The sequence below is a fragment of the Pelobates fuscus genome, chromosome 12 (assembly GCF_036172605.1).
Source record: "Pelobates fuscus isolate aPelFus1 chromosome 12, aPelFus1.pri, whole genome shotgun sequence".
Taxonomy (NCBI): domain Eukaryota; kingdom Metazoa; phylum Chordata; class Amphibia; order Anura; family Pelobatidae; genus Pelobates; species Pelobates fuscus.
In genome coordinates this window covers 83,640,604-83,784,782 of record NC_086328.1, presented here as the reverse complement: position 1 = coordinate 83,784,782, position 144,179 = coordinate 83,640,604, and the positions used below count along the sequence as shown (strand labels likewise).

The following is a 144,179-nucleotide window of genomic DNA, read 5'->3' as shown; positions in this document are numbered from 1 at the left end:
TACCTGGGTGTGTCTAATGTGTTTAGAAAAAGGGGGAAAAAAACACCTTAGACTCTAAGGTGTTTTTTTTTCTTTTTCTAAACAACTTAGACACACCCAGGTAATCCCTAAACCCTGGACTGGTACCGGGTCCTTGAGGACGAGGTTGAGAACCCCTGCTCTAGTGGCTGTCTCATTTACAGCCGCTAGCGGCGCTTTCGCGCTTCTCACTGTGATTTTGACAGTGAGAAGAGGCTTGCGTCCATAGGAAAGCATTGAGAAATGCTTTCCTTTCTCACACTTGGAGTATCCCAGGGGACTAAAATACATGTCACCATGCCTGCTACAACCCTGTCAACCTCGGGTATGTCACCCAACTTGTCTGATATGTAAAAATGTGCTTGTAATCTTGAAATGTTTATGTTAACGTTAAGTCATTGTTCAGCACGAAATTAAGTCTCAACATTGAATACGTATGTCTTTGTTAACATGCTAAACCAAGCACAAATAAATAAAGAATAATAAAAAAAAAAGCTTTCCTATGGACTGATTGAATGCGCGCGACTCTTTCTGCGCTTGCGCATTTGGCGGATGACATTGGAAGAGGGAGGAGAGTCCCCGGCGCTGGAGAAAGGTAAGCGTTTAACTCCTTCCTTCCCCTTCAGCCCCCCGCCCGTGAGTGGGACCCTGAGGGGGAGGGGGAGGGGGCAAAGACTCTATAGTGCCAGGAAAACTAGTTTGTTTTCCTGGCACTATAGTGGTCCTTTAAGTACTTGTACATAGTCTCCTTAGGGTAGTGGTCCTTATGCAGGCAAATCATTTCAGAGAATCCTTGTACCTGGTTTAGGAGGGATATGTTTGTGTCTGTCCATCTTGCTTGTTTTTTGTTTCTCCGTCTGGGTCTAGAAGTCCTCCATTACGATTTGGGTTAAAGGGAAAACAAACCCGGTTTCCTGGCACTGTAGAATCCTGTTGCCCCCCCTTCCCTCACTGATTCCAGTGCCGATGTCCCTCAGAGTTGGGATAGGCTCCGCACACGCTCCCAAGGCTGGCGTCAGAGGGGGAGACCTAATAAGCATATGCGGCATTAGGATTTCCCCGTAGGATAGCATTATTCAATGCATGCATAGTGTGAGGACGTCCAGCGTCTGATAATGGACCAAAGGTTCGTTTGGATTCCAGACGTCCCTCTAGTGGATGTCTAGTAGAGGAGGAGTTAACCCTCAGAGGTAATTATTACCTCTGTAGGGTTAAGGGACATGGGACAATGCACCCAGATCACTTAAATTAGCTGAAGTGGTCTGGGTGCCTAAAGTGTTCTTTAAGAGGAAAATGTCTATCTGCATTCCCTCTCTCTCTCTGGCCTCCAGTTTTCTCTTTGCTGCATTCTGTGCTTTCCTATGCAGCAACACCAGGAACATCTGCGTCGTTCTGCTCTCGGCAAAGAGTGCATGTGCAGTAGTCACGGCAGAGTGTTTACAAACGATAAATTCTCAGCCTGCCTCATAATCTAAAACACAGAAAGGAAGAGCAATTTCCAAAGGTGTGCAGATTCAGCCAGGTGCTATGTATATGGGAGACTACAACTCTTTTCAGAAATAGATACAGAATAGATGCCACAAGCATTAAACATAGAATGTGACGGCAGATAAGAACCATTCGGCCCATCTAGTCTGCCCAATTTTCTAAATACTTTCATTAGTCCCTGGCCTTATCTTATAGCTAGGATGGCCTTATGCCTATCCCACGCATGCTTAAACTCCTTTACTGTGTTAACCTCTACCACTTCAGCTGGAAGGCTATTCCATGCATCCACTACCCTCTCAGTAAAGTAATATTTCCTGAAAATATTTTTGTTTTTTGTAAATCTTTATTTTTGTTGTGCTCAGATTAACAAAATATGCTTGCTTAGCTACGGCAGCATTCACAAACATAGTTATAACGTACAGTGTTGGTCATTATTATGGCATTCCAAGTAACAGCACTTTTTTTCTTTTTTTTTGTAAGAAACAAGCAGGAACAGTATGGTTAACTAAAGAAAGAGTAGTTGAGTGTTGAGTAGCGTATAGTTAGACAGTAAACCGCCCGCAAGAGTTGCTTAATGAGTTGTACATTCAAAGATTGTGTGTTACATGACAATATTGACGGTTCTGCGCATTTTTATAAGTGAGACATATTAAGCTAGGTACACCTTCTAGATACACATTAGCATAATATACATCAGGCTATTCTGGTATGCCTCGCTTTTAGATACAGAGCAAGCCTGTCCCAACGGTCTCACGTATACAAGTTAAATGTGCTTTAGAGCTGCAGTCAGGTGTGAATATTGGGGCATGTGGACATAGGGCTAATTTAAAATGGGGTCTGTTTTTGGGGGCGGGGCCTGACCACCATGGTGGAGAGTCGTGTTCTCCATGAGCTCCCACAAAATCCTGATAAAACAAGCGATAATATGCTCACCCAAGCGACACAAACAGCATTCCCAGGCACCCTAATGCCACCCATGACGGAGGGCACACAAGGGGCTCTTATGCGACCTAATTGGGGCCAGATGAAATACGTAGATGTGTACGTAGAAACAGTACACAAGAGACCATTTACATCTCTCAAGAAGCAAAAATTAAAGAACAATTTCTAGATAAAGGCTATGAGACCAGAACTTTACAGAACTGCATTGAGGAAGTTAAAAAAATTGATAGAAAAGACCTTATACGCTATAAAAAACCATATAAGAAGACTGTTGATAAACATGCACTTAACATGCCTTTTATATGCAATTATAGTGGCAATAATCACAAAATAAATAAAATTGTCACTAAGTATTGGCCTATTTAAAAGAAGATCCAGTATTATGCCAAATCCTACCCAATCGACCAAAAATGGTTTATCGTGGATGTAGGAATCTAAAACAGTTCCTAGTGAAAAGTAGTTTTAGAGTACAACCCCCAACACACTTTTTAAATAAAAATAAAAATAAAGGGTTTTATGGGTGTGGTTTCTGCCTTGCCTGTAGGGAAACGAATAATACAAAAAGACACATAACTTCATTTATATATAAAGATCAAAAAGAATTCATCATAAAAGATCAGTTAACCTGTTTCTCGAAGAATGTGATTTATATCCTTAAGTGTCCTTGCAATCTTATGTATGTGGGGCGAACAATCAGGTGCCTACATATTAGAATTGCCGAACACATACGTAATATTAAAAAAGGTTTAGAGACACATAGCGTCTCACAACACTATAAAAGATGTCACAATAGTAACCCAAAAGGTTTAATGTTTTGCGCTATTAAATTAGTCTCAAAAAATTGGAGGGGAGGAGATTTCAGCAAAAGAATTGGTGAAGAAGAAATGCGATGCATATATAATTTTAATACACTTATTCCAAACGGTCTAAATCAAGACTTTGAATTATGCCATTTTTTGTGACATCATTTGTAATGTGTTAAACATATGTGTGTAATTCTTTATATATAGCGTCTTTTTTTCATATATGCTTGTGGTACATATGAATTTTCTATTATCTAAAAGTCTCTTAATATATTAATATTGCACATTGGCACTTTATTTATATATTACCCTTTTTTACTCCAATTTTTATTACATACACTTTTCTTGTTACTTATTCATATTGTGATACTGTTCTTATTGATCTCTTTGTATGATTTTTATCTAATATGAAAGTTTAATATATTTTTATTATGTTTTTTGCAGTCAATCTCTATAATTCATGTCATTTTGTTTTAAGGGACGTTCCCCTTTAAATTTTCGTGGGTGGAACGCAGGTGCGTTCCACGGCCGCCATGTCCGCTTGTTTCCTGGAGTATGAGGCGGATGTGGGGAGGAGTGGAACGCATGTGCGTTCCACAAGCATCTAAGAGCTTAATCACGTGACCGGACAATACAGGAAGCATCAAACAGCCCGATCACGTGATCGGACAATACAGGAAGCGAACACCGACCCGGAAGTGATGCGTTCCACTGACGAATTTGTGCGTTCCACGGACGAAAAAGGCGCCAAAATCAAACGTATTAAAGAGGAAAGAGACTGCACACATCAAGTATTCACCAACTGAGGAAGCCTATTAGGCGAAACGCGTCTTGGTGACTTTGGTGACTATATGGACTTTGTTTTATGCTGTTCTTTTATTTCTGGAATAAATTAATTTTTTAGAAGCATCTATTGTTCCTGTTTTATCCTTCTCATCTGCTGGAGTGGGATTTGGATCTCCCTTAAGGATCCTATTGTTATCCAGACCAGAGCCAGGTTATCTTATGGCTCTACTTTTGTGAGTGTGCTATTTAAAGACACAGTGACCTATCTCCATTTTATCAGTTTTACACTATTGTATCTCCCTCTGTTTCTGTTTCAGTTTCATTGTTTTGGCTGTAATATTGAAGAGAGGGAAGTATTTATATTTGCTACATACTGCTCCACCTATTTTTGTCGTACCAGATGAAATCACGACCGACATTGCGGCCTGGTCTGCAACGGGCGGGGGAGGCGGCCGCTCCCCTGTCCTGGAGGCACCCTGAAGCTGCCCACCCCACAAGCAAGCCCCGCTACCCCCCCCCTCGGACCGGCGGGGGTGATCCCGGTCCACCCTGGGGTGGCGACCCTGAGTATGAGGAGAAGGGAAACACCACCAAAGGTAAAAAACGGAGACCTCCCTAAGATGGCGGACACATGTGCTTACAACCCCAGTGACACCTCACAAGATATCCTCACTCGAATAGACAACCACTTCAAAGCATTTTGAGGGAAGCTGGTGGGTAAGCTAACTCAACCTGCCTCACCACAACCACCCACTCCTACAAGGCGAGCATCACTCACCCACTCCCATCAAGCGACCCGGCAACAGCACAGCCGCCAAACGCCCTCACTCACCCAAGCAGGGCGCCAATGCAAGCCTGCCTTCTTACCCCACCGTTGTTCCGGCAAGGACCGACACCGCGCTCCACACAGCCAGAAGAGGCACATGTCGCAGCGACACCTACAGACAAGCAGAGGACCCTCTGGGCCTAGACCGGCTCGCGGACTGTACTACTCGACGGCAAACAGGGCATGGAAGTGCGGAGGACCTCGGAGCATGAGGCTCACGGGCAAGCAGAGGGCTTCCCAGATGGGACTCACTTCACCTAAGAAGGGAGTGACACTGGAACGGGAGCGGGGACAGCTAGGCACAGGGCACAAAATGGCGACAACACCGGGTCGGCCCAACAACGTCCCACAACCACACCACGGGGCGCCCTCTGAGCTCGCGCCGCAACCAAGACCAAGGCTCATAAAAGCACCGGAGTGGGATTGTGGAATACCTCTTGCGGGGGTTGGCTGACCGGGACTCTTGCTACTACAGATGAGTCAATCGCTCCTTACCTCATATAACCTCTATATGCATATGTTGAAGTTTTTATCGTTTTTCCTTGATTTGGTGTCAATCTTATACTCATATGTCATGCCTTACAAGTAACTATTTAGGCCACCTCTATTCTATTCTATTCTATTCTATTCTCTTGCATTGTTATAAGTAATTGTCAAGATGTTATATGTACACGTAGGATTTCCACCTACTTCAGTGCATACAGCGATGACCCAGCTAGCATGTACCTAGTCAGGTAGATCTAACTACCAACCATAGTCAATCTAGCAAAGCCAAGCATAAACTGTTATACACTTGTTTAGACCACGGTACCTCAATGTAGGAGTGTGCGACCAGCTTTATTTCATGCTTCCCACAGTTAACCGCTGACTCACATCCCAACACTCATTTAACCAAATGTTTTAATCTTGCATAACAGCATCACCTCGCACACAAACTACTCCCAGGCTACCGCCATGAGAGTAGTACCTAGCACTGAGTCTTACTTAACCCCTTAAGGACCAAACTTCTGGAATAAAAGGGAATCATGACATGTCACACATGTCATGTGTCCTTAAGGGGTTAAAGTAACCGAAACACATAGTGCAATCGAACCACTAACATATTGTATCCTAAACGGTTTTAATCAGCTACGTACCACAAATGGCAATGTCCGAATAGCTTCTCCATGACTTAACAATTTAAAAATGTGCTAATATTTTCATGTCACTATTGTATAACTACTATGTTTATATGTTTAACTCCTGCTGTTGTGGCATGGGCAAACGTTCTGTCATTCTTTGCACAAAGAAAAATAAAGAATTTAAAAAAAAAAAAAATGGGGTCTGTTTTATAAGTACATTGCAGTCACATCCTCCATTGCCCCACTAACAGACAGAAAAACATTAAGTCTGTTATGGTACTTTTTAGCAGTAAACCAAAATGTTTAAATGTCTATCTGTTCCTGTCCAAATTAATAAAATAAATTGCGTATATACGCTGAAGTAATTAAGTCTGACACACAAGGTTCAGGTTAAAATAACTTCGAGAAAATTTATTGGCAAGTGATTAAAAAGCGGACGCGCAGGTCCTTTTAAGAGACATTTTACGTCATCATTGATTATTAGAATATCAGCAAATAAACATCATTAATTGGATTAATTGTTAAGTGTCGGGATTAGTGTCCTCCTATCAATATTATTAATTGGTTCACACAACTAAGTGGTTAGTCCCGTGTCCACCCACCAAGAGGTGGGATTGTTCTGGACACGGGTGGGGGACAAGGGGTCTTGAGCGTCATTTTACACGGTCGGTGATCTCAGGCCTCGTGGCCAGGTGCAAGGTCTCTTATGAATAGAACATTTCATTACTACTGTGTTCTCATGGCCTTCAAACTATACTATGTTGCAAATCTAAGGAAAAGTCAGCAATTCCTGTGTTAATCATGTCTTTATAGAAAATACAGTCTTTGTTCTATTGTATTAGATGTGCTGGGAAATTCTGTCATGTAAGGTAGTTTTAAAATGAACAAGTTAGGTTATGAGGACAAAATGGAGGATTGAAGAAGTCAGGTTTAGGAGGACAAAATGGAGGATTGTCACAGTATAAAGTTAAAATGGAGTTAGTGCAATAATTGAATACAAGTGCAATAAGGTTTTTTAAATAATCCCACATCAGTCCCCCCTATGAAATGTTAGATTCTAAGAGATAAAACTTTATTTAAGTTAGTACCAGGAAGACGTGTTAACCCAAAGGCACAGAAACCCCGTGGCCGCTAGCTAGGTGTTAATGCAAAGTGCAAGGCTGTCCCTAGTTCTGACCCTGATAGGCTAACTCATCCGTCAGTATGGCTCTCGAACACTTCACACCCATGGGTATCCCATGGCAGCTAACCCACCACTTCTCCAACACGGGGCCTTTACCATTCACTGACAGATGCTGTCCCTAAGTTAGTCCCTTCCTAGAATTCCTGCACTTTATCAACAAAAGGGATTGTTTGCAGCGGCAGACAGGGTGAGTTGATGTCTTGGAGCTCTTGGTCATCAACTTCGAGATGGGTGAAAGTGGGTGCCGCTTGGTCAACAGTCTTCAGGAGGGATTTTCTCAGACATGGGAGGATACAACAAAAGAGAAGAGCAAAGATAAAAAGAAAAATTAGTATAGCCATACCAATATGCATTAAAGCCTTTTGCCATCCTGTCATCCAACCAAACCATCTTTCCCAGGGATCTTGTATCCCAGAATTCCTTTTTAACTCTATAGACAGGTCATTTAATTTTTCTATGGCTAATGTAACTTTACCATTAGGGCCTGTGTTTTCTGGGATGTAGGTGCAACAGGTCAAGGTGTCAGGTAAAATTTTACAAACCCCTCCTTTTTCGGCTAAGATCATATCTAGGGCCATTCTATTCTGGAAAGCCATTTGGGATGTGGCCTGCAACTGTTCGGCCAACCCCTGGAGGGCGTCTCTGGTATAATTAACAAAACGCTGTTGATTATAATAAATGTAATTGATCCAATTTAAATTCTTGTTTGTGGTAACTATGGCAAAAAGTGATTCAAATCCTGCAGCAACTTCATCTCTTGCTTTAAATTCATTGGGCACCCCCCTAGGCACCCCAATAGCATCAATATAAACATGAGGATCAAAACTTCCTTTCACTGGGGCGTCACGCTTAACCTTAGTGTGCCTGGACTCATGGGTGACGAGGTGTGTGTCAGAGATGATATGTATAGGCATAATAGCTTTAGCCAAAGTACACTCCCCCCACCACTCCTTGTCCATTCTGGATCTCAGCTGTAAATCCCCACACAACCAGTAGATATCCCCTAATGACCTGGTGTGAAACTGCAACAAGTCCATAGAGACACTCCTGTAGGTAGCACAATACCCCTTAGAGAAGTTACCCAAGAATCTACCAATTCCATCATAATTAGCATAACAAGTGTAATTACCTTTATACACGGTAATACCGTCTGGGGGTTTGACATCCTTGGTTAGGAGAGGATACTCCTTTGTCCATGCACTACATATGGACCTGTTAAAATCATAGTGATAGGCAAAAAGGCTTAAAACACATTCCTCTATATCTACTGGCAGGATTAGAGGTACAGTACCCAGGTGAGGCCGGGCACCACCACACACATAGCATGCAGTCTTATTATGCTTATTAGCATTATATTTCATCCATTCTAACCATAAATTTACATCATTAAAACCTGTTTCAGCGGCCATGGTATCTTCAAAGGTGGGGTTAGCAATGGCCATCATGTCTTGAAAGGTCTGGATATGAGGTTTTAATGGGTTAGGGACCATATGGGTGGCCCCTTGCCACTCGGAAGAGTTGCACATATCCTTTAGGAAGAAATGCCCTAATTTACGGGAGGAACCCTTTTTCCAATACATTCCCATCACATACTGGTCTGCATCCGTTGGGCTTGGATGCTCAATGTTAAGGATTAATTTCATTGGTGTACCTCCCCCAGGCTTTCTCAAAGTCATTCTCTGGAGAAGGGATCTACCTTGTTCATCTACTTTAGATAAGGCACTTTTTGGTTTGTAACCCCAGGCAGGCCCGGCATTCCATCCCGCCGCCCCCCAATGATTACAATTGTGCCCCCATTGTTTGTCAACTACACAAACATATGGGTCTTTTGAATGAGGGATATCTCTGTAAATACTCTGGATTTGTGATGTGGGGAACGGGCATTCTACAATGTCACAATAGTCAAAGGTATAAGTAGCCACATGGGTGCATGATGAATTGTACCAAAAGGTATACCCACTAATATCTTTGGTAATGGCTACTTGCTGGGCCTTTATAAGGCTGATTAAGGAGAAGGTGTACCAGAGGTACATGCTTGTGCGGTATCTGCTTCCTCAGGGGCTGGAGATTTCTTGCAGTGGGAAGCGTGGATCCAATTTGGCCTGCCGGCCAGTTTGACGGAGGTTGCGGTAATCAGGAGAACTTGGAATGGACCGTCAAATCTTGGTTCCAGGGTATTTTTCCGCACAAACTTCTTGACCAGAACCCAATCTCCGGGAAGCAGGTTATGGGTACCTGTGTCCAAATCGGGATCTGGAATTGAAGAGAAAACTTGGGCATGTATTTTGTTCAAGGCACTTGCAAGTTCAGTTACATAATCTACTAAAACATCTGATTGGAGCTGTAACTGCTGCGGATAATAACAACCTAGTCTGGGTGCTGTCCCAAATAGAATTTCATATGGGGACAGTGAATGTTTCCCTCTAGGTGTGTGCCTAACACTAAATAAAGCTATTGACAGGCTTTCTGGCCAGGGCATCTTTGTTTCTTGCGACATTTTTAACATTCTGGCTTTTAGAGTGCCGTTCATGCGCTCTACTTTACCACTACTTTGTGGGTGGTAAGGGGTGTGGAAGGCTAGGGTCACCCCTAGAGCAGTCCAAATTTCTTTAGTCACTGTTGCTGTGAAGGCTGGGCCTTGATCACTTTCAATGACTTCTGGGAGTCCAAACCTACATACTATCTCTGTAAGTAGGCGTCTTGCGGTTGTTTTCGCAGTGATATTGGCCACTGGGTAGGCCTCTGGCCATCCTGAGAACATGTCCACTATGACTAGTGCATATTCATGGGGCCCACTCTTGGGCATTTGGATGTGGTCAATTTGAATTAGCTGGAAGGGGTACATGGGCTTTGCCAGGTGTTTTGCAGGCACCTTGATTGGTCTTCCTGGATTGCATTTTGCACAAATAACACAGGCCTTACAGAAGCTGCTGATCAATGTTGTGATTCCGGGTGCTTCATAATACTTCTGTATGAGGGCGGCCATCAATTCCTTTGACAGGTGTGCAGGCCCATGTGCCCATTGGACAACTGCTGGATATAAATTTTTTGGAAGACAAAATTTGAAGTTGTTGTAATATACTCCGTCCTTTTGGACAGCTCCTTTATTTTTCCATTTTTGGGTTTCTTCAGGAGTGACTGCAGCTTGCTGTTCTCGCAAAATTCGCAAATCAGTAGGAAGAGTTTGCAGAGCAAAAATAGGGACTTCTTCTTCTTCTTCTTCTTGTCCGGACACTTCTTCATCCACTTCCTGCAGATCCCTGGCTGCTAGCTTAGCAGCCTGATCAGCCAAATGGTTGCCCTTTGCTTCATCTGTATCCAATTTCCCATGGGCCTTTACCTTCAAAACGGCCACTTCTTCAGGGAGTAGGAGGGCATCCATTAGCTCCTTGATTGCAGTACTATGTTTGACTGGTGTACCGGCGGTGGTAAGAAATCCTCTTGTTTTCCAAATTAGGCCGAAGTCATGTGCCACACCCAGAGCATATCTTGAATCTGTATAGATGTTGGCACGTTTTCCTTCGGAAATTTTGCATGCTGAAGTCAGAGCCTGTAATTCAGCTTCTTGCGCAGACATTGCAGGCGGCAAGGATGATGATTTGATAACTTCGTCTGTTGTGGTTACGGCATATCCTGTATGATATCTTCCTTCTTCATCAGCATATCTTGAGCCGTCCACAAACAGGGTAAAATCTGGATCTTGTAATGGATTCTCATGCACAGTTGGTAGGTGTACTGTCTCCATTTTCATCTGTTCAAAACAGTCATGAGGTGTTTCGGGGTCATAATCATTCACTATGACCAGATCTTGAAATTCCTTTTCTAGGAAGTGGCGTGGCCATGCTTCCAGAAGGTCAGTTGTTGGGTATTTGACAATACCATTTTCCTGTAGCTGTTCTTCATCCATGGTGGCCCATAGCTTTGCCATGGGCCCAAGGTCATTCCATGACCTTGTCTTCAATTTGGTAACAGGAATATGTGGGATAGCAGTATCCCAATGGCGGTAGAGGTAGTTAAGTTGTTGAGGTAGTTGGATCAAGACCATGCTATTGCCTTCAGAGTCACAATAGAAATCTTGAGCAGTGAGCTTCACGTCAGTCCAGTGGTAAAGCTCATCTTCATAGCAAGGTTCGGGAGTAATGTCTGGTTTGTACCACATGGTACAGAAGGCGTAATCTGGGCCTTCACAGAGAGGCTTCTCATCTTCATAAAATGTCAAATGTGGATGCATGACTTTCTTGATACATCCACAAAGCAGGTAAATGTAGGTTTCATCTGTGATAAATCCATAATAGATACCCCCCTCAGGGAGTGGAAGAAGAGTGGATGGGTTAAGAACTTGACATCTTTGGATGGAAATATTGTCAGGTAGAAGAAGATGGCACTGGAGGCGTAGGTGTCTGGCTGGAGACACGTGCTTGAGCTGGACTTGGTTGATGATGGCAGAAATGTCATGAGGGGCCAAAACAACCAGAGGGTGGCCAAGGACCAGGTCTGAGGTTCTTTCTATGAGCTCTCTTGCAGCAAAGACAGCCCTGAGACAGGAAGGAGTCCCTCTGGCCACAATGTCCAGTTGACATGAGAAATATCCAATAGGCCTTTGGCGGCCTCTTAAGTCATTAGTTTGGGTGAGAACTCCTGTTGCGTGGCCTTGTCTTTCAGAGACAAATAATTTGAAAGGTTTTGAGTAGTCAGGTAGGCCCAAGGCAGGAGCAGAAGCAATGGCACGTTTGAGAGCATTGAAATTGTCCAGAGCTTCATTGGGCAAACAGAAAGGGTCAGACTTAAGTGCGTCATTGAGAGGCTGCATGAGCAGGGAGGCTTCTGGGATCCATGCTCTGCAGTAGGAAATGAGGCCTAGGAAGGCATGGAGGGATTTCGAAGTCCTTGGAGTTGGAATATCCAGTACAGCTCTCACCCGGTCCCGGGTAAGATGTCTGGTACCTTGAGATAGGCAATGTCCAAGGAAAATTACTGAGGGTTGGCAGAACTGTAGCTTGATGAGCGAAGCTTTGCATCCTTGTTCTGCCAAATAACAAAGCAGACTAATTGAGCACTTTTCAGTAGTGGGTATATCATCTCCACAGAGCAGTAAATCATCCACATACTGGAGCAGGACAACTTCTGGGTGCTCAGCTTGCCATGGGTCAAGGATGGTGGCCATGGCCTTTGCAAATTGGCTTGGTGAATTTTGTGCCCCTTGGGGCATGACAGTCCAGGTATACTGTTGCATCTCATGGGTGAAAGCAAACAGGTATTGGCAGGATGGGTCCAGTGGGACACTGAAGAAAGCATTTGCTAGGTCAATGACTGTGAAAAATTTTGCAGATGGTGGGACTCCAGAGAGCAGAGTATGGGGGTTTGGTACAAGAGGGGTGTCCAGGACGGTAGCTTCATTGACAGCACGGAGATCCTGAACCATCCTGTACTTCTCTGGCTCACCTTTGGGAGTCTTCTTTTTCACAGGGAATAATGGGGTGTTGCATTCAGATTTACATTTCACCAGGGCACCCTTCTCCAAGAGTGCCTTGATGTGGGTAGAAATGGCAGCGGCCTGTGCTGGTTTTAATGGATATTGTGGTTTTCTTGGTAATTTAGCTCCTGGAATGAGCTTTACCACCACAGGGGGAACATTTAGGTGACCTATGTCCTCTGGGCCTGAGGACCATAACTTGGCGGGCACCTGTATTTTTAATGCCTCTGGGAAATTGGACCTTAATTCTGCTGCTTTCTCACGGGGCTTTTCTAAATGCAGCATGAGAGGCAAGGAGCACAAGGCTGAGGTGTCTGATTCAGATAGAGGTGTGGACATTTCCACCTGCCCATCCGGGGTAAAGGTGATGGATGCTTGCAGGCGTGAGAGGACATCAGCACCTAATAGGTTAATTGGACATGTGGAGGATACCACAAAGCGGGCAAGCAGGCTAGAGCCAACTCGTAATGGAGTTGTTAAAGGGCTATGTCTTGGTTGGCCATCTACTCCAACGCAAGAGACATCAATATTTGACAGAAAGGATGGGTCTGGCAGGTCTTGTTCTCGCAGAACACTACGGGCTGCACCTGTGTCAACTAGAAATGTGGTAGGGTGGCCCTCAATGGGCAAAGTCACTGTGGCAAGTGGCCCCCCCTTATCCCCTGTAGACACTGCCATTACAGGGGTTACAGACACAGGCTTGCCAATTTCCTAATCATCCGGTTCCTCAACTATCGGAACCTGTTTGGTGGCTTTGGGAGCCGGGGCAGGTTTGGAGGGCTTTCTGGGCTCCCTTGGCTCCTTTTTAGGTTCCGGACAGTCACTTCTAAAGTGCCCCTTGGCTCCACAATTAAAACAATGTCCCCCCACCTTTTGGGACTGGGGTGGAGCGAGATACCATAAGAGGAGCTGAAGTGGATCTTCTTGGGGTCTGAGCGGATTCCAAACCTCTAGCAACTAAAAGTAGGGTGTCCAGGGGAACAACCTTATATTCAGGGCGTGCAGCAATGATTCCCTTGCGTATAGAGTCCTTAACACCTTGGACAAACGCACCTGACAGCATTTGTGAATGAATCTTGTCAGTAAGATCAAACCCCAAATCTGTAATCATTTGATACAGTCTTGCATGAAACCTTTCCACTGATTCTCCCTTATCTTGAATAACATCAGTAAGGCCAGCAGCCTGATCTGCAAGTTTGTCCTTAGCCCATTCTCTTAATTGGGTGCAAAAAGTTACTCCAGAGGGGTAATCAACATCACTGTTGAGTTGATCTGTACTGAGGTGTCGGGCCATACTTGGCCAATATGCATCCCCTGCTTTAATAGCACAAATGCTCAATAGATCACGCCATGCGGCTGAATAAGTCTTTTGAATTTGAACTATCCCTCGGTAGAAGGGCATAGGCTGCTTTTCTGGGTCAGGGAGTGATTTCATCAGAGCACTAGCTTGAGTGGGGTTAAAGGCTACATATTTAGGAGGGGCCTGTTCTCCCCGACCCTTGTGGCCGAAGGGATCATCGATAGAACGATGAGTTGGGGCTCCCGCAGCAAGCTCCGACGAGACATGGGACACCCTGTCCATCTCGTCATCATCGAATTCTATGATATTGACTCTTCTACGCGGTGCAGGTCCCGCGTGAGGTGAAAGGATCGGTGGTTGGGAAAGAGCCCCAGATGCAGGGGTGGCCAGTGAGTCATAACCTGGGGATAGGTAATCACCGGGAATTACCGGCATCAGGGCCGAGCTGGGGGCCGCCATATTGGAGGCGGGGAAAGGGGTTGCTGTGGGATTAAGGGAAGAAGCGGCGGCCATATTTGATATGGGCACTTCCGGGGCAGATTGGGCCGGACTGGGCATGACCGGAACCTGGGGAGTGGCTTGGGGAAAGGGAGGGTAACCGGGGTAGGGCAAGGCCATGGGATATGGGAAGGGGTAGGGCCAGGCAGGGGAGGGCAAAAGAGTAGGGTGGGCAGGTACGGTTAAGGAGGTAGGATATTGGACTGGGGCGGAGCTGGTTATCGGAGGAGACAGGACGGGATTAGTAGGGATGGATGCAGAAAGAGGAGTCGTAGCATGGGAGGGAGGAGTAGTTAGCTGGGCGGGTGCTGATGGAAGGGGATTAACCATAGAGAGGGATTGCAGGGAGGAGGCGGCAGATGAGATGTTAGGATTAGGCATGGAAGGGAGCGTGGGGATGGCTGAGGATGATGGGACCGTTAGAGAAAGGGAAGGGGTAAAGAAAGATCCGTCAGAATTCAGGACCGGGCAGACAGGGGAGGTGATGGGATGGGATTCGGGAGGATCGGGAGTGGGGAACATAGTCAGCTGGCTATCACCTATGGCTGACTGAACCTTGGGGACGGACATCCCCTGGGCACCATTTTGGGGCGCTGGCTGAGGGAAAACCCCAGCAACACAATTTTTATGATACACAAACAATTTCACACCTTTGTGATTTACTTCTTCCTCAACCCAACCTTCTAACTGAATAGCCTTCGCTACTCTGTACCATGCTTCAGCAGTCTTTAATAAACCATTGTCTGTAAGCTTGCCTTTCATTTCTGCTAGTAACTTGCGCCAACTTTCTGGTTGCAATCTCCCACATGTCGGTACAGCGATTTTACATACTTTTGCAATCTTTTCAACACCTTTAACCATCTCTTCACCCTCTCTGTTCTCCACCAAATCACATGCTAACCAGCCCTTGCTGGGCTTATCTAAATCCTGTCCCATAGTCTCTTTACCCCTATACCAGCGTCCTAGATATAGAGAGAGAGAGAAGGAAAATTTGAACAGGAACGTCTACAATGCTCGACTGCCACCCGAGAATCGTGGGACTTTCTCAGGTGCGTCTTCCCAAAACGTAGACTAGTCACTGAATCCGCCTACCCGGGGTGGTAGACACGGATTGGAGCGAGGTGAGAAGTGTGTGACCAATCACTTCTCTTTTAAGAGGAATGGGAGTGGATAGTATAATAATATAGAAAGTGTAGAAAAGATGAAAGGCAAGGAAAAATCCTTAGAGACAGACACAGGAGTACATGAGACTCCTCATTAAACAAACAAGACAACAATACAGTTGAAATACAGTGTATGCATCACAGTTCAAATGAAATCAACAGTAATTCCTTTCCTTTACTCAGGTGCTTACTCCAAAGTCACCTCCCTCAACCCCGTAGTGCCCCTATAAAACCCACTTATAAGTCTCACTACCACAAATAAACAGAAAAACTAGAATTCCACCAGCCCCAGCGCTCAGGGTTGTGGTTACCAAAAGAAAACTGGAATCCCCCCAGCCGAAGCTGAGGTTCACCAAAACTGGAATCCCCCCAGCCTCGGTACTCGGGACAGTGGTTACCAAACTTGGAATTCCACTAGCCCCAGTACTCGAAACCGTGGGTTACCACGTGCACAATGAGGCTAGCTAAGCTCTCAGAGTGTCACGAGAAGGATCACAGGAAATTATGAGTCTACACAAAATCCACAGTTCCAACAATCCCCTTTTTCCCTACAGCCACAGCCACGAGGCTCCTAAAAGAGGTAAACAGGCAAAGAAGACCCCCAGGAACACATCCACAGGTCAACCCCCCTTTTTCCCTACAACCACAGCACCGTGGTTCCTAAAAGGAGTAAAACAGGTAACAGAGGACCCCCAGGAACGCATCCACAGGTCCACCCCCCTTAATCCCAAAAGGGGCAAAATACAAACAGATAGACAGATATACTGAAGACCCAGGCAAGTCCCCTCAGGTCCACCCCCCTTTATCCCAAAAAGGGGAAAACAAGCAAGACAGAACCCCAGGCAAATCCCCTGCAGGTCCACCCCCCCTTTATCTCAAAATGGGGAAACAGGCAAACAATTCAAACACAATTCAAACACACCCAGGCAACAGATAGACTAAAATGCAGGTAAACAAATGAGTAACGAGACACCGGGCAAGATATTACCTGTCTTTGATGTCCTCCCGGGAAGCAGTCACAGACACGTGGACGGGTCAATCAAAGGGGCCGGAACATACCGGTGGCTCTGCAGAAGTCTCTACCGTGTACCTGGAGGTGATCAATCTCCTTTCCTTCCCCCTGGATTCCTCCGTCCAACAGCGTCTTCCTTAGGACGGCTCACCGGCCAGACATAGCCCGGTGCCCCACGTTGGGCGCCAAGTTGTTATGGTACTTTTTAGCAGTAAACCAAAATGTTTAAATGTCTATCTGTTCCTGTCCAAATTAATAAAATAAATTGCGTATATACGCTGAAGTAATTAAGTCTGACACACAAGGTTCAGGTTAAAATAACTTCGAGAAAATTTATTGGCAAGTGATTAAAAAGCGGACGCGCAGGTCCTTTTAAGAGACATTTTACGTCATCATTGATTATTAGAATATCAGCAAATAAACATCATTAATTGGATTAATTGTTAAGTGTCGGGATTAGTGTCCTCCTATCAATATTATTAATTGGTTCACACAACTAAGTGGTTAGTCCCGTGTCCACCCACCAAGAGGTGGGATTGTTCTGGACACGGGTGGGGGACAAGGGGTCTTGAGCGTCATTTTACACGGTCGGTGATCTCAGGCCTCGTGGCCAGGTGCAAGGTCTCTTATGAATAGAACATTTCATTACTACTGTGTTCTCATGGCCTTCAAACTATACTATGTTGCAAATCTAAGGAAAAGTCAGCAATTCCTGTGTTAATCATGTCTTTATAGAAAATACAGTCTTTGTTCTATTGTATTAGATGTGCTGGGAAATTCTGTCATGTAAGGTAGTTTTAAAATGAACAAGTTAGGTTATGAGGACAAAATGGAGGATTGAAGAAGTCAGGTTTAGGAGGACAAAATGGAGGATTGTCACAGTATAAAGTTAAAATGGAGTTAGTGCAATAATTGAATACAAGTGCAATAAGGTTTTTTAAATAATCCCACATCAAGTCCAGGGGGACGTTTAGTATGCGGGTAGGTGTAATCAGTGTTATGAGGGATTAAGTCCCCTGACGGCAGCCCCTAGAGCAAATATACAACATAAATATAAATAAACCTGAATAGTACAAGTGGGAATTACTACGGCAATGGTGCTGGTGGGGTAATTTTAGGCGGCTACATTGGGAGCGTGAGTCTCCTGCCCCGATGTCCCTTGCATTTACCCTATACCCCTGCTGAATTGGAGTGCGGCAGACAGTGTCAGTGTCCCAGTAGTCCATGTGTGGCCGCTCCGCCGGCCCCAGGCCTTCTCAAGGACTCTTATGCAGTTCCCGCCGCTCCGGTCGCTGAAAGCTCCGTAAGCGAGATCTTGAGCGGTCGCAGGGTGGTATCGGGCCGTCCGAATAAGTGGGATAAGCGTCGGGGGATGTCCCCTTCGGGCCCTCAGCCCAGGAAGGCAGTAGCGGGCATTGGATTTAGTGGGCTGCTGTTTCTTCTTCGTCGGTCTCCTCTTTTTGCCTGGTGTATGCCATCTCTGGTTCCCGCCATTCGCAGGGTGCGGTTTGTCTGAGGGTGGGTATCTCTGCTCAGCTTGTGGTTGCTGCTCCATTGAGGTGTGGACCTGTCTGTTCTGCAATTTCTGCCAGAAGCTATTAAAAAGGTCCTCCAGTCGCTGTTCAAATGTCTTCTGTCGGGCCAGTGTGTCCCCAGCCTGATGAGCCGCTGCCATCTTTGGTCGGTTAGAATCACTTGATGCTTGTGTTGTGTGCTCGTCGTGCGCTTGCTTGCTCTCTGTGCGGGAGCTTGTTTGCTTGAACCGGGATATCCCTCACCGGCAGGGGGGGGGGGAACGGAGGCTCCCGACTTTTGCAGTAGGTTCCAGCGGAGCGCCCAGCAGGAGGGTCGGCCGCGTCTCTCCCGCCTGTCTCCAGCAGTAGGCCGCAGTGCGTCGCGTGAGGTTCAGCTCCAGGTAGCGCTTAGGTGTCTCCCGAGGGTGGTCTCAGGGTGACCCTAAATCTGTTCCGAGCTGGATTGTGTTTGTCTCCGGCTGTTTGGCTTATTTTTCAGGCTTTTCTCCGGAGCTCACGGATCATGCGGCCATTCGTGTTGGCAGTCAGGCCCTGCCCCCCTGAAAATATTTTTAAACCTTTGCCCCTCTAGTTTAAGACTATGTCCTCTTGTTGTGGTAGTTTTTCTTCTTTTAAATATAGTCTCCTCCTTTACTGTGTTGATTCCCTTTATGTATTTAAATGTTTCTATCATATCCCCCTGTCTCGTCTTTCCTCCAAGCTATACATGTGAAGTTCCTTTAACCTTTCCTTGTAAATTTTATCCTGCAATCCATGAACCAGTTTAGTAGCCCTTCTCTGAACTCTCTCTAAGGTATCAATATCCTTCTGAAGATACGGTCTCCAGTACTGCATACAATACTCCAAGTGAGGTCTCACCAGTGTTCTGTACAATGGCATGAGCACTTCCCTCTTTCTACTGCTAATACCTCTCCCTATACAACCAAGCATTCTGCTAGCATTTCCTGCTGCTCTATTACATTGTCTGCCTACCTTTAAGTCATCAGAAATAATTACCCCTAAATGCCTTTCCTCGGATGTTAGGGCTCTATCAAATATTCTGTACTCTGCCCTTGGGGTTTTACGTCTAAGATGCATTATCTTGCACTTATCCACATTAAATGTCAGTTGCTGCAACTCTGACCATTTTTCTAGTTTACCTAAATCATTTGCCATTGGTTTATCCCTCCTGGAACATCAACCCTGTTACAGATCTTAGTATCATCAGCAAAAAGACATACCTTACCATCAAGACCTTCTGCAATATCACTAATAACTAGAAAAGCTACAATTTCTGGGGAAATTGTGTGAAGTGTTCTTGCCTCCACCAGTAGTCTACAACTGGAGTGGGCGGAGTAACTGGGTGGAGTGGCTTGAGTAACTGTTGTGTGGTTGGAGTGGCTGGAGCAACTGTGGAAAGGTTGGATTGGGCAGAGTAACTGTGTGGAGTGTTTGGAGTGAGTAAAGATAGTAAACATTACACTAACCAATTGATTTGTCAAATTTAAAAAGTGCACATGGCAAGCTTGATAGAGTAAGAAATGCATTTAAACGTTTATTTATTTATATAGCACATTTAACTGCAACGTTGTTGCCTAAAGTGCTTCACAGTTACATTAAAACATACATTTATAAAAACATTAGCAGGTGTACAAAAGGCCCTGTCTATGACATCACTTGCTGCTCCAGCCTGGCACAGGTCAGAGTATTTTGGCGGTTGCCATCTTCAAACGGTCGTGTTTTAGAAACCTATAAATCCTACAGCAAAGAGCTTTATATTGTGAGAATCACAAGACCCAGACCTACATTTTGATGCATAGTATGTCTCTGAAATATTAAAAATGAAGGCACAGTCGCAGTTTAGATATTGCCCTTCAAATTTTAGGTGGCTAGAGTGGAGTTTCAATAAATGAAAATGGATGGTGTGAGTTGCAAACAAATGGTCATATTGTGAAAAATATCAGGACTAATGCTTAGCCGTGGATATGTTTTGTGGCAGCAGGGGTAGCTGAACATTTTGATATAAGATTTGTGTAGGTGGGCTTGAAAATGAGGGAGTGGTGGCAGTTTAGAAATCATGTCCTGATTTTACATCTTTTGCCAGCTCCCACTCTAGTTTTGAACATTTTGCCATTCATTCCTATGGGACCAATTTCGCCATAAGAATGACGATATTCCGTGAACCATTCGGCGAAACGTTTCACAAAGTAATAGCACACCAATCGGGAACAATCCGCACATTTCGGTATATTACTGTCTATGTAGTGTAAAAACTGTGGGAGGAGTTAGGGTGCTAAATTTGGCTATAATAAGAATAATAATATATATATGTGAGATAATAGTACGTGGTCTTGCCATGCAAGAACACTTAAAACTAGAAAAGCTACAATTTCTGAGGAAATTGTGTGAAGTGTTCTTGCCTCCACCAGTAGTCTATCCCTGGAGTGGGCGAAGTAACTTATTATTTATTTATATAGCACATTTAATTGCAACGTTGTTGCCCAAAGTGCTTCACAGTTACATTAAAGGACCACTCTAGGCACCCAGACCACTTCAGCTTAATGAAGTGGTCTGGGTGCCAGGTCCCTCTAGGATTAACCCTTTTTTTTTTATAAACATAGCAGTTTCAGAGAAACTGCTATGTTTATACTGAGGGTTAATTCAGCCTCCAAAACCTCTAGTGGCTGTCTCATTGACAGCCGCTAGAGGCGCTTGCGTGATTCTCACTGTGAAAATCACAGTGAGATTTTCAAAGCGTCCATAGGAAAGCATTGTAAATGCTTTCCTATGCGACCGGCTGAATGCGAACGCAGCTCCTGCCGCGCATGCGCATTCAGGCGATGACGTCGCAAGGAAGAAGGAGAGGAGGAGTAGAGCTCCCCGCCCGGCGCTGGAGAAAGAGGTAAGTTTAACCCCTTCCTCCCCCCAGAGCCCGGCGGGAGTGGGTCCCTGAGGGTGCACTCTAGTGCCAGGAAAACTAGTATGTTTTCCTGGCACTAGAGTGGTCCTTTAACCCCTTCAGGACCGCTGACGGTTCAGGACCGTCAGCGGCAAAACGTGCGTTTGGACCGCTGACGGTCCTGAACCGTCATAACGGTTTTGGGCTACTTACCTGATCGCCGTCGGTCCCACGGCGGCGATCAGCTCTCCTCCCGGTCCAGGGGGACTGCCTGTCTGCCCGGGCAGTCCCCCCTCGGCAGATCAGGACCCCACGGCCATGTGATCACTCGATCACATGACCGCAATAGGGGTCTTTGTATCTGCCTGCAGGGGGACTGTCTGTGCTGACAGGCAGTCTCCCTGCAAGTGAAAAATCAGAAATAAAGTAAAAAAAAAAAACAATCAGTGTAAAAAAAATTATAATATGTGTATATATATATGATATATATACATGTATTATATCTATATATATAATATATGTATATGTATCATATATATAATGTCACACTAAGTGTATTTTTATATTTATATATACGTATATTAATATAAAAATACACTTATATTTAAATTACACACGAATATATACAATATATATAATAACTATATATATGGTATATATATATTATTATAAAATACAAATAATATGTTAATAAAAATAAATAACAAAAAATAAAAATAATTTTTAATAATTAAAAAAAAATTATATATATATATTCAATTTTATTCTAACAGTATTTTGATATTGATATATATATATTTATATCAAAATACACTTAGAATGTAATGATATATATATCTATGTATAAATAAATAAATAAAAATAATACGAAATATACATATGTCCACATACAAAATTACATTAATAATTTCATAAATATACACGTAGACGTCAAATATATAAATATGTATATATATTAAAATTCTACGTGCATATTTATGTAATATTTTTACCTAATTAAGTAATTTTAATGATTGCAATTTGAGGGACCTGCCTGCCAACCCAGGCCAAAAGTCCAGATAATTTAATTTGCTAGCACTGTGCTTAACCCTATAACTTTCTATGACACCCTAAATCCTGTACATGGGGGTACTGTTTTACTCGGGAGACTTCGCTGAACACAAATATTAGTGTTTCAAAACAGTAAAACATATCACAGCGATGATATTGTCAGTGAAAGTGAAGTTTTTTGCATTTTTCACACACAAACAGCTCTTTCACTGAGGATATTATTGCTGTGATATATTTTACTGTTCTGATACACTAATATTTGTGTTCAGCGAAGTCTCCTGAGTATAACAGTACCCCACATGTAGAGGTTTTATAGTGTTTGTGAAAGTTACAGGGTCAAATATAAGGCTTGATTTTTTTTATTGAAATTTGTCAGATTGGTTAGGTTGCCTTTGACAGCGTATGGTAGCCAAGGAATGAGAATTAGCCCCATGATGGCATACCATTTACAAAAGAAGACAACCCAAGGTATTGCAAATGGGGTATGTTCAGCCTTTTTTAGTAGCCACTTAGTCACAAACACCGGCCAAAGTTAGCGTTTTTTGCATTTTTAACACACAAACAAATATAAATGCTAACTTTGGCCAGTGTTTGTGACTAGGTGGCTACTAAAAAAGACTGGACATACCCCATTTTAAATACCCTGGGTTGTCTACTTTAAAAAATATGTACATGTTAGGTGTGTTTCCGGGATTTATGACAGATAACGGTGTAACAATGTCACTATTGATACATTTAAAATATATATATATTGAAACAGCAATTTCCTACTTGTATTTATAGGCCTATAACTTGCAAAAAAAAGCAATAAAGCATGTAAACACTGGGTGTTTTTAAACTCGGGACAAAATTTTGAATCTATTTAGCAGTTTTTTTCATTAGCTTTTGTAGATAAGTAAAAGATTTTTCAAGTAAAAGTCCAAAAACATGTTTTTTTTTTTATTTTTCACCATATTTCATTATTTTTTTTAAATACAATATATGACATAATATAAATACTGGTATGTAAAGAAAGCCCTTCTTGTCTTGAAAAAAACAATATATAACTTGTATGGGAACCGTAAATGAGAGAGCGGAAAATTACAGCTAAACACAAACACCACAAAAGTGTTAAAACTGCTCTGGTCCTTAACGTACAAACATCGCAAAAACAGGCCGGTCCTGAAGGGGTTAAAACATACATTTATAAAAACATTAGCAGGTGTACAAAAGGCCCTGTCTATGACATCACTTGCTGCTCCAGCCTGGCACAGGTCAGAGTATTTTGGCGGTTGCCATCTTCAAACGGTCGTATTTTAAAAACTATACATCCTACAGCGAAGAGCTTTATATTGTGAGACCCAGACCTACATTTTGATGCATAGTTTGTCTGAAATATTAACAATGAAGGCACAGTCGCAGTTTAGAAATTACCCTTCAAGTTTGAGCTGGCTACAGTGGAGTTTTAATGAATGTCAATGGACGGCATGAGTTGCAAACAAATGGTCATATTGTGAAAACTATCAGGACTATGGCTTAGCCGTGGATATTTCTTGTGGCAGCAGGGATAGCTGAACGTTTTGATACAAGATTTGTGTAGGTGGGCCTGAAAATGAGGCAGTGGTGGCAGTTTAGAAATCATGTCCTGATTTTTCAGCTTTTGCCAGCTCCCACTCTAGTTTTGAACATTTTGCCATTCATTCCTATGGGACCAATTTCGCCACAAGAACGACGATATTCCGTGAACCATTTGGCGAAACGTTCCACAAAGTAATAGCAATCCGATCGAAAACAATCCGCACGTTTGGTATATTTCTGTCTATGTAGTGTAAAAACTGTGGGAGGAGTTAGGGTGGCAAATTTGGCTATAATAAGAATAATAATAATATATATGTGAGATAACATTAAGTGGTCTTGCTATGCAAGAACACTTAAATATTAAAGAGAATGGGTCCAAGTACAGATCCCTGAGGTACCCCACTGGTAACAAGCCCATGCTTCGAATATACTCCATTGACTCCAACCCTCTGTTGCCTGTCACTCAGCCACTGCCTAACCCATTCAACAATATTGGAATCCAAACTTAAAGATTGCAGTTTATTGATAAGCCTTCTATGTGCAACAGTGTTAAAAGCCTTACTGAAATCTAGGTAAGCAATGTCTACTGCACCACCCTTAACTATTATTTTAGTTACTCAATCAAAAAAATCAACAAGATTAATTTGGCATGATCTCCCTGAAGTAAACCCATGTTGTCTCTGATCTTGGAATCCATGTGATTTTAGATGTTCAACAAGCCTATCCTTTAACATGGTTTCTATTATTTTCCCCACTACTGAAGTAAGGCTTACTGGCCTATAGTTTTTTTACTATTTTGGCCACATCTGCGGAATACCACAGTGTTTTCTTGAAATTTTTGCTTTTACTGACAAGCCTAATGCAATTTTCTGTTGCCTTCAGCAGTGCAACTTTTAAATAATCCCATTTCTCTTGGGCTCTATTTAAATTGCTCCAGTCTGATAATGACCACACTGACTGATGATCACTAAATCCTAAACTTTCACCTACAGTTATATCTGATACCAAATCTCCATTTGTTAAAGGATCACTATAGTCAACATATAAAAGCAAGAAAGGCAGGTCATCCAGCCTTCTTTCTTGCTTTTATATGAACTTGCAGTTAAAAAAAAATAAATCCAAGCACTTTTTAGTAATAAAACTTACCTCCGTTCCAGTGCCGAGTTCCCCACCCCCCCTTTTTTTTGTCAAAATGAGGAAATCGCAGGGCCCAATAGGACACTTCTCTTTGAGAAGCATCCTCGCAATGTGGTGCACATGTGCGGCTTCGCGCAGCACCAAACGCGTTCTTCATAGAGCGGCATTGAATGCCGCCCTATGAATAAACTCAGCGTTCAACCGCACATGTGCGCGGAATGTGCGTTCGCGAGCTGACTGACAGCTCACTTTCTATACCCGCCCCCTCCTCAGCCAAACTTTGTGTGTTTGTATACAAACACTATATATAGAGATCTCTCTCTATATATATATATAGTGTTTCTATTCAAACACACAAGTAGTAAAAAAAATTAAAGACCTACACACACTCTCTCTCCATCCATCCCTATTTCTATCTATCTATTTCTTTATATATCTCTATATTTCTCTCTCTCCCTCCCAGTCACCAAATGAGTTTACTTAGTTTGAATCCTCCCCTCCTGCTCGGTCTCCGGTCTTCAGCCTTTCAGCTCTCAATCCCACATGACAGCCTGCAGACAGGATGCTCCTGTACAGAGCTGCCCTGTGCTCTGCTGACAGCAGATCTGAGTGGATGTACTCGGAAGTCCCTCTGGTGACAGTCTGAGTGACTGCCTCTGGAGGTGTTCCTAGCTTTCAATGTAAACACTGTATTTTCTCAGAAAATACAGTGTTTGCATGAGAAAGGCTGCAGGGAGCTATTGTTCTCACCTGAACAACCTCATTAAGCTGAAGTTGTTCAGGTGACTATAGTGTCCCTTTAATAAATAATCTGTATCCAGAAAGCTCCTTCTCGTTACCAACACTCAATGCTCGCCGTTTCCATTAAAATATCTCCGACTTAATGAGCTAATGTATCTTATCACATGCTGCTCTCCTGCTATATGTGAGCAGAGCCTGGCATTCTAAGTGTAATATATATCGGGTTCTATAGCACAATGATAGAACACGGGCAGCACGTTAGACATCTATCTGTGATCTCCCGCAAAATGTCGGCGACTACCAGCTAGCGGCGGGGTTTCTGACGTCATCTCGCCGCGCCAAGGTCATTCCTCAATCGCCATGCGCCTGTTCAGGTTGCTAGGCGACGCTCGGTCCTGGCTACGGTTTCGGCCTGAGACCCCGCTAATCCCTGCCCTGTCGCGGTCTCTCCGCGCGGAGTCGGTGTCTCAGGATGTGATTTTGTTCCAGTACCACCGTCCCCGCTTTTTCCGCCTTCTCGGGCTGTTCTGCGGGGCTCAGGTCGGGTTCTGGGCCTACCTGGCACATTTCGGGTTCACCGAGCTGAGAGACACCCGAGAGAAGAGTTCGGGGCAAGAGCAGGACGGGCAGAAGAGGAACTTAGGGTCTCCGCTATGGAGGGCAGGGTTTACCTTTAGCTGCCTGACAGTGGGTGAGTGCAAGAGGAAATAATCATTAGGAGCTAAATATATAGATTATAGATTGACACAGCAGATACTATACTGTGGGATGGGCTACATTTCCCCCTACAAATATATATTTGGTATATCCGTATCATTAATAATATGTATATATATGAGTAATTCTGGGTCAGTGTTCCATGACTGGAGCATTCCAAAGTGAACCTTCCATTTGTTTCCATGGTGACTACTCCACTCATCTCATTAAATTCATTTTTGTTCTTAATGGTAGGAGTATAAAAGATCGTAAGCATTCACTTTAGAAGAGGTGCCTTGGAATACTAATAATACTTTAGTTTAGTCACATTACAAAGAAATGCAGATTGTATTAATATTATACTTAAAGGGCAGCTAAAGTGCCCAATACAATTTTTGTTCTTTAAAAATAGTATTACATTTCAGATTGTTAGTAGAACCTGTTTAAAAAATGTTTTTTCCTCCCACCTGTCAATTCTGTGGCATACTACTCTATAGAAGGTCCTATTTTCCAGCCATAGCAACCACAGAACATGTACTGTGGTTGCTATGTTAACTCCCTAGCCATAGGTACTGAGTGACTTGATATCTCTATTGTCAAATGCTGGCAATTAAGTCATCATGTTGGTGTAACTCTAAAGAGCACAGGAAGACCAGAGAGCAGCTGAGGAGGATCTCTAACAAGTGCAGGTCTTGGAAGTCAGGGTAAATTGTAACAGGTTCACTTTAATTTGCTTTGCTGTTGTCTTCACTGCTGGCTCTCCCCAGTTAAGTGCTGTACTGGCACAGGCACAGCCAATCATTACCAGTGTGTATGGGGAAGAGGACAGATGATGATGATGTTAAAAACTACAAAACCTTGTATTCTTTTTTTTTATCCAAATGACAGAATTGAAAAGAGAGAGAAACAGCAGATTTTCTGTGCATAAAATCTATCAAATGAGAGATTGTTTTGGTGCCAGCGGTTGCACAGTGGCTGCTTATGGCTACATATTGCAGTTTTTCAATAAATATCCAAATCCTGTACTTGGTGTGGGATTTAAGCCCCCCCCCCCCCCCCCCCCCCCCCCCCCCCCCCCCCCCCCCCCTTCCCAAAACTGATTTTTCTCCAAGTTAGATTGGCTCATTTGGCACAATTTGCCTCTGAGTTACTGTTATGTCCGATGTAAATTCTGGGAAAATCAGGGATATTGCCAACAGTTTGCTAATCCACAGTGCATTATTACTTTAGCGTGAGTTATAGTAAGAGAAAAAAATAAATAAAAGTTTAGGCCAAATTGGAAGAATTCTCAATGCCTGCTCTAGTTGCAGTTTAGCTATTTTAGCTTCAATTAAACTCATCACGAAGCTGTGACTAAAGTATTTATTGTAACTGGAAAAATGTCAGTTGTCTTTGGTTTCATAGAAATCATATTGACCCACAAAAAAATGTAAATTCTTAAAAAATAAATAATAAATTAGGTTCATTTTGACATTACAAATCCTTTTTTTTTCTTTATAATTTATTGTGTATTCTCGTAATCCAACACACTACAAATATTGCAGCATGCATTTTATAGAGGTTGTTGCACTGAAAGAACCTTATTTTCTGTACTGTTATTTTCATTAAAGTGTAGGGTCACATTGATTTAGATCAGGGATCTAAACTCCCCCAGTTGTCAATGGCCTTCCAGAATTATTTGAATGCAGTATATGGCCAAAATGGTCATGGGAGTTGTAAATCAGTAACATCTAGGAAACCAAAGTTTGAGATGCCTGATGTAGACTGTTTTTCCACTAATCAGCAATTCTATTTCATTCAATAGGTGGACTTATAATGGCAGCCGGCTTGTTGTTTTCTCGGCGTTCTGTCAGTGCTGTCACCCTTCATCGTGGAGGAGAGAAAGTAACCCTGGTCACTGCTGGTGTGTTTGGTCTTGGCTCATCATTTACTGTGCCTTTGCGTCACATCTCTTCAATGGCTCATCGATCTGAGGTCCCAGCTATGATACCGCTCAAGGTCAAGGGAAGGCCACTGTACTTCTTGCTGGACAAACAAGGACAAGTGTCCAATGCCAAGCTGTTTGATTTGACAGTAGGGGCCTACCGGAAATTGTGACTTTTTGCACAAACTTAATGTATACATGTTTATGTATCAGTTTACAGTAAAGATAATTTCTTCATATGTATTTCCTTTACATTATGTCATGGCAAAAGAAAGGTACAAAGGAGATAAGATTTAAAGAATGTATATAAACGAATGTATTTGTAATTCAGATGTCTGTCTCCAGTCTGTACAGAAAAAAAAATCCAGTCTAACACTTGCTTATTTGCAACAGTCTCTTATAGAAAAAGTCAAGCATAGACACACTAGTACACACAACACAGAAGTACTGCAGTTTCTTCTACAGTTCTATCCAAAGACTGATGCATAAGCACCATTTAAGTAAAAAGTAAAAAAAAAAAAGTCACACATAGTGTGACAATAAAGGTAGATGTCCCAAATTCAGTGCCTCATTTCCAAAAATTAAACTTGGAAGAAAAAAAACAAAAACAAAAAAAAACCCCAAGCAAGTTCTTCTCACATGTTACATTTCAAACAGTGTCATAGTGGCAAATAAAGTGACAACTCTGCTTGCACACCCCTGCGTCCAGCCTTTGCCACCCTACCTATCATAGGTAATTTTTGTGCATAGCGTGATGCAGAAGCTCCAGGTCCGGTGTGCAGTTGGAAGACACTTTGAAACCTTCGTCCTCCACCTCCTCGTCCAGCTTGTCTTCCTCCAATTAAAAAATTAAAACGAGGAGATCCACGGGGAGTAAGCCTGCACCTCTGAAATGCCTCTCTCACTCCTTGGGGGCGTTGACGTGAAGACCCTCGAGGGCGGGAAGAAGCTAGAGGAATTTGAGGGGGACGCTGTGTCTGCCTACCCGAACTTACTATATCTTCCTCTCCATGAGCTGTCAGCTGGGGCATCTTACGTGCTCCTTCAACATTTCCCTCTTTTTTTGGCTCTTGAGGTCCTCGCGTGTCTATCACCTGATGAGATTGTGTTCCCCCAGTGCCAAAGCGTACAGCCAAACTGTCACCAAAGAAGCAGTACAGCTCACGGTACATCTCTAGTAAAGGAACCGATGGGGAAGAAGAAATGGAAGGGTCAGGTGGAAGTTGAGATGGGGTGTTGAGGACTTTGTCACAACAGCGGGCTTTCATCTTGAGTAAACGTTCAACAGCAACCTGAGGGTATTAAAAGTACATGCAATATATTATTTCTTGGCTATATATCTATATATAAACTATTTTATCACTGCCTTTTAGGGATCTGCAGCCTTTCCATTTTCCTTTATGGTCACCTTTTTTTTTTTCCTCACAAACTCACCAAAATGGCTCCATACACTTTATGTCCATCGGCCTTGACTTGTGCATTTGACATGGAGTGGTCATCCAAAACTGTCTGCAGACCCGACCAATATGTAGGTAGTAAAGGATACAACACTTGTTCCACAGCCTAAGATAAAGAAGTGTGAGATGATACCATATTAAAGGCAATATGTGATCATAAACTTAACTTTAGCTCTTTTAAAAAAAAAGAATAAAATTCCATCAATACATTGTTCTAACAAATAATTGGATGTGGAGAAAAACCCCATTTAAAAATAGGTGTTTCTTCCATCTTACTCTCAATTCCTTGGCAGACACTCAATAGCAGGAATCATGAAGAGCAGAGGATACACAGGACATGCACAGTGGTTGCTATGGTAACTCCCTAGCCGGCGGGAGTATTGGAAGAGAGTGATGTGATGTCACTCTGTTCAGACGCTGGCAATGAAGCTTCACTCCCCTCTTTAATTAAATTGCAGAGGGCCAGATAAATCATGACAGTTTCCATTTAAGTGTTTTCCAACTCTATGATGTAACATCATTTATCACAAATAAAGGTCCTACCATGGCTATTCATTGATATCTGTGCCAAAACAGCTGATATGGAAAAAATCTCCAGCTCAGCTTTAGTCGATGCTTAGCTATTTTAGTCTACATTCAGATTCCAGTTCACCACTACTCAACTTGTTTAATAACCAGTAGTAATCAAAGCTTTCAGTCCATTAACTTAAAAAAGAATGGGCATTTACTGGGCACTTGAGAACAATTAAGGGGTTTGGTGAAATTATTGAATCCAATTTAAAATACTTGAGCATGACCACTTGATTTTTTTTTTAATTTAACAGTCATGGTGCAAGAAACCTGTATGTGCGTTTCAGTATGAAATGCTGTACATAGTTATTTAAGATTTTTGGAGTAACACCACCTGTAGCAGTATCATTAGCCAGCCTGGAATGAGAGCTCCAGACTGGCTAATGTCACTTCTGTGCTGATTTATCCTTCATAGTTCTAGATAAACTCTCCAATGAATGGCCACTAGGATCTGCATCTTGCTCCTACAGCTCTACAGAAGATGGATGTCATTCAGATGCCATAAGAGGAGGCTTGGCACTCAATGGTACCAAGGAAAGAGGCAATTTTACTAAATGGCTTGCTCCCTTACTGGGGACAGTGTCTGTGTATTTCATGTATCATTACCACTACATTGAGCACAATGTATTCAACAAACAAATCTAAACCTGGGTTTGTACGAGAATTAATCCTACAGGCAATAATAAGACCCCTCTCTATTCACCATGTATTTTTGAATATATGTCATATTAGATCATAAATAGTTTATATTAAAGTATGCCGACACATTTAACCCCTTAAGGACACATGACGTGTGTGACACGTCATGATTCCATTTTATTCCAGAAGTTTGGTCCTTAAGGGGTTAAAGGAAACACTCTAAGGATCATAAACACTGCAGCTAGCTTATGGTTACGTTGTTTAGTGTCTTATTACACAAACTTACTTGCTAGTAGTGCCCAAAGATCCCTAGGTCGTAATTATAAAGGAAAAATGTAAATTCCACATTCTAAGTGTGGGGAAGGAGATGGACAGTGTTCAGAAAAGAGAAAAAGAAAAGTTAATGTGAAATCATTTCTAAATGGTTTGAGTAAGCAGTGGAAAGCTTTGGAAGTCTCTAGGTAACATAACCACAGCAAGCAGTAGTTTATTGCTTAGAGTGCCCCTTTATACAGGCAACAGAATAAGACTAAGCATTTTATCTCCCAGGTCAGATCACTACATAGCATCACAGATAATCATCAAAACTTACCATCCAACCTAAAGCATTCAATCCCACCACAGCTCCATAATGAGAGCACAGGGGTCGAACAGGATCTCCAAGTACTTTTTGCAATGATTGTAAGATTTGTGGGTACAGAGCTCCAGCCAAATCCTTGTGGGTTCTACATGAATATAGGTGGAACAAAAATGATTTTGTAAAACATTGAAACAGAACTTACAAACGTATTCTTAGTCATACAGCTCAAGTAGCTCTCTTGTGTAGAAATTACCTGAAGAACAAGGGACACTATAGTCACCAGAACCACTACAGCTTAAAAGGACAATATAGGCACCCAGACCCCTCCAGCTTATTGAATTGGTCTGAGTACAGTGTACCAGCACCCTTAACCCTGAGCAGATAATTATTGCAGTTTTTAATAAACTGCAATAATTACCTGCTAGGGTTTTCTCCTCTAGTCGCTGTCTACCAGACAGCCACTAGAGGGACTTCAGGGTACTTGGGCGACTTTTGATCGCCTAAATGACGCTGGACATCCTAACGTTATGCAGGATGACTTCCAGCGTCACCGGAATCCCCATAGGAAAGCTTTAAATAATGCTTTCCTATGGGGAAATCCTAATGCAAGCGTGGCCATATTAGGTCTCCCCGCCGGCTGATATCGGTAGAGGAGTGAAGGCGGAACCGAGCCAGTGCATGTCCCTTGGTGCTGGACCCAGGTAAGTTACAAAAGGGTTTTTAATCCATTCTGCACCACGGGGGAAGCCCTTGGTGGAGGGAGAAGCTATAGTGCCAGGAAAACTAGAATGTTTCCCCCTTTAATGTAGTTGTTCTTGTGTCTAGCATGACAATTAAGGCTTTTCAATGTAAACCCTGTTTACATTGCTGTCTAGTAACACCTCCAGTAGCAATCACTCAGACAGCCACTAGTCTATGTTATGCGTCTCCACGCTCTGTATGGAGAAGCTGTGTGTTTTCCCATAGATATGCATTGATTCAATACATCTCTATGAGGAGATGCCGATTGCTGCAGCATGGCGCTTTGCTACACATGAGCAATAGCCTCCCAAAGCTTTCCAATGGGAAAGCATTGGATTGGCAGAGATCTTAACGATTGATGAGTCACAGGAAAACTGTCACGGCATAAAAAAAAAAAAAAAAAAAAAAAAAAAAAGTGAGTTTAAACAACCTAACTATTTAAAAACTAGTGTCAGGAATACATGTTTGTATTCCTGACACTATAGCTTTTGTTTAAAGTGGGACAGTTACTTCTGTGTAATATACACCATTTAATAAAACGGAAAATCATGTAACTTGTGTTAACCTTTTTCATGAGATGTTCCATCTTCTTAAATTTATTTTAAAGATTTAGCAAATGCCACTACGTCCACAATCCATTTCAGACAAGGCAAAGCCAGGGCAAACATGGCAAATAAGAATAAAATGTAACTTTTATCACAGCCTGCTGACACATATGCATCCCTTGTTTCTCATAGAGAACCATTGGATTCAGTATTTCCCGGTGAGAAGTACTGGATTACTGGTCCATGGTAATTGCGTGCATTTGTCCTATGGACCCAAAGTTTCTCTAGAAAAAGCACTGGATTGAACAAAAGTCATCAGAGAACTGATGCCTTCACCAAAGTAGTGGCTGAATTACAAATAAGTTTAAAGCAGATCTGTCACCAAAAATGTATTTAAAAGAATTTCAGAAGTATAAATTCAATGTTTACGGTGTTGGAAATTCATTGAAATTCTAATGCAGTAAAACGATATAATATATAAAAAAAAAAAAAAAAAAAAAAAAAAAAAAGGTACAGGATTTCAGCTGTCAAGTTTTGTCAATTCCTACAGCTGTCTCTATCAATGGCTGTGGGAATCAGACATCTCGCTCATCGCAAGACATGATCTAATAGAGGCACCCTGTATTTATGCTGGATGTTCCACAGACATCAGTGTTGTACTCTTGCACATACACAAGAGTACAGTACTGCCATGGTTTCTGGTGCATGACATACCAGGAAATAGAGAAAGAAGATGGACAAGCGTACAAGGGAAATCTTGAGGGTAACAATTATATTTCTTATGCTGCATCCCAAGTAAAACTGTCACCATTAGGGGTCTTTAATAGCAATTTTACCATTGAATAATAATAAGTATATAATAATATAATAAAAAACAAAAACCATTAGGTATTTCTTTATAATGCAACACACACATGTCATATTTAAGGATGATTGCAGCTATCAAATATTTGATGGTTTACACACAGAAAAATATACCCCTGTACTTACCTTATGAAGCTAAGGAGGCCAGCTCCGTAGTCCCGCAAGGTCCAGTGGTCATTGAGCGGGTTTATAGAAGCAGCAAGAGGCTCTGTTACACAGTATAAGACACTTTGCATGAGACTGCAGCCATAATAACCAAGATACAAGTAGGGGTTCCATAGCAGGGACCGTACTAACTGTAAGAGACGGCTTAACTGCTCAAGATCATGACTGACTGATTTTACCTGCAAGAGAGGAAAAAGGGAAAAATGGGTGAGAGGATAGACTAAGCAACGAGAAAAGCAGTAATCATGTCTCATTTCAAGGAACACTTCAGCTTAGTCTTTCTTTATGGTGTTAAACAGCTTAACCCCAAAGTTGGTAAACCATGCCCAACGTCTCTCCCTACCTCCACACTGCCACCGTGAACAGGAAGCTTTGTTTAATGGGCAAGAGATAGGCTGAAAGCGTCAGCTGCCACTCTCAGCCCATCACAAGCCTTCCTGTTCACTGTGGCAGGAAGAAAGAGAGGTGTTTTGACAGTAGGATCAACTTTGGTATAAAACCAATGGAAAACAGCTTAACCCCTGAAGGTACCTAGATATCTTGCTCCACATAAGAACTTAATTTAGCGGACGTTGTTATAGCGTTGGAGTTTTACATTAAAAATAACCAGTCGCTTATAAAAAAAATATATATTTTCTTATGCATTTTATTGCTTCACAAAGCCCAACATTTTAGAGGTAAGCTGATGAGAGAGAGAAAAGGGAAAAAAAAGAAAGAAAAAAAACTGATAAAAATAATAATAGTCTGACACACTTCAATTCTGATGAGTATTTAGTACTCTGGTCTTTGACAAGTAAACAAACTACATTTCAACTAACTTAAAAACAAACACCAAGAAGCCAATCAAATAAGAGTTGGCTTTGAAATCATTCAGTGACTAGAGCAGGGGTAGGCAACCTTTTAGCAGCACTGTGCCGATATAGGATTGTGATGTCCCGCAGCGTGCCGGTCCTATTTTTTTTATAAATCGAGGTGTGTATGCTGCCGTATTCTGCTTGTGTTATTTTTTACTGTAATTGCTTTGTATCGTTGTATTTGTGCGTATATATGCAGGGCTGTCTTTAATAATGACTGGACCCTGGGCAAAGCATTTGCTTAGGGCCCCCTGGACCCTGTCCCCCCTTCCCAGGCATGCAATCACGTCCTCCACCTCAACACAGTGGCGGACCTAAAGTAGAGAGGTGCAAGAATTCTTGGCTGTCTCCCTGTTGCACGGGTGATTAAAAGGTAGATCCCCATCTGTCGTGCAACTCCAGAAATGCATTGACAGCTGGGGCTCTACCATTTACTCATGTTTGCAGGTCTGTATTTAGCACTAAGCAGTTTTTGTGTGTTTTTGTGGAATATGTTTGTATGTGGTGTTGGCCTGATTGCAAGCACGCACACACACATACAGATATACTGACACACACACAGACATGCTGACATACAAACATACTGACACACACAGATATACTGACACACACACAAACATACTGACACACAAGACATGCTGACACACAAACATACAGATATGACACACACACAAACATACTGACACACACACACTGACAGGCATACTGACACAGACATACACTTTAAAACCCACCCTCCAGTTTCCTACCTTTCCTGCTGGTGGCTGAAGTTGTTGGGAGTTGGGGTCTAGAGCTCTTGGCCAGCCCCCCTCCAATCTGCCTACTCTTCTTTCCTGCGCGCTCCTCTCTTGGGAGGAAGTGATGCGTGGCCGTCACTTCCTCCCAGCCTGCTGCCGAAAAGCAAGGGGCCCGCTCGCGCTGTTAAAGCACCTCAGCGTGTGACCGGGTCCCTGCTGACAGAAGGCCAGCGGGTGGTCCTTTGTGCATGGGCCACCCGGTGGGCCTCCTTAGTGTGCAGATTACCAGCCAGAGGGTTAGAAATAGTTGAGGCCAGCAGGGCTCACGGTGCAGCTGCCCAGTTTGCCCCGCGTTAAAGAAGGCCCTGCGTATATGAGCTATTATATTGTTTATGTTCATGAGTAGTTTATGGTATTGTGTATGATACATAGATATGAATGTAAACTGTGTATGGGTGCTGCTTGTGGAATTGTGTGTGTGTGTGGATGGATATGTCAAAGTGTTTGGGGTATTGCATGTGGGGTTGTGTGCATGTATGTGGATTGTTAGTGGTGTTTCGTTTGTGCGGATTGTATGTTTGAGTGTGGGCTGTCCGTATTATTTGTATGAGGGGAGGGTTATACTGCATGTCTGTGTATATCTAGCAGTGTGGGTGGCTTCCCTGGGTTCCAGTGGGGACCAGGCCGGCCAGGTACATGTTTAAGGACAGGAGCTGCAACAGCAACTGCGAGCTGCTCTACTACAGTGTGGCTTCCTATTCACAAGTGCTGGGAGGAAGTGATCTGAGATCACTACCTCTACGTGCTGCAATGCATAAATTGAGGATTGTCCTTCACCACCTTTTCGGATTAGCAGATATCTGAAGTTTTACTGGGACTCCTGATAGGCCAGAGCCTGTTTGGCTCTAGCAGCCATGAGTGCCATGCAAAGACACCTCGAGTGCCGTGAATGGCACTAGTGCCGTAGGTTGCCTACCCCTGGACTAGAGTATCCACAGATGAGTATAAAGTAATGACAACACCCGGTCTGTTGCACAGCACCACTTTCTGTGAAAACCAATAGGCATGTTCCATGACTTAACACAAAATTACTGTCATGCATCACCCACATATCTCAAGTTAGACTTCAAGGTGTCTTTCTTGGACATAGAAACTCGAGAGATCATGTTTCCACAACTATCCCACAGTTCTTAGCTTTGTCAGTATATTTATACTGGCAGACATTTTGTGTTAAGATAGAAATTGAAAGTGTATACTGTAAGTCGCCATCAGAACAGAGGTGACTCCATTTTGTAACAGAATGTAAAGACAGACAACATTTTTCTTTGTGTAACTCTATTCATTCAAGTCTGAAGACATAGATAAGGCATGATGTTTGCTGCGGGGGGAGGGAGGTTGAATATATATATATATATATACCAAATGACACCAAATGACAGATAACACTAGGTAATTAATTTTAATTTCTTAAAAAAAAAAAAAAAATATCTTACAAAGTTGCATTGTAAGGAGAGGTAAAGAAGAGTTTAAGATGTGTCAGAAATCTAAATTTAAAGGTATACGCCAGACACTAAGACTAAAAAAACCCTTTGAAGATGACAGCTTCTGTGACAAATAGTAGCCATAACAAGATAACCAGGTGATGTTAAACGCATCAGGAAATACAGTTAACCCATTATACAAAAAGGTAACTGTATGTAACGGTGATGTAATTGCGCCATCTACTGACCAAAATCTAGATGATATAGTCTGTAGGGAAGACACGCCCACAGTTCCCTATTAGTCCTATCAGCTAGTGACGTGCAGATAATTTTCTCCTTTAAAAAGTAAGGACAAAGGGAAGAGTCACTCAGGGACTCATACACACACTTTTAAACTCTCACTCAAACTCACACCTAACATCTAAGGTTTGACATCTGGAGCCAAAGCTGGACACTGGATTCTTAGTATCTTTTCAAACTAACACAACTTCAGAACTCTGAAAACTTTTCTATTTCCATACATCATACATGCATTCAAAATTCCTGGGATATATCTACCCATCTGATAGAAAATCTACAACCTAACTGGTAATTATGCTGGTTTAATTTAATTTAATTAATTGATTTTACTAAAAGGCAGAACATACTTGGATAAAAGCTGGTGATTCCAACATTTAAGGAGTCATGATTCGTTAATATTTAGAATTCGTAATTCCATTCCTGCAGGTGGACCAATGAACTCTATATTACTTTTAAAAATAGAATACCAGGCTACTCGAGAGAGTGGATGTGTGAGTGACCAGCTCCGTCGAGGGTGAACGAAAAACAGCGATTAGCAGAGCGATAGAGACACGAAACCACTCAAGGTGACTATCGGATACCTACCTGAGATAGCCATGTCCCAAAAATCCACTAAAAAAGCGAAACTGCGCCAGCCAGCGTTACAAGTTGCGGCCTTAACATCGCCGCGACGAATCCCACAAGATGGCGCCGACGGCCCTTCATCTCCTGCAGCATGCTCAGACAGGAGCGACAACACCTCTGTCTCCCTAGACAATCTGACTCCTGCATCAGAGACCGCACTATTCAAAATGCTCAAAGATATGCAGCATACTTTACAAGCTGAATTTGCTAAATTAGCTCGAGATGTACGAAATGACATTAAAGAAATCGGTGAGCGCACCGCCAAATTAGAAGATAAAGCGGATGAAATCATAGAAGCTCACAATAATTTAGCAGACACCTATGAATCACTTGCAGAAAAAGTGAATTTCCTCACTGCTAAGGTGGCAGACCAGGAGGACCGCGACAGGCGCAACAATATCCGCCTGCGCGGCATCCCCGAAACTGTCACAGCGATGGAACTCAAGGCCTACGCTCAAAGTTTCTTTAAAACTCTATGCCCGCAACTTGAAGATAACGATTTATGCATAGATCGCATCCACCGACTACCAAAGCCACGATTTCTGGCAGATACAGTACCGCGTGATGTTATTGTCCGAATACACTATTTTACCACGAAAGAAGCGATTATGCGCAAAATCAGAGATACCACGGACTTACCAGCGGAATACACTGGGATCCAACTTTTCACTGACTTGTCTGCGGCCACACTTGCTAAGCGGAAATCGCTCATAACCATCACTAAAGCACTACGCCAAGCAACTATCCTCTACAAATGGGGATATCCTACTCGACTAATAGTGAGAAGGAACGGCATCGAACACCAGATAAAAACCGAAGCTGAAGGGATTCAACTCTTAACGGAATGGAAAATCCCGTTTGCTCAGAATACTGGAGAAGATCGCCCTATTGAACACCGCAAATCACCGGCAAAAATCTCGAAGGACTGGATTCAAGTTCCGAGGCCTAAATGAAAGACTACTGCGAACAAGGTCGATAGACCCGCTAGTAACTTGCCTGTCAGAGCCGACTTGATCTGACATCACGTGAGATTCCTACTGTATATATGTATATGATGATTGGTTGTGATTATGTTGTTTTATAGCCCGTTTGGCTACTGTACTGTCAGGCATCGGCAAGTCTCTACCGATACCGATAACAATGCTAACTGATAGTTTAGCTCACCAATGGTGAGAACTTAAGGTAATATCAATACAGTACTGGTATAAGTCCCTACCTATATAACACGTTCACCCTCCCCCGATTTGGCTACATGTGGCCGATACTTCTTACTAAGACACTGGACGGTGAGTCCTGGAGTGTCTTGTTGTACTTAGTTGCCTTCTGGCACCTCAAATCCCTTCCTCCCCTACCGTTTCTCCACCCTTCCCCCTCTCCTTTAAGGTCCCTGAATGACCACAATGATCCGAAAGTTGTAAATTTGCGATGCAAACGTATATGGGTCAATAATGTATTATGGCACTTACAATGGTTTAATCTTCTTTTCCTAAGCCCCCTCAAATATACAGAGCCACAAGATAACTCACGAAACCACAAACAAAAAAAAGGGCAAGGTATTAATTCAATGTTACGGTTATAGTGGCAGAGCTTTTATTTTGGGTAAGGATGAAGTTCCTCTCTTCACTCTCATGACCACTAACATGGGTGTGTTGAGACTACAGACCCCCCCCCGGAATTACTCCCGGGTTGAATACATTTCACTTCCTAGTAGACACTTTTCAAATTTTTCTGATGCCTTTAAACATACTCTCCCTTAATACTAAGGGTTTAAACTCTCCGCATAAGAGGAGATTAGCCCTAACAGAAGCCACAAAACATCAAACAAATGTAGCGTTCTTCCAAGAGACCCACTTTTTGAAATCACACATGCCCAAGTTCTCCTCTAAACAATTCCCGATTGGTTTCCATGTGGGATATGTAAAGAAAAAAAGGGGAGTCTCAATCTTGATAGGTAAAGATGTGGTATTCTCATTTCACCATAAGGTCATTGATAGAGAGGGTAGATTCTTATTGTTGCAATGTTATTTGAACAATGAGCCCTACACACTGCTAAATGTTTATAGCCCCCATGACAATCAACTGCAATTTGCTAACAAAATGATCGCATTGGCACAAGCGCACCCATTTGGAACATTAGTTATAGGAGGGGACACAAACTTTGTATTAGATGAGACGATAGATACGACTTCAACCAATAATGTAACACAGGCCACAGCCCGCAAACGTTCGATTGTGGCGTCCAATCTCAGGAAAGCTATTCATTCCTCGGAACTTGTAGATGCCTGGAGGGTACTCCACCCCTCAGACAAAGATTACACATTTTACTCGCAAATACACAATTCATATTCGCGTATAGATAGATTCCTAGTCCATTCCTCCACGATACCAAAAATACATGCTGTAAATATAGGGATTATTACATGGTCGGACCATGCGCCCATCACTATCTCACTGCAGGAACGTTTCCCCTCTAAGGGACGCGGCACCTGGCGTCTCAACGAAACCTTACTGAAAGACCCACTTATCAAACACCAAATAGCAGAAGACCTTAAGACATATTTTGAACTAAACACCACCCAAGATACCACTATAGAATCGATTTGGCAGGCTCATAAAGCCGTAATTAGAGGATCTTTCATCAAACATGCTAGCCGAGCCAAAAAACAAAGGGACAAAGAATATTCCACCCTCATTAATGAAATTGCGGCTCTTACGCACGCTAACAAGATAAGCCCTTCTGTAACACGTAGTGACGCACTTAGACGCCTTCAAATTAAATTAAATGATATCGATATAGACAAAGCGAATTTTATTCTCCAACGCTATAAACATAAGTTCTTTGCACATGGAAATAAGGCGGGCTCTGTATTAGCGGCCAAATTAAAAGCTAGAATGGCCAACTCTAGGGTGGCCTGGATTTATTCCTCAACGCACAAAAAATTAATGAATCCACAGGATATTGTGGACGAATTCGCTCGCTATTACAGTACCCTGTACAACCTTAAAGACGATAAAACCACTCCTACTCCATCCCTTTCCCAAATACAATCCTTTTTGAATAAGGTCGATCTGCCCACTCTACATCAATCTGAAATTGATTCACTCATCCAACCAATCTCTGAGCAAGAATTGGGCCAAATTATCAGACAACTACCCCGACATAAAGCCCCGGGCCCAGATGGTCTCTCTAATATTTATTATCAGACGTTTTTTACTACCCTAGCTCCCTCCCTGACGGAATTTCTTAACCACTGCTTTACTAACGGGGCTATGCCACCCGAAATGCTACAGGCGCATGTGTCTACGTTACCAAAACCGGGCAAACCGGCCACATCGTGCCAAAACTTTAGACCTATATCACTTCTAAATTGTGACACCAAGCTCTATGCTAAAATCCTAGCTGATAGATTGAAAAACATTCTAACTCGAATTATTCACACTGACCAATCAGGGTTTGTGACATCTAGACAAGGATCTGACAATACGAGGAAAATTCTTAATATAATAGCCCATATGGACTCATCTCACATGGAAGGCCTTCTCTTAGCGCTGGACGCGGAGAAGGCCTTCGATAGATTGAATTGGCTATATATGGAGCAAGTTCTAATAAAATTTGGCTTCCCCGACCCATTTATTAAAGGGATTCTGGCCCTCTATGGCAAACCATCAGCCAAGGTAGCTAATGCTGGTTTTATCTCACAACCCTTTTGGATAACAAATGGCACACGTCAAGGCTGCCCGTTGTCGCCCCTTTTATTTGTATTATCCTTAGAACCCTTAGCAGATAGGATAAGGAAAAACAATGATATAACAGGGATATCCATTTCCAACGCGGAATGCAAACTCTCTATGTTTGCGGATGACGTTCTCATTACCATGTCAAACCCGACCCACTCCCTACCTCATCTTATGAATACACTACAAGAATATAGTGCCATTTCTTATTATAAGTTGAACCAAACGAAGACACAGGCCCTACCATTGAGACTTCCACAAACCACTGTCCAATCGCTGAAAGACAGATTTTCCTTCGACTGGAGACAGGCACATATCACATACCTAGGTATAAAGATATCTACCACGTTAAGAGAAATCATTAAACATAATTACTCGACACTACCACGACTGTGTACTCAAACGATATATAAGTGGAAAGACGTAAGGCTGTCTTGGTTTGGGAAGATAAACGTAATTAAAATGGTACTTCTTCCCAAATTACTATATGTGTTTCGGATGATACCAATCCCGATCTCTCCGACTCTAGGCAAACAAATCCAAAGAACTATAACCACATATATCTGGGGAGGTAAAAAACCCCGTCTGGCTTCTAGTCTCCTCCAAGTCCCGACCTCAAAAGGTGGACTGGGCACCCCCAATATAATACAGTACCAGAAAGCGGCCCTGTTGGAAACAGCAATTAAGCTCCATGCAGCTAAGTCCACATTACAATGGGTGGACATAGAAAACAATTATACCCCACTGGGGTCCCCAGTAGAGATCATGTGGACACCTAAACATTTGAGGAAACATACTCACACATTGTTGCCACTATCTAAATTCTCAATTCAAGCGTGGGATAGGTTACACCATAAACACATACCTGATCGTAAGTTTCTGCCGTGGGCACCATTAAAGGCACTAGCCGCGGTTTCTCCTTGGCTGTCTATACACAAATGGAAGCAGATGGGTAATCCCCGAATAATTGATATTTGTAGATACGATGAGATCATACCATTCCCAGAACTCCAAACTCTTTACGACTTACCCCATTCATTTATATTTCCTTACCTTCAATTGAAGGACGTCATAGCTACTAGAGTAGCCACACTAGTAGACCTAACCCCAGGGCCAAGCAAGAACCTTCTTAAACTATATGATAGATGCTATAAATTCCCAATAAAAAACAAGACTTTGTCCTTAAGCTATCTTACCTTGATTGAGCAATCCCCTGAACCGAAGGCTGCTTATAAATCCCAGTGGCAGAAAGAAAACCCTCAAAACTTCACGGACGACCAATGGCTCCATTCGCTCATGGCATTAAAAGGGGTTACCTCCTGTTACTCTCATATAGAGTCTCACAAAAAACTTATATATCGGTGGTATCTCACACCGGACAGATTACACAACATTTACCCTAACGCTCCAGATAGCTGTTGGAGATGTCTCCAATCCAAAGGTACCATGACCCACATATGGTGGGAGTGCCCCCTTATTTTACCTCTATGGGAAGAGACCCAAAACTTATGGAATGAAGTAGGCTTTCAGCCCTTAACTCTGACATCACGAATTGGTATATTTTTAATGACACCGGATACTCTGTCACATACGGATAAACAGTTATTAAGCATATTAATCCTAGCTACCCGTAGTCTTATTGCTGCTAATTGGAAACAGACCACATGCCCGCACCCTAACTTACTACACCATAAGACTAGGCAGTTTCTAAGGTATGAACTAATGTCAGCACACTCGGCTACACAAATATCTACAGCCCAATATAACTGGAACCAATGGAACTCAAATGCATATATAATACAGAAAGATAAGGGCTCGTAACACAATTGTAACTCCTATCAGATATGTAACAGGTCAGAGAGCATTGGACCATATGGGATCGTGTATAACACACTCCGGCAAAGCTCGAAGCTCCTCTGAACCGCTAGACAAGGCCTACAATAACTATACACAACATCTACTTTAACTGTCTTATTCAATGTATGCAATTTATGTACTCCACTACCGCACTATGCTCAACAGGGAACTTAGTATACGAAGATCGATTTGTTGGACGATCACTATGCTTCGTGGGTCTTCACTCACTGTGTCAAGGTGTCCTCTTGTAATGTACCGTTATACTATACAGTATTGCATACCGCAATCTCTCCAAGCAAGGAACCATAAGACACCCATACCGTAACAGGAGAAACTAAATTGTGCCAGTAGCACCTTCGGGTACTCAACACTGTTATGAAAATGTTTCTAATGTTATGTTGTCATCTAGGAATGCTTCCAATCCACGGAACCTATTGTAATATGCTGTATGACTTTATGACTTAATGTATGCCACTGTTATGTATTCTACTGGACCTTATATATGTTTTCCCCTCCCCTCCCCTCTCCCTCTTTTTTTCTGTACCCTAATCCCAATGAAAATCTTTCAATAAAAATTCAAATTTAAAAAAAAAAAAATAGAATACCAGGCAATTATCCAGATACATTAGCTTAAGTAAATTAGAAATAGTGAATCCCAATTAGGAAAGTAAAAATTCTGCGAACGTAAAATCTGGTTAGAATTATTCTTATTGGATGGACATAGGCATGGTGAATGATCTGGTATGAGAATTATTGTAGTTGTAAAAATTGCAATATAATAGGATATCTTGCCTATGAGGATTGAAGCTAGCAGTGAAAGAGTTAATTCAGTGTGATTTGACTGTCAGGCAATGTTTTTATTGCTTTACCTGTGCTGCTGTTGATTTCTAAGTAAAGTGTCCAACCGTAAATCTTGTTGGAAACCGTATACATAACTGTTGCATATAGCTTGCTTTTAGCGGTCTATATTATGTTAAACCACTGCCATATTGTATACTTTTGTTCACACGTTACGTATTATTATTTTATTATTATTGTCAAAAGAAATTATATTTTTATAATTAATTTGTGATTATTGAGTGAAATAAAATCTACTAATGAAACTTACTCTACGATCTAAGATAATTAAAATAGTGGGTAATTCTCAGCTTTAAATCATTAATCGGGGAAACAGTGCCAAGATATACATTTTTGATATAATAAAATTAATATTTGATAATTTTTATGAATTTTTTTTTTTTATATTTTATCACCCCATTAATATCCTCACAGCTTGACATGCATATGAGCCCAGACAGGCATTGTGTTTCAGACTTGATACTGCATTTCTGCAGAAACCCCTAGCAATGTACACGGTTTTAAAACATCTTTTTTTTTTTAGAGACAATGTTTAAGAGACTACTTTATCTTATGGACAAGTCTGAGGTTTACAAAAGTTGACGCTCTGCCATAAACTTTTGTCCAATCCTAACAGCCATTAAAGTTACAACTGTGGGATTCAAGCATGTCTCGTTCATCACAATCAAGTCTCTGCAGAGTTGTAGGATCTTTCATACATCTCACTGTTATACTCTCCTAAATGCATGAGAGCACAATTCTGACACGGCTCCTGGTAGATGAAGCACCTGGAGCTGAAGAGGCTCCCCCAGACAAAAATAGACAAAGGCAGCTACAGGCAAGTAAAACCTACTCTTGACTGCCCCTTATAGCCACCAGACCTTCAGTTTTAAGTGCAAAATATGAACAGACCCCTGAAAATTACAGATCCATTTTAAACACAAATAATTATTTTTTTTTTACATTTTACAGGTCTAAATGGCAAAGTATATATATTTATTTGAATACAAATACTTACCCCACTCACTACATATACAAAATAAGGTAAAAGGGCAGCAATTTTGGGATTTGTCTCTAAATCTTGAAGGGCAACCTGCAAAGATCAGAGGGTGAAAGAACAAGGAAAATACAGATTACAACAGTATATTACAATGGACAAACGCATACAATAGCAGGAGTTGGCAAATTAAAATAACATTTTGAAGTGAGAGGTGACAGTCAGAGAAGTAGGGAGGAGGTGTAGAAAAGTAGTAAGAGAGTACAAGGGAACGGAAAACAATTTAAAGGTGTTTGTTCTCACTTTCATAAGCTGCAGATCATCTCCTAAAACGGCTCTTGTGACACGTTGGTAATACTTCAATAGATCATCTGTCAAGACAGACACTGCAGCCGGGACTAAGGAGAGAAGAAGACCCATATGTTAATGGGAGTCTAATGACACAAGCTTATGTGGCCAAGTAAAAAATAAATAAAAAATGACAACTTTAAAACTCTCACCTGATCCCTGAGGTTCCAAGTTTCCTTTTCCATCCAGATAGGAGACATGCACTGAAAAGAAAATAGATGGCTCAGCATTTGCAGTGAAACACTAAATTCAATAACTATCTGTAAAGGATCCTCACCTCTCACCGCAGTTTCAGCAGTCCCTTTGGGGATGTTTGTTGCAAGGGCTAACTCTACTAGGTTGATGTCTTTGTCCACTGCACAGTAACACTCCCCATCTCTAATGCTGCGGAAAGAGACTGCATCTGGAGATCCATGTCCACAGACAGCCTAAGTGAAAGAGTTATATTGGGCATGAACAATGTACCGTATACAGACAAAAAGAAAAAGACATTGGTAAACTGGGGAAAAATAGCCAAGTTAGGAATGTGGCAGAGTTGGCGATATGTCCTCCTCTACCTCTATTTTTGGTGGTAATATATAAACTTTGACTTAAATTGTGATTTTTAAAAAAAATAAACATTTCAGATAACTTGTGTGGGGTATGTTAAAAATCACCTCTAGGGTAACTGTGTACAATGTAGTAACTTGGCACGACATGCTGGGATGAACACATCTCCAGGTTCCCTCTCTTCCCAGTATGTGTACAAGATTCAGCCATGTTAGATGGATGCTACAGCAGAGATGTATTTATTAGCAGAGTGACTGGGCATGCTTGATAAGAGAGTTGTGAACGATAACTACTTGCCTATCTCAGCTATCATCAGACATAACAGAAGCAACAAGGATATTCAGATTTTTTTTTTCTGCACCCCTTCTGGTAGTCAGACAATTCAGCATTATGCCCCAAATCGGTAAGATGCAGTTCTTCTGCACTGATTCAGGCTTTTAGCCTGGTTGGATTGAGCGTTTAGAACAGTTTTTAGAAGCTAATAGAGTTACCACTGAGAAAAAGGTTGATGTTTTCCTCACCACCATAGGTCATTCTGCTTTTTGCACACTGCATGACCTGCTGTTCCCTAAAAAGCCTGCTTTTGTTTTCTTTTTTTTCAATTCTTTATTTTTGCTGTGCACAATAATACGAAACTTGCTTGCAATGCCCCAACAGCCGGAGCAAGTGATATAGAATACAGAGGAAACATAAATCAACAAATGAAGGCATTTTGAGGAATCACCAAATTTTTTGTAGAATAATAGTCAGGATAAACACGTGTCTGAGAAATATAGCTAAACTAGTAACCCAAAAATGTAACCTAGACACAAAGAGTGTAGTTAACATAGTTAACAAATAGCCCAAGAGGCCCCCAGGACAATGACCAATTAACAGGCATTAGAAGTATGATATGTCTTACTTAGTCAAGAGATCTGTATTAACGGAAAACTCTAAATCACAAGAAAAAATACTTTCAAGCTTAAGGTATATTTTAAAGAACATACAGTCAGGTCCATAAATATTGGAACATCAACACAATTCTAATCTTTTTGGCTCTATACACCAACACAATGGGTTTGAAATGAAACAAACAAGATGTGCTTTAACTGCAGACTTTCAGCTTTAATCTGAGGGTATTTACATCCAAATCAGGTGAACCGTGTAGGAATAACAACAGTTTGTATATGTGCCTCCCACTTTTTAAGGGACCAAAAGTAATGAGACAGATTAACAGTCATAAATTAAACTTTCACTTTTTAATACATGGTTGCAAATCCTTTGCAGTCAATTACAGCCTGAAGTCTGGAACGCATAGACATCACCAGACGCTGGATTTCATCCCTGGTGATGCTCTGCCAGGCCTCTACTGCAAATGTCTTCAGTTCCTGCTTGTTCTTGGGGCATTTTCCCTTCAGTTTTGTCTTCATCAAGTGAAATGCATGCTCAATCGGATTCAGGTCAGGTGATTGACTTGGCCATTGCATAACATTCCACTTCTTTCCCTTAAAAAACTCTTTGGTTGCTTTTCCAGTATGCGTCAGGTCATTGGCCATCTGCACTGTGAAGCGCCGTCCAATGAGTTCTGAAGCATTTGGCTGAATATGAGCAGATAATATTGCCCGAAACACTTCAGAATTCATCCTGCTGCTTTTGTCAGCAGTCACATCATCAATAAATACAAGAGAACCAGTTCCATTGGCAGCCATACGTGCCCACGCGCCATGACACTACCACCACCATGCTTCACTGATGAGGTGGTATACTTTGGATCATGAGCAGTTCCCTTTCCTTCTCCATACTCTTCTCTTCCCATCACTGTGGTACAAGTTGATCTTGGTCTCATCTGTCCATAGGATGTTGTTCCAGAACTGTGAAGGCTTTTTTAGATGTTGTTTGGCAAACTCTAATCTGGCCTTCCTGTTTTTGAGGCTCACCAATGGTTTACATCTTGTGGTGAACACTCTGTATTCACTCTGGTGAAGTGTTCTCTTGATTGTTGACTTTGACACACATACACCTACCTCCTGGATAGTGTTCTTGATCTGGCCAACTGTTGTGAAGGGTGTTTTCTTCACCAGGGAAATTCTTCGGTCATCCACCACAGTGGTTTTCCGTGGTCTTCCGGGTCTTTTGGTGTTGCTTAGCTCACCGGTGCGTTCTTTCTTTTTAAGGATGTTCCAAACAGTTGATTAGGCCACATCTAATGTTTTTGCTCTCTCTCTGATGTATTTTTTTTTTTTTTCAGCCTAATGATGGCTTGCTTCACTGAGTTACAGCTCTATGGATCTCATATTGAGAGTTGACAGCAACAGATTCCAAATGCAAATAGCAAACTTGAAATGAACTCTTGACCTTTTATCTGCTCCTTGTAAATGGGATAATGAGGGAATAACACACACCTGGCCATGGAACAGCTGAGCAGCCAATTGTCCCATTACATCTGGTCCCTTGAAAAGTGGGAGGCACACATACAAACTGTTGTAATTCCTACACCGTTCACTTGATTTGGATGTAAATACCCTCAAATTAAAGCTGAAAGTCTGCAGTTAAAGCACATCTTGTTCATTTCATTTCATCCATTGTGGTGGTGTATGGAGCCCAAAAGTTTAGAATTGTGTCAATGTCCCAATATTTATGGACCTGACTGTAAAACAGGAGTAGACTTTGTGGAAGCGTCAGGGGGATAATGAGGCATGCCAGCCAGGCTCACAGTTCCAGGTCATCCCATACCCTTCCGAGGTAGATCATGATCGCGTTTCTGTGGATCTGTCATCCAGCAGGAGGGCCCAGGTGAAGGCTGCGGGAGCCTCAGAGTGGTGCAAAAATTTGAGCTCAGCTCCGATACCTGAACTGCTCTGGATGTAGCAGAGTAGGGCCTCCTCCTTCCGTGCTGTTATCAGGTTACTCCTAGCACCCTTGATGTTGCAGCAGTTCAAGCGCCTCCGCTGTTGTTGGGTTCGCCCCTGTCTCGGTAAGGGGAGCTTTTGCTTTAGAGTTTCCGAGCACCGCAGGAAAGCCTGGAGTGGCTGGGCTTGTTGCTACTGCAGGTCAGCAGCTTGCTGGCACTGACGGATCTTGCGCTCCAGCCATCTCCAGAAAGTAGTGAAGGTTGCATCCAGTTTGGCCTCCAGCTCATGAGGTATCTCTGGGGTCCGGGAGCCACGTGTTCACAACCATGTTAGGAGAGTCACCAGAAGTTCCACTAGCTCCGTTGGCTTCCACTCTCCGACCTGCCAGGTCCTGGTGGCCTTAGGTGTGGACTGGGATCACCCCGCCGTTCCAAGGGAGGTGGGAGGCCAAAGGGGCTCTTGCGTGGGTATAGTTGCTTTGGGACACTGCCGGACCAGGAGACCGTCCACCTCTCCCGTCCTGAGCTTACTAGTCCGCATGTGCCACACTGAGGTGAGTAAATGCCAGAGAAGTCGCTGACTGTGGCATATTAGGTCAGGAAGCAAAACCCTTCACTCTGTGTGTGCCAGTGGAGTCAAATTAAGTTGCAGAGAGACAATTATTACAAAGTAGTGGATTAGCTTGTTCAAAACTAGTCTCACCGCCATGATAGTCAGGCCCCACCCCCCCAAAAGCCTGCTTTTAAACAATTCAATTAGTTAATTAAAACACTCTCAAATCATTAGTAGCCTACGCCTCTGGAAATTGCTGAGAGATTCAAGTTTTACTGCAGACGCCAATCACTTGTTTAGGTTGTGAGAGCTTATGCCATTACTTTGCCATTACTCAGGTAACTCTATGCCTGTTGTCTTCCATGACATGTTTGTGATGTACCTATATAATGCCACAATATACAAGTGGTTGCTAACAGAAGATGACTTTACTCTTACTAAGGCTGTTGATATTGCAGAGGCCACGGAACTTGTAACGCATCTATCATCAGACATAAAAACTCACAACATCAGTTAGTAAATAGCAAGATAGAAGGTTGAGAATACAAACAACTATTTTTTTTTAAACCAGTCTTCTGAGCCTGTAATCGTTTGAGGGAAACACAAATAAATAGACATCACTATTTGACTTTGCTATTAAAATCTGGTTGTCAGCAGCCACGATTTATATAATTAGAGTCCTCTCTCTTCTATAATACAGCCAATAAACCCTCTACATTTATTTGCTCTTTTTAGAATATTACCAGCATTATATGTGATGTCACCTACCTCAACATTGCTCCAGCGAAGAGCACGGTTAAAATCCTCCACAGTCAGCCTCCTTCTACGAGAGTGCCTTAGAGACTGTGCACTGAACTGAGAAATAAAGGATGAGTGTAATAATATATTATGAAAATGGAAAGTTAATATAGCATCATATTGTAATACAACTTGAGATGGCACACATTAATTACATGATAATAAAAAGTATGACAGTATGCATTTGCAACTGAGAAGCATGTAGTACCTACACACTTTGTACAATACATAAATCTAAAAAGGTGCCTGACACACTGTGCAGAACCCAGACAGAGCAAAAATGGGAAATAACTCTGAACATTACCTGGGCAGAACAGAGAAAATATGACAGCAACAAAATGTAAATATAATATAAACTGCCACTGAGACTTCTCACTTAACAAAGATAGGGAGAATAATAAAAAGCATTAGGGACTCTCTGACATATCTCACAGAGAAGCCATTATCTAAGAGAATAAACATGTGAGAATGGTTAGTAATATAGTCTGCCAACTATGTGGTAAAGGATGTACAATGATCTGAAGATAAAATTGCATCTGTGAGACTACATACTCATCTCTGGGAAAAATAAAAATAAGGCAAATTAATCAGAGTAGGGTTTCTCAGTATCTTATACATTTCAGAATTGAAAGGGACACTCCACTGCCCAAAAAAAAAAAAAAAAAAAAATTTAATAGGTGTACCCCAATGAAACCATGCATGCATTTAATTGTGTAAATTTGCATCGAGGGAATATCTGAAAATAGATTGCAACGGTTTCAGATATCTTTTCTGCAGCCTTTGCATGCCCTTCACTTCTTCCTCAGCCGAGACTGTCAAATCATAGATAGAGCTGAGAAGTCTTTGCAAGTTAGGTGCTTTGGACAAAATGCCTGCCTGTAGAGTTTAGTTCCAGTGAGCTTATGAACTAGGAAGTAACAGGACTGATTGTTCAATTAAAAGCAAGGGATGAGGGGGTGGGAAGGTTAATTTATAAAAATGAAATTTTTTATTGGAATCTACACTTTTTGTAGATTTGTTGTAATCTGTTTTGTCCTTGTTCTCTCACCCTCTGATCTTGCAGGTTGTACTTCAGTCAGCTAAAGTGATTTTTGTGTCTCCTATTACAAAAAACTGCAATTTTACTTACCGTAAATTCCTTTTTCCTTAAAATGGTGGCAGTACAATTGGGATGTACTCTTCCCTTGGGCCAAGCATCTGAAAGAAATAATTAACATAAAAAAAGTCCCTCCCCTTACCAGGTATAAGAGGCCCAACCAGCCCAGAGACCTCAGTACGTACCAAGAACACTTCAGTAAATTTATAAAACACCCAAAAACTATATACATATATATATACATATATAAAGGGGGGGGTGATGTACTGCCACCATATTAAGGAAAAAGGAATTTACGGTAAGTAAAATTGCAGTTTTTCCTGACATATGGTGGCAGTACAATTGGGATATATCGAGATCCACACTAAGGACGGGAAATTAGGCAATAAAATGCAACACCTAGTGCCCAAAAAAAGCTGCGACAGAGGCAGAGAATACGTCTAGGTTGCAACGCTCGACAAAAAGTGTTGAAAGAAGACAAGGTAGCCGCCTTGCATATAACTTCCGGAGAAGCACATGCCTTTATTGTGCCAAGATGCAGTCATAGCACTAGCAGAATGAGCTTTCAAGGAGGCAGGCAAAGGTAGATTCGAGGAAGAATAAACCAATTAAATACTATCCACCAGCCATCCAGCTAAAGAGGCCTTGGAGGAAACTGCCCCATAAAAACACGAACGAAATTCACAAATAGATGATCAGTCATGCCATACGAAGATGAGCGGTCCAATTGTATTTGTCTAGACCAATCCACATTCAGTTGGCTCCAAACAGGCTCCAAACAGGCTGGTTGATAACCTTGGAGGAGATGACTTTCCAAAGAAATAAGGGCATAGGGTACATAATCACCTTATCAGGAAGAAGTATAGTAAAGTCAGGAGAGGAAGAAAGGAGAACCACTATCCTCTTAGCTGAAGAAATTACCACAAAAACACTGTTTTCAAGGTTAGATCTTTTAAAGAAGCTGCATCCAAAGGTTCGCAAGGCTGAGAACACAGATTTCAAAACTAAAGACAAAAACCAAAAAGCAAAAACAGCTTCACTTAGGAGGTTAAACGATCAGAAAAAATATATATTTTCTAATGAGAGGACAAGAAGCCCCATATATCACCAAACTTGACTGCGAGCGGAAACTTGGACTTTAAGGGTAGACAGACTAAAACCATGAGAAAAACCACCTCGTAAGAACACCGGATAGTAACAATAGGAGAAGTACATCCAAATTCTTTAGTAGACAGAAGAGGCAGAGTACCTGGCAGAATTTAACAGTAACTGAAACCTCACTACTTTAATGCCCCTACCATGTAGAATTAGTTTAGCCGTAACCAAGCAGTCAACCTGAACATGTTAAATAAAAACCGAGAACCAGCTGTGGTTTGGTCAGTACGACACTATGGCCAGCATCCGAGCTTAATCTGATGTCCCCTTCTGCAGACCATTGGGACAAGGTTCACCAGTAAAAAACTGAAAACAAGGTGAAATACCCCCCGGATCGAAAGACCATCCATTATCATAGGCTCGTCTACCTTGAAGAGGGAGGCAAAACGACCCTACCTTTGCATTTGATCAACTTGCCATAAGGTCTAAGACTGGCAGATTGAATCTCCTCACCGGCCGAGCGAAAAAAGTTGAGGGACCACTTGTTCTGGGACCATTCTGAACTGCTGAAATTGTCCGCTACTACGTTGTCTATACCTCTAAAGTGAATGGCGGAAATTAAGTCCCGATGACTTCGAGCCCAGGACATAAACCTTGAGCCAAGGAAATAATATATTACAACTTCTGTACTGCCTTGTACGTTTAGGTAGGAAACTGTGGTCTGGTTGCCTAACCACAGCTTTACAGCCTTCCCTACAAAGAAAACCTTGAACTACTGAAGAGCATAGAGAACCGACAACAATCTTTTGAATTATGAAGATTATTCTGTATCCTTTTATGACCCAACACCCTATCATAAGCGATACAGGAAATCCGTATTTGAAGAGTCTGTAGAAATCACAATCCAAGATTCGTGACAAAAAGACCGTATAAAGAAATTTTATTCAGCCATCAAGAGAACTTTTATATTGAATGAGCTGATATACTCATTAAAAGAATAGAAGTCTTCTAACTTCCTAGACTATCGGACACAATTTTCCACTGTAAGAGCCTCGAATTTGCTCAGGCCCAATCAACTGCTGGGATAGTAGAGGTCAGATTACCTAAAACCTGCAAGGCTTTCTCACCGAACCTACAGACACCCGAAGAAGGTGTATCATCAAACCTCATCTTCATACACTTTCTCATGTGAGATGAACCTACCGAGTCCCTGACTCGAGCAAAACCCAAGAAACAGGACAGACCTCGCAGGGGCAAGGTGAGATTTTACTAGGTGATAAACCAAACATATTCTTCCAGGATTTCTAGCGTATAGATTTATAGCGCCTCTATGCTGTGATTCCTAGTAACTTAAAAACAAACTGTGAAAAGAGTGAAGACCTATGTAAAAAAAACCTGGGTGCTGAAGCCAGCCCGAATAAAAGGTCTCTGAATTGTAATAAAATGAACCCATTTCACCTTCCTCATAGCAAACCTCAGGTAAAATAGTGACTTCACATAGGAAAAAGCAGGTAGGCATCTTTATATCTAAAGTTGCCATGAAGTATCTCTTTTTTAAGGAAATAAACGACAGACGCCATATTCTCCATTTCTACATGTTGGTAAAAAGTTTGTTCAGGACTTTTAGATCCAAGATTGGTTGAAAAAACACATCCGGGTTGGGACTAGGAACAACCGGGAGAAACCCTTTAACATACTCGGGAAGATGGAATCCTTCCTACCATACCTTCCTCAATAGGGAGACCCAGCAGAAACAAAGGGTATGGTTTTATAACCTTTCAACCTTCCGCCCCCTCTGGCGTCATCTTTGAACTGGAAATTCCTATACCTGCGTTTCCAGGCATATATTTCCACCATGCATCTCTACTTTTGATGCAGTGTCTGCTGTCCAGGTTTCAAACTACAGTGCCCCTTTGGGCCACAGAAGTACAAACCACGCCCTGAGCCGAAAGCATAATCACCACCGTGACGAAAACCATAAGAAACTCTATAGACAATCTGAATTGCAGAAGGGAAAATACTTTACAAAAAAAGTCCTACTCAGGGTTCTTCCAATTTCTGAATATAACAACCAGCATTACTTGTTGGACTGGAAGTGCTTTACCCTTGGTATATCAACCGTTATAAAAGAAAGGATAACATAAACCTCTTTATTCTTCAATAAACTTTCTCAACTCTTTTAAAACAAGAGTCAACTCAATGCACCCTCTTGCTGAGCTTGGAAGGGACCACCTTCCAATTCTACAAGTCACAGAATCTGATGGGATTGAATCAGTGTCAGCATAGACTGGTCTCCCATACCAGTGTAAGCCATAGCCAGGTCTGCTAGCTTAGTATATTTGTCATGGACAGTGAATATCATGCTAGAGTAGTCTCAGCTCAACCTTTGTAATAGAAACTACGATAGAGGATTCTGTAACAAGGAAAAGAACAGTTTGAACTAGACGGAGTTCATTTCCATTTAGACTTCTGTTTAGTAGCATATACCGGAGAAGAAAGAGCAGGCTATTAAAAGACTCAAACGTCTGTGTCAAATATCCTGAAACCAAGGCAAAAACGATTACATTCCTTGTAGCCAGGATTTTGCTAGCGTCAAAGGAGGAGCAATTCGACTCATATTTAAACCGTGAATGGGTTATGCACCTGAGCCTGCAGTCATGTCTGAGAATTCCACATCATTAACACTAATCATCAGCACATGATCTGAATTGAATAGGTGTCCCACACCAGGCTAAGACAGAGTCAGATCTGATTTGTATATTTGCCATGCACAGAAAGTATTTTACTAAAGAAGCCTTTGAAAACCAACTGATAAGCAGTAGAGAATTCACTACAACCGAGAAGTTTAATTTGGGAACCGGCTTAGACAGGACTAAACATGTAATTAAACCATACGCAGAAAGCAATATAAATAAATGACATTTTTAGAGATAAGACTCTAAAGAATCATACCTTCAAAACCTCTGACCCGTGTGGGGGGGCTGGCGACACGGGAGACCTTCACTGCCGAGCATCCATGCTGACAAGAAGATCTGCACAGCATAACTAGGCAGATCCTTCACATTTGGCGCCATTTTCGGGGAGTTCAGACCGCGCATGCGCGATAGCGCGGTCGGAACTCCGGTGGAACGCATAACCACCCGGGCGTGCGTTCCACCGCTGTGCGCATGTGTCTCCACCGGACAGTGATTAGCTGCCACTAGAGACCGCCTCCCTGCTTTGCCGGTGCTGCACGCGGCATGAAAGCAGGCTTACATACCTGCTCTGTAAGTCAGCAGGATGTCTTCTGGCCATTCAGCTCTCCACCCGGGAGGCTATCAGACCGGATCCCCCAGGCAGCAACCCATGTGCCTCACCATTCATCATCCACATTCCAGATGCCTGACCGTTCCTGTTGGAGCAAGAAAGAGAACTGAGGTCTCTGGGCTGGTTGGGCCTCTTATACCTGGTAAGGGGAGGGACTTTTTTATGTTAATTATTTCTTTCAGATGCTTGGCCCAAGGGAAGAGTACATCCCAATTGTACTGCCACCATATGTGAGGAAAAAATGGGTTGACCCAAGAAATTACATTTTTTTTTTTTTTATAATTTTTATTGTGCAGAAGAGTACACAGCTTTGTCAGACGCCACAACAGCGTAATCATATATGATCTCATGTAATCAAGTTAAACAGTGGCATATTAAAATTGCAAATTTTTTGGTTCTTTGAGCTTGCTTAACATAGCTAATACGTTCTAAGAATAGTGTAATTAGATATAACATTGAGTATTCATAAAGAGATAGAGTGTGGTATATCTTAGGCGGTGAGTGAGGCAGTGGCTTAAAGAGGTGTTTTTTTTGTTTTTTTTTCTTCTATCATTTAGATCCCGCCAGAATAACCAGTTCTGAGCAGGCTGCTAGGCATATAGAAGAGATTTAAACAGAAACATATGGAAGCACAAAAATTAACGTTAGTATTTGACTAGAACCTGACAAGCTATAAGGAGGCACAAGTCCTTGTGTATGTACTGTCAGCCAATGCCTAGGCTTGGTATGGTCGTGTAGCTTCTGGGCGCCATCGGATGCGTCCGGGTGTGTTCCTGCAAAGACTGTAAGCGTAGGTCGGACTTGCCATCCCATGTGCTCCAGGTTGCGTTGTGGGCCTGAGTCAGTGCGCCCAAGACCCGGTGTCTCCAGAGGGAACGTGAGACCAGTGCCCCTGAGGGCCACCTGGGTCTGTGGTGAGTTGCTTGTATCCTCCTGCTCCGGTTCCGTGCGTGAGCTGGTGGCCCTTCGCTACGGCTCAGGGTTTTGCCTGTTTTCTCCCGCCTCCGACTCTTATGTTTTGCCACCCTCCGCTGGTGTGGCTGGCCCCCCTGGGGTTTTTACCCCTGATGCCCTCAGTGCGGTGGGGCCCCGAGTTCGGGGCATTGTAGTTAGGGGTGCCGAGTCGTCTCGTGGGAGTTTCCCAGGTTTCCCCTCGGCTTGATCCGTGCGTCTCATAAGCTCTGTTTTGCTTAGCTCAGTTGGCTGTAAGAGTGCTATCAATTTAGCCCAAAAGTCTTCAAAGAGTATATTGATTGAGTCTCTTACCTTTATGTCTGTGCCCAGACTAGGTAGTGGTTGCTCATTTCGTTTTGCTAGGTCACTCTTGTCCGCCATTTTAGAGGCCCTAAAGCCCACCTTGCTTGAAAGAGTCGCGGGCATGGTCGGGAGGTGTAGGGCTCGAGGTTCTCCGTCTGGTGGGGACCAGGATATCCCCCGCCGGTCCATGGGGTTATGTTGCCTGCAGTCCTCTGGCACGGCCCCTCCACACAAGGATAAACTATTTTTTTTAGCAATTTAACAATGAATGATGATCCATGGCTCCCCATAGCCCAACCAACCACTAGGGTGTGGCCAAGGTAAAGATTGAACACTTCCTTATAGCCATACCGATTCATACTTGCAATGCGCACTATGATAGGCTGTATACGGTCAGGTGACATTTTCTCAGACAATCACAGAGCCCATTACTGCTCAGGCTAATGTTTTCTCAATAGCTCAAGCAGCACTGAGGGGGTGGGCTTCTGGGGACTCTTGTTTAGCATTAAAACATTAAAACCAGTTTAACACTGAATGAAGGACGGTGCCAGGGCACTCCAGTTAAAGATGAGAAAGTAGTTATGGTGCCTACAGTATGTCCCTTTAAGGCAGAAGTGGGGAACGCCCGGCCCGCGGAGAGCCGACCCTGCTGTCTGCCTTTTTCGGTCCGGTGGGACCAAAAGATCTCCCTCATCGGTCTCTGGGCAGTTTGTTAACTGAGAGGGAGGAAGCTAGGACCCAGGAGCTTGCTGGACAGGAGGAGGACCCAGGAGAAAACGCTCTGACAATGCTGTGCTCGTGGGAAGAAAATAGTGAAGTCAGCCTGCAGCCAGAGCAGATGCAGAATCACTGGACCACCAGGGATTGCAGTGATATGTCCTCTCCTTCCAGGCCAGAGTTAAGACGGAGGGGGAGTACTGGGAGGGTTGTGCATAAAGTTTTCTTTTCCTCTTCTTAAGTAAAAAAATATAGATATTCTCCCTGATCCCCCCTCCACCACCTCACACACACAGAACGCCTCATGGAAACACACACACTGCACCCCTCACACAAACAAACACAGTACCCCACACGCACACAGAACTCCTCACACAAACACACTGCACCGCCAAACACAGACACCCCCTCACACACAGTCTGGACCCCTCTCACAAATACAGCATCCCACACACAAACACACAGCACCCCTCTCACACACACACACACACACACACTACACCCCTCTGTCACACACACACACACTACACCCCCTCACACACACACACTGCGAGTAGCAACAACATCAATACCAGCGAACATCACACCAAAAAGAAGCAGTTTAGCCATCACATTAGGAGTGAGGTAATTAAATGTTTGACCAAATACAGCAAGCTAATTTTAAAGGTGATCATTTTGTATGGCCAGCGAATGATGTTTTAAATATCCAAATGGCCCTTGGCAGATAAAAGGTTCCACACCCCTGCTTTAAGGGAACAGTCTAATGTTATAAATAATTATATTAACAGACTGTTCCTGTGCTTGTTTAGATTATGGCCCTTCAACTTAAAATAAAATGAAGTTAAAGTAGCTCTGTCACCTCACCAAAAACGTTGTATTTCATAAAGATAAAATCTCTACTTATAACCTTACATGCAATTACTGTTCCACAGCTCAGGGTACAAATCATCATCTAATTATCTACATTAAAAGAGAAAAAGAAGGCATGGGAATGCTGACAAAATAAGATTTGCTGGAAAAAAAATAGCAAGAAATAAAATCTCCATTCTCTGCTGTGTATACCTGGGTGAGCTCCCGGAGTCGGTAACATACATCCTCAGCCAGCAGTGCTGCAACCTCATCAGATATATCAACACCCACACTTTCTGCAGACAGGCGGACTGAATCTTGGCACAACTCCACATAGCGTCTGTCCTCGGTATGAGACATCCCTAAACTTAAGAGAGAGGCACACAATGTTAGATGAACTAATTAGACAGATAAATCATAAATAACAGTATATTTTACCATTAGAGTTTATTTTTTTATTTGCATTTTATTATATCAACAAGTACATGTATACAGGGTGTTGCAAGGATTGTTACAAGTGGTGACAAATTTCACGATTCGATACTTATTTCAAAGTGCGTTTCGATGTCCTTGACAACTCGTTGATATGTTTAACAATGTAACTATGAGGGGTGTAGGGTGTAGGGGGAGGGGGGGGGGAAGGAGGGGTTCAGGAGAAGCAGAATCATTCCGCTAGAAGTCAGCGGGTGTGTTGCTCCGCTGTAATGCTTTGTAATGCTTAGTGTAGGTACATTTATATGATTTTCTCACACAGATACTCGTCGTAGGTTCAACTCTGCATCACCTACTATGGGTACTTCCCATACACATTTATGGTGCACACTTTTTTTTTGTTATTTGGATGGTCACAGCTGTCGGAGGGGCCCATTCGCCTTAGGAGTTCGTGAGGCTATGCTGTAGTACGGTAGTGTAGGGAATCATCCCTATGTGGTATATGGCAACCATTAGAGTTTTTTTTGTCAATCGTATTTTATTGAAAGTTTTTCACAGGTATCAATAACAGCACATAGCTCATAAGTCAAACAAAAATTTGTGCATAACATTTGGCAACAGTGAAACGGCTAACCTGGTCTTGAGTCATAATTAAGGTACATTCTCATGGTGCCAGAGTTAGCTAAGTTTTCTTTTACATATTCACTTGACTGCTTCCACCTGGGTTTACCTGGTCACAACTGCGTGCCTCTGTAATTGGTGGTACACGTTCCCGTTTCCCCTAATATTGGCAACGTATTTCCTGTATCCCTACTTCGGGGGCATCCCCATAGTACCCCGTGCCTTCGTCGTATTGGATCAGTAATGCTCAGTACCTGCGTGGGTACAGCGTGAGGGACTAATTTCCGTGGTTTATGGTGTGATTTTTGGTCATATGCGTCTCCACAGAGAGGGGAATAGGGTATTCGCCGCCCCTTGTTATTCCTTTCTTGGTGGGGTGCCTTGTCAGGGCTACCAGCTGTGTCAAGTGGTCAGGATTTGTCCGTGGGTTCGTGTCTAAGTGATTGTTAACTCTTGTGTCTACGTACTTGTTTACTTCTGTTTCAGTTGTGTAGGTCTGCCTAATTGGCATTATTCGATCTTATGTCTTGTGGTCAGGTTTCGATTCCAGTCCTTGAGTGTACTTGGCGTTACCTGTCTGTCTGTGTAATGTCTTGTCGGTTTAGGGCCAGCTTCCCTTGGTGCCCTGTGGTATGGAAAGTTCGTCAGGTAAAGGCTGGGTACGAGGGAAGTGGGGGGGGGGGGGGAGCAGGGCAGGAACAAGTAGGGTCGGGGGGGGTCAAGAGCCCGGGTGAGGTCTCCTCTGTCTATGCAGTTCCCTTGTCCCGTCTATACGGGGTGTGTTCCGACTAGTCTACGCAGCTCCAGTAGCTACTCTGAGCCCCATGCCTGTCCCGAAGATTTACGCGATCCCCCTGGAGACAAAAAGCCTCCAGGGGTACCACTGCAGCGCGCACTTGTCCGAACGTCCCTGCAGGGAGGCCGTCAGTATCTCCATATCATAGATGCTCTCCACCTTGTCTACCCATTGTCTGAAGGAAGGCGTGGACGTGTGTTTCCAGTGCAGGGGAATCAACGCCTTTGCAGCATTTAACAGATGAATGGTGAGGGAGTGTTTATATTTCTGCGTGGGTGTGGGTGTGTGGTGTAAAATCATCGACATAGGTTGGAAGGGGATGGCGTCTCCAGTAATTTCTCTAATTTTTGTGTTTATCAGCTGCCAGTACGTCACTATACGTGGACAAGACCACCATATGTGTAAGCTCGTTCCCAGGGCCGTGCCACATCTCCAGCAGTCACCCGCACCGGCTCCGCCGAAGTGTATAAGGGTATCCGGTGTTCGATACCATAGTGATAGCAATTTATATCCGGTCTCTTGAATCTTTGAGCTGATCGAGCATTTGTGGGTTAGGCGGACTATCTTGTCCCAGTCTTGGTCCGAGAGTTGTGTGCCTGTGTCCCGTTCCCATTTGCTCTTGTATCCCAGCGGGTAGGTGTCCAGGACCCTTCTCAGGGATTCGTACATGCGCAATACCCCGTGGTCTATATGACTCCTCTTCGTGCATATCCTTTCAAAGTCTGTTAGTTGCCTATGAAGGTGGTCTCCACTGGCTAGGCTGGCGACATACGATTGCACCTGGTGGTAACGGAATTTGTCTAACTGGGTGGGTTGTGTGTCTCCCAACAGGTCGGGTAGTGGCCGGAGCTTTCCCCTCGAGCACCACTGATCCAGATACAGCCAGTCCGTCTGTTGGAAGTTCTTCAGCGCCGCTGGGTGGAGTCCCCCAGCCAGGTTCGGGTTGCATGTAATCGGGGTCAGCGGGTTCGGCGATGTTGTTAACTGATGGGTGTAGCGGACTTTGCACCAGATATTGAGCGTCGCATCCATCATGGGGTTGTCTGTACGTAGCTCTGCGAACGTGGCGCCCCCCAGCCACAGTCTCGAGGGGATCTTACCCCCCGTTTGCTGTAGTTCCATAGCCACCCAACTCTTTGGGCTCGCGTTCACATGCCAGTCCGTGATCCTGTGTAGGTGTGTGGCTCTGTAGTACATGGATGCCGATGGCAACCCCAGGCCCCCGGCTAGTTTGGGTCTCTCCATTGTTAACCTGCGGACGCGCGATGGTCTATGGTTCCAGACGAACCCGCGTATAGCTTTATCTAGTGATTTGAAGAATGATTGTGGGATTGAGATTGGCAGGGTGGCAAAGAGATACAACAACCGTGGTAACACGTTCATCTTGATCGCATTAATCCGTCCGAACCAGGTGATGTAGTAAGCCGTCCAGCGTTGGAGGTCCGATTGTATTTTCCGGAGGAGGGGTAGAAAATTTAGTTGGTAAGTTTGTGATAGGTCTTTCGGCAGCCAGGTACCGAGGTACCGTATCTTCCCCGTGCACCACGAAAAGGTGAATTGGGTACTGAGTCTTCGTTCCTCATTATCGGCATTGCTTCCGACTTGTCAAGGTTCAGCTTCAGATTTGATACTTGACGGAAGCCGTCGAAAGCCTTTAGTAGGTTGGGCACTGAGACCAGGGGTTGTTCCAAGAAGAACAACATATCATCGGAGTAGGCCGCTACCCTATGCTCCTCCGTACCCAAGAAAACCCCCGTTATACCCCCGTCCCGTCTGACCGCCTCCAGGAAAGGTTCCAGGGTGAGGGCAAACAGGAGGGGGGACAGGGGACAGCCTTGTCGTGTCCCATTACATATCGTGAAAGGTTTTGTTAGGGCTCCATTTATTCGTATCCGAGCTGTCGGTGTAGTGTACAGGGACGAAATCCATGCGCGCATATATGTGCCAAAGCCCAGATGTCGCAGCGTTTCTTTCAGGTATACCCAGTCCACTCGATCAAACGCCTTTTCGGCGTCCGTCGAGAGGACGACGTCCCGTTTCTTGGTTTTTGCACTATGGATTATGTTCAGTGCCCGTATGGTGTCATCTCTGGCTTCCCTACCTGGGACAAAGCCCACCTGATCCGGGTGGATCAGGTCCGGCAGCATCCGGGATATCCTCAGTGAGAGGGCCTTCGTGAACAGTTTTAGATCTGCGTTTAGCAGCGAAATTGGCCTGTAGCTGGCACATTTAGTTGGATCCTTCCCTTCCTTGGGGATCACCGTCACTATGGCCGCTAGGGTGTCAGTGGGAAACGCACCTCCATCCCGCAAGGCATTTAGGCTTGCCAGAAGTCTCGGCAGGAGCTCTTCCCGGAATGTCCGTAGGTACGTCAGGGGGAAGCCGTCTGGGCCTGGCGCTCGGTGCGGTTTCGATTGTTTCATTGCGGCCGCTAATTCCTCTAGGGTGAGGGGACTGTCGAGTTCCTCTGCGAGTTCCGGTGTAAGTTTACGGGTGACATGCTGAGCCTGGTAGTCCGTTACTCGTCGGTAATGGGTTTGTGCTGCAGCTCCTTGTTGGGTCCGGGACTGGTTGTACAGGTCCATATAGTAGGTCCTGAAAGCGTCCAGAATGCCTTCTGGCATCCCTGTGGTTCGCCCGTTTTGTGTGCTTATCCTGTGTACGTGTTGGGATCTACGTTTCTCCTGGAGCATCTTTGCCAAGAGTTTGCCACTCTTGTTGGAGTGCTCGTAGAAGAACCTGGCGGATTTCCGCATGGTGTGCAGCAGGCCCTGGGAAAGGAGGTTCGTGAGTGCCCTACGGGCTTCTGTAAGCTGTAGATGTATGTTGTCGTCTAGCGTGTGCTTGTGTGAATTTTCTAGGTCGGCTATCTGTTTCGTGAGGTCAGTAAGTTCGCGTGCTCTGTCCTTCCTGCGCTGTGTGCTAACGGATATGAAGTGCCCTCGAGCCACACACTTATGGGCTTCCCACAGTGTCAGTGGGGACATGTCTGCGGTATCGTTCTCCACAAAGTAGTTCGTGATAGTCTGTCGGGCAGTGGTACAGGCCTCTAGATCGTCCAGCAGGGACTCATTGAGTCTCTACTGGCGTTCCACGGGTTTGAACAGTGGGGATTTTATTCTCAGCGAGACTGGTGCGTGGTCTGATTGGTGTATAAGTCCTATTTTGGCCTCTCGGAGAAGAGACAGGCCTTTCCTGGGGCATGAATAAGTAGTCTATTCTGCTGTACTGTTTGTGTACCGGAGAATAGTAGGAAAAGTCTTTATCCTCAGGGTGTGCTACTCTCCAACAATCCACTAACCCAGCTTTGGTCAGGGATCGTCGGATCGATCTAAGGCAGTGCGCCGGGACCGTGCTTGCGCCCCGAGAGGAGTCCATTCGTGGATCCAGAGGGACATTGAGGTCTCCAGCCAGCACCAAGAGGCCTTCCCTGAACCTGTCCAGCTTGGTTAGTGTACCATTAGAGTTTTTATGCAGTTCCTCAGTCACTTTAATTCATTCTACTCTGATTTAAGAATGTTTTCTGCAGGAGAAGAGGGTCTAGTTTTAAACTGCATAAAGCACATTGTTTTGCACAATTTTATGATATATACACTTGCATATAATGATATAGTACTTAGCGTTTTTAAAAATTTGTCTTAAATACACAGCGTATTTTGTTTGTTCTATGTTAATATATGTGTTTTTATTTTTTTGTCATTGTAAGGTGCAGCATTTTTATTATTAGGTGAATTATTTATTTTAGCGCCATACTTTTACTTTTTTTTTTCTGTGAGATATTCTCTAATTGTGCTCACTACACGAAGGTATCCTTGTAATGTCACAGACCTCTCTGGATTATACCAGCTGTACCAGTGGTTATACTACAAGTATTTATTCTTATGCATTTGAATAGCTAAATACAATTTTACAGATTCCGCTCCCATGCAGAGGCGGCTCTATAATTAGTCGATTTAGGCGTTCGCCTAAGGCCTTGCGGCCACCTAAATTGCCTTAGGGTAGACTACCATATCGGGTCCTCGGTCAGAGACGGAGGACCCGACAGGAGGGGGCCTGGCAGCTTGCCCATATTGCCGCCAGGTGCAAGGCCCCTCCAGTCAGTCTGCCCGGGAGAGAGCCAGCCTTCAGTCTGCAGCTCCACTGGGAGTGAGCTGCAGACTGAAGTGTCTCACAATCTCCCGCGGGTTACCACGGCAACGCTCTAACTGGATTTACCATTCTAAGAAGATTTACCAAGTGGTCTGCAGCTCACTCCTGGCGGAGCTGCAGACCAGAGAGCCGGCGCCCACAGGACCACCAGCCCCCTCCAATCCTGTCTTCTAACACACCAAGTGTTACGATTTTCTGAAAAGTGATCTAAAGTATTAAAAGTAGGGCAGTTACCTTGGAAAGCAGGGGAACACACAGGCAAATTCCATATGTGACTCCGCTCCTTTTCCATGTTTGCACGACTTCTCAGCACAGAGACACTTTATATACATAATTGCCATATACAAGACCAGGACTAGAGTTGAAAAGCATGCCTAAGGTAAGAAACTGCCAGGAAGTGTGAGATGTAGGAGATGTCTTGGTAGAAAAACAAAAATTACTTGCACACATGAACACTCCAGGCACCATAACAACTTCATCTAAATTAAGTTGTGATGGTGCCATGAGATCCCCACTCTAATTTCAAGAAGTTTAATCCCAAAGTTGCCTCCAGAGCCAGTCTCCACTCCCCCCAAGCGTCATCGAGCTTTTGAAATTTGTTTCAGGAAGTGCGGGGTGCTGCCTGGCAGGCGCGCCCCTGACTGGCTCGGCAGATGCTCTCTGCCAATCAGTGACTCCCCATTCACAAAACGCACTCTTACCCAATCAGCAGCGCAGCACTCCGCGCTTCATGAAACTGAAATATCAGAAGCCGAATGCCACCTGGGGAGGGGTGGAGATCGTCTCTGGAGGCAACTTTAGGGTTAAACCCCTGGGGGCCTCCTGGCACCATAATAATTTAATTTAGATGAAGTTGTTATGGTACCTTGAGGTGACTAAACTATCCCTTTAAAAGTAAAAACTTTGGCAAGGGCCTATTTAGGGAGAGGGGGGCTATAGGACCTGCCCAGCTATACTCCTGGAGAACCAGTGTGTTTTACAAACAGTAAGGTTAGCAGTGATTGGATTAAAGAATGAAGCTCCATCGGTTGCCATGGCAACGAAGGTAGGCGCCTCTCTGATTGACGTCACTTCCCAGATTCCCAGCATCCTTTACGCTCATCCCACCCGCTGACTGCTCGGTGTACAATCATTCCGCGATACCCCGCGCGCTGGCTGTGCACGGAATTCATCTACACAACAGATGGGCGCTCACCACACCGCAAGGAGAATCGCCTTACCGGAGGCGGAAGCTGACCGCGTTAATCCCGCCCGGACTCCGTTACGCCGTTTGCATCCCCTCTCTCCGCTTCTCGATTAGCCGACACAGCTCTGATTGGGCGGGGGAAACACTCATTGGCCAATAGGCTTGTCCGTCAAATCGTTACCACGTGATCAGCAGGCGGCCTTATTCTGGTCACGTGACATAAACCTGGCCGAATGTTACAGGGTAGCAATGCTGCTGATCGCCCGCCCTCTAGTGTTTGCAAAGCTGTACTACACACCACTGGTACCCTACCTTTCAACGTAATCATCAAAGCTCCAACTCTTGGACGGCGTTTTCTATAGCAAGAGAATGATTGGGAGGGGGTCTTTTTTTTTCTAGCAGGATTGGGCCTTAGACTTATTGGTGAGACAAGGGCCATGGATTTGCTTGGAAACTTTAAGTATCCCTATGTGGAGAAAGAAATGGGGGCGAATTGGTAACCTGCCTAGAGTTATTCCTTATGTGAAAAATGAAGAGGACAGCCCAAGCTGGTGACAGGCCTAGGGTTAACCTGCTTAGTGCCCCTGGAAAAGGTCTTCCTTTTAGAAGTCATGGGTTAGCCATGGCAAAGTTATGCCTTTAAATTGCTTTATTGCATATACAGACCAACACAGTATCTGCCAGATCCCAGCTCTCTTATCACCCTGAATTTGTGTCACAGACTGAGAGGTCTTAGCCTAAGGCTCGACAAATCCCAATATGGCAACTAGGTATATTGACCTGGCGCCTGGGTGTTTGTCAGTCCAAGGGAACATGGAGGCAGCCAGCCAGGGGCCATAGAGCCAGATGGCAAGGGAGCACATATCATCACAAAGGTACATTTCTCAGTGTGTACCATTGGGTGATAAATATAAAAGAAACCAATGTTTAGTAGAGAAGTAAAACAAGAGATTAAAAATGAGAAAAGGGCATTTAAATCAGAGGCATCCTATATAAAATATAAGGAAGCCAATAATGGCATTGCAAAAACACATTTCAAGTGGCTAAACTAGAAAATGAGTAATTGAAAGCCAAAGAATGCAAAACCAAACCCCAAAAAACTTGCAGATGATTTGTGATTGGATGACTTGAAACAAGCTGCTATAGCAGTTAAAGAAAATCAATGTAAATCAAGCTCCGAAGCCTGACGGTATTCACCCAGGAGGACTTAAGGAGCTAAGTAGAGAAATAAGTAAACATCTGTATTTAATCTATAACATTCTAATTTAGAACATTGGCTTAAGGATAGAGTACAACTAGTTGTCATAACATTTTCAAGCTGGACAAAAGTGGTAAGTGGTGTCCCTCAGGATACAGTTTTTGGACCGCTTCTATTTAACATACTTATAAATTATCTTTAAATAGGCATTTAAAGCCATGTTTTAGTGTTTGCAGATGACACAAAACTATGTAAAGTAATAAAATGTGAGCAGGATATTGCTTTGCTGCAGAGGGATTTAGATAGATTGGAGGACTAGACACTAAAATGACTGATGAAATTTAATGTAGAGAAATGCAAAGTTATGCACTTCAGGGTCAAGAATGAACAAGCAATGTACACCCTAAATGGTAGTCAATTAGGGATAACCAGATACGAGAAGGATTTAGGAGTTGTTATAGACAAATTAGGCAGCAATATGCAATGTCAATCTGCCATTGCTAAGGCCAGTAAGGTTTTGTCATGTATAAATAGGGGCATAAATTCTCGGGATGAAAATGTAATTTTGCCTATTTATAAATCGCTGGTAAGACCACACCTTGAATATGCTGTGCAATTTTGGGCACCTGTTCTAAAGGATATCATGGCACTAGAAAAAGTGCCGAGACGAGCTACAAAATTGATAAAAGGAATGGAGCATTTTAGTTATGAAGAAAAGGTTAAAAGAATGTAAATCTTTAGTTTGGAAAAACAGCACCTGAGAGGGGACATGATAACATTAAACAAATTTATAATTGGGGCCGGTACAAACCATTATCTGGAAATCTATTCATAAACTGGGCAATACCTAGGACACGAGGTCACGTATTTAGGGTGGAAGAAAGGCGGTTTAATCTAAGGCAAAGAAAATGTCTTTTTACAGTAAGATCTAGATTAGAAGGATGTGGAATTCTCTGCCTGAGGACGTGGTTTTATCAGAGTCCATACAGATGTTTAAACAGCAGTTGGATAAATACTTGCAAAAACATAGCATACAGGGATATCATTTCTAATGAGTTGGGTAATAGCTGCTTGATCCAAGGAGATATCGGACTGCCATTTTGGGGTCAAAAAGGAATTTTTTCCTAGTTAGTTGCAAAATTGGAAGTGCTTCAGACTGGCCTTTTGGATCAACAGCAAAAACACATGAGGAAGGCTGAACTTGACAAATGCAAGTCTCTTTTCAGCTATGTAACTATCCTCTAGTTCTTGCTCTGCTCTATGTGATGCTGGGAACTGAAATATGGCATCACTGCGGCCCCCGAATCACTAAACAGTTGCTGCTCTGCTCCCTTGCACGCCCAGCTGTGATGCTGGAAGTTGGAATTTTTTTTTTTTTTATATAGTGCCATCAGATTCCGTAGCGCTGTACAATGGGTGGACTGACATGTAATTGTAGCCAAACAACTGGACGTACAGGAACAGAGGGCCCTGCTCAATGAGCTTACACACTAGAGGGAATATGAAGTTACTGTAGCCGCTGCATTACTAAACCGCAAGCAATGAGAGCTTGAAGACAAAAGCAGCCCCACTGGACCTCAGGGAAATGATCCACTCCAGCTCTTCCAGCTGTAGCGAGGCTGGGTGGACTTTAAAAAAAAAAAAAAACTAAAGTGGTGAATTGCACCCAAGTCGCTCACCACAACATGAAGAAATGCCTTCACAAAATAACTCTGTACTAAGTTGATAGATTTACTATGACATGGCTTTTGCACAAACCTCACAATGTTTGCCATGCAATCTGCCATTGCAAAAATAAGTTAAAAAAAAAAAAAAAAAATATATGAAAGTGAGAGTGTAAGGTTACATCCATGGCTGAGATACTTAAAGGGACACTATAGTCACCCAGACCACTTCAACTCAATGAAGTGGTCTGGGTGTCAGGTCCCTCTAGGGTTAACCCTGCCTGATGTAAACATAGCAGTTTCTCAGAAAATGCTATGTTTACATCTGGGGTTAAGCCAGCCTCTAATGGCTGTCTTCCAGACAGCCACTAGAGGCGCATCGGCAATGATTGAGGCATATTATGCCTCAATCACGCAGAGCGTCCATAGGAAAGCATTGAAACACACTTTCCTACGAACACTTTGAATGAGTGTGGCAGTGCCGTGCCGGTGACTTCAGACAAGGGTAGGGGTACCCTTGTGTCCCTTTTATCTTGATGAACTTAGCCAAGCCAATGCTTTCCAATAGCAAAGTATAGGGAGGTCATTGCACATGCACAACAAAATGCTGAACCAATTCGTATCTCCTCATAGAAATCAATCACCACGGGGAACATTCAGCACCTCCAGTGGCTGTCTGAGTGACTGTCACGGGAGGTTACTAGGAAGCAATGTAACCACTGTTCTCTGGAAAGGCAGTTTTTACATTGAAAAAAATCTGCAGGGACAGGATCAGTGGCACTGATGCTATACCTTTTTTGGCCCCTCTAGTGCAAGAAGAATTGCTAGATCCCATCTTTTGTACAGCTCCCACAATGCTATGCCAGCTTGGCATCTATCACTTTCCCATTAATGTAGGGTTTGTGCATTTGAATGTAAGATTATATCTTTATAGAGTATGTTTGTGCATATAGTGGTGTATGCGTGTGTAATGTTTGCAATTGAATGCTGTGATGTGTTTGTATCTAATGTGCTTTTAAATGCAGGGTTGGTGTTTATATGACTTTACTGTTTTAATACAGGGGGTGTGTTTGTATGCAGGGATTTAGTGTTGTATTTTAAGTCTGGATATACTGTGTGTAGTATCGTTTTTATATAACTGATGTTTGAATTCACAGGTTGTTTTTGCTGGGACGGATGCACCAAAAAAAAAAAAAAAAAAAAAAAAAAAAAAAAAAAAAAAAGGGAAAGATAGAATCAAACACCTTTAGAGAGCCATGATGGCTAAAGGGGAGGAGAGGGAAATAACCTAATCAGCTTTCTCAGTCCTTATAAAACTGCTGCTCTAAGTGATTACAGGATTGTGAATTAGATGCCAAACTATAGTAAGTATTAGGTGTCAGCCTATTCCTATCAGTGGCCATTTGATAAATTCAGTCGCAGCACGAATTGTTAAGTGTAGCATGGTATAGAGATCGATCAGCTCTCATGTCACAAAGAGTAATATGGAATAAGTGATTCATAACACATCCCTATCAATAGATTCTTCATTAGATTAGTGGCAAAAAAAAAAAAAAACCAACACCCAACCAGCCCTCTGCTTAGGATAAATGTGAATCGTACTAGAGCGTGATACCAGCATCTACACAATAATACTCTAAAATAGACAAGAGTTGCTGGATGTTACAAACCAAGCGTAGAAATTGTAACAAATCCAGTAATCTAGGAGCAAGTTATTTTTAGTGGTACTGCTGTGGGGAGGCTAAATACACTAATGCAATATCTCCCCTCAGTAGTAAAATCTGAGTCTAACCCCAGAACACTGCCTATAGTTAAGTAGAATAACAGACTGTAGCTCTATAGAGAGAACTAAACATCTTCCTGCTTAAGATTCCCAGCTATTCTTACTGGTAGACAGCCACTAGAGCAGTGATGGCTAGCCTTGCCACCTACACTTCCCATGATGCTCAGCTAGCTTTTAGACTCTAAGCTAGCTGAGCATCATGGGAAGTGTAGTCCAGAAACAATTTATGGTGTCAAGGTTACAGCGTCATATCCGAATTAGTGATCTCTGCAACATAAGGATATGCATGACAGAAAGGAGTGACAAAAGCAACCAAAAACCCCCTCTTCAATCCCAGTTGGGAATTGATATGGAACCTCTAAAACCTTGGAGAGGTTGGTAGGAAATTACGTGATTGAGTCAGATAAATATTCACTCAAAATACAAGAAAGTGTGGGAAGCAGCAGCTAGAAATAGGTTGTCAGATTGGGAAAAACCAACCTGAATAAAGAAAAATGTAAATGCTCCCTACACAGCATCAGTGACACTTTTTTGCACCCTTGAAGGGATAGTGCAAGTTATCCCCCCTTTATTTGAAGCTTCAGTAAAACTTTACCGCTTCGAATTAGAGAGACAAGCCAAGAGATTATTAAAAACACTTTTAATTAGCGACATAAAAACATCTTGTTCTATGAAACAATCCCATCAAACTACATCACTAATATTAGACACGTCTGCAGTTAGACAAGAAATAAGTTAAAACAATTATTTACATAAGAGCCTTATCGGCAGTAGTTAAAAAGATAATTTAGCTTCTTTCTGCTAAAGAGCTTAGGTTAAGAGCTTTATATCAAACCCTTAGAACTTCCAAAAATCAGGGTTCAACATCGTAAAATTTAAAATTCATAGACATGTATAAGAAATGTGCAGGAGTTAACTGCTCAGTCAGACACTGTTCCTTGTGAGTTTTCATCCTCTGTGAGGACTGGGTCACCAAGGCCACTAAAGTCTTCCTCCTCCCCTAGTATCTGTAGACGTAGAGCAAGCGGCAGAAGGAGACTTGAGAATGTAAATGCATTGTTAGCAGAGGAGTCTGAGAACAATGGTGTTCCAGGTTCACTATCTGCATCTGAATGCGATAGACAGTCACTCCCTTTCTTGCCTCCGGTGCCCCAACGGTCTGGAGGCTGGTTGTGTGAGAAGTAACAGCGAGATCCATAGGGGCAGTCACCTAGAGCAGCATAGTGACGGCATGCCTCCTGGACACCCTTTGGGTGCTGAAAGTGGCAACGAGCCCCATAAGGGCAGCCAGTAGGTGAGCGCCAGAGGCGGCAGCGCTGCTTGTTGTATGGAGCTACATGACGACGTTGTGGCAAACGACTGACAGTTGGGGAGACAAGAGGTTCCCTCCGTTCCTGAAGGTTGTGAATAAAAAGGCAACGCAAGCCATAATTGCAGGTCCCAAGGACGTGAAAGGATCGGCATAGCTCTGTCTTGTATTTAGGGTGCTGGAGAAGAGGTCTTAGTTCACTCAAACCATGGGCAAATTGGCAGCGGCTTTTATAGGCACAGAACCCACTTTCTGCATATCTTGTACAGAGCTCCGTCTTGTAACGTAGGGACGTGAGGCCTGGAACCTTTGATGTAACAGAGAAAGAAGGGAGAAGTGGGGCATCTGTCTCACAGGGAGAGAACAGAGGTGGAAGAAAAGCAGAGAAGAGGTCCAGGCCGCCTGTGAGCTCCAGTAACATCTCCTAAAACAAAAAAATAAGAGAAAATATTGTATCAGTGGAAGAGAAAGGCTTTATATGGTTTGCAGGCAGTCTATGCAAGAAGCTACTTCTGACCGGTTAATACATGTAAAAAGACAAAAAAAAAAAAAAAAACACCTTTACAGCTAAAAGTGCAGAAATACTCTAAACACCAAAATGACTTTAGCTTAGGTGTATGGGCACCATATTCAAATGTGCAGAGTGCTGCTGACTGGCTTAGCAGTATCCCAGTGACAGGCTGCACTTCCAGGGAACAGAAAGATCCAGTGCTGGAGAGCAGCCTTTGGCATCAAGTCATTAGAACACGTTAATCCCTTATATTTAAAAATCACTAGGGACCCCTGGGCACCATAATTTCTATTGAGTTGTTATGGTTCCTTTAAAGAAACACTATAGGGTCAAGAACACAAACATATTCCTGACCCCATCGTGTTTAATCCACCATGTAGGTTGCTTGCCCCTTAGAAAGAACCCCCCCTTATTTCCAGTGCTGCACAGGTTTGCTGCTGGCCCCACCTACATACTGACAAAAACTTCTGATTTCAGCCAATCCAATGCTTTCCTATAGGGAAAGAATTGGCTTGGCTGAAATCAGAAAGAAGGCAGGACAGGGACAAACGCAAAGCATGAAGACTGAACAGCAGTGCTGCCCCAGGAAGCACCTCCAGTGGCCATCTGAGGAGTGGCCACTGGAGGTGTCCCTAAAAGGCAATGTAATCACTGTATTTTCTCTGAAAATACAGAGTCAGCATGAAAAAATTATACTCACCAGAACAGGTACATTAAGCTGTAGTTATGTGACTAGTGTTCATTTAATGAAGTTGTGCTGGTGTATAGCTAATACCCCAAGTCACTGCTCAGTTTGAGGGGGAATTTGGCAGAAGCCATTATCACTATACACCTGCATATGCAAAAAACTAGAATGCAAGAAGGATTCAGCAAGACCATAAGAAATCTGGATTGGACAGCCACAAGTTCTGGGCTTGGGAAGAAGGGGAGGGCATCTAAAGTATGCACATGTGAAATCTGCATTTTTGCCAGCCATTTTAAGATATAGAAAGCCTATTACAAACCAAACATGCATACATTTATTGGGGATATCTATTAAATAGTGGTAATTTTACTTGTGTAGTATCCATCTAAAGACACAGAAACAAGGCATGCTAACGCATTAGCTGTAACTTGCCATACTTTGCAGTTTCAAGAGAAGGTATGTTCTCCTTTAAGTTTTGTGGAGTACTGTACAGCTAACCTAAAGCAAAGTAGTTGGAATGCTAAAAAGCTAAACATTACTACATTGACAGAACATTCAAGGCAGTTTTGGGGAACTTAACCCCTTAAGGACCAAACTTCAGGAATAAAAGGGAATCATGACATGTGTCCTTAAGGGGTTAAAGTGATGTTGTATTCCTGGCACTCACACCCCCAGTATATACAGGGTTAAAAACCTCTTTAACTTAACTCAGCACCCATGTCCCTCAACACTCCATCCCATCCAACAAGCTGGTGCTAATGCCACACACACACTAGACCACCCCATAGTAAAGCACCGACTCAGTGCTTCCCTGGTGGGGGTGGGAGAGAATCTGACAGTCATCATGCAGAGCGTGAGGAGGTCCAGCGGCAGACACGGGACCAGAGGTACGTTTCAATCCAGTTTCTCTGGAACTGCTCTTAGTGCAAAATGGTCACAGCACCCAGACCACTTCAAGTAGCTGAAGTAGTCTGGGTGCCTACAGGGTCCCTTTAAACTACTGATCGTGTAAAGCATTGCTACATCTTTAAGCAGTCCTATGATGCACCATTAGACAAATTAGATCAGACCCATAAACCTTGCACTGAAACATTAGACAACTTCAGCAGGTTAGCAGCCATGTCTAGGCTTTAGATCAGCCCATGTAGAAGCAGTGCAGCTCAAAAATTCCATGGCTCCAACCCCCTATTCCAAGATACATTACAATTAGCGCACACACTGACAGCTGCCCGTCCTATTGTCACATAGATTCTACATTCTAGCTATAGAACGGCTATACACACATAGTAACTAACTGGCCATTACCCAGAATACACTCTAACAGCCCGGTATACTCAAACAGTGACTGCACGCGCTTACCTTCCTGTCCATGGTGCACCTGTCGCGGAAAGCTGAGTCTGATGTCTGCAGAGAACCCGCCAGGATTTCATACAAAGACGGACCAATCAGCAGAGCGCGGCGGCGCGGGTATGGCGCGTGTGAGAGCGCTGATTGGTGGTTCTAGATGAGCGCTTGGTGATAGAACTCCTCTAGGTGTTTCAGGCTGTCTGTCACGTGATGCTCAGCCACCTGGGATGACAAGGGTTTACCCTAATGAAAGCCTGGGAGCACGTGTAGTGCCATATTCCCAAATTAACAATTTATTATGGTTTGTGATTGCAGACTTTAAGGAAACATAGTCAGGCGGTTAGTTTTTCCATCTCTCCTCATTTAGCCTACACTTTAAACTTCACTATAATTTCCTCCAGTAGTATGTTCAGTGAGTAAAACCTAGAGTTAAGCACTGACAGGGTTATTTATTAAAGTGGGAATTGTAGGGAATTTAAAGTAAATTTAAAATCTTGGACAAAAAAGTGAAATTCAGTTCAGTTATTTGGGCTTAAAGTGACACTATAGTCACCAGGACAACTACAGCTTAATGTAGTGGTTCTGGTGTCTACAGACAGTCCCTCCAGGCATTTTAAGGTAAGCACTGCCCTTTCAGAAAAAAGGCAGTGTTTACATTGTTGCCTAGTAACAGCTCTAGTACCAGTTAATCAGATTGACTGAGGTGATGTCAGCCACAGAGGTGGAGACAGGCGCAGTGCTGGAAAAAATGTGAGTAAAATAAAGAGAGAGGGCCGGGTACCATTTTACCACTATAATATCAGGGATACCTGTTAGTGTTAATGACACCATAGTGTTCCTTTAAAATATCAAATTCACTTTGATTTCCTAACATGTTACACTTTGCTGAATAAATGCTGGGAATTGATAAGGGAAATTTAAAAATAAACCAACATAGCCAAACAGAAAGTGGTGATCTGGAGAATTGTTCTACTTAAGCTATTTGGGCTTACAACATGAAATTCCCAACACTTCAAGGAATATTCCATTCACTGTCTTAACTATTTAGTAGATGAACCCCAAAGGAAACATGCATGTGGTTTTGCCTGCCATTTTCTTTGGGGTTATATTTTTAAAAAAAGCTTGCGAAATCTGCACACCTACTGTCTGCGTCTCTTGCAAGCCCTCCCCTTTAGCCCAGATACAGACCTCTACAGGATTATTTACTAAATTGGGAATCCAAAGTGAATTTTAAATTTAAAGTCAGAGTAGCCAAGATAAATGAATAGCTGATTTAGAGAATTTTGCCAGTTCAGCTATTTTGACCTCAAATTTGAGATTCACTTTAAATTCTGCTACGCATCCAATCAATGCTCCTTAATGAGCTGTAGAACAGATGTGGGGGGACACTAAAGTTAGCTCTGAGGAGCTAATGGAAGCAAAATAAAGATGGAGATTTCTATTGAATTTGGCAAGTTTAAAAACTGCCAAATAATAACAGACTTAAGTGCTTTATGTGTAAAGGGACACTCCATGGACTAAAGTGGGAAAGGCATGGAGGAGAGGAGGACGTGGAATGGGAGGAGGCATGGATGGAAGGGGCAGAGACAGGGAGGGGAACATGATTGGGGGAGGGGAGAGACATAGAGGGAAGGTGGACATGAATGGAAGAGACATGGAGGGGAGAGGGCATGGATAAAAGGGGGAGTGACAAAGAGTGGAGGGGGACATGAATGTAGGGGAAGGGGACATGGATTAAAGGGGGAGGGCGACATGGAGGGGAGGGGAACTTGTATGGAAGGGGGAGAGACATAGGGGAAGGTTGACATAAAAGGAAGGGGTAAGGGGATGGGGAGGGGACATGGATGGAAGGAGAAGGGAGACATGTAGGGAGGGGAACAGAGACATGGATGGAAGAGGGGAGTGAGACATGGGGAAAGAGACATACATGGAAGGGGGAGGGACATATGGATTAAGGGGGGGAAGAAGAGACATGGATGGAAGATGTTGTAGCGGAGCTGCAATCCTGAGACCGACTATCTCAGCTGAAGTCCACTGGAGCTGGAAGAGAAGCGCAGTTCAGTGATTATAGCCCATTCCCCCAGTAACTGGACGACACACAGTTCTGGGAGTCAATTGAGGTTTATTATACCACACTCGGCCTTTTATGCATAGACCCCCAGCATGGGGTTTCCATAGTAAAAAGTACAAACTCCTCTCAGGCGTCTCTGTGTCTGGGAGATAATTGAGTCAATGGAAGGCTAGCTCAATTATCTCTCAGTTACAGCAAACCATATAATTTTTACATAGAATACCCCAAAAATATATAGGAACCCCACAAATCTTATATCCCTGAATTGCCCGGATCTGAGCTTCCAAGTTGTCCAAATATATTGGTAGAACGGAATTGCCATCCTGGTAAAGTTTTTACCGGCTGGCCACGAGGTGATGACCTAAAATAGTTCCAGAGAATCGAGGGGAACTGCTTTTGGGGGTTCCCGTGCGAACACCGACGAACACTCCCCCTAGCTCTTAGGGAGCAAATGCTACCTCCAGTTGGTAGTTCCTATGTAGCTATATACACTTATTTTCTATTTTTACTCCCTGGTCACCATATCCTTCGGTGGGGATTATACCACCCAAGCTGATTACACTAGAGCAAGTTTCTGCTCTAGTAAATGTGAGTACCACATTCTCTATCTGTACTTTTATTTATTTTATCAGTACATACCATACTATTGGAGTTCTCTTTTTTATCTCTTTTATAATACCACCACTATTGGAAATTTGGAGTTATTCGCTGAGATATAAATCCTTAGACGGGGATTGTTCCGTCCAAGCAAATTACGGTAGAGCTCCTGGAAAGCTCTACCAAATGTGAGTGTAAAATTACCACTTTTATTATTTTCACTCAATAATACTACACTATGATGTTTTCTCTCTGTTTTTATTTCTGAGGATTTACAAGAATCGTTAATAATTTTTATGTACGTATATTTTATATATTAATTACTATCTGGGGCGCGGTTACTTTCCCCTTTTTTTGTATCCTTCTTGTCACAAGGTTGGGAACCCTTGTACTGGTTACCGCTGCCTATTTTATTACTGTTTATTGGAGTGAGCACCTATTATATCCTTCTTTATGCTTGCAGACAACTAACTGCTATGCAATCTATTACAGTGAAAAAACATTTTTTGTTTTTAAATGCAAGCTATTGTGACACCAGATATGAGTGGTGGCACTGGGCAAGTGGGCACAGTATCCACTGTGAGCCTGACACAGAAGCTGGCAGGCAGGCAATTGCAATTAGATTACACACAAAAAAAAAAAAGCAGACTGATGTTCTAGCCCTAAAAAGGGCTTTTTGGGGTGCTGTCCTTACAGCAGAGATCAGATGAGTCCTTCAGGACTGTAGTGGACACTGAATAAACTAGCCTAGCTATACATTTCCCTATCAAATGTGCAGCAGCTACACTTTCCCTCCTCTATCTAAGAATGCAGCTTCAGAATGAATCTAAAATGGATGCTGTACAGGAGGTGGGAGGGTTTGGGAGGAAGGGTCTGCTGACTGTGAGGCACAGGGTCAAAGTTTAGTCAATGATGACGAATAGGGGGCGGATCGAACCACGCACGTGTTCGCCCGCCGTGGCGAACGCCAACACGCTATGTTCGCCAGGAACTATTTGCCGGCGAACAGTTCGGTACATCACTAACTGTCAGGCATCAGCAGAACTTTCAAGTCATATACCTAACTGCAAAATAGACAAAGGAAAATAAATAAGCAAATGTTTTCCTACTGTAATTTTCTTTTCCTGGCTATTATATTCAGCAGCATCATTTGTGGGAGGCTCTCCCCTCAGCTGCATGGACAAGAAATTAAACAATTACAAATATCCTTATGTTCCTTTCACTCTAAATTCCTGTCTAATCATAATGCAAAAGGGAGGGAGTCTGATGCGGCCAAGGAATATAGACAGAAAGGAAAATTATGGTAACTATGAATGCTTTTTTCTGGCACAATTACTTATGGGTAGTATTCAGGCAAGAAAGGAAGGTTGGTATAGGAAAACTGCAACTCTACTGGGTGCCACACCAAGCCAATAGTACTTTGAGAAAGTCTTGAAGTAAGTCCGGGAAGCTGCCTCGCATATAGAGTCTGAATAGATATTGGCGGCTATAGGTAGTAAAATTAGTCCTGATGGTTTCCGGAGCAATCTTGTCTGCGTCACAGATTATCTCAGAAAGTAGCAGTCTCAAAGTAGCTGTAGAAGCAGCTTATCCTTTATTGGTACTTCCATGTAGAATTAATAGTTTGTAGTGTGGAGTATGGATCATTATTTAATGTGCAGTTTGCAATATATATATGTATATATATATTTAATACTAATGTACATTTGGTTGTATGAAAAACTGACTGAATGACTATTGACTGAAATAGGCTTCTTAACTTTTGCGTAGATTTGAAAAAGTTACACTTTCAATGACATTTCCACAAGGTTAAAATTAAATTAGAACAAACACATGTACTGTCAGTCAAATGTATACAAAACTCGTCGTAAGCTAATTACAGGCAAGAGCCTTCTAGAGAATATTCCAAAACACGTGCTGTCAGTTAAATGTATACAAAAACACTTCGTAAGCTAATTACAAGCTCGAGCCATTTAGGGAATATCCCAAACTTAGATATGCAATACATTACATCATGTAACAAGTTAGAAAACCTTTTTGGGAAAATCACACAGGTGGGGGCTGCTTTATAGAGGACAAAATGCCTATTTAACTGAAGGAGAAAGGATAGGACGTTGTCATTCTTTAACATTCATTCATTCAAACATTATTCCATTCTCACTTGCACGCAGAGCATCATACACAAGGACTTATGCTGTAATACTTTGGTAAGATTAATTATTTACTGACTATTTTTGCATTCTGTTACATTCATCCAATACACTTTTATCTTATATTTATTTGAGTCATTGTTTCATTTATTACAATATTATTACAGTGCCTTCTGGGTCTGCAGACACTGAATTATTTTAGTGATAAATCAAAAATATCATCTAGAATGGTTAAAGAAAACAGTATTTATAAGTAATTTGGAAACGGAAAGGTCTACTCCGTATATAGCTATAGATTGCATAAAGACACGCTAAGCTTAGAATGACCCGGAGTGACCTTTTGTCGGTAAAGGTCCACATCATACCTGAAGCGAGCCATAACTATCAAAATTGAAGTATCACCGAAACCGACATTCTGGGGGCCTCGTCCTTGGGAGGTTTAGTCGTGTCTTTTGCAGTGGAGAACACGGTGTACTCAGTTGCCGGGAGGATTCTCGTTTTGTAAGTATGTCTTTCTTTAAGTTTCCAAATAGGATAGGTAATCTTGAAACTAGTTCAAGTGACCCTATTGATTTAAATACTGAACAGAGATCCGTTGATTCCCCTGTTTTGTTTTCTTTCCCTTCTGTGTTTCAAGAATTTATAAAATGTTGGATTAAAAAATATGGAGGTCCATTTAAGTTGGGCGAAAATATAAGTGATGCACTGTTTCTAGAGGACATTTTTCAAGTATTACCCTCATTAATGCAGCTTAAAGATGACAAAGTAAAAAAGGGTAGAAGTTTGCAAGCTTTACTAGATATGCTATTAATGTCCCTTCAAATGATTGAACAGTTGCAAGTTAGTTTTAATCTGCAAGCTTCTCTTATTAATACGCTGCATGTACAAATAGAAGATTACCGCACCCAGGCACAAAATGCAGCTCACACTGCTGGATTCTTACAAGATAAAGTTCATAAGTTAGAATCCAAAAATATAATTCTTGATCAAGCTGTAGACACCTTACAATGCCTGCGTACAAAGCACTCTCCTTCTTTAAAACTAGGAGGTAAAGCACGGGGAAGTGCTATATTTAAAAAATCCCCTGTTGCTCATGAAAACAAATGGTATCAGATTGCCACCTTGTCAGTCGATCTTCCTTCTGCTTTAATTAATGAAGACGACAATGCAATATGGATGGAGCATAACAATGAAAATATTGAGTTTCCTTCACAAGTAACTTCTGTCCCCACTGCTCCTCCCACGTATACACATTTGTATCCAGAATTGCCAATTGAACATTCTAAAACTGATCTTGTTCCTTGTAATCCTATAACACGTGGTCCTCAATTAGAGGCTAACGAAGTGTTATCAGATGACAAATTGAAGGAAATTCCTAATGAGTCAATCACAGAAACTGCTAACAGAGTAATTGTTTTCCTTGCTGCTCTTACTAATGGGGCTACTTCTTCAGAAAAACGTTCTGAAATACAAGCTGACCTTAAATTGGATCCAGCAGTGCGGGAGTTAATTTTCACTCTTGTACCAAGTAACATTTCTCATGTTATGACCATCTGTTACGGTGACATGAGGAATGTGGACTTTAATTCATGGTTTGACCGTTTGCAAGTTGTAGTGATTAGATATTCTACACTCTCTCCGATTTCTGAAATAACATGACAGGCGCTGCACACAGATGCGGTGTCCGCCTTAAAAAGTAAAAGTGATTTTTATAACAAATCTGACCTCACTGAATACCAAGTGGGAGATTCTGTGTGCATGCTTAAACAAGGACAGAAAAACCCTAGGAAATTTCCTAAAGATTGCTGGGAAGGTCCATATCTTATTGTGGACAAAGTGGGACCCTCAGTTTATCTTATTCAAAAATCAGATGGTTTAAATGTCTACAAGCATGCAATGCAGCTTAAATTGTTTAAGGGCTCTTAAAGCCCTGTGTTTGTTATTCTATATTTACTTTGTTTTTTAGAAAGTATACAAAGGGACTGAGACTCTAGAACGGCTGTTCCAGACTCTACTGTTCATTGTGAATGATCGGCGCCTTTACATCTAATCTTCATATGGACAAAGAAAAATAAAAACAGTCCTACCGGATGTACAAAACTAGCTTTGGCTAGGCTACTTTCTGCACGTGTTGCATGTTAGCATGGTGTGATACTTTTATGTATTTACTAATAATAAATAGTAACGTTGTGTAATAATCTCCTTATCCACATTTTTCATGTTATATTTGAAGTTTGGTGTCCGTAACTTACAGTTTGATCATAACTAATTATTTTATTGGTTTTCATAACCTACAAATTAGACTATGGCATCTTGGACATGTTGCTTGATGGGATGCGTTACAGTGATGTGTTTGCTCTATACCTTTACTAACATTTGGCATCCAGATAATCATAATCTGCAGAAGCGTCTTGTCACTTCTTCTGAAGCGCTTGCTCCTTTTAAACCTATATATTTAGTCTCACACCCTACTACCAGCATTGACCTTATCTTTTCCTTATTGTCTAACTTTCAGCGTAACAGTGTTAAATCTAACCGTCCCATATATCATATTTCTCATAGTTCTGCATCCCCACAATTTGTTGCACTTTTTATTGCAAGTGTTCCAAAATTTGACTATGCTCAGCTATGGTTTATTAATGAAACCCATCTTCTGATTCCAGAATATGGTGCACTTCCGCATCTTGATAAAAATATTTGTTTGATATGCAGTATTGATTTGCAATCTACTACTTCTGGCATTTTTCATAATTCTAACCGCCGCCTGTGGTGACATTCTGTCATCAAACTAGCATGGTGACCAGGGGTCATGTGATCAAGTTCATGTAGATCTTTCTTACAGGGGGATAAGCTTTACTTTGATATGGTAATTGATATGGTAATTTACAAGTCAGGAAAGAGATAGCCACTCCCCCCTCTATCCTCATTCCTCTCTGTTCCTTCTTGGCTGTTCTACTGAGCAGATGTGCAGACGCCATGTGCTATCTTGGTGAACCATGTTATACTCTATTGCTTCCTTTTCTTCCTTGGTGGATGTGATGTTGAACTTGCAGCAGTGAGCCATTACTAGATGTGAAGGCCTAACCGTGGGTGAGATCAAACGTGTGGGGAAAGGGATTACTATATAGATAGATAGATTTAAAAGGGTTGTTGCTCCGTGGGTCTGGGCTGTGTGTTATACATTTATAGTATTGTGTGTTGCCTTCTAAATAAATACCTTTTAATGTAGACGAACCTTGTGTAATATTTATATTAATTTGGTGATACACCACACCGCCCTATGGCTAACATGGATAATCTTAATACCTGTGGAAGTCCAGAAGTCCAGGACTCTACTTCGGTTGCAATGCCTTCGACTATTTTGGTTGATACTTCCAACCCCTCTGATTCTGTAGGTGAATGGCAATGTACAGACAATGGTATTCCACAGTTTATAGTTAGAATTGATGAAATAGCTCAACCTTCTACTCCTATAGCTTTTGTATCTTCCTCTACTCCTATACCAGAATCTACCACACCTCCATTTAAAGAAGGTGACCCTATTCAAGTTCGTTTAGACTCTGCTACACAAGTAGCATATGATGTTTCATATCGTTTGGTTACCTGGCACTTACAATTAAATAAATGGTTGGTTTCCACACAATATTCCAATTGTACGCCATTCGTATCAGTACAGGAAAGAGCTTTTCAGTGGTGGTTTCATGAAAGCATGTTATATAATGTATCACTTCGATCACACCATCGCCCTAGACGAGATATTTTAGCTACTGGGTTAGGTACATATGGTAGTGTTATGGGATCAGCTGCACAAATTAATTCAGAAATTCTAAGATATAAACTTGCTTCTTTAGCCTCTCATACTTCTACAGGTCTGGATACCCAATATGGTATTAATACTAATATTGTTAAGCTTCAACAGCATCAAACTCATGTTATGGTAGATACAACTGAGATTATTTCTGATAAGTTTCACACTCTGGTCGACTCAGTTTACAATGTTACGCATGATACTGCATGGGCAATGCTATGTTCACAGGTTCAGGCTGATCTGTCTGCCGATCTTAAACTTCAGTTGCAAAGTTTATGGTCTGGTAGATGGCCTGCTTCGTTGAGTCTTGCTGCTTCAAAATCTGTGACTGACTTTGCGATGACTCATCTTTTGTGGTGGGAAGTTCTTCTATCTGACTGCTCACTTGAAAGATGTGCCATTCAAACATTAATACCATGGGCAGGCAAAGATGCTATTATTTATCGTTTAGCTACAATTGGCCTACCGTCTAATGGTTCATTATTGTTGCCTGAACTTTCACATCAATGGGTAGCCCAGGGTACGGATAGTTCCAACTGGACCCTTGTAGACATTTCCTTGTGTCACTCGAATGCTAATTCTTATATATGTTCTCCATCCCAATATAAAACTACTACTGAAACATGTTGGGTTAATCAGGATGAATGTAGTTTTCATGGTCGATTTAATGTTACAAATCCTGTCTACTACTTGGGGTTAGATCGTGTTTGTTTTCACTTATTTCAGCCTGATCAAATTATTTTTAAAACAATGGATGAATCCCTTCTCAGCACTCACTTATTGCCTGGCACGTGGTGTAATTCCATTTCTGTGTCTTACATTGCTTCTTCAGTATGGAACTTCACTATGCCTCAACTTACTAACATAAGTTTGGATTTATCATGGGAACGTATTGTTGATTTTTCTATGTCAGATTTGCCCTTGGGTATGGGTTCTGAGATGAAAAAATGGTTAACTGACTCAACATCAATTACGACATTGCTTAATTCATTAAAGAGTGTTTCGCACCAAGCTCAAATTACTGTCACACATAAACAAGGGATTCTTAAACAGGTCTCTGCTGCTGTTAAACAAGATGGTCAGACCTCATGGTGGGAATCTGTTTTGGGATACAGTAATACTGCTACACATTTTTTTAATATAATGTTGCATCCAGTTGTAGTTATTTCTCTCTTACAACTGATTTTATTTTTATTCATCTGTATCAGTGGTTGCTATTTCAAACGTTTACATCGTAATCTGTGTAAAAAGGTGGCTGTATTGGAGGACTTAGAGTCTAAGCATAAACGTCTTCTCCCATTATATACACTAAATGGTTATTCTGTATCTTTGGATCCCTCTCAGCTTCCCACTCCTCATTGATTTTGGATTGTATTCTGTGTCCATGATCTTACATTATTTTTGTTTTCTTTTAGATCTCCATTTTGCTTTTCTTCTATGTCATGACTGGTTCCTTACTTTTATTTTTAAACAGCACTTGGGCGTTTCTGTCTCTTTATTTTAAATACTAAGTGGTACATTCTGATGACAGGTTTACCAGCTACACTCTATTATCAGTAACTTTCTCTGTCAACGTACATCCAGCTGCTTTTATTACACTTATTTGTGAAGAACTTCTATTTCTAAGAAGAATTCCTACTGACTGCTCTACTGTCTATGGGTACGATCGGTACTAGGATGAAGACTTTGCATACTACCTCGGACGAAGATTTCCTAAACTTTGCACACACCTAAGGAGTTGAGGAGCTATCATGGTTATCCTACTTCTCAAACTTCCTGTTTGGTTGCTGTGAATGTCTATTGTTGCTATTTTATGGGTGAATCTCATGCTGCAAATTGCTATTTCATTCTGCGACCTGAACTCTAATTCTGAACTCTCCATGAACTATATTTCTTGCTATGTCGCTGATATTCCTTCTATTGGACTTCCAGATTTGATACTGGTATTTGACTTCTTCAATCAAATCTCTAAAGAACTTTAACGTAGCTTTAACACAGTTTACTACGTCACTCTGTGTTATATTTCTTATTCCTGTGTTTCTGCTGGTACCACTTGTATGTGACTTTTTGCTATTCAATTTTTTTTTTCCTCTCTCTTTTTCTTCTCTTTGGCACAAGTGTTGTTTTGTTTTAGATTTTTCACAGTTTTTCTCTTGTTTTTTCTTTTTGGTTTTGTCATAGAAGAAAAACAAGTGGGGGAGTGTGGAGTATGGATCATTATTTAATGTGCAGTTTGCAATATATATATGTATATATATATTTAATACTAATGTACATTTGGTTGTATGAAAAACTGACTGAATGACTATTGACTGAAATAGGCTTCTTAACTTTTGCGTAGATTTGAAAAAGTTACACTTTCAATGACATTTCCACAAGGTTAAAATTAAATTAGAACAAACACATGTACTGTCAGTCAAATGTATACAAAACTCGTCGTAAGCTAATTACAGGCAAGAGCCTTCTAGAGAATATTCCAAAACACATGTGCTGTCAGTTAAATGTATACAAAAACACTTCGTAAGCTAATTACAAGCTCGAGCCATTTAGGGAATATCCCAAACTTAGATATGCAATACATTACATCATGTAACAAGTTAGAAAACCTTTTTGGGAAAATCACACAGGTGGGGGCTGCTTTATAGAGGACAAAATGCCTATTTAACTGAAGGAGAAAGGATAGGACGTTGTCATTCTTTAACATTCATTCATTCAAACATTATTCCATTCTCACTTGCACGCAGAGCATCATACACAAGGACTTATGCTGTAATACTTTGGTAAGATTAATTATTTACTGACTATTTTTGCATTCTGTTACATTCATCCAATACACTTTTATCTTATATTTATTTGAGTCATTGTTTCATTTATTACAATATTATTACAGTGCCTTCTGGGTCTGCAGACACTGAATTATTTTAGTGATAAATCAAAAATATCATCTAGAATGGTTAAAGAAAACAGTATTTATAAGTAATTTGGAAACGGAAAGGTCTACTCCGTATATAGCTATAGATTGCATAAAGACACGCTAAGCTTAGAATGACCCGGAGTGACCTTTTGTCGGTAAAGGTCCACATCATACCTGAAGCGAGCCATAACTATCAAAATTGAAGTATCACCGAAACCGACATGTAGTACTTTCTACAAGCTATAGATGCGAAAAATAGAGGTGAACCTCGTACATGTTGCGGTCACCGGCCCACCGAGCCTCACGGCCGTGCCCGACCGGCACGGCCGCGCTGACAACACGAGCTTACCTGCTCATCGGCGAGCCGGGAACCGCTCCTTCCGGTCTTCCGGGCATCACGCCCGAATCAAACATGGCGCCGACCACGTGGTCGCGCCTAAGAGTAGCTCCGCCCCCGAGAATTATACCAACGTGTGCGTGACGTCACGACGTCAACGCACACGCACGTGTTGGGGTCAGTGGTCGCCCTCTGACCAATCATAGCCTAGAGAGGGGTATTTAACCCCTTAAGGACCAAACTTCTGGAATAAAAGGGAATCATGACGTGTCACACACGTCATGTGTCCTTAAGGGGTTAAACCCCTAGTTTTTCCCAGTACTTTGCCCTGTCGTGGTTTCAGTTTCCTGATTTCCTGAGAGTGCTATTTTCGTGTTTCTGATTTCCTGGTATCCTGATCCTTGGCTTTTCCCTGGTTATTCTGATATCTGGTTTCCCTGACTCGGCTTGTTTTATCGGTATTGAGTATTTTCTGGCTTCCTTGACCTCGGCTTTCCCTTTGACCATTCTCTGTCTCTAGCGTATTAGTCCGGCCAACGCTCTATCCTGTTATTTTCCTTTTCTTACTTATGTATATGTTTACATAGTTTCTGCGTGCTGGACCACATTACTAGCCGTGACAGTACACCTTGTGTCGTTTCTCCTCCCCTTTTGAAATTAAAGGGATACTATAGAGAATAGAGCAGTGAGACTGCAAGGGCAAGATCTATACACCAAAACTGCTTCATTGAGCTAAAGTTGTCTTGGTGCCTGTAGTGTCCCTTTAAGTCTAGAAAAGAGGAGAAGAGTTGTGTCTTCATTGAGGTTTAATTCTAACATCATCTTAGAAAGTCAATGAGTTTTAGTATTACTTTATTATGTAAGAAGAGGCCACTTCCAAATGCAATCAAAAATTGATAAGGGGCTCCCCAATCCCAAGAGTTGACATCCATAGTCATCATTATGCTATCTGATTCTTCTTCTATATTGGTGTTTTCATTTGCATCAGTATCAGTTATTTAGAAATGACAACAAAAAGGATTTCAATGGTAAACATTGTGCACAAAAACAACTAAATCCGAAAAGAATTTACTTTCATTTGCTTAAAACAGACAGACAAAATATGACAAACCCTAAATTCATCAACTTTCCTTGCTGGGTCTCAGTGATCAAAGGGCCATTGTTTTTACACCCTCGTACAGACAAACAATTTGCGCTTAAACATTATTACATTTGTAAATTCATCTTTGTGGTCTATCTCATCAAATGCCCATGTGGCCTGATTTATATTAGTGAGACCACCAATAAAATCAGGAAGCGCATGATCTAAGCACAGATCAGATGTTCGCATTAAGAGAGTTGACAAACCAGTGCCAACTAATTTTTGTTCCAGTAATCACATGGTTACACAGATGAAATGGCAAGCAATTGATTTTATACCTATACAGTTTCCAGGTGGCGACAGCCAGAAATTGTTCAAAAAAAACGTGAGGTGTTTTGGATCAACAAGTTGGACTGTCTGGAACCCAAAGGCCTTAATCGTGTTTTTTTCCCTATTTTTATAACTTTAAGAATATCAGCAATTTTTTTTTTATATACTTCTTTATTTTTGGTATCATAGTAGGCGGTATCATAAACAATGAAAACATTATGGCTTACGCAGAAGCCGTCTTGGAAGGCATAACATGTCCTTTGGGTGCCAGGCTTGTGCAAAAGCCACCTTAGTGGTTGAGTCTATGAGTGAGAAGCCTGGCTTGCGCAGAAGCCTTCTTAGATGTTACTATCCGTAAGCGACAAACAGGGCCTGTGCAGAGGCCAACTTAAGAGACATAATAATACATTTTAAACAGTGCTTGTGCAATCGTTGTCCTAAGAGGCTTGGTCTGATTGTAGTTTGTAGTGTGTATGTGTATGAGATGCATCATTGATTGGGTCATTGCATGCTGTGTGTTTGTGGGAAGTGTGGAGTCTCGTGGTAGTCTGTCCTGGTTTCCCACTTCTAGGTGGTGTTGGTGCTGGGAATGGGGATTGTTAGGGGGTCATTGTGGTGATGCTGGTGTTCCAGTGGGTGTTCCGGTCGGTATCCCAGTCCTGCAAACCCAATGTAGCTGAGGTGGTCGAGGGGAGAAGAATATCAGCATTTTATATACATATGTGGTCGGTAACATATAAGCCGTGCAATAACATAATTTAATGGAACAAGTCGGTAGTGCTGTGCCGATACCGACAAAAGGGTAGGCCTGTACTAAAAAGAGGGCCCCCGAGGAAGAATGAATTTAAAGTAGAAGGGTAAGGTGGGTGGGATGAACGGCACGGCAAAGGTAAGCAGGGTTTTTATAGGAACGTTAACTCTTCCCACAAATACAGGCCTTTGGCCTTTAAACACACACACACATATAAATATATATATATATATATATATATATATTAAACTATTTTCTAATCTCTCCCCTTTTTCCGTTTAGGATTTCCATACCTACAAGGGACATGTCACTATTTTTCCTTTTTGCTACACAAGCACTTCATTCCTATGTAACAATTATGTTGCATTATGTACATAGCAACGTCTTTAATGTATCCATAACTTTATTTATAGTCAATTGTGCTTCTAAGTGTGACAGCATAATTTCTTTTTTTAAAGAAGCTTTAAGTTATATGGATCATTCATTCATTGTTCTCAATGTGGTTATGGCACTTTTCTATGTCCCTCTTTTGTTTCTTTGGATGTAGTATCCTGCGAAGAATTAACTTTTGTATCCAGTTCATTGATGTTATTATTAGGATATTTAAGCTGTATGTGGCTATATGGATCTCAAGCTTGACAAAGATACTGTGCATGTCGAAACGTTGCTGAGTCTACTGGGTGAATAAATCTCCTTTGGCGTACTTTGTAGTGCTGCTGCGCATTTCATTTTATTTCTTGCACTTTAAAGGTTTTTAAGGGTAGACTTGTAGGTAGGTATGCTATCTAATATGGTGCTGTATCTCCAATAACATTCCCAATCAGAGGGTGACTGACAATAGTTCAAGGCCATCTTTAAAGCAGGTCCACTGCCCCGGGCCCAGTTCCTACTGGGGGACCCAAGCCAGCTGCCCCATGCGCCAGCTATCCACGATTTTTTTTTTTTATTTGCCTCACGGGCCAGCCGGTGCTGCAGCTGCACCATGGGCCCAGTCGGGCACTGTGGCCCTTTAACTGCACAACTTTAACTTGCCTTACAGTAGCAGGCTGGGAGGATGCTACTACCGTGAGTCACTTCCTCCAAGAGAGGGAGGAGAAGGTCATAAGGAGGGGGATGAGTCTCTCACTCCCAACTACCTCAGCCTGCCACTGGACCCCAGGAAAGCCACCCTCCGGGGAGAGAGTAACATCTTCATTGTTTGAGATCTACCCCCTCATAGCCGCCGCCCATACATGTGGTCATCTCTGGACCGGCAAGGCAGTTAAATGCTACTCAGACAATTCCGCAGCTTGTGAAATCATTAACAAGGGGCGGTCATCCTCATTAACTATTATGAGGCTGATTCGCAAGCTGACTTGGCTGGCAGCAACCTCTCAGTTCCATCTAGTCTGCATACACATTCCTGGTGTCCACAACACAGCTGCTGACGCTCTTTCACGCTCTCAATTTCAGGTCTTCTTCCAGGCACTCCCTACAGCCCATCACTTACCATCTAGGATACCACCGTTCCACAAGCTAATCCTGGATTAAACGGGCTATTACACCACGCACAGGCACTTACGCACCTTCACTTACACTAGGGCACTGAGTATTAACTTCCTACCCTATTAAGAAAATCCTCAAGGGTATTTAGAAGGTTACATTTCCCCCTGGCACTACCAGATTGCCGATAGATGGTCCTATATTTAGGCTACTTAGCGACCTACTGGACAAATCCCTGTTTGACTGTAACACAAATCTGGTCATTAAAGCCGCCATCTTCATGGCTTTCTACGGTTTCCTCAGACCTAGGGAGTTCACAGTCATACGTCAAGTAGATATTGAATCATGTCTTAAACTTTCTCATGTAAAGAAAGTAGAAAATCACTACATACTTTCATTACCTTCTACTAAAACCAATTACACCACTTATCCAACTATCATTCTCCTCTTCCCTACTGAGTATGTTTGGTGCCCAGTCAAAATACTTGACATACTCTTGTTGTCTCACCTCACACTCCACTATTACTGCACAAAGGGAACCCACTCACCACAGCCTAATTAATTCCCCACGTCAGAACCCTACTATCAAGGTTGGGCTACAACCCTGCTTCCTTCTCTGGCCACTCCTTCCGTATATAGGCACAGCCTCTATAGCATCAAGCTCTAACACACCAGTCCAAATCATTAAGAGAGTGGGCCGCTGGAAATCCTCAATTTATAATACCGCTATACCTCGGCCAGAAAGGGAGCTCCGACAAGACTTCAGAAATCTTGCTTTGTAACTTGGAATAAAGTGTGGCCTACGTTCGTTTCAGCACACCTCAAACAACTTTGCATCTCCTTTTACATTCCATTACGTATTAGAAATTCTGAGCACAAATGTGTATAGATATTACAATATATAAACCCACAGATATATGCCTATCAGTGTGTACTAATAAATATATATATATAGTTAATACAATGTTAAAACCAAAATCTGCACACCAGTCAAGCCATAAGACCTGCTTTTCCCATAGAAATCACAAATCTGCAGTGAGGTTACTACCGCAAAGGATTCTGGGTGGGCATATGCAAATTAATTGAGTCTGTGTTTTCTGTATGCAACATCACTGCTAATTTGTGATTTCTGTGGGAAAAACAAGTCTTATGGCTTGACTAGTGTGCAGATTTTTGTTTAACATTGTATTAACTATCCCCAGACTTCGGGTAAAAGGGGTTTTCACTCACAATTCCACCCTCCCCTCCCCTCCCCTCCCCTCCCCTCTCCTCTCCCCCCCCACCACCATAACTGCTTTGGAGATATATATAAATTAAAGATTAGAAATGGAAAACAGATTTCCTCTAGCATCATAAATGCAAAATAATAAACAAGGGGAAGGGCCCTGACCACCATGCAGAAAAGACATGCTCTCTTGAAACTCAGTCAAGATACAAGCTAAAGGGGCGGAGCCTAGCTTCCAGGCCGAGCAGACGTGCAGAAACCAAGCTCCTGACCCCAGAAATCCAGCACATCCAGTCTCTGGAGGGGACACCCGGGAGAACTATTTGATACCCGAACTTAATCACCTGGGCCAACACCCTGTCCTCCGGCAGGGATGATCCCAGTCCACACCCAAGAGGTCCATTTCAACGCTGAGGGTGCGCAGCATCAATGAGTAACTGACAAGCAAAATGGCGACTGCCGCATGCTCTTCCGACCCTGGCTGTGGAGAGTAGAAGGTAGCAGATCAGCTGACCATGATCTTTAATGTTTTTTGGGAGAAGGTGGCAGCCGTCATGTGAAACAGCCCCTGCAGCACTAGCTACCCATACAGGATGGAGCAGGGGGAAGGAGACCCGTTGCATCTGGACCAGCCTCGGCAGAGCTATACACAGAGTGTCCGAGTGGTGAAGAATAGGCACACCCATCCCTCATGCAAGACGGCTATACTCTACTGACCAAAGTGGCAAATGAGGCGGCCACTCACCCAACTCCTGTCGCCTGCTACAGCCACCTCCAAGAGGAACATCTCACCTGATTTAACCACGCTAAAATAAGGCTATGGCCTCCTTCAGAGGTGCATGGGTTTAGGATGAACAGAGGCTCCAGATGGCAGACTCACCCCAGTCATGACATTTTCCTATTTTATAAAGTTATTTATGTTTTACCTAACTGTTTATGCACCCCTTTCAATCTGCTGCCTTGCTCCCTATTTGCCTATTGTGAGGGCCTCGTGGGTGTACTCGCACTCTTTGAATAAGCTTACAATGCCTATTTAGCACTACTCTTATCTGTTTAAGCATCCAATGCAAATGTTTTTATGTCCTACCTGCTTTCCTCGTGAAACTTTCTATGCATTGTGCTATGCTCGTTTTCATCCCTAATATAAAAAAAAAAATGTGCAGGTTTTCTTACTGTTTGATGGATTACCTTCAATGTGATTTGTGCTCCTGAATTTGTAAAATATCCATGCTTTGTCACTGCACAGCATAAATAAAGAATTACACACAAAAAAGAACAAACATGGGAGCAACAAATGTAGATGCAACACATGTCCCAGTATTTCAGAAGTACAACAAAATAACAACTAACAATAGTGTTTTCATAATTTACTTAAAAAAAGAAAAATACACGTAATGTACAAATCAGACATGGGGCGGCTACTAGGATTGGAACAGCTCTCCAAAACAAAGTCAGGATCCATGATTGGCAGGCAAACGCCCATATTAACTGACAAGACCTGAAAAAGACAAATAGAAAAATAAATGGTTAAAATAAAGTTAAAAATGGACTAAAAAGTCAAGTTTGCATACACGAAATTATACCAAGAATGATTAATTAACCATGCACATTTCCTGTCACATTACTTTTAGGGTCTAAGGGGGTAGGGGAGGAGTGCAGATATAAGCCTGCCTTACTCCATGCACACTCAAGTTCAGCAAAGGTTTCCCTGACTGAGGAAAAATAGTACATTCTCTGTATCTGATATCTGTACTCAAATGCTCTCACTACCTCTCCCATATATTCACAATGTGGTGGACTACATATCCCATAATCTCCTTGAATTTTTAGGAAGTTTTAGACTTTAAGAAGGGAGGCACAATGACAAAAAAAATGAATTGCTTTTTAAACAACAAAAACAAACAATATACCGTAACAAGCTTAGAGCAGGGGTAGGCAACCTTTGGCACTGCAGATGTCATGTACTTCTACCCCAATGCACTGTGAGCATTATGGGAAATGTAGTCTGCAACATCTGGAGTGCCGAAGGTAGCGTAGTACTGTAGTGTTCCATTCACTATATATATCTGCTTTATCTCACACTCATTCCAGTTTATTCAGAGAGGTGAGCAATTCAAATACTATACACAGGAAGAACATACAGAGGTAACAATATGAGAGTGTCTTATCTGTAGAATATATTCAGTGAAACTTACCAAGGTAGTCATCCATGAGAGAACCTATTGCAAACTGTTAGAGAAAAAAAATAAATATATATAATTAGCAATCCAAACAATTACTCCCAATAGAAAACACAAAGAAAATAAAGACATCTTCAGAGGGGAATTCCATTTTCCATATGTTTTGTAGTACATAGAAGGCAACAATTTAAAATGGAGCACAAGAATAATACATCGGCCAGGGCTAGTCATCCTTCGACACTCCAGAGGTTGTGGACTACATGTCCCTTGATGCTTTACCAGCATTATGGCACTAGAAGCATTCTGGAAGATGTAGCCCACAACATCTGGAATGCCAAAGGTAGCCTCCCCCTGAATAGGCTATGGCCACTGTGTAGGTATTTTACTTATGTATTCGTGCCCAACATAAGGCAAATATGAAAAAAATAAAAAACATTAACTTTCCCGTAACACCTATGCATTTTGTGTAATAGTTGGCTTTCGGCAATGTAATGATGTGTTCCTCTTTTTGTACTTGGACATTTCTGTGAATTTGCTGAAGTGCAAATAAGCAGTGTAGTATTTATTTCAAGTGCATATGCAAAACAACGGAAATTATTAACTGAACCCAAAATTGCAATCTAAGTAGCAATATTTAGGCATATATGGCAAGTTGGAAAAATTCTACAATTTTGCTATAGTCGAAGCTTAGCAGACTATTCAAATGCAATCTCAGCTCTGCTTGTTGTAATAAGCAGTACTGAATTTTCTAGTGTGTAGTTGATAAAGCTTAAAAATAACTTTAGCTCAGTATAGTATCAAATTGGACGACAATAAAATTAGAATTCAGAAGTGTAAGTTCTGCATCATTACTGTGGCTGAGGAGTTGGCTGTTTCCATTCCTAAATCAGATATTTGATATTAAACAGGGAAACTGCGGCCTGACACTCATGTTACGTTGGTTAGAGTGTCCCTAGCCTAAAAAACAAAAACATCTTTGGTACAACGTATTATGCTCAGGCGTATACAAAAAAGTCAGAAAAACCAAAGAATAGTTTTGTTATGACATTCAGTGCCTAATAGACAGTCCTTTCAGCAGATATACGGAGATTATGCCATACTTACAATGTCATTTTTATCCACTCTAGTTCCCACAATTTTAAGTCTTATCTCATCGTCCTGTTGTATAACAACATCCTAAAGAAAAAGAATGAACAAAAAGTCTTATTTTGAAATTGTTATACAATATGTGTTCATGGATAACAATACTGAGATCATATACATGCAAATCAAAGAGGAACAAGTAGTACCTGTCTTGGGTCAATATGAAGTAGCCACAGGTACAAATAAAAAATGTAAAGAAAAAAAAAAAAAAAAAAAAGAGGAAAAAACCCCCCCCAAAAAACGCACAACATAAATCCCTCACATGAGCCATCTGAGGTAACAGCAGTGTTTAAACGCAATATATACCCACAGTAACATCCTAATTGGAGATGGCTGTGGACAAAGCCAAGCAAAACACTCATGGTTATTGTCAATTTGAAGAAGAAACTGTGGGGGGTGGGGGGGGTGGAGGACATCTATTATGGTCTTAAGTTTAAATTGCGCTTTGAATCCTCACTTTCGTGAAGTAAAAGCCCTGTATATTATTTTCACTTATGCAAGGAACAAAATTGGAAACTTCCACAGATGTCTGCCTACTTGCATGCGATACGGCTGTTTTAATTATCTCAAAAGGAACACTTCGGCATTATTAATTCTAAAGAACACATTTATTTATAAGAGTGGAGTGATTTTAAAGTATCTTTAGATTGCTGGACTACGGTTTTCCAGCACCAAAAAAAACGTAGTTCAGCTGGAAAACCTTAGTCCAGCAATCTAAAGATACTTTAAAATCACTCCACTCTTATAAATAAATGTGTTCTTTAGAATTAATAATGCCAGGGGGCGGGGCCGGACCGCCGAGCCGGACGGTTGCAAGCAGGAGAAGCTCCCGTAACAAATCTATTACACAACCGTAAAAACATGCCTTTACCCGTTAATCCGACCGACAACGGAGGTGCCAGGAGCAAGGGGACTGCTGGATCCAGGGAGAGGCTGGCTCACTGAGCTTCAGTCCCCTGGGGGTGAGACTCTCGTGGTCAACACTGAGGCCTTTACCCGCGGTGAGTGGGGCGGACGGCCGCTGCCCCGCTATCCTGCACCACGGACCCCAACCCGAGGCACAGACCCGGCCCCGCTTCCCCCCCTATGGACCGGGGGGGGGTGATCCCGGTCCTCACCCCGAGACCCGAACCCGAGAAATCGCAACCGGGGCTAGGGGGAGCCAGAGCGCTGTACCTAAAATGGCGGGTACCATGGGCGCAGAAGGCAGGGGAGAGACCTTACAAAGCGGCTCCTACCTTTCAACCCTGCAATCAAGTGAGTCCGCGAAATATCCATCGGTCCCTGAGAACGCCTGAGCTGAAACCAAGCAGCCCAATTGACCCACACGAGGAGAGAGCAGCGGCGGAACTGAGGAGCTGGAGCGCAGCGTGGCACCCATTCCCGCCAGGGATCTCCGAGCGAGCCTGCAACGTCTACCATTGCCTGCAATGCCTGCTCTGCTTGACACTTACCCCCTGCTGCACAGAAACAGCAGAGCCGGCACCGGACAGTACTGGGACCCCCCTGTCGGAGTAGCCTCGGAACCGCCGAGAAGTAAACGCAACCTTACTGAGAAGGCCCAGGACGCCCCAATCAACAAGGGTGACAACCTTTTTAAAGCGATCTTACTAGATGGGACTCAAATATACAGTCTAATTGTATACTACTAACGTTCACGCTTTCATGTGTCCCCTGTAAACACCTAAACACCTTCTTGTAGCTTAGCCTATGTGTCTACTCATAAATACCTAGTGTTGCCAGTCTAGCAAGACCTTTCGTCCGTATTTCTGAATGCCCATTCTCACACATTCAAGCATAAATGTATGTTTAAGGTTTTAACCTCGCTACACTAAACGTGACCTACCGCATTGGACGTACCTATTAAGTTTTAAGCATAGGCACTATTCTAACGAGCATATTATAGTCTAATTACTGCACTGTGGTTTTTTTTTTTTTTTTTTTATTCTTTATTTTTTCAGTGCATTGAGATATAACAAGCTGGCATGCGGTACCCCAACGGCAGTCCTCATGCTGTTCAACAGATATAACATTAGGGTTTAGGTTAGTACTTGCACAATTTTTATAGTATAGGTTAATTCACTTAAGGAGCATTGCGTTTTTATATTCATACAATGGTAAACAAGCTAGGTATATATATCTAACTGCGAATCATTCTTCATGGCTAAGACTCTGCTAAATGTTATTTATATAGGAACATACAATGTTGTTCTATGCTTAGTATACGTTTTGAAGGTGAAGAATGAGCTGTTGCATGAAAACTAATAGCATTAGTACTGAGCTTGTAACATAAACAAGGTAGGTTAACTATGTAGCCATGGTGCGATAAGGTAGGTAAAGTAACTGTGGTTAAGCCATAGCTTAGTAAAAACAGCAGTAGCTGGGTGCTAGGGGATATGTCGACAGGGTGACACATGGCTGCGCTATAGTGATAGTCAGGCCTATGGTAATATTACAAAGAGAAAAAATAAACATAAAAGATGAACCAAACGCTGTAATAGATGGTCTTGTGGGTCCATTTGAGGCATATGAGGCTGGGTGTCAGCAAATACTTTGAATTAGGAGTGCAGGCCTGTGTTTAGAGTCCCGATCAGCTCACGCCTGTTCTCGTCGGAAAATGATAAACCAAGGGTTAGGAGCTTTTCTGGCTAGATTTAGTAAAGTAGAGGCAGGCGGCAACTGTGGGGTTCTGCCATCGGTCCTTTTAGCCAATGCCCATGAGTGGGGGGTCAGTAACCCAGGAGTGCAAAGTTATCGGGTGTCGTGGTCCTAACTGGGGCCAGTGGGGCTGGCTGGGGCATTTCAGGAGCGGGACAAGCGCTGGCATACCTCGCTCCCCTGGGAGTGTGTGGCCATCTCCGCTCGCACGGCAGGTGGCAGGTGTTGTCGGTCGTTTAACGCGCCGGATGTTCCTTGCGCAGTCTGGCCGTATGTGCTACCGCTGGGTCCCGGTATATCGCTGCGGATTGTTCGGATCTGATCCCTGAGCTGCTGCAGAGGTTTGGCATTTCGTCAATGGTGAAGATTTCTGCCCTACATCTCTGGGTGCCCCTCCGCTGTGCCGACTGTGCTGTTAGGTTCGTGTGTGCTGGGGGTTTGGTACCCCATCTCGCCTCAGAGCCCGGCGATATCTGTTGTGGCGGACGGCCATCTTGGAGGCTCGGGGTGTCTGTATAAAGTAGCTGCGTCTCACTGCAGGACGTATCCATGATGCCACCTTTAATTCAGCTTGGCGGTGAGTTACTCCCCGGCTGTGTAAAGCCTCCCTGAGGCCTGCGCAGAGCCAATCAAAGGTTTCTAGGGAGGACTTGTGTGTCCTGATGCTGATGCTCCGCATTTCGGGCACTGGCTGGGTGGCCCTTGTGGACAGGCTGTGTGGATTTGTTGCCCCAATTTGCTTCACCTCCCTCTTGCCTGCTTTAGAGATGTATGTGGGTGTTGCAGGCTGCTGCTGCGTACCATGAGTTTTGCCGTCGCTTGCGTCCGCCATTTTGGAGGCCCTCACCTCCGGTCTGCTTGTTTCGGCTGTCGGTCCCGAGTGCAGGCGTACAGCCGAGCCAGCTCCATGTGGCGGGGACCGGGATATCCCCCCCGGTCCGTAGGGGGGGGGGGGATGCTTAGTGCTGGCTTGTGGCCCTGTATGGTGAGCGGGAAGCGGCCGCCTTCCCAGCCCGTCCGACCTTGTAGGCCTCACTCCGCCGTTTCGGTTCCCAGGCATGCTGTGTGGCAAGTCGGGTATCCGCATGTGTGTGCTGGTTTCCTCAAGCTTTCTGGACACTGTATCACTGTGTTTTCTTTTTATAACGTGCATTGACATATCTCGGCGCTTTTAGACCGTACGCTGAATATGTCGGTACATGTCTTAACTAATGAGCTTTATCTTTTCATCTTTTTTTATTATCTCTCCTTATAAGCGATGATATGCAATAGAAATGTTCATCATAAACTACTGTTACGAAGCGAAGATGTAACTTACTATAATTCATGTGAATAACCTACGTGTACTTAGCTTGCTTTATTAATATAAAAAATGTGTATGTTCCGTCTAAATGCTATATAACAGTTACCAAATCTGTATGTTTAAAATGTTGGAATATGCTGTTGTGGCATTGCTGACAAGCGGCTGTTATTCATGCACAGTAAAAATAAAGAATTTAAAAAAAAAAAAAAAGAATTAATAATGCCGAAGTGTTCCTTTTGAGATAATTAAAACAGCCGTATCGCATGCAAGTAGGCAGACATCTGTGGAAGTTTCCAATTTTGTTCCTTGCATAAGTGAAAATAATATACAGGGCTTTTACTTCACGAAAGTGAGGATTGAAAGCACAATTTAAACTTAAGACCATAATAGCTGTCCTCCCCTCCCCCCCCCCAGCTTCTTCTTCGAATGAGAGATTACCACCTATACACAGCTCCATCCCACCTACTAGTGATTTCCCAGTTCACAATGCTTCCGAAGGAAAAGCATTGAGAGACAGAATGCATGCATGCATGGCACCAGTCTGCCTAGAAAAGCATTGAAACCAGTGCTTCTTTGTGAGAAGCCTCAGAACCAATGTTATCCAGAGGCCTTCTTCAACATTATCCATTCTTCATACAAACAATCTTTATGTTGCCATGAGTTGTTCATGACATCTGAGAGCATTGTGGAATAATTTTAATTATTCCATAGAACATAGAAACATAGAATGTGACGGCAGATAAGAACCATTGGCCCATCTAATCTGCCCAAATGTCTAAATACTTTCATTAGTCCCTGGCCTTATCTTATAGTTCAGATAGCCTTATGCCTATCCCACGCATGCTTAAACTCCTTTACTGTGTTAACCTCTACCACTTCAGATGGAAGGCTATTCCATGCATCCACTACCCTCTGAGTAAAGTAATACTTTCTGATATTTTTAAACCTTTGCCCCTCTAATTTAGGACTATATCCTCTTGTTGAGGTAGTTTTTCTTCTTTTAAATATAGTCTCCTCCTTTACTGTGTTGATTCCCTTTATGTATTTAAATGTTTCTATCATATCTCCCCTGTCTCGTCTTTCCTCCAAGCTATACATGTTAAGATCCTTTAACATTTCCTTGTAAGTTGTATTCCATAATTATTATAATTTTGGGACATACAATCTACCAAATGGAGCATCAAGCCTCGACTCCCTTCAACTACATTACTGGACTTGAGAGTATTATGTCAATTTATATAAAATTGTTTCTACTGGCTATGGTACACAGTTGTACTTTTAATGAACTGAAAAGATAAATTTTTAGCTAAATAAAATGTGTTACTTTTCAATGTTTCCTTTGATGCACTGTTGGTAGGGTAGACTCCTCCCACATCACAGACTTTCATCTCATAAAACCTTGCACAGTAGTTAATCACTTGGGATGAATGAAATTGCTCTGCAAACTTGTAGCAGCCATCCTGCAACTGCAGTCAGCTTATGGTTTAATGAACCAGGCTAAGTACAGCAATCGGCAGTATTATGCTGCACATGCGCTCTACAGAATTCATTTCAAGTTTAAGTGTCATCTGAAAACTGACATAATTGACACCAGCAGTTCAGACAAGTTTTAAATACCAGCTTTAATGAGCAGATAGTTTTTAGAAAATCGCTGCAGTTCTAAACTATTCTCTCAGGGTGCTTTATACACTATCAAATTAGAAAAGTTATCTTAATGTTTATTTATTAATGGATCCACACATTACACATACTGCCCTTTATTGAATTGGATTTAATACAAGTAAAATTTATTCATTTTCTTTGGTTTTTACTATGTATTGGGGCTGATGTGTACTGTAGTCTTTGCTGCCGCCCAGTAGTGATGGGAGTGAGCGCAGGACCTATCTTTCTGCATTTGTATCCACTTTTTGTATCACACAGCTTTGGTACAATACTGCCGCCCATCCCATGTGTTCCCTATTAAGGGTTAATAAATATATAGGGGTGTATATAAAAAACACCCCTTTCTGTCTCATTAGAGATATTTTTGCCAGAGACTCAAGGAACCAAGGTGAATGGTTAGCGTTAGGACCCACCTAAGAGGTCTGCCTTGATGTTGGCAGGTGGGCTTATCCTCTCATGGCCATTGGAGGTAACTAAAAAACTTCCATTTGTTTTAAACATACATAGGGATTAAGGAGATAGCACAGGTAACTTGTTTTTCTAAAGTTTATTCATGTTAAGTACAATAGAAGAATCAAATATATCTTACCTCGTCTACTGTCTTGTAACAAGGAGGGTTAGAGTTTGGGTCAAACTCCATTTCAGATGGAATTGACTAAAAAGTAGGATTAAAATTAGAGACATTTTAGTGTGCAAAGAGACCACTTTCTTGTGACAGTTTACCTCTGAAAACATGATGGGATAGAGACAGAGAAGTGACACAGGTACACAGCTCTACGTGTGACTTACATGTCTGGAAATGAAGCAGGCCATTGGCCCAATCTCTGTGAATAGCCCAACCTGCAAGGGTAAGATAAGAAACATATTTAATAGGATTATCTTATTAAAAATCATAGCTATGAAAGCTCCTATAATAATGTAATCGTGAACAGATTTTGTCAGCATTCAAAAAGCTTTTTTTTTTTTAATGTTTTAATTTAATCTCAAACAAAATTACTAATGCCACAGGACTCATAGAAACAGACTCACCTTGTTGACCTGCGTCACTACAGCATCCACCACTTCACCCTTAAAGGGGCGGAAGACAATAGCCTTATACTTGACTGGATACAAGACAAAGCCTCTGCCTGGCTGGATCACACCTGCACCAATATTATCAATTGTGGTGACTGCAATTACAAAACCATACCTAGGAAGGATGAGTGTGCAAATTAATGAATGCAATTCAATATAATCATATGTACAGTATGTTATAAGTAGATGCTAAACCTCTAGTGCAGGGGTTTTAAATCTGTGGTAAGCGTACCCCAAGGGGTACAATCCAGTTCCTCTGGGGTATGTTGAAACTAAATGGGTAATGGTGGACCTGCTGATGCAGCAGCACCACATGGGCTGGAAACCTCGGGGTAAGCCGGTTTATTGGGTGATCAATGCCCATGGTGGCAGGAGAGAAGCAGGGGGAGCACGGGGCAAAGAAAAAAGGGCAGATGGGGCATAGAGAAAAAACATTTGAAATAACTATATTAATCAAACATTTCACTAATATGAGGGGTACCTGAAGGCCACAACACCCAGGTTGGTCTAGCACTAAGATTAAAAACATGGTGTCTGGAGTGGCACAGTGATCCTGCAACCCCTAGTGTGCAGTCTATCATCATGTGAATCATATCATCCATTCCACCAGCCCATGATGCGTGCAGAGGGGCAAACCTTTTAGAAGTGTGTATATATTATTCTATACAATGACTGGTGACTGGTGATTTTGCAAACATTTTATTGATTAAATATATAACTACCTGAATGTTATTTAGTCATACTTGCAGATGACAGTTTAACTTAAAATTGTTAATGGCTATATTTCCCCTTTGTCTCAGATGGTTGAAAGGTTGGATACAGTATCAAGAACAGTTGTATCTGTGAGACCCTCTATACATTGTTTCTCTAAGGCAGGTGTGCATGCAGCAAAACTATGGCTACTAAAGATTACAGAATACAGTCAGCAAGGTATATAAAACTTGTTTTTTGAAAAATCACAAGAATACAAATTTTCACACATCAAAATGAAGTTGGTCCCTCCCTTTCCAGTTGTAGCAAACTCCATTACTTTAGAAATGCTTTAAACCCAGGGGTGCCCAAAAGTTAAATGTTAAAGGCATGCAAAGCATCAAGGGAGTTGTAGTTCTACAACATCTGGGGATCTACCTTTTGGGCACCCCTGCTTTAAACCAAATGATGGGACATTGTTTTAAGGATGTGCATCCTTCAGCCACAAGAGTATTCCCACAATCAGTCTGATAGTTTGGTTTAAAGCTTGGTACACTGCTGGCATTTCAACTCATTCCAAAGGTGTTCAGTTGGGGTTAAGACTGTCTGCTGCCTAGTAAAGTTCATACTGGTCACTGTTTCCTAGACTGCCATTGCTTTGAACAATGGTGCTGTTGTGCCTTCCCTTAGTATGCAGTCACAAAGGTGACCATACACAATAGTCTAGATCACGGTCTCCCAAAGTGTGGGTCGTGCTGACCCATGACTCCAGGGTCAATGGGCACCTAGGAGACTGTCAGGCAGACTGATTAGTCGGGCCCTCGGTCTGTGATCGCAGGCCAGACACCAAGAGGGGGCCCAGCAGCTTGCCCTTTATGCCGCCGGCCCCCTCCAAATCAGTCTGTCCAGCACCTCCGATCTGCAGCTCTGCTGACTGCAGAACTGCAGACAGTGTGAGAGAGGTCTCGCAAGCTCCCAGAGAGTTACCATTGCAACACTCTGGGTGCTCGCGAGACCTCTATCATATGGTCTGCAGACCGGAGGGGTAACGCACCAGAACACCAGGGAGAGACATTGGACCACCAGGAAATTTATTTAAGTAAAACTAAAGGTAGGACACAGCCTCCCCACACTGTAACCCCTTCTCTCCCTTCCCCACACTGTAACCCCTTCTCTTCCAGCACCCTCCCTACACCCCTCCCTACACTGTAACCCCTTCTCTCCCTGCCCCCCACTGTCACCCTCACCTGCCCCACACACTCTGACCTCCTTTTTCTCTGTGTGTATGTGTATCTGTGTGTGTGTGTGTGTATCTGTGTACATGAGTGTGGGAAATTAGGTGTCATTGTGTGTCTGTGTGTAACGCTGTGTCAGTATGTGCACAAATGCGCACCTGCATTCAAACACTAACATTCACACACATACTCCATACAAAAACATGCCAACATTCAAAAACAAATTGTGTATATGTATATATTTTTAGATACACAATATACACACACAGCATCCACTACACGCATCGCAATCAGACGCAAAATATTACATACAAACACACCCCTGTATTAAAACACTAAAATTATATAAAAACACCCCTTCATTCAAACACCAACACTGCACACAAAAAGCACACCTGCATTTTAAATGCAACACTACATACAAACACCCCTGCATTCAGATGCAAACATTACAAACAAGTACACCACAACATTCCAATGGCAACAGTACATACAAACACACCTATACATGTACACATATACTTCATACAAAAACATGCTTACATTCAAACGCTCAAACAGTACTCACAAATATAACCCTGCAACGATGGGCAAATGGTAGATCCCCAGCTGGCATAGCATTGTTTAAGTTCTCCGACAGATGGAGATCTACCTTTTGGCCACACTTGCACTAGAGGGGTGCTCAGAATACATACTTGCACCGGGGCCCTCTCTACATTAGTTCCACCACTGGGATAATCAACGTGAAGTGCTTGGATGAAAGAGTGGGACTTCTGATTTTGACTGAGTCTGTGAGTAAGCAGTTGTATGCCTCTAAAACAGCTTGCCATTATGTGCCAAGTTTCTGCCTCTAAAACTATCATGATCCCCAAAAGTATACCTCTTAAACTGCCATGATATGCCAAGTTTATGCATCTACAAATGATTGCCACGGTGTGCCAAATTTATGAATTTAAACCTGCCATGATGTTCCAATTTTATGCTTCTACAAATGATTGCCGTGGCGTGAAAATTGTATGCTTCTATAACTGATTGCCATGGTGTGCCAATTATATGCAGCTAAAAGCAGATTGCTATGGTGTGCCAATTGTAAGCCTCTAAAGCTGATTGACAGTGTGCCAATTGTATGCCTCTAAAGAGTATTTCCAGGGTGTCCCAATTGTAAGCCTCTAAAGCGGATTGCCATGGTGTCCCGATTGTATGCCTCTAAAGTGCATTGCCATGGTGTTCATTTTTAAAATATGCATTAAAAGCAAGTGGGTCTCGATAAATTAGTTTTCAAAAGTTGGTCTCTGCCCATAAAAACTTGGGAAGCTATATTGGCTTCAAAATTTTGCAATTCCGTTCAGTTTGCCACAATTCCCAATCAGAGAAACACTCAGATAGCCACCAGAGGTGTTTCAGACAACAAAGTAAAACTGCTATTTCAAGCAGATGGTCTAATAGAGACCATCTGATTGGCGAAGTGCAGCTTTTTGATGCACATGCACACTAGCCTCCCATTGCTTTGCTATGAGAAAGCATTGGATTGGCTGAAATCATTGATCCTGATTATCTCAGCCACAGACAATTTGGCGGCAGCAAGGAAACTGGCATTGTGAAGGAGGAACATCATATTATTTTTAAAAAGGTATGTAAACTAACTTTTTACTCCCTACAGGAAGGGGTCGTGACCTAAGCAGCTCCAGGGCGCTATAGCTTTAGGAATATACATTTGTATTCCTAATGCTATAGCGTTCCTTTAACCCCTTAAGGACCAAACTTCTGCAATAAAAGGGAATCATGACATGTCATGTGTCCTTAAGGGGTTAAACTAAAAGATATCTTGGTCCTTAGAGTGTGCCCTTAACGCACAACTTGATGTTGGCTACTTACCACTCTAAGTCAAAGCACAGGTTGATGAAGACAGGGTTTCACAAAAATTACACAGTTTAAATAACTTTTCTCAAATGTTGTATGTCAACTATAACATTCAAAGCTACATTGTTTTTAATAAGGAAAACAACATGCCAATATAAATCAAATGCACTTACTTGCCAGTACATGTTCCCTCTACTTCAGTGAACAATTTTTGCTTGACAGTATTTAGCAAATTGGGCCCAAAGTACCGTGGATGCAACAGAATCTCATGCTCCAGTGAAATCTGATTAAAAACAAAGCGGTTTATTTATTCATTGGGTGTACTGCATTAAGCACAATTCACTCTATAACAATATTAGTATGGCTCACTTGTTAATTACCTGATTGAATTGAAATTTACCATGGCTCAAAACTTTCATTTAACCAAACAAACACATTTCAGAACAAATTACAGGTTAGTGTTGAAGGTATTATACACACATAAGGTTTATGTTGTCAAGAAGCAAAAACATTGGTGTGTGTTTTGGAAAATGCATAGCAGCACTATCAACTGTATTAAGTAGTGTGAAAATTTAGTCCCAGTGAGTAGAAATTCACCTCTGGTGAATGTGGTATGAACCCTCCAGATTTGCAGAGGCTAGTAACTTTTAAGGCCTCACTAGTAGCATAGGACTTTAGATTTTAAATAGCTGAAAACTGCTCCCTTGCAGAATTCAGCCACAGCCCCCTATGTAGCAACCAAGTGCGATGACAATGGTCCAATCCAATATTTCTCAGAGAGAAGAACTTTGGACCAATTATCACTTGCGCAGCACTTGCCACGATCCACCAATGAAATGCTTCTCATAGATAAGCACTGACCTAATGCTTCACTACGAGAAGCAGTGAACACTACACTACTACAGTGAAGCACAGATAGGCAAAAATAAAAACCATATGCTCTCTGCATCGTCCATTCAAATGTCAGGCTGCTCTTCTGTCAGTGTACGGGAAAGTGCTATAGTAATGGGTAGACTCTCGTTCACAACACCCAAATCCTAAATCAGCACACTAGTGAAGCGGATGTCAAGAACTCTGCTGTTAGTCCATATAGGAGCAGAGGAGTTTCATTCCAGCTCTCTAAATCAGAAGTCTTGGGGGAGTGGGTAGAAATGTATGCTTTCAAGTCCCTGGATAAGAGAATTAAATATAATTGGAGTATAGGACAAAGGTGGCATATTTATATTTTTTCTAATAGTGCCTACAGCGTTACTTTCATGGGATTTGTATTTTTGCACCATGCTGGAACACACTATTGGGAAAAAAAAGAAAGGAAAAAAAGGAACACATGACTGTTCCTTGTTTGGAAATTATTGTTTATTACAGTCTACAAAGAAAATTCAATGAGAATAGGTATAATAAAAAATATATAATAAGGCGGGCTGCTACATACACCGTTAGGCGTCTAGATGAGAGAAAAACTCAGATACAACGTATAACCTAGCTGTTCTAGTTCCTGTATAAAATGTACTCAAGGAAAATAGTCCCTCCTATCGTGTTCTTAGATTTAAAAAAAACAAAAAAAAAAAGAGGCCGGTTGAACAACATAATGTGGCAGGTGACAATGTATCTAAATATTTCCACTCTGGGATGCTGCAACTTTGTTAAGTAACAGTATCTCTTAAAGGACAACTCTAGGCACCCAGACCACTTCAGCTTAATGAAGTGGTCTGGGTGCCAGGTCCCTCTAGGATTAACCCTTTTTTTTAATAAACATAGCAGTTTCAGAGAAACTACTATGTTTATAATAGGGTTAATCCAGCCTCCAAATCCTCTAGTGGCTGTCTCACTGACAGCCGCTAGAGGCGCTTGCGTGATTCTCACTGTGAAAATCCCAGTGAGAGCACGCAAGCGTCCATAGGAAAGCATTGTAAATGCTTTCCTATGAGACTGGCTGAATGCGTGTGCAGCTCTTGCCGCGCATGCGCATTCAGCCGAAAGGGGGGATCAGAGGCGGAGAGGAGGAGGAGAGCTCCCCGCCCGGCGCTGGAATAAAGGTACGTTTTAACCCTTTACTCTCCCCAGCGCCCGGCGGGAGGGGACCCTGAGGGTGGGGGCACCCTCAGGGCACTATAGTGCCAGGAAAAAGAGTGTTTTCCTGGCACTATAGTGGTCCTTTAAGCAGCAACCTGACTGGAAAAGAGCCGCCACAGAGTAATCAATGGACCTGTTCACATATATATAACACCACACACAGACATGTGATTGTTCCTTGTTTGGAAATTATTGTTTATTACAGTCTACTCTAAATACTGGGGAAGTAGCAGAATGTGTATATGTTGTGACTATATCCAAATTGGAGGCGGTTTCCAACTCTGCTATTTTTGTCCAAGTTTTGCCATTTGGATTTACATTTGCTTCAATTCGGTGTTTATTAAATAAACCTGCAATAGTTAAAGGACCACTATAGGCACCCAGACCACTTCAACTCAACAAAGTAGTCTTGGTGCCAGGTCCTCCTAGTTTTAGCCCTTTAGCTAGGTTTACACTGCAGGGTTAATCCAGGTCTCTAGTGGCTGTCTCCCTCATGGACCTCCAGCGTCAAAGAAGATCCCCATAGGAAAGCATCGAGTAATGCTTTCCTATGCGCGGGTTTGAATGCGCGCGCTTCTATGGCCGCACATGCGCATTCGGCTCCACTTGGGAGCTGACGTCAGTGGGGGAGGAGAGGTCACCAGTGCTGAGAGAGCCCGGTTCTGGATTAAGGTAAGTGGCCGAAGGGGTTTTAACCCCTTCAGTGCGGACAGAGGTGGGCCCCGAGGGAGAGGGGCACTCCAAGAGCCTATAGTGCCAGGAAAACTGGTTTATTTTCCTGGCACTATAGGATCCCCTTAAGCCATAAGAATCACCAAACAATTCATCAAGCACTAACTTCAAAAGCAATTATGTAAATGTTGTCCTTGCATACAAGAGCACAAAACATCAATGCTTTTTTTGTGCATGCATATCTTCCTATATGATGATCTATGGAACACTAGTATGCAGAAAAACCATACATATATGCAATCAATAACTGTGACTATAATGATGGGTTATCTTTAGCACTCCAACTGCTACGGACTGCATTCTACAGGGTGGCCCATAAGTAGCTACCCATTCAGCACACAGGTACACTGGATACATAAGATATAAAGATTAGTAGGGACTTATGGCCCACCCTGTACGTGATTATCAACCATCATTGGATTACTGAAGGTTAACAGTAACAGTAAAAAGCTTTACAGGATTACTCACTAAACTGTAAATAGTGTGGAAGTCAAAGTGAACTTATTTAGAACACAATAGCAAAATTGGAAAGGGGGGGGGGGAGAATAAGTGGTTATGAACTGGATTTTGGTCTCAAATTTCAAATTCTATTTCAATTCCTGATAATTCATACCAATGAATAGTCTTGTAAATGTGGGCCTTGATAGTGGGACCATGAGCTCCATCTCTAGCTTGTATACATACACAGTATTCTAACTCAGAAATCGAACTTACAGGTACAGCTCATTCCATGTGTGCCATGAATCTAATGCAGGCTTGTTTACTCAGTTTAGCTGCAGCTAGGGTTACAATGCCTGCGTTTTCCAGGACACCTAACGTTTCCAAGGAGGGAGAGGGGGGGGGGGGAAGAGAGAGAGAGAGAGAGAGAGAGAGAGAGAGAGAGAGAGAGAGAGAGAGAGAGAGAGAGAGAGAGAGAGAGAGAGAGAGAGAGAGAGAGAAAGGGGGAGAGAAAGAGAGAAAGGGGGGAGAGAAAGAGAGAAAGGGGGGAGAGAAAGAGAGAGAGAGAAAGTGAGAGAGTGTATATGTGTGTATATATATATATATATATATATACATACACACACACACAAATTGAAAATGTAGGCTGCATTCACGGTCATATATATATTGTATTACACATATATCTATACATCTATATATATATTTATATATATATTTTGGGGCGTTACATAAAGTACAGCCGTATGTGACTCATCTCGGACATATATAAGACTATTACTATTTCTAAACAATATTAAACACAAACATTACATACGTGATAAAACATGATGTTGTTGCTGCTGCTGCTTCCACCTGAACTCAGCCTCACCGGAAGTGGCTGTACTTGCCGCGTGTTAGTATAAATAAAGTTTGTTGAAAGAGCACGCCTCTGTTGATGATGTCAGTGGACGACGGAAGTGACGTAGCGGCGGCGGTGTGTGGCAGCGCCGGCTCGGCTTCTGGTGTTCCGGGCTATCGGGCAGCGTACCTGGGCGACCAGACGACAGCGGAATCAACCGAGCGGCTGCGGCAGGACCAAAATAAAAAAACAAACTACCGGATTAAGAGTACAGATCTCCGGTGGACTGTGATTGGCTGCGACATCTGTCGATTACAACAACAAGGGACCAATCAGTGGGGGCTTGGCAGGTCATACACTGACCAATCAGCGCGCAGGAGAGGCGGGACTAGAGGGGCTTGCTTTGTGCCGGTGAGCGAATTTCGGTTCACGTGATCTGATCTATCCATTATACTGTATTATTTGTATAATCCAAAAAATGAGGGAATTTAGTAAATAAAAAACAAAACATGTCTGTTATACCATATGGGCTTATTGCTAGCTCTGTATTGATCTCTGGGAGCAGCTGGAGTAAGACTTGTTGTATAGCAGTAGGGGATGTTTACATAATAAACCTATTTATGGATATTTATACACAAGGTAACTAGTATAGCATTATTCTGAACTTCACCAGCAAGACAAAGAGAGGTGAACACACCGCACAGTCCAAAGATCTGTATAGGGGAAGACTGATCTTCTTAAACCAGACTTTCATAAGGTAAATTTAATGTTTACTTTTTTTTTTTTTGTTAATATAATATTGTAGTTTAGGATGTTTAGTTATGTTTATCCATTATTGGCGGTTAGGAATTTAGAATATTGGAACCTCCTAAGGTTAACCAAAAAAAAAACCTAACATGAGATTCTTTCTTTTTGAAGAATAAAGTCGTGTAGAGGTAGTAATAGACGGGTTGGTAATGCAAGCAGTTAGGTTGTTCATATACAATTCGTGAAAATAACCAAATCATTAAAGAAAAGACAGGTTTTGTGGCGACAGACGTCATCCAAATCTAGTAAGATATTCGAATATGAGGACCTAGTAACAACATGACTTAATACATTTGATAAAGTAACGTAAGACTATCATGTTGGTAAAATATTTACAGTTTCTAATTTCATGTATGTCCACTTCCTTGTTTGTATGAGTTTTTGTTATTTGGCGTGGAGGGGAAGGTCTTCTTTATAATGATCCTTTTTTCAGTCCTCAATCTTTCACAATTCTACCTCATTAATATTTCTCATGTTACTTTATATATGTCTACACCGTTTTTAATGACTGATATATCTCTTGTTTCTCTGCTCTCAGCCATGGAGTTCCCAGATCACAGTCGCCGTATATTGCGCTGCCTTCGAGACCAGCAGTCCCAGGGATTTCTATGTGATTGTCAGGTGTCTGTAGGCACTGCCCGTTTCCTGGCCCATCGTTCTGTTTTGGCTTCCTGCAGCCCTTTTTTCCACATGTCCTGCAGGGAACGTCCAGAAACAAGAGACCTTACGTTGAACAGTCAGATAGTCACAGCTCCAGCCTTCTCCTTGCTTCTCAACTTCATGTACTGTGGATGTCTCAGCTTTCAGGAAGCTCCCACTGAAGATGTCCTAGCAGCAGCCAGTTATTTGCACATGGACGAGGTGGTGAGAGTCTGCAAAAAAAGGTTGCAGGGTCGAGCACCAGCAGAGGCCGATAGTACTCGCCGAGAGGAAGATAGTGCATCAGTAAATCCGATTACTGACAGTCAAGGTGGGAATAGATGTCACGAGGGAGCAGAGAGTGGACAGACAACAGCAAGGGGAATGAAACATCATGGACAAGAAGTAGTAGGGAATGGGCAAAGACTGGGAGGAATTGCCGTTTTTCAACAGGAAGTTGCAGAGAGTTCCAGATATCAGAGGCAGGAAGTAGCAGGGAGCAGCCAAAGATTGCCAGGGAGTGTAAGATACATGGGGCAGGAGGCATCAGGCAGTGGACCGAGAGTGGCAGTAAACTCTAAATTTGAAGCACAGTGTGTGGGAGATACTGCCCAAGAGGTGGCAGGAAGTTCTAGGTTTGAAATTCAAGAGGGAACAGGGAGTGGTCATGGCGTTACAGGAAGTATGAAGTGTACAGGTATTCTGCAGATAGGAGTAGATGGTCAGGAGGTACCAGTGAGTTCTAGATTTGAGGCGCAAGAGAGGACTGAGGCAGAACAAGCAGAAAGTGTGAGGTATCAGCTGCAAGAAGCAACAGAAAGTACACTCACACCATCCACACACAAATATGCTACACAGAGTCAGGACAGTGGGCCACCTTCCATAAATTCCCCAAAGAGACCGGAGCCAGCTGGCAGCACACAGGGTGCACCTGGAGCTTCTAGGTTTTCCTTACAAGCTCAAGAAACTACAGGTGCTAGCAATCAGTCACTGTCTGTTCCTAGATTCTCTTTTCAAAATCAGGAGGAAACCAGAAACACACAAGCAGTGTCAGGAAGCTCCAGATACTCTTTAAAAGCACAAGAACCCACCGGCAGTTCTACAGCAATGTCAGGAACTTCAAGATACTCCTTACAGAGCCCAGAACTAGCAGGAAACTCGCTAACCCAACCAGGTACTTCCAGGTATTCCTTACAAGAACATACAGGCAGTATGCATGGAGGACAAGCACGTTCCAGATACTCTTTACAACTCCAAGATCCTACTGGTAGTACTACTGTTCAGCCAGGTCCATCCAGATATTTTTTGCAGAGCCCAGAGTCTGCAGGAAATTCTGCTGCATTGCCTGGCACATCCAGATACCATATACATAGCCCCGATTCACCCCTAACCAAGCAGAGGGAGGAGGGTGAATGTGCCAAATCTGAATTAACAGTCACAACTACCACTCAGCCTGGCATGGAGGTGACCGCTGCCCCAAGTCCTTGTAGTTCCACTGGAAGTGAAAATCACCCTGCATCTGGTGTTACAGTGAAGATAGAAGCCATTGTAATATCAGATGAAGAGTGTGAAAGGGGGGTAGGCAATTTTAAACGGCGTGGTTTTGATGAGGAAGAGGAAGGAGAAGATGAATCAGGTTATCTACCCTATCATATGATTGCAATGCCAGGTGGACACCACCCAGGCTATGGAAGCCTCCTACCACCTTCCATGCACCCAGAGGCCATGTACTTACAAGATTTTGAGGGGCACCCAGGATTCCCCCTTTTTCCAGAAGATGTGCCCACCTGCAAAACATGTGGAAAAACATTCTCATGCTCCTACACGCTTAGACGGCATGCCACAGTGCACACTCGTGAACGTCCATATGAATGTCGTTACTGTTTGCGTAGCTACACGCAAAGTGGGGACTTATACAGGCACATCCGTAAGGCACACAGCCAGCAGGAACCAAGTGCCAAGAAACCAAAAGGGGACATGGAGCCAGCACCCCCTAGCCTTCCTTAAAAATGAACATAAAGACCTTTAGCATTCAGCTGCGTTAGGGGCCTAACTTTCTGAGTGTCAGGAAGTACTGTGAGCATGTCACCAATCAGGCCAGTGAGAAAGGATCATTTTGTTCTGAACTGATTTAATTTATTCCAAGTTAATGTATTTTGTTGCCTCATTAAGTTACTAGTCCTTGTTATCATAACAAGGAGATAAACTATTTTTTATTTTTACGGTTTCCCCACTGTTAAAGCTGATGTGTCACCTTAACCCCTTAAGGACACATGACATGTGTGACATGTCATGATTCCCTTTTATTCCAGAAGTTTGGTCCTTAAGGGGTTAAACCAGTGTACCTTTAATAGCAACATAAAAAAACGGTGTAAATTTTATTAACAAACGTACTTTACAAAGCATTTTCAGATTTGTTCCTATTTCCATCTGGTGCATGTGATTTCTGTTTATTTCTTGTGATTTGTTTTAAAACTGGTGCAGAAAAAAAAGGAAAATATGTGTCTTTGAATATGCACACATTTTTAATGAGTTTCACAATTTATAGTTTTGTTTAAATCTGCTATAAAGATATCTTAATTAGAAAGTCCAGACATTTTTAAAATAGCATACAGTGTCTAATCTATCAATGTCAGCAATTTGGTGTTTTTTATAATTTTATTTATTTAAAGGGACTTTCCAATTACCGTAATATCTACAGCTTATTATAGAAGTTATGGCACAAGGAAACTATGGGCGAGTCCCTCTTGTCAAACCTTTTTTAGCAGGATTCGTTAAAAACTGAAGTATTTCTTACACCAAAAACCCTCTGTTTCTGCTGTGATAATCAGATTTTTTACGTTCTCATTGTTTATCCAAAATATTTATATGGGCAAGCAAGATTTGGCTGTGCCGAATCGCTGGTAAATGGTTACTGCAACCCTAAAACAATTTTTTTGTAAAATTTTATTTTTTTTATTTCTTAGTTTACAATGCCCTATATGGCAATACTATCACGTCCCTAGCTTGGCAAACCTAGTTAAAAACTTTTTTTAAGAGTGTATTTAATTAGCAGGGAGAGACTGGAAAGAGCACACACTGGGAGGGTAAAACTGTCAGAGCTTCTGCAAGGGAGAAGATTTTTACATCTGTTGCCAGTGCGCTGTGCACTCTGATGACAGACATGACATTCTCAGATTTGATATAAGGCGAGTCGGAACAGAGTTCTAGGTTGCTTAAATCACGTGTGCTGGGGGGCAACTAGCAATAATTCAATAATTAACAATCACTCAGTATGTTCAGTGTTTAAAAAAAAAACCCTGCACACACAGACTCTCACCACCACGACCACTTCAAATCACTGAAGTGGTCATGGTGAGTGGAGTAACCCTTTCGATCTGTGTTAATGTGAATACTAATCGGATTGGGATAGATTATCTACAATGTAGGCGACAGATGGGGTGTGCTTTAGTTGCCTAGAGTGGGCATTTGTATCCATAGCCTTCTTGTGTCAAGACCGCTTTAATACCCTGGAGATCTCTCTTAAGGTGACATGGCGGCTTTAATGTGAACCCAATTATCTATAGTTTGATTTTATTCTTTTTGTAATAGCAAGGTGAGCTTGGAGCAATGTCAACATAAAAATATCTGTAAACATTACATTCTGGTGTGCTTTCATTTCAGTGCATCAGCAATGACCGCATTACATGATCTCTTGACCAACTGTCATTAAACAATGTCTTTTATTGAGCCAGTGTGTGTTTTTTGTGTTTTGGGGATTTTGTCATATTCCCACCAAAATAAAAAAATATTTTAAAAGGCAGAGAAGTATGCTCATTAAATCATACATTGTAGTGAGATTATCCCAGTCATTTGTTTTCATTCTGTTATTTTTGCCACTATTGCTAGACTGTTGTTAAGCAACACGCCACTGCCCAAATATAAAAAAAAATTAAATTCACTGTTTAGTAGATATACCCCAAATGAAAGCATGCATGCCTTTTTATTATGCATGTTTTCATAAGGGTTTTATCTAAAAATCGCTTGCAAAACCTGCAAATCTCTTGCCTGCTTTCTTTGCAAGCCCTCCTCTTCTAACCCCATTCAGACTTTATGTGATTGTCACATAACATCCAAATGCAGCTCAATGAGAAGTATTTGCAAGGCAGGTGCTCTGGGCAATTTCTGCCCCTTGAGTTTAGCTCTACTGAGCTAACCAAACCAGGAAGTAAATGACTTGTCTGCTTGAAAACCAGGAGGCTGTAACCAGGTTAATTTATAAACGTGTCCAAAAAAAGAGGACACACTCTTCATAGATAAAGCTTTTCAGCAGGATAAAGTGCTCCCAGGGATATTCAATAAAGTGAATTGGTGGAAATTTAAAGAGAATTAGCTTACTTGGAAAATGTCTAATTCTGTTATTTTGGCCAAAATTTTAAAATTCTTAAAATCTTTGTATACCTGATTAATATTTTAGAAAATAACCTTGTGAAGCAATGACAATTTACCAAATAAGCCTGAGAGTGTAAAGAGTTAAAGGGACACTCCAGACCCCCATGGAGTGTCCCTTTAACTCTTTACACTCTCAGGCTTATTTGGTAAATTGTCATTGCTTCACAAGGTTATTTTCTAAAATATTAATCAGGTATACAAAGATTTTAAGAATTTTTAAATTTTGGCCAAAATAACAGAATTAGACATTTTCCAAGTAATCTAATTCTCTTTAAATTTCCACCAATTCACTTTATTGAATATCCCTGGGAATTTAGTAAATAATTCCATCTGACCTCCTTAACCGTCTAGTACAATGATTGTTACACAATTGCCTTATATAGGCTAGAAAAAATAAGCAATTTGTTTTCCAATTCTGCCACAAAAAAAGGAAAAATTCCTTTGACTCCAGAATGCCTATCAAATATAGCCTTGTTTCACCAATTTGTTACCTAGAGTGTTAATTTAAGCCCTTGCATATTCTGTGTTTCCAGAAGTTTATAATCTTGACAGACTCAGAAAAAAACCTCTTTATGGAGCGAATTCCTCATGCTTTTTTGTTCTTGTTGTTTTAAACGTTGTAAACAAACTTCAGTAGAAGCAACAAAAAGATGGATATCCATGACAGTCACCAGTACACCGTCACAGAGCCTGTATTGGTTGCAGGGTAATTTAGGGCTTAACCCGATATAGAATGCACCTGTCATGGCTGATAATATATTTCCTACCTGTTCTATGTTACATTTTGTATTTATTGTGTATTAATATTGTTTGTGTATTTTATTGTAAGCTAATGTAACAATGCAATGATTTGTGGACCCAGGACATACTTGAAAACGAGAGAAATCTCAATGTATCATTCCTGGTGAAATATTTTATAAATATAGAGATCAATAATTTGGATCAGGTCTCAAGAGAGGACACAATACCAATAATATTACCCACAAAAGATTAAATATTCAATAAAAAGTTCAAAAAGCACAAAGTAGTACTAGTAGCACGAAAAAAAAGATTAAAAAAATATTTGGATGAAACTATCAAACGGTATAAGAGAATTGCCCATTTTGCTAAATCCTCAATTGCAAGTCACATTTCATTTCATTACAGTTTAAAATGACTAAGAGAGTTTTCCAGCTAGACTATTTTGACCTGAATTTTTTTAATTTAAAAGTCAATTTCCCGAAATTTACAGCTTATTGAATAGGTGCACTCATAGTAAGTTCAACATGCAGAGTAGTGACCAGTGACCGTAGTTTTGAACCACTGTAGAGAGACACATCAATTGGCCGAGAGACTACTTCAAAGGAACACTCCAGCACTGAAACCACTATAGTCTACGCCAAGAATGGCTCTGTAGAATAAAGCATGTTTTTTGTTTATGTTGATTATTGTTCCATTTATACTTAAATTTAACATATTGAGCAAATGTCACATCAAATCATTATCGCCAACTACAAATTGAACTGATGACAAGCTTATAGCAGCCCAATTTCTGCTACAAAGCAGGGGGTGTTGAAATTAAAAAACAAACCAAAAAAACTACTTGTCCAGAGACTAAAGTGTTTGCCCAATCTACTTGTCGCCGTGATAATCTACTTGTCCTGATACAATTTTTTTTTTTTATCAAAACCATATTTAAATAAGGTCTTTATTGATCGTAATTTAGTAGACAGACCCGGTGTAGGGCACATAGGGTGGGGTTATAGGGATGTAGCATGGGTAAGACACATAGTGTGGAGTGGGATAGGGATGTAGTGTGTGTAGTGCACATAGCTTGGGGTGGGATAGGGGTGTAGGGCACATAGTGTGGGGCGGGATAGGGATGGCAGAGTGAGAGGGTGACAGGTGGCAGAGACTGGGAGGGAGTAACAGAGTGTGGGAGGGAGTGACAGATGGCAGTGAGTAAGGTATTGACTGGTGGCAGAGTGAGGGAGGGGGTGACAATGATGGATGGGGCGACTGATGGAGGGGGTGACAGTGACTGAGGGAGTGGTGACAGTGTGACTGAGTGAAGAGGTGACTACTGACAGAAATACTTTTTTTTTTTTTCTGGTGGTCTGTCTCTCCAGTCTGCAGCTCTGCCGGGTGTGAGCTGCAGACTGTGCTGTATCTCGCAATATCCCGAAGTCAGAGCTTTGGTGTGGTAACCCGCGGCAATGCTCTGATTGGCCAGAGATTGTGAGATACAGCACAATCTGCAGCTCACACCCGGCAGAGCTGCAGACTGGAGGGGCTGGCTCTCTGTGCAGACGGAAGGGCCTTGCACCCGATGGCACACCGGGCAGCCGCCGGGCCCCATCCCGATGTCTGGTCCTCGGTCACCCGACAAGTCACTCTGTTGCTAGCTCGAAGCAGGGCTAAAGGACAAAAATAACTACCTGTCCGGCGCCCGGAACTGCATATCCCGGGCGTCGGGCGATAGGAATTGCACATCCCTGTAAACGTAGGCTTCCTACAGAGCAAAAAGCTCAATTAAAATTTACCAAAACACCTTTCCAGTTGCTGGTTAAACTTAATCCTGTATGAGATGATTTGAGGTCGGTGGAACAGCCACTGCACCACTTGGTAAGCAACCAATATGTAAACACCTCGAACTCTCAAGATAACACAGTTATAATTGATTATTAATAGAGACGTTTTACCTTGAAGAGTTGGTGGTCTTTACATATTCAATTATTATTTTTGGCCTTTGTTTTGAATATGTTTATTGGTTTCACAACATAAATTCCAATTCAAACGTATTTGTGTTTAAGCGGGTGAGTGCCTGCGCAGAGGCTTAGTTATCAGTACACCAGTAGGTATGCAAATTGTTGCCTGCGCCGACACGTAGTTAGCAGTACATGAGTAAATAGGCAAGTTGTTGCCTGCGCAGAGGCGTAGTTATCAGTACATGAGTAAGTATGCAAGTTGTAGCCTGTGCAGAGGCCAGTTAATCAGGTTGCACGTTTTACTACTTTTAGTCTCATATTTGGAAGTGTATGTGTCATGACTCTTACTCTGATTGTGTTCAGTTCTTGTGGTCCCGTTATCGGGTGTTTTGAGTGTCTGTCTCAGTGATTGTGTCTAGTGAGGCCTATTGCGGTTTTGTTTGGGCAGGTGCATTCTGCTTTTTGATGCGGCTATTGGCATATCTGTTTCGTGGTAGCTTTAAGGTGTTTTTGTTTGAACTGGGCCCGTCATGGTTTGCCCTCTGACTTGTGTGTGTTGTGTGTATGTGATGCGTTGAGTGGCTGTGTCAGCGCTTCCTGTGCGGTGCCTGCCCTTCTGTCTTGGCCTCGTTGTCGTTCGTCGTGGCTTTGTGTTCATGTTTATTGTCTGGACTGGTAGGCTCTAGCTTATAATGTAGTTTCTCATCCGTCCTGTATGGTATCGCTATTTTTGGCCTTTGTATTGCACGGATTTATTCCACAGTGTTTTACAATATTATAAAAAGGGGAAATTTAACAATAAACTTACAGGAACAATAGGTTGATAAAGACCTTGCTCAAATAAGCATACAGTCTATTAAAATATATGAAATATAAAGTATATACATGTATCATCTGGATTCATTAGATGTGCTATTTAAAATAGCATTAATTAATGTACCCACCATCCTTTTTTTAATAACCACATTTTGTACAGTGGATTATAAAGGTAGAGTATTTTAAAAACCTATTTGCTGCAATCATGTTTGCATAGACCAGGAAATGGCTGAAATCCCACTTTATATCCCAGTCTTTGATTACATTCCATGGACATACTGTAAGTTACTCAACCCCTTCAACTAAGAACAATGTCCTAATTTTGCAGTCAGATCGTCTCTGGATAAGTGGGATCATGGGTGGTCTTACTTTAGTGAATGAACCTCTTTAAGTGCCAGTGTGATGGACAATAAAATGTGCCTAGAGTAAAATAACAAGCTTTTTTTTTTTTTTTTTTAAATAAATTATTTTTAATATGGGAAACAAGATTGAATCTGAATATGTATGCATTCATGTTTTTGAAAAACTCCTCATTACAGACTGAAAAGATTAAATTTCTTTAACTTCTTACATATATATAAAAGATTACCATCTGCTATCCTGATAAAACAATTAATTATAGATTATATACATATTACACATAGGCTTTCCTTACACCTCTCGACAACTTAATTAAATTTCACCGCTGTTTGTTACTCTTTCTGTAGGGTGACAGATTCCTCCTATTGGCATTCTCTGGCGGTTTCTGTTTCACCCAGAAAGCACAATAATACTCTTTGTGTTGAAATCATTACAGAGCAATAACCCGTCTTGCCCCCATGACTTCTCAGCCAAACACATCCTGCAACATATATGTCATATACAAAAATCCATCGTGGTCGTGGTATTCTGTGTATAGCTCGGACATGGTGAGCGTAAGGCTTGTCATTTGTTTCCCGTTGAGTAGCATGCACAGAGAGTGTGACTGAGGCATGGAAAGTCTGGTCCTGTGAAAATGACAGGAGGAGAACATTAAAGTGGATATATCATTAACCATTGTCTTAAAGATCAAGATAAAAAGTCACAAAGAGGATTATTCAGTAAACCCGAAATTGAGAAAATTATCAGAATGGAGAAACAAACATGGAATACATTTGAAATGGTTTGTTGGCATGTCGATGTACCATGTGAATTTGGCATTTGTACCTAACAATTGCAGTTTAGTATCTAGTATACGCTTTACACAAGAAGGATCCCGAAGCCACATCCAATGGCAATGTTAATATAAATAAAACTTAGCTTTTATTGATGTAATTAAAATTCTATTGACAGGAGAAAATGGTTCATCTTAGGCCTCAATTTAATATGTCAGAGAAGCTTTACAAATGATTTCATATTTTTGGATACATTTTTCTTAAATGATTTGATATGAAAAATATTTAGATTTTTTACTGTTTTGATAATTGTTAATATATTTTTGACAAAATTGTATCCCTGTATGTCATTTCTCCATGATTCCTGGTTTAGTGAGTAACTCAAACACTATTAAACCTTGCTGGGTCCCCAGTAATATAATAATATATATATATATATATAAATATATACCTCACTAGTAACAAAGACATTTAAATAAATTCCTTAACCCCTTAAGGACACATGACATGTGTGACATGTCATGATTCCCTTTTATTCCAGAAGTTTTGGTCCTTAAGGGGTTAAAGGGAACCTGTCATGGGGGAAATAATTTAGCTCTTTTTAAAGAGCATAATATTTCAACTACTCATTGTGCTAGCAGCTTTGCTTGAAAATGTGTAGATTGGGAGAAATATCTATTTAAATTCAGGGTTTTCTCCCAGCTGTTAATCAATTGTTTGGCACAGTGAGCACGGGGTCTAGGCACAGTGAGCACGGGGTCCATGTCTGGATTACCCTTTTAACTTGGGGAGAGCCAAGTTAGTGCAACAAAAACAGAGAATATGAGGACTCTGAGAACAAATAAGAAATCTTCAATCCAACATGTGACAACCTGATGTTTATTCAGCTATAAAACTGACCTGGTAATTTTGCAACACAAATAGGTCTTTGCCAAGCCTTTGTAACATTTGATAAATGACTTGATTGTTTCAGATATGACCTGTTTTGGTGTATTCACCGTCTACTTAAGGCTTTTATTGCAGATACGGGTTTGGTGGATGTGTGGAGGGCGCAACATCCGGTAGACCGAGATTATACGTTCTACTCGGCCCCTCATGGAACCTACTCCAGGATCGACCTTTTCTTGGTTAACGCGACAGGCCTATCCAGGCTCATGGGCTCTGAGGTCGGAAATATCTCCTGGTCTGACCATGCTGATGTCTCTATCGTCCTCGGTAATCTATGTACGGCGAGTCCATGGTCCTGGAGACTGAATACATCGTTGTTGAGGGACACGTTGATAACGGAGAACATTCGCACGGTTATAACAGATTACTTTGCCGAAAACACCACCCCGGACGTAAGCATTAGCACAGTATGGGCGGCGCATAAGGCTGTAATAAGGGGGAACCTGATCAAACTGGCCACGAGGAAGAAGAAGCTGAAGCATCATCAATTAGAGGCCTTGCTCAAGCAATTACGGAACCTCGAACAGAAACACCAAGCTGCCCCGGATAAGGAGCTACTCGGTCGACTGGAAGCAGTTAGGCGGAATATCCGCTCCCTCCTACTTGATGACACAGCTTGAGCCATGACGTGGTCCAAACGTAAATATTTTGATAAGGCCAACAAAATGGATACGCTCCTGGCTAGGACGCTGCGGCCCAGGCAAAACAGACCCCACATTACGGCAATCAGACACCCTGATGGCACGATAAAAACGAAACCAACAAATATTGCACAGGTCTTCGAAGATTTCTATAAACACCTGTACAATCACACACCGGATGGACACGCCCAAGAGGGACGAGAGGAAAACGACATCTTGCAATACCTGGACGGTTTAGGTATGACCAAAATAACGGGGGAGGCGGCAGAAAATCTAGCTGCGGAAATCAGTGTGGAGGAGGTCGACAAAGCCATATCGGGCATGAAAGGAAACAAGGCACCGGGCACGGACGGATTCGATGGGACATACTACAAGACCTTCAGGGAGGAGCTCGCGCCTCAACTGGTGACACTCTTCAACTACTTAAGGCAAGGGGGGCGTCTGGGTCCGGAGATGGCGTTGGCCACGATTGTCCTTCTACCGAAACCGGAGAAGGACGTGCTCCTACCTGAAAACTACAGGCCAATATCCTTGATCAATCATGACCTAAAGATATTGGCTAAGATACAGGCAGAAAGACTGAACCCCCTCCTGACCTCACTTATCCACGCTGATCAAGTAGGGTTCATACAAGGTCGGCAATTATTAGAAAACACCAGACGAACTGTCGACCTGATCTGGAAACAAGTAGCAACTGGAACACCTTCTCTGGTAATATCTATCGATGCGGAGAAGGCCTTCGATAGGGTTAGGTGGAAGTTCTTGTTTTCGGTATTGAAACACCTTGGATTTCCGGAAGAATTCATGCAAGTCACAAGAGCAATGTATCACGATGTGAGGGCGCAGATACAGATAGCAGGGGCACCACTGAATCCTTTTAGTCTGCACAACGGGACCAGACAGGGGTGTCCTCTATCTCCCCTCCTTTTTGTACTGGCTATGGAACCTCTACTTCAGGCAATACGCAGGCACCCACACATTAGTGGGGTCAAGGTTGGGGGGGAAGAATTCACTGTCTCGGCTTATGCGGACGACGTCCTACTGACCGTCACGAACCCAATTGAGTCGATATCGGCATTACAGGGAGTCATACGAGAATACGGGGGCCTGTCCGGATACAAGGCGAATATACAGAAATCCAGCGCGATGTCCATAGGCTTAACGGCGGCTGATGAAATTCAAATAAAGGAAACGCATCACCTGAGGATGGAACCGAACTCATTAAAATATTTAGGGGTCCTCTTAACGGCGGATCCAAGTCGACTATATTCTGGCAACTACGAGCCTATGATGAGGACTCTAATAGGTGATTTGGAAAAATGGTCGGACAAACCTATCTCTTGGCTAGGACGTATTCACTCTGTGAAGATGAATATCCTCCCGCGCATATTGTTTCTCTTCCAAGCTCTCCCTTCCCGCGTCACAAAATCTCAACTGATGCCGTTGCAGAGGGCGATCTGCGACTTTGTGTGGCACAATAAGAGGCACAGAATAGCCAGACAAATCCTGTATAGGCGAAAGGATAGAGGGGGTTTGGGGCTCCCAAACCTGTATTACTATTATTTAGCGGCCCAACTGTCTCAAGTGGCCATGTGGCACTCCCCTGTCGGGGAACGGAGATGGGTGGAACTTGAGTCTTTGATGGTAGGTCTAGATGTCCCCCAATTTATGTTGTGGGTCCCCAAAGAACGCAGGCCCATGATAAGGGCGACATGCCCGGCAATCCTTAACTCTCTTCGATTATGGGATGCGGACTGCGTTAAATTTGGACTCGTCTCATCCCACTCCCCGATTGCTCCGATACTCAGAAATAGAGGGTTCCCACCGGGTATGGCCCCTAGGAACTTTAGAAATATAGAAAAGACTGAGTTACAACGGCTTTACCAACTATATAGAGAAGGGGATATTATTCCCTTTACAGTTCTCCAACAAAACACCCACCTGACTCCAGCAGATTATTTTAGATATGTTCAGATAAGGGACTTCGCTAGAAAACCCCATATAAAAGCAGCAGCCCAGAGACAGTTTACTTTTTACGAGAGACTGTGTAGAGAGGGATCTACTCCCAAGGGAATGATTACACTACTGTATGCACATCTTAGCACGGAAACTAAAGAATGGGGCAGATTGAAGTACACTGATAGATGGGAGTCGGACCTCGGGGAGGAGCTGGAATGAATCGAATGGCAGGAGATCTGGGAAGCCACCAAGAGGGATTCTATATGTGTCACGCAACAGGAGCAGGCATGGAAAACCATGCTTAGGTGGTATACTACTCCGATCACTTTACACAAAATGCGCAAGATAGATACGGACGACTGCTGGAGGGGATGTGGACTCCGAGGCACATATCTCCACATGTGGTGGGAATGCCCAAAAATCCACGGTTTCTGGAAGTCTGTTGAAGACCTATTACAGCGGACATTTGGCAAACCCCTGGCCTTGGACCCATGGATCTACCTATTAAATAGATCTATTGAGGGATGGACGAGAAGAGAGCAGAAACTAGTACGGGCGATTACTTTAAGTGCACGCAGAGCGGTAGCAACGGCGTGGCTCTCACCTGGAGTCCCGGAGTTTGGGAGGGTGATTTCTAGGATAAAGGAAAGCAGAATCATGGACGACCTGACTGCTAGATTACGAGGAACAACCGCGGCTTTCCAGAGGATCTGGGAACCATGGGACAATAGTGTATTGGGCTCCAGTGATAATTGACGGGATGAAAATCTGGTTTAAATCGGGATCCGACACTGTGGGGTCATTGTTGGAATGAGATTTTTTACCCTTGTTCGCCTCCCCCCCCCCCCTCCTCCCCATCCTCTATACCCACATCTTTCTCTTCCTTCTATTCCATCTTTCTTGCCTCATCTATTTCCCTTTTTTTTTATAATTTCCTTCTTATCGTTCTTCATCTTGTCATTAAACCCTTGGTTTACAAGGGTATTCCTGATATTTCTCTATGTCTCAGTCTATGTTATCATTCTTTAATTTCCTCACTCAGGCATGAGTACACTGGCGGAGAATTGAGGATGCCTGAAGTACAGCCTCACATGGATAGAGTTAGGGCTCCTCTTTAGGATACATAGCCTGATTAAAACCTACAAACTCCTCGATGGGAGGCGGGTGGCATAGTCTTCATACAGAGGCCTGTCGTCAGGGCCTATATCGAATTTTATGTATATTACTCTGCTCTCTAGCATTCAGGCTTCTGCGCAAGCCACACAGTTGTATTACTCCTGCTATGCCTATCGTGTACTACAAAAGGGAATTTAGATAATGTAGATATATAAAAACAAAAATCCTTGATGGGGGGCAAGTTGTGTAGAACTTATAAAGTAGCTTGTCATATGGGTTGATGCAATTTATTATGTTTGTAAGACTGCTCTTTTGTATTTTGGCTTCTGCGAAAGTCTTCAAGTTGTATTGTTCTTGCCTTGCCTATCGTGTGCAAAAATAAAGAATTAAAAAAAAAAAAACTATAACACTGATTAAATAAGTCTGCATACACTTTCATAATGGCGACTCAAGCTGTGTTCTGAGTTACCCAATCACACTGTAAATCATGCCCGTTGGTAAATAGCATACACCTGGTTAAAGAGATATAATATAATATCAAAGGCACTGGATTTACTATGAAGCTTTGCCAATACCATTATCAATAAGAATATATGGCACCACAGAGACAATGGAAAGGTAGGGCCGACCCATCAAAGTTGGTGAGAGGACAAGAAGAAAGAATACTTATCAGGGAAGCTAGTAAGTCCAACAACATCACCGAAGGAGCTACAGTAGTTATTAGCAGGTACCAGTAACTCCTCAAGTGTCTGCAATCTGCACATGTCTAGGCTAATGGGTAGATCACAAAGACAGAAAGCCTTTATTAAAAATAGAGCACCCAAGCTCATCTAAATTGTGCCAAACAATTCATTTACAAAACAATGAATGGATGTTCTCACAGAAGTGTACACAAATTTTTTTCCTTTTTGCTTTTTCAGAAGCACAACACTAAGTTTGTTATGGACAATTTGGACTATTGTACATGTGAGCACAGCATCCAATAGCGGTGGAACACACAGTTGCGTTCCAAATAGGAGGACTTCCTGCACCTCTTGGACAAGAGGAAATAACAGAGTGAACACGGAGCGATTACTGGTTCCACCGGTGGAACGCAAAACCGGAAATAGATGGACATCATTTCCGGTACAAATACCGAACACTGGGAAGTGGCAATCAAGCACCATTTAGCACCATTTAAAAATAAGACAAATTAGAAACCACTAGACAGCAACTGAAGAAGCCTCACAGAGAGGCAAAACAAGTTTTGCTCACTACAAAGATAAACTATAAGTACTCTTTATTTTACCTACTTTTATCTTAAGTATTTTATTATATGTTTGTTGCACTTTATGGATCAATAAAGCACGTTTCCACGGAATGAGCCTATGATCACTACCAAAGTTGCAGCTATCTCAATATACAGAAGAGGGAGTGGGACCCCAAAAATGCCACTAAGCTGATATTTTGAGCCAAGGATATACTGACTCCTTACTTGTGAGCGTACCTTCATATACTTACTATATTGAACACTAGTTGACAGATGATATTGCACTAGTGCTTGTTTTACCTTTTTATTCACTTTTAGGAACCAACTTCCTCTGTACCTATTGTATACAGTATTTCAAGACTAAATGTAATATACTCCACCGTGTATATCAGGGCCGGACTGGGACAAAAATTCAGCCCGGGCAATTAAAGGCAGAGCAGCCCACGGGAGGGGCGGGGCCAGAAAGGGGACGTGTAATGTCACCACCATAGACACGCATCCCCCTCCCCACCAATTGACTATTTGTGTTGGATTGTGTATGTAAATGTGGCATGCTACATGTGGATAGGGGCTGAAGTGTGTGTGTGTGTGTTTCTGGGTTGTAAAGTATGTGTGTATGTGTGTTTATAGGGCCTGTGGAGTGTGTGGGCCTAGGGGATGTAGTGTGTGCATGCAAGGGCTGTACTGTGTGTTTGTTAGTGTATCTAGGGGCTCTAGTGTGTGTATTCATATAGGGGCTACAGAGAACATGTGTATAGGTGCGGTAATGTATGCATAGGTGGTGTAGTGTGTACAGGGGGTGTAGAATGTGTATTTGTAGGGGATGTAAATTAGTGTGTGTGCATGCAGGGGGTGTAATGTGTGTGTTTATAGGGGTATAAAGTATGTGAGTGCAGGAAGTGTAGTGCATGTTTAGGGGGTATAGAGTGTGTTTACTGTGTGTATGTGAGTGCCGGGTGTATAGTGTGCATATAAGGGGTGTAGAGTGTGTTTGTGTGAGTGCAGGGGGTGTAATGTGCATACAGGGATATAGAGTGTGTGTAGTATTTATAGAGGGGTAAAGCGTCCGTGCAGTGTGTTTGTGTGTTAGTGCAGGGGAGCAGTATGTTTGTGTGTTAATGCAGGGGGTGCAGTGTGTTTATGTGTTGTTGCAGGGGAGCAGTACGTTTGTGTGTTAGTACAGGGTGTGCAGTGTGTGTAGTGTGTTTTTTGTGTTAGTGCAGGGAAGCAGTGTGTTTGTGTGTTAGTGCAGGGAAGCAGTATGTTTGTGTATTAGTGTAGTGTGTACAGTGTGTTTGTGTGTTAGTGCAGTGTGTGTAGTGTGTTTGTGTGTAAGTGCAAAGGAGCAGTATGTAAAACAAACCAAAAAAAAATCCCATTTACTCCCTTTTACAACTTTGCAGGGGGGAGAGGGTGCATTCAGATACCTGGTGGTCCAGTGAGAGGGGGCCATGCCGTACAACAGGGTACAGACCATGTCTCTCTCCCTCCCGTGAGCACTGTTTTTTTCAGAGCGTTGCTGCGGGTTACCATGGCAACGCTCTGATTATTATTATTATTTTATTATTTATATAGCACCATCAGATTCCGTGATAATCTCGGAGCTCGCGAGAGGGAGAGAAGGAAGCTGCTCAGCGTGCACGGAGGGTGACCGGCTCACTGCCTGATCTCCCCTCCGTCCCATGATGGGACAGAACTCCATCTTGGGGCCGGTGCTATGCTGCATGGGCCAGCCTCGGCCCATGGCCATTGGGGCCCACCGGGTATTTGCCCGGTTGCCCAATGGCCAGTCCAAACCTGGTGTATATATATTTTTGTTTCAGAATTTGTTGGTGTGGGATAAGGGAAACCCACACAGGTGATAGCGCATCACATATTAATTGTAAAACCATTGGGATTTTTAACAAAGATTGTCTAATGGTTAGAGTTATATGTAAACACACTGGCATGTTTGGTTACATGTATTCATTTACTTTTGGCCTTGCTTGGACTAGCTGCTTTCTTTGTCTCTTGTATGTTGGGTCTATCTGTTCACCAAATGGCACATTTAAGTTCAAATAACAATACTGGAAAATAAGCATTTCAGCTATTTTAACAAAAAAAAATCTAATTTAGTGATTAAAGGAACACAATAGTGTCAGTAATTCAAATGTGTATTTCAGACACTATAATTCTAAATGAGCTATTTAGGCCCCTTATGGCCGTTCAAAACTGTGATTTTATTCACTTTTTTCGCGCTGCGTAAGTCTTGTCGCGGATGGCTCCTCCTCCTTGCCTGAAATCATCAAACTTGATGATCTCAGACAATCCAATGCTTTACCATAGGAAAGCATTGGTAGGATATCTCCTCATAGAGATGCAATGATCAAAACATCATTACATTGAATCAATGCATCTCCATGTGGAGTGTTCAGTGCCTCCATGCAGAGCGTGGAAAGGCTGAACGTCATTGCTGCACACTGTGCAGCACTGACCCAGAAAGCACCTCTAGTGGCTGTCTGAGTGCCTGCCATCCGTAGTGTCTCTAGGTAGTAATGTAAAAACTGCCTTTCTCTAAAAAAGGCTGTGTTTACATTGAAAATCCAGCAGGGACAGGCTATAGATACCAGAACCACTACATTAAGCTGTAGTTGTGGCGACTACCGTGTCCCTTTAAACCTCTGGGCATTCTAGATGCAGTTGAGAGCCTCCAGTGTGCAGAAATCATATTCTGTAGTAGGGTCAAAAAATAAATGAGAAATCCTTTTAGGACTGCCTTCAGTAAATAATGAATGCAATATTCTGTAGGCACATTGCCCAAAATCAGCATGGAAAGTGTTATTTGACCAGTCACATGATCAATCTAGTTATAGGGCTGCCATTCCTCTTACTTTACTTTTTTTTAAATTTAGGATGTCTCAGTTTTGACTGTTCCGCTCACTGAACAGTGTTGCTATAGCACTTTATAAACAATCGTAATATTATCAGTGGAATGTATAGGTCTAAGTATCTTGTGTCCGGCCTGGTAAGAAATCACAGCTCCTTATGCCGGCCTGTACACACTGAGACAAAGTATGTATGGCACCTGCTTCAAAGACAGCAGGTTTTATAAACATTGCCTGGGAGCATAGGATACGGAAATGTTTATGATGGCTTATCTCTCTGTTTTAGCCATATTGACACAACCCTACATTTAAAGAGATACAATCTCCCTGACCCAGCCTTGGTTAATATGCTTTTGGAAAGCTTCCTTGCCCTTTCATTCATGCTTGATTAACTTCAGGACTTCCTTTTCTGACTTAGCTGAGCCATTGCAAATATTATAAGTACCACAGAGAAACTTCCTGAGCTTAGTTATGGGATTTTATATACCTGTCAGCAAACTTTCCATTTATACAGAGACTGTAGGTGACACTTGTAAGTGCACTGGTACTAAACTGAAGACGATAAAACACAACAAATCATGTTTGTTTTTTTAAATGTATTGCTAATCTTTCTTCAAATGTTTAAATGTTTTAAGATAAGTGCAATTTGTGTACTCTTGTGGTGGAACATATAAAATACACTTGAACTGGTTTTGTTTGCAGTGGTGTACGCATTTTATATATACATACCCTCAGCCGATCCTGTAGTGCGTTATATATACACACCCTCAGCATGCGTATGTTTTTTATTCCATGAGGCTATAGTACAAAGAATGAATGCGTGTAGTGCATTGGTGTAAAAAAAAATAAAAAATACCTTTTGGAGGAATGAGATTATCTAAATAGTGCACAATAATCACCTCAATTGCATTTTAGAGTAGAGTAATGACTAATTTTGATTTCTTTTTTTCAGTCATTGTCACAATTGTAGTAGTCAGGCTAACGTGGCCTTTATCTAAAATGCTAGAATCGGGTTCTTCATTCTTTTGGTTATTTTGCTCCCCTGCCTCAAACATGCATCCATTTTGATAGCTTCATTCATTTTCCCTCTCACCTGATCATACTGACAAACTGCCCAAGGGTGACTTCTGGGGGCACCAGGTATTTGATCTTTTCCAGATTAGGCAAGAGCTTCTCTCTGTGATTTCTTTCGACAATGACCTGAGGATGAGGAGATAGAGAGATGAAAAAAAAAAAAACAACTGCAAAGGAAAAACGTGTGGGAGTCTTAGAAGACATTTTGACGAAGGCATGGAGTGTAGGAAGTGGAAATTCTGATCATATGCTCTGTTTTTCAAAACACATTAAATATCTGAGGTGCAAGAAGGTTGTTAGGAAGAATTATTGCTGCTGCTATAGCCAGAATTATGCTGGAGAAACGCTCAATTAGATACTGCCGCCATATAATTTATTTTGATTTGGTTGCACACATTATTGTAAACTTGTTTTTAAAATGTCCTCTCATGCTCATTATAGGAAAGCATTGCATTCAATTATTTCCTTTGACAAGCTTTGGATTGGTTGAGTAGACAGCCTTCAGGATGATGTCACATGAGGCGGAGTGGGCGGCTGCACATCGTGAGACTCAATGCTAGAGAAGGTTTATGTAAAACTTTTTTTCCTTTTTTTTAAAGTGACACTCCACTGCATAAATAAAAAACACTGTTTACGAGATTGAAAAACATGTATTCATTTAATCAGGCATTAAAACCATGTATTCATTTAATTAGGCATTTTTAAATTGGGGTTATATCTAAAAAACATTTGCAAAAGGTGTAAATCTCTTGTGTACAGCCTTTGCAAACCCTCCCTCTCTTCCCCAGCTCAGACTATTGTAATTGTCCAATCACAGACATTCTAAGGCAGGTCAATAAGAAATCTGTGCAAGGCAGGAGCTCTGAGCAATTGCTGCCTCTTGAGTTTAGCACCACAGAGCTAACCAACCAGGAAGTAACAGGACCTGAAGTCTGCTTGGAAGCCAGGGGGTGTAACAAGGTTAGTTTAGAAAAATGCCAATTTGTATTATTATCTGCATTTTTTGAAATATGTAAAACTGGACACACACTTCAAACATCAAGTGCACCCCCGCCAGACTTCAACACTGATTGCAGCCCTCCTCTTCCCTATCCCATATTTTTTTACATTTTTTTTTTTTTTTAGACAACCCTCCCTCCTTGTCCATTCTTTACCTCCTTTTACCCCTCCTCTTGCTGGCTCAGAGCACCACATGTGCTCTGAGCCGCCTAAATGGTCAAATCAAAGGAACCTTTGATTTGACCGCCATGCAGCACCTGTGATGTCAAAAGGGAGTGCACCAGGAGCTTTCCTCGGCGCTGGATTTAGGTAAGTAAAACGTCTTTAAAATATTTGTAGAATATGGCATTATTCTAACAATTTTTTTATTTTTATTTTTTTTAATTGGAGAAACCCTTAAATAACTATAGCTACTGTTTGGAGGTCATAGTTAGGTAGGACCTGACACTATCAATTCAGTAAACTGAATTCCTGAAATTTTAGGACAAAATACCATCAGTATTTTAATTTAAATTCCCAACAATGTGTGGTTTACTGAATTACCCAAAGAGGTTTATTTACCAAACTGTGAATTCTTATGATGCAAAATGCAGGCAGAATGCTAATTTAGAAAAGATCTCCAACTCAAACACTTCTTTAGCCTAAATTTTTCACTTCTCTATTTAGTGAACACGCCCTAATGACAACTCGTATACCCTATTTCACTTTCTAATAAGAAGATAAATATTTTTAGGTGTATTAAAAATGTGTTTACATTTTAATCTCTATGCATTTTCCTCCTTTCCACATTGAGATTTTATAAACAGTGGGGTTTATTCATTAAACTTTAGTTTAGTTGTGGAGACTTGGTAAAGGAACTGCAAATGTTTAGCCAAATTGGAAATAATTCTCCAGATCAGTTATTTTTTATTGCCTCAGGTAAATTCACCTAAAATTTGCAATTGCCTTGTCCACATGCCCTAGAACAGGAGTGGGGAACCTTTGACCCCCGCCCCCCCAAATGTTTTGGACTACGTCTCCCATAATGCTCTTACAGTCATAATGCTGGCAAAGCATCAAGGGAGATGTAGTCCACAACATCTGGAGTGCCAAAGGTTCCCCACCCTTGCCCTAGAATAATGAATGAACCCCCATTCAAGCCAATCAAAATAGGGTAGAACTGTGTTACTGTTATCATATCATATATCTGTACAGGTGCCAATTAAATCCTATCGCAAAGCTGCAACTTTATACATCCTCCTTGCTTGTAAAGATTAATTTTTTTAAACCCCCTTTTCTCTTACCGGAATTTTTGAAGGATATCTGCTCTTCATCCTGTTCACCTCATGAATCCGGCTATCTGTGAGAAATAGACACTTTACTATAAACATAGATATAGAGATAACACTTTAACAGAGGTATTTTTTAAATTGTATTTATTGTAACAATTTAACATCACATATCCACAGATACTTCTTTAATAGTACATGCAGCCATCTGTTGCAATATTACTCTTTTCTTCAATATTACTTAACATTAAATGGTTAGTAAAAACAACCAACTATCATACAACAAAACAAACCAAACATACAAAAAACAACAACTTTCAAATATATGTGGCATTGCAGAAAATGCATAATTTTTTATCTCTACCCAATCCAATGCAGGTTATTCATATTTGTAGTGCACTAACATATTACCCAGCATAGCAAGTTTTCTCTCAATGCACACAGACATGTTCACCAAATAGTTATATGGCATGAACTGAAAACTTGATTTGCAAATTTTAAGCCAAAATATTCAAGCCGTAAATGTAGCTGACCATTTTATTTTTTTGCCTAATTTCTCCCCTTTTACCATTAATTAACTGTTTAATGAATAGCCCAAAGTGTTATGTAACATAATAGAAAACACCACTACTTGAAATTGTCAAAAAGAGCTCTGCATAAAACTAACACGTAAAGCCATCTGACACAACAAATCGTCGCTACAGCACTGTCACCTGTCAACCTTACCAAGCCGCTTTCTCATTTTGAAGGGAACTACATTTAAATCCAAACTGACACTGGACCCTAGAGGCGACATGCTTGCTGAAGTTGATTGTGTATATGTGTATGTGTGTGTACCCCCCTCTATCTCTTCTTGTGTGGCTTTCTTTTTATAAGCAAAGGGCAGTTCAAACCAGTTTAATGAAGCACTCTACCCCCCCCCCCCCCTACACATACACTCCTTTTTACAGGAATTTCTCATTTGTGCCCCATTCCTCACACCCAGCTGTAGAAACGTGGTCTCTGTTGTGTAATACTTAGTAAAAGGGATTGACACAGAGAGAAAACACAGTTTGCATGAATAACCATCTCCCGAAAGAAATACAAGAGCAAAAGCATATGTGAGGAAGGCTGAACTTGATGGACGCAAGTCTCTTTTCAGCTATGTAACTATGTAACTGTGTAACTATGTAAGAGAATCACAAGAGTATGAAAAACGAAAATTCTATATGTTGTGTTTTTTAGGAACGCCATGTTTGTTGTTGTCAGTTCTTGATAGTGATAAAACAACTGTAAATGTAATGCAAATAACAATGCGTAGAACAACACGGACAGTAATAAGACTTAGAAATAGCTAAGCAAATATGAAGACGCAGGTATTTACGTAAAGTACTGTGACTGAAGAAGCAGAAGTCTCTTATATTTGTGCTTTTGAATGGTGTTTATTTTAAGATATTAAAAAAAACTAATTACAACTTGACTGATGTGGTGAGATCAAACAGACATTTTGGGTCCTCTCCAGCTGTTGTGAAAAAGAGGTGTTTTATGGGTAATAGGTACACAGCAAAGGAGATGGGGAATATCAATGCACATGTGTTATCTAGTGACTGGCAGAACAATAGGAATAGCAGGGATTGAACCTGCTACAGGGCCCCAAGTCACAAAAGAGACCTTCCTTTGATCACCAGCTGGAAGGAACAGGGAGGCTTCAGTCCCCATGGTTTCTTATCTGTTATTCTGTAACAATGGCTACTTTACTCAGAGATCTAATTATTAGCCAGTTAGCTTTCCAAGTTATTCCTTTCAGTGAGTATTGCCACTGATGTTGTCTCAGATTTCTGGGGTGCAGTCGCTAATTTTGGAGTTTTCCCATCGCCCATTTAGGGCACAGTGGACATCCCTAATGTGGCTATATGTCGGTTGAGAAGATCAGATGTTCTCCTCCTCTGTAGTCTCCATGTTTGCCTTCAGACAATGCAGACCACCATCTATGACATTTGCACAGTTTTTTTTTGTTTTTTTTTAACCGTGAATTATATTGAGGAAACTGAATTACGGTAGCTCAATTTTTCATCAAAGTAACCAAACTTAAAAATGTCTTATTTCCTATAGATGTTCTGAATGACATTGGTCCTGAAAGAGCGACGTATTATAGACTGAAATGAGATGTAAAACCAAAGAGACAAGACTAGTTGCAATAAAGAGACAGGAGAAAAATGCAAGATAAACTTTGAATAATAAGAAGAGAAAGAAAGAAATAAGGGACAAGAACGTGGAAAAAAAGGGTCATGAAATAGAGACAAAGAGAAACTGATATATACACTGGTTAAGAGATTGTGAGACATGTTGCTAAGAGTGATAGTAAAAAAAATGCCAAGGTGCAATTTGTAACTGGGAACCTCATATGGCCTGATAAATTCATCTTTAACCCCTTAAGGACCAAACTTCTGGAATAAAAGGGAATCATGACATGTCACACATGTCATGTGTCCTTAAAGGGAAACTCCAGTGCCAGAAAAACGATCCGTTTTTCTGGCACTGGAGGGTCCCTCTCCCTCCCACCCCTCAATCCCCGGTTACTGAAGGGGTGAAAACCCCTTCAGTGACTTACCTGAGGCAGCGGCGATGTCCCTCGCCGCTGTCTCCTCCTCTGCGACGCTCCTCCTTGTGATTGCGTCGGCCGGTAGGCGAGACTGATCTCGCCCACCGGCCGAGGAGACCTAATGCGCATGCACGGAAATGCCGCGCATGCGCATTAAGTCTCCCCATAGGAAAGCATTGAAAAATAATTTCAATGCTTTCCTATGGGGTTTTGAGCGACGCTGGAGGTCCTCACACAGCGTGAGGACGTCCAGCGACGCTCTAGCACAGGTTTCCTGTGCTAGAAACTAGGAAGTGACTTCTAGTGGCTGTCTAGTAGACAGCCACTAGAGGTGGAGTTAACCCTGCAATGTAATTATTGCAGTTTAAGAAAAACTGCAATAATTACACTTGCAGGGTTAAGGGTAGTGGGAGTTGGCACCCAGACCACTAAAATGAGCAGAAGTGGTCTGGGTGCCTGGAGTGTCCCTTTAAGGGGTTAAGCAGAATCCTTTTGGCAGAAGTCACAATCCAGTCAAGTTTAGTCCTGCTCCAGTCTATCAACTTTTGTCATTTTTGACAGTTCAGTCAAGTCAGTCATAATCTGGTCAAACTTTGCCCCGTTCCAGTCTATCAAGACCAGGCTTGTCACAGACAGTTCTATTAAGCTCAGTTTTGTTACATTTCTGCCAAAAGAGCTTAAACATATCTCTTTTTTGTTGCCAAGGTGAAATTCTCCCTTCAGTCCAATTCCCCCTTGTCTTCATTGGAGGTGTAGGAAGCTCGGGGAGGGAGGACTATGAGAAGGACAGGGATGGCATGCCACCATTAGCTCTCTGGTGCTAGTATGCTGTATGTGCTGGCATCAGATGCTAATTTAGCAAAGAATTGATATAAGCCTGCCCAGAACTTCCTATGACACAGTATGTGGAGTTATACATTTGAAAACAGAGAGGTTTATCTCCATACGCAATTCGTTTCTCACTGCAAAAGTGCAGAAACACTCAGTGAAGTGGTTATGGTGCTAGGAGTAACCATTTAATTTTCATTTCACTACAGTTCGGTGTTTAGTGAATAAAACCTGAGAGTAAATTCAAGCAGTTTCTTTAGCTCTTATCACTCCTTCCCCCAGTGCATCCACTAAGTGACTCAGTCAATAGCAGCAGTCACTTGACCCTGTTAACCCCTTAAGGACCAAACTTCTGGAATAAAAGGGGATCATGACATGTCACACATGCCATGTGTCCTTAAGGGGTTAAATCAATTATGTATATACAGATCCTATGTGTTCTTAGGCAGTAAGGAAACTCTAAAAATACACTTATGGCACTCTCAAATTTAAAGGATGAACAAAAAAATATATAAATGCAAATCCTACAGGTTAAAAACTAAAAAGGTAATGCCTACAATTGGCAAAATGCATAGAATATTAGCAGGGTTATTCACTAACTTGGGAATCCGGAGTAGTTGAATGGAAAGCATAGACTGAGAGAATTTTTCCAGTTCCGGTATTTTTAACTAAAAATTTTAATTCACTATGAATTCACCTTGAATTATCAATTTAGTGAATAACCCTCTATATCTCTATATATCTAGATTGTTAGGCCTTAAAGGTTATCTAAAATGGAAGAAGGAAGGAGAGAGAAGGGAATGAATATACTCTGGCAATATATATACACTGATCATCTCAGCATTAAGGAGCACTATAGGGTCAGGAACACAAACATATTTCTGACCCTATAGTGTCAAAGCCACCATCTAGCCCTCCTGGTCCTCTCTTGCCTCCCTAGATATAGTAAAATCTTACTTGTATTCAAGCCTGATGCTGCTGGCTCTGCCCCTGTCTGCCTCAGACCTGCAAGCTGTCTGCTGACATCATCAGAAGTGTTATTCTGAGCCAATCACAGTGCTTCCCCATAGGATTGGCTGAGACTGTGAATGAGGCAGATCAGGGGCAGAGCCAGCACAAGTGAAACACAGCCCTGGCAAATCACCATCTCCTCATAGAGATTAATTGAATGAATCTATTTGAGGAAAGTTCAGTGTATGCATGCAGAGGGTGAATATACTGAATGTTGTGATGCACACTAGGCAAGACTGAGATAGGAAGCAGCTCTAGCAGCCATCTAAGGAGGGGCCAGTGGAGTTATCACTAGGCTGTAATGTAAACACTGCATTTTCTCTGAAAAGCAAAAAAAGCTGAAGGGAATGATTATACTCACCAGAACAAATACAATAAGCTGTAGTTGTTCTGGTGACTTTAGTTTCCCTTTAAAACCACCTACCTAATATTGTGTGCAGATCTGATGTGTCGAGGCATGGACTCCACAAAGCCTCTGAATGTGTCTGTGATATCTGGCACACCGATATTAGCAGCTGATCCTTTAAGTCCTGCGAGGTGGAGCAGGATTTGTTGTTCTAGCACATCCCACAGATGATCAATCGGATTGAGGTCTGGGGAATTTGGAGGCCATGGCAACACTTTGAACTCTTCATCCCATTTTTGAACAACATTTGCAGTGTAGCAGAGTGCATTATTCTGTTTAAAGAGGCCACTGCCATCAGGATACACCATTACCATGAAGGGGGGTATGTGGTCTGCAACTATCTCTAGGTAGGTGGTACGTGTGAAAGTAACATCCACATTAATGCCAGGACCCAAGATGCAAACACACCTGGCCATTTGCCTCTTCTAAAAGAAAACGTGATTCATCAGACCATGCAACCTTCTTCATTGCTCCATGGTCCAGTTCTGACTCATGACTCCACTGAAGGCGCTTTTTGGACTTCACCTGTCAGTGGTTTTAAAGTTGTAGATGAGCAAAGTAGTAACCGAACAAAGCATTATCTATCCGGGCACTAATGGGTAGTGAATGGCAGGTTTAATGATGATCAGTGTACAAATACAGCAGCAACATTAAACAAGGTCTTTATCACGCAGATCTGGGTCTGCACCCTGGTTTAGTATTGAAGAGGAGTTTGTTTGCCTCTTCTTTTTTCTATACATTAAAGGAACACTATAGTCACCTAAATTACTTTAGCTAAATAAAGCAAATTCCAAAGTGGGGCATGGACCCAGCGTAAAAATTCTAACTTAAATGGCTGTGTCTCAAATGTGCCCCTTCAACGTTGTCATATACCTGGTAAAAGTACATACGGGGGTATTGCTGTATGCAGATGACATAGCGGAACAACATATGATGTATTATACTGCTGTAGCACATATAAGGTTTGCAAAATATATATTACAAACTCATTGAGTATGTCAAAAAGGCATAAAAAATGCTTATTACCACTACACTTGGTATAAGCTAGCGGAAAAATTATTTCACGCTAAGGTTCAAAACACATCTTTTGAAATACCCTAGGGTGTCTTCTTTAAAAAAAAATGGTATGCCTTTATGGGGTAGCTGGAATAATTAACCTACAAAAAAACCTCCAAAGTGGGGTATGGACACAGCATAAAAATGTAAAGTTTGAAAAAACTTAAATGGCTGTGTCTGAAATGTGCCCCTTCAACGTCCACATATACCTGGCAAAGGTACATACGGGGGTATTGCTGTACTCAGACAACATAGCTGAGCAACATATAAAGTATTCTAAAGCCGTAGCACACATAAGCAGGGCTGGCCTTGGACCTTTAGGCGCCCTGTGCGAAATATTTTCACAGCGCCCCCTGGCCACATCCCTCTCTGGCCACTTCCTGTTCTCTGTGTCTAGTGCCAGTGTGTTTGTAGTGTCAGTGTTTGTGATTTTAGAGTACGTCTACGTTGTATTAGGTGAGTACCTGTGGGGAATGTCGGTTTCTGTGTGTAAAAATATAGATGAAACTGTGTATGTTTGTAACTGTTTGGGTGTGGTCGTGTGTGTAAATGCAGAGACTGAAAATGTGCATACATTTACATTTTTTAACTAGTTTGCCTTTTTCTCACAGGTTTATATCTCCTTATATTCTCACATATCTTTCTCCCTTATTTCTGCCCATTTGTCTCTCCTCCATTACTCCCCAATGTGTTTCTTCCCATATAGTTCCTATGTTTATAATTCTACTCATATTCACACTTGTTTATTTTAATCCATCTCTCTCCTGCTTGTCTATTAACCATCCTTCCCTCACTGGTGTCTTTCACCTAGCCTTTGCTATAACTGTCACTCATGCTCTGCACACACATCTCCATACTTGTATCTATCACTCATTTCCCATCACCAGTTCTAGTTTATCCTGTATCCTATTTGTCTCTCCTTATACCAACACTTTCCAAACTGTGTCTCCCCCTACTTCTAGCCCAGCTGTTTCTCTTTTATATCCACACATCTCTCACTTATCCCATCTCCCCAATTTCTAACCACTGTTGTATCCCCATTATCCCCATGTGCTTCTCCCAGTTCTAATCTCTGTTGTCCCTATTCCACCCCATTCCTCAAGTCTCTTTTGTATCTCCATTATCCCCCTGTCCCTCCTCCATTTCTAACCTCTATTAGCCACATGACACCCACTTCATCATCAAAGTCCTTCTGTCACACTGTCTCCCAATCTCTATTTCCCTCATACTGTGCTTTCATCTCTCCCAAAATGTGTCCATATTATTAACTTACCATTTTGTGCTGGACAGGCGTGTTAGGTGTTAATCTTCCTGTGCACTCCCTCGCAGAGCTGTTCAGTGGCAGGCAGGCATTCTCTATGTGGGAGTAGAGAGCATAACTCCGCCTCCCATGACTCACTGAATCTCCTGCAGGCAGTGTGAAGTCAGAAATCCCTGTGTGCACTCTCGGTCTCTGACTCTAACAGCAAGGAAGACACTGCAGGGAGAGCTCAGCTAGTCTTTCATCTGCAAGGTGAGAGGAGAGTCCTGGCACCTTGCAATCTCTAAAACAGCCTGCCTGTCAGTAGAACTTGCAAGCTGTGTCGGCCCCATGGCGCCCCTCTTGCCATGGCGCCCTGTCAGGGCCGGTGCTAGGATTTTTAGTTACACAGGCGAAGATGCATTTTGGCGCCCCCAACCCTCATTAAAAAAAAAAAATGCATCTTCACCTGTGTGTCTTTCCTCCCAAGCCACAGGCACACAGGCATAATTTTTCAGTCACACAGTCAAAGTCATACAGGTACACTGTCATACAAAGACAGAAATAATCATACAGAGACATACAGACACATACAAGCAGAGATATACATGCATACAGAGACATGCAGGCATATAAAGACATACATGCATACAGAGGCATACCGTCATACAGACACGTACATACAGACAGGCATACAGAAACATACATACAAAGACATTCAGGCACATACATACAGACATACAGGCATAAAGAAACATACATACAGAGACATACAGGCATGCAGACACATACATACATACAGAGGCATACCGTCATACAGACACATATAGAGGCATACCGTCATACAGACACATACATACATACATACAAAGACATACAGGCATACAGAGACACACACATACGTACATACAGAGACCTAAAGGCATACAGTTACATACATGCATACAGAGACATATATACAGACATTCAGAGACAAACATACATCCAGTTACATACATGCATACAGAGACATACAGAAACATACGTACAAGACATACAGACACATACATGCATACAGAGGCATACCGTCATACAGATACATACATACAGACAGGCTTACAGAAAAATACATACTCACACACACAAACTCACAGACACATACTCGAACACACACACACACACACTGACAGACACACATACACACACACACTGACAGACACACACACACACACACACACACTCACTGACACACACACTCACTGACAGACACACACACACTCACACACACACATACTCGAACACACACACACTGACAGACACTCACACTCACATGCACACACACAGACACACAGTAATTAATTATGTAAATGTAATGTAAATTTCCCACCCAGCCTCCCTACCTGGAGTGCTGGCGTGGGTCTCTCATTGGTGGTCCAGTGGGGCTGCTGGGAGGCGTGCGGCTGCAGTTGATTAGGAGGAGGCGGCGAGGGAGCTCTCTGATCTCTCTGACCGGCTCCCTCGCAGGCTGTTTTCTGATGCCGCGGGAGCCGGAATATGACGTCATATTCCGGCTCCCGCGGCATCAGCAAAAGGCGCGCGAGGGAGCCGGTCAGAGAGATCATAGAGCTCCCTCGCCGCCTCCTCCTAATCAACTGCAGCCGCACGCCTCCCAGCAGCTCCGGGGATCCAGGAGGTGACCAGGCAGGAGGGAGCACTTCCCTCCTGCCGGTCACTGGAATTTTGCGCCCCCAGAGCCGGTGCGCCCTAAGGCGGCCGCCTGTGCCGCCTTATGGACGCGCCGGCCCTGCGCCCTGTGCGGCCGCACAGCTCGCACACCCCTAAGGCTGGCCCTGCACATAAGGTTTGCAAAATATACAGTACAAACTCACTGTGTGTCAAAAAGGCAGAAAAAAATGCTTATTACCACTACATTTGATACAAGCTAGCGGAAAAATTATCCCACGCTAAGGTTCAAAATTTGCCTTTTGAAATACCCTCGGGCGTCTTCTTTAAGAAATAGTATGCCTTTTTGGGGAAGTTGGAAAAAGCAGCTTGCTTACATATTTAAAACTAGAATACGGACCCATTAAAACTCTCCATGTAAATTCACACTTAAAAACCTGAAATTATCACGTCTCTTTCACAGCACTTTAACTTCACAAAATAGTGTCTAGGTCATACATTGGGCTTATTGTTTTACTCAGAAGAGGTAACTGAGCATACTTAGGGGGAATTTATGACAGTGGCACTTATCAAATGTAAGAAATACCCAGTGAAAATGCAACATGTATGCAAAATAAATAAAAAATAAAAATTCTCACCACAAAATTTGAAATAAATTGGTGAAAAAATGGTGGCAAGTTAAGGTATAATATATGCCTAATAACATACCCTGGAGTGTCTGCTTTCTCAAATGGAAGGCCTTTGTGGGGTTATTTGAACAGTCAAATGGCTATAATGCCACAAAATCAGACATATGACCATCTATGAAAATTCCAACTATAGAAACTGAAATAGCATGGTCTCCTATATGGCATTGTAGCTTCACTGTAGCTTTACTCAGCAGATGTAGCTGAACACAATACGGGGTTCTGTACAGGGATAGCACACACTAGGTTTGCGAAATACACATTACAAAAACCTTGTAATGTGTGTATATGCCAAAAATAGAGAAAAAAATAACATTTTACTCCAATATTTAGCAGAGATTGGTGGGAAAATGGCTACGCAAAAAGTGTCAAACTAACCTTAGGTAAATAGCCTGTAATGTCTACTTTATATAAATATATACCGTACTTTTGTGTGGCAATTTTGCTTCCTGTAATGGGTATTAAACTTCCAAGGCAAACATACCAACTTCTAAAATTGTTTCACATTGAAATTTTATTTTAGACCTTGTAGTTTGTGACTTGTAACTTTCAAAATAAACTGAAAGGATTTTTTTCTTTCCACATTATTTTGCATTTTTTTTTTTAATAAATGAGAATTTATATATGTATATGTCACATCAAATTAAAGCCCTTTTTGTTGTCTAAAAAACGGTATATAATATGTGTTGGTACAGTAAATGAGAGAGATGCAAATTGCATTTGAACACAAACAGCAAAAAATGCAAAAATTGCTTAAGTCCTTAAAGGACCACTCTAGTGCCAGGAAAACATACTCGTTTTCCTGGCCTGAGGGTGCCCCCACCCTCAGGGTCCCACTCCCGCCGGGCTCTGGGGGGAGGAAGGGGTTAAACTTACCTCTTTCTCCAGCGCCGGGCGGGGAGCTTTCCTCCTCTTCTTCCTCGCGACGCCATCGGCTGAATGCACATGCGCGGCAGGAGCCGCGCTCGCATTCAGCCGGTCGCAAAGGAAAGCATTCATAATGCTTTCCTATGGACGCTTGCGTGCTCTCACTGTGATTTTCACAGTGAGAATCACGCAAGCGCCTCTAGCGGCTGTCAGTGAGACAGCCACTAGAGGCTCTGGAGGCTGGCTTAACCCTCAGTATAAACATAGCAGTTTCTCTGAAACTGCTATGTTTATAAAAAAAAGGGTAAAAGCTAGCTGGACCTGGCACCCAGACCACTTCATTCAGCTGAAGTGGTCTGGGTGCCTAGAGTGGTCCTTTAAGGGTATGTCCAGCTTCTGAAGCTGTGTCCTTAAGGGGTTAAGGAACACGCTACATACCTAAAGCAGCATTAGCTTGCGGAAATGTGTCCTCTTTTTAAAAAAATGTTACAAACAGTACAGATTTCAATAGAAATTTTAAAATGAACCTTGTTACACCACACTGGCTGTCAATCAGACAACCGGTCCTGTTACTTCTTGGTTGTTTAGCTCATTGCACAGATTGGGACATTTCCTGGTGTCCCCAGATGTGGGGCACCAAAGAGCAAGCCTGGGACAGTGTGACGGGAACCTAAAATCGAGAGATTTGGTAGTCATGAGACAGCAAAAGTAGAGACAGGTGAAGAATGAGATACAGACGGGGGGATAGGAAGATGGGGTAAAAGAAGGTCAGATACCAGGCCTATGGTGAAAGACTTCTAAGAGAGAGTAGGAGCAACAGTGAGACTTGGTGAGCAGCTGGAGAAACCATGCAACCTACACAGAGAGAGTCAACACATTCACAAGCCAAAACTTTCACCGGAGAGCAAAAGGTGGCTTAATGACACCCCTGACAAAAACACTGCCATGGTTAAAATAGTACTGGAGAACAAAACCGACCTCGTTGGCACAGAGAAGGCAGGAAGGGAATAAAAGCCGCAAGAGTCTAGCCTTAGAGAAGGTCAAGGATGCAGTCAATAGTGTTAGGGGTCACCAAGGGGACAGTTGAATCCTACCAGAATCAATGGGATCACTGCTAGAGAACAAGAAAACAAAAAACAAGATGCTCTAAGTCACCTTGTATATGAAAGACATGGATGGGACCACCAGCAGAGCTAATGTTTTATACAGTGGAGGAGATAATCTGAAGAAAGATGAACATCAAAGCTGTGGAAGGACTTCCTGGTCCAACTTTCTACAGAAATGCCCAGACTACCTACCAGTAAGTAGCTCATTTCAAATAATCCTTCATACTGTATCTTTTCTTTCTAAATAGTCCATTTCCATTATTATTTTTATTTTTCTACAGCTTCTAATGTAAATGTAGTAATTAGCTCAGTGTAAGGTTGCAGTCAGGGGTCAAGTCCTGGGGAAAAAAGTGTGGGAACTCACCCAAGATTCCGCCTCCCCCCCCCATAAAAAAAAATTACACTCCTATGCATACAGTGCAGTGCAGGGTGTGTATAATGAATGTAGTGTGTTTGTAGTGAATTCAGAGTATGGATAATGAATGTAGTGTGTTCGTAGTGAGTGCAGTGTGTATAATGAATGTAGTGTGTTTGTAGTGAGTGCAGTGTGTATAATAAATTTAGTGTGTTTGTAGTGAGTGCAGAGTGTGTATAATGAATGTAGTGTGTTTGTAGTAAGTGTAGAGTGTGTATAATGAATGCAGTGTGTTTGTAGTGAGTGCGGGTTGTGTATAATAAATGTAGTGTGTTTGTGGTGAGAGCAGAATGTGTATAATGAATGTAGTGTGTATGTAGTGAGTGCAGTGTGTATAATGAAGTGTTTGTAGTGAGTGCAGTGTGTATAATAAATGTAGTGTGTTTGTAGTGAGTGCAGAATGTGTATAATGAATGTAGTGTGTGTGTAGTGAGTGCAGTGTGTATAATGAACATAGTGTGTAGTGAGTGCAAAGTGTGTATAGTGAATGTAGTGTGTTTGTAGTGAGTGCAGAGTGTGTATAATGAATGTAGTGTGTTTGTAGTGAGTGCAGAGTGTGTATAATGAATGTAGTGTGTTTGTAGTGAGTGCAGAGTGTGTATACTGAATGCAGTGTGTTTGTAGTGAGTGCAGAGTGTGTATAATGAATGTAGTGTGTTTGTAGTGAGTGCAGATTGTGTATGATGAATGTAGTGTGTGTAGTGAATGCAGTGTTTATAATGAATGTAGTGTGTGTAGTGAGTGCAGTGTGTATAATGAATGTAATGTGTAGTTAGTGCAAAGTGTGTATAGTGAATGTAGTGTGTTTGTAGTGAGTGCAGAGTGTGTATAGTGAATGTAGTGTGTTTGTCGTGAGTGCAGA

The 144,179-nt window shown here is 42.2% G+C and overlaps 6 protein-coding genes across 7 annotated transcripts; 2 read left to right on the top strand and 4 right to left on the bottom strand.

The window, feature by feature from the left end:
• The first annotated feature begins 25,855 nt into the window (after positions 1-25,855).
• TMEM223 (transmembrane protein 223) lies at positions 25,856-28,366 on the top strand. Its single transcript, XM_063437594.1, has 2 exons — positions 25,856-26,202; positions 28,012-28,366. Exons 1-2 carry the CDS (start codon positions 25,872-25,874, stop codon positions 28,302-28,304), a joined length of 624 nt encoding a protein of 207 aa, XP_063293664.1. The 5' UTR covers positions 25,856-25,871; the 3' UTR covers positions 28,305-28,366.
• Positions 28,367-28,389: 23 nt separating this feature from the next.
• Positions 28,390-65,818, bottom strand: TAF6L (TATA-box binding protein associated factor 6 like). The gene is made up of 11 exons (XM_063437593.1): positions 65,731-65,818; positions 58,726-58,879; positions 50,163-50,249; positions 45,740-45,890; positions 45,615-45,665; positions 45,418-45,512; positions 45,136-45,210; positions 33,654-33,871; positions 31,390-31,522; positions 29,566-29,694; positions 28,390-29,423 (listed from the first exon to the last, which is right to left on the bottom strand). Exons 2-11 carry the CDS (start codon positions 58,870-58,872, stop codon positions 28,791-28,793), a joined length of 1,719 nt encoding a protein of 572 aa, XP_063293663.1. The 5' UTR covers positions 58,873-58,879; positions 65,731-65,818; the 3' UTR covers positions 28,390-28,790.
• A 5,173-nt stretch (positions 65,819-70,991) lies between these two features.
• Positions 70,992-74,270, bottom strand: LOC134578346 (mRNA decay activator protein ZFP36L2-like). The gene is made up of 2 exons (XM_063437332.1): positions 74,206-74,270; positions 70,992-72,074 (listed from the first exon to the last, which is right to left on the bottom strand). The coding sequence occupies exons 1-2, from the start codon at positions 74,215-74,217 to the stop codon at positions 71,262-71,264; spliced, it is 825 nt and encodes a 274-aa protein (XP_063293402.1). The 5' UTR covers positions 74,218-74,270; the 3' UTR covers positions 70,992-71,261.
• Positions 74,271-92,293: 18,023 nt separating this feature from the next.
• Positions 92,294-108,968, bottom strand: POLR2G (RNA polymerase II subunit G). Its single transcript, XM_063438570.1, has 8 exons — positions 108,805-108,968; positions 104,918-105,027; positions 100,915-101,074; positions 100,675-100,725; positions 100,475-100,540; positions 94,224-94,295; positions 93,135-93,168; positions 92,294-92,437 (listed from the first exon to the last, which is right to left on the bottom strand). Exons 1-8 carry the CDS (start codon positions 108,814-108,816, stop codon positions 92,424-92,426), a joined length of 519 nt encoding a protein of 172 aa, XP_063294640.1. The 5' UTR covers positions 108,817-108,968; the 3' UTR covers positions 92,294-92,423.
• ZBTB3 (zinc finger and BTB domain containing 3) lies at positions 108,935-112,530 on the top strand. 2 transcript variants are annotated; one of them, XM_063438568.1, is made up of 2 exons: positions 108,935-109,239; positions 110,174-112,530. In XM_063438568.1, exon 2 carries the CDS (start codon positions 110,176-110,178, stop codon positions 112,279-112,281), a length of 2,106 nt encoding a protein of 701 aa, XP_063294638.1. In that variant the 5' UTR covers positions 108,935-109,239; positions 110,174-110,175; the 3' UTR covers positions 112,282-112,530. The 2 variants fall into 2 exon arrangements, with proteins under 2 accessions (XP_063294638.1, XP_063294639.1); XM_063438569.1 differs by lacking the exon at positions 108,935-109,239 and adding an exon at positions 109,321-109,585.
• A 6,235-nt stretch (positions 112,531-118,765) lies between these two features.
• LOC134578761 (microtubule-associated proteins 1A/1B light chain 3C-like) lies at positions 118,766-132,285 on the bottom strand. The gene is made up of 4 exons (XM_063437793.1): positions 132,186-132,285; positions 131,475-131,530; positions 129,212-129,318; positions 118,766-119,194 (listed from the first exon to the last, which is right to left on the bottom strand). Exons 1-4 carry the CDS (start codon positions 132,253-132,255, stop codon positions 119,035-119,037), a joined length of 393 nt encoding a protein of 130 aa, XP_063293863.1. The 5' UTR covers positions 132,256-132,285; the 3' UTR covers positions 118,766-119,034.
• Positions 132,286-144,179: the final 11,894 nt, after the last annotated feature.

Bases quoted from the DNA above. Each gene is read 5' to 3' on its own strand.
- LOC134578761 (XM_063437793.1), bottom strand. From the start codon at position 132,255: ATGTCGCCTCTAGGGTCCAGTGTCAGTTTGGATTTAAATGTAGTTCCC. The intron at 131,531-132,185 runs GTAAGGTTGACA...TATTTCTCACAG, and splicing joins CAAAATGAGAAAGCGGCTTG to ATAGCCGGATTCATGAGGTG. The intron at 129,319-131,474 runs GTAAGAGAAAAG...CCTCATCCTCAG, and splicing joins GATATCCTTCAAAAATTCCG to GTCATTGTCGAAAGAAATCA.
- ZBTB3 (XM_063438568.1), top strand. From the start codon at position 110,176: ATGGAGTTCCCAGATCACAGTCGCCGTATATTGCGCTGCCTTCGAGAC.
- TMEM223 (XM_063437594.1), top strand. From the start codon at position 25,872: ATGCGCCTGTTCAGGTTGCTAGGCGACGCTCGGTCCTGGCTACGGTTT. The intron at 26,203-28,011 runs GTGAGTGCAAGA...TTCATTCAATAG, and splicing joins CTTTAGCTGCCTGACAGTGG to GTGGACTTATAATGGCAGCC.
- POLR2G (XM_063438570.1), bottom strand. The intron at 101,075-104,917 runs GTAAGTGCATTT...CATCCTTCCTAG, and splicing joins GAGGGAACATGTACTGGCAA to GTATGGTTTTGTAATTGCAG. The intron at 100,541-100,674 runs GTAAGTCACACG...CCTACTTTTTAG, and splicing joins CCTGCTTCATTTCCAGACAT to TCAATTCCATCTGAAATGGA.
- TAF6L (XM_063437593.1), bottom strand. From the start codon at position 58,872: ATGTCTCATACCGAGGACAGACGCTATGTGGAGTTGTGCCAAGATTCA. The intron at 50,250-58,725 runs GTATACACAGCA...TTTATTTCTCAG, and splicing joins GACTCCGGGAGCTCACCCAG to TTCAGTGCACAGTCTCTAAG. The intron at 45,513-45,614 runs GTGAGAGTTTTA...TTCTCTCCTTAG, and splicing joins CTTGGAACCTCAGGGATCAG to TCCCGGCTGCAGTGTCTGTC.